Genomic DNA, 142,230 nt, shown 5'->3' with positions numbered 1-142,230 from the left:
CAGCTGAGATATCTGTTACTTACAGGTGGGTAAAGAGACTCTCCAAACCCCAGAGAGAGAGTGCTTCCAGGACCAGGTAGCTTGTTGTGGGATTCCCCCATCTGTGTTGACCAGATGCCTGGTATCTCTGAATGAGGGAAAAAATTCTCCATCCCGTGGGGGTTCCCTTTACTTCCCAACTCAGCCACAAGTGACTCAGTCCAGGAGGCTCCTTTTTCCCCAAGATTTAAGACTACCTTCTCCACCCAGACATTCCAGGCTGTTTTGAAATTAGTTTGTTTTGTTTTGCTGCTAACTGCTCCTAGGATTTTCTCTTGGTATTTGGATCTCAGCAGCCTGACTGAGATGTGCTTAGGTTTAATCTCCTTTGTATTTATACTATTTTACTTTCTCATAGTTCCTCGAATCTGTGGGCTGATGCTTTGTGTCAAAGTTTAAAACTCTTGGCCATTATCCCTTTAAACAATGCTTTTGCTCCATCATCTCGCCTTTCTGGAAATCTAATTATATAACTGTATGACCTTTCGATCACATCCCAAATATGTCCTGTGTTATCATCCATATCTTCTACCCACTTCTTACTTGAGTTTTAATCTGGCTATTTTCTTCCAGCTCATTATCACTTTATGTCTGCCTATTTGCTATTAAATGCATCTCTATGGTTTCAATTATTATATTTTACATTTTAAAATGTTTCACTTCATTCCTTATTTTCTATTCTCTCTGTTGTTTTCCTTCTTGTTCTTTATTTCTTTAAATTTATTAGGTTATACAATTAAAACCAGTGTTCGATTATTCTAATTCCTGGATTTCCCTGTTATTTTGATTCCACTAAATGTTATTCCTACTATTTTGAGTCATTTGGTCTTTACTCCAATTAATGGATATTCCTGGTTATTTGATATTTCATGCTGGACATTATGTACAAAAACTATTAGAAGCAGTTTGCATTTGAGTATTTTAACACGATAGTAATAGTATTACTTTCACACAAACCCTGCTCTCTCTCTCTCTCTCTCTTGAGAAAGAGAGAGAGAGAGAAAACACAAGAGTGGTAGGAGGATCAAGGGGGAGAAAGAGGGAGAAAATCTTAAGCAGGCTCCTCACCCAGTGTGGAGCCCTATGCAGGGCTCCAACCTCATAACTCTGATATCATGATCTGAGCTAAAATCAGGACTCAAATGCTTAACCTACTGACCCACCCAGGTGCCCAAGAAACTTGATAAATTTTGTAGCTAGCTTCAACTCTTAATGCCTTTGCATAAACCTTGGTGATATTATTTCTTTTTTTAAGATTTTATGTATTTATTCGTGACACACATAGAGAGAGAGAGAGGCAGAGACACAGGCAGAGGGAGAAGAAGGCTCCAAGCAGGGAGCCTGATGTGGGACCCAATCCTGGGTCTCCAGGATCATGTCCTGGGCTGAAAGTGGTGCTAAACCGTTGAGCCACCCGGGTTGCTCTATTTCTTTACTAGAATAATTTTGTAGGATTTTATGCTGAGATTTATCAAGAACTGACATCTTTACTATTTTCAGCTTTTCCATTCAGAAATACAGTATAACTCACTATTAAATATTTGTTTTACCTTTTAATGAAATTCTTCTTGTATTTTCTTCACATTTTCTCAGGACTATTAATGGATATTTTATTTATTTGTCTTGTATTCTTAGAATAGAATTTTTTATTAATTATTTTAACCATTACTGTTGGTATCCAAGCCTATTATCCATTTTACATTTGGTAAGTTTGATTAAGGGTGTAGTTACTTGTAATGGCTTGTTTTCAGTGCAGAATTTCTTAGAGACATTAACATTCCAATATGTACTGTCAATATCCATGATGTTGATTTAATGTGTAACATTTCCAGTTATGTGTTCTGGAAATTTTTATTTTTAACATACCAATTAAGATTAATATCTCATGGAACACGTATTCTGTGGACACTATTCAGAAAATGTTTCAACAGACCTTTTCACTAGAATGATTTATGGTCCTGGTTTTAACCATTAGCAAATGAAATCCCCACCTTGCAAATGTGTGATATATTACAGTTTCTATCTGATATATATATATATATATATAGCATGTTCATTCTGTTGCTTTCTTTTTTAACCCTTTACAAACATTTGATACTAGGATTAGTCTGGATTATGGATTATGTTGACTTTAACTCTTCACAGGCTATAGAAATGCAATGGAGCCATGAATGTGGCAGATGAGACTTCACACTCAGTTGTTATAGGTCAATCACAGGAAATACCACTAATCAATCACAGAGCCCTTTCCTTTTGATTCAGATGTAGCCTCAGAATCCTTTACACTCATGTTTTATAGGAAGCCATAGAAAGAGGTCAGAAGCGATGCACAAGATAAAAATTGTGCTATCCTTACAATAACATTTGTTCCTTAGATGACTGTTATTAAATTGTTTTATTTTCTTTTTCATAATAGCATTAATGTTTGGATTAAAATTTAAACAGTTGTATTTATCTATTTATGTATTTTTGAGAGAGAGAGAGAGAGAGAGTGTGTGTGTGTGGAGGGGGTGGGTGGAGAGTGGAAGAGAGAGGGAGAGAGAGAATCCCAGCAGACCCCATGCTAAGCCCAGAGTCCAGCATGTGGCTCAATTTCACAACCCTGATTATCATGACCCTAGCTAACCTCTTGATTTTATTTAAGTATCTGACTATTGACTAAGCATCACCCAGGCCACCCAGGCACCCCAGACTTAATTAATTTTATAAAAATTAAATTTACTTTTCACCTCTAGCCCTTTAATATCTTTTGTTTTGTTTTGCTATCTTGTTGTTTTGTTTTTATATCTTAATTTTCCTCTTCTTGATCAATTAATTTTCATTTATTTCTTAGTTCACTAACACATATTTTTAGGTCATTATTAAAAGAAGGTTATGAAAGTGGTACATTTTGTTTGGATACTTGGAAATGTCTTTTCATAGTCTCCGTATATGAATAAAAAAATTAGTGGCACATCGCATTCTCAAGTCATATCTTTTGCACCAGAAATTCTGTAGCTGCTGCTTCTGCTTTTTTTCCCCTCATAATACTGTTACAAGAGAAAGCTATGAAATATGGATATGTATTAAACATTGTGGATAATCAATTTCTTCATCTTTTTCTTTTTTAATCTTGATACTTATAAGAGTTTTTGTTGCTATCATCATCTCCATTATTCAAACATCTTGCCAAGATAGATATGGTAGGTTTCTGCTCATTCAAGTTGCCTGAATATCAGTGCAGTCCTATATTAGTTCAGAGAATGTTTCACCAGTTTTGACTTTATATATATAACTTCTGTTCCATTGCTTTATTTTCTTCCCCTATAACACCTATAATGTGTGGCCATTTTCCTAGAAAGCTGGTAAAGTTTCTTCTGGTTTCCACTCCATATCATTGATCTAATTTTCAGTTTAATTGGGTACAAAAAGTCAGTAAGTCCTAACCTCTACCTTCAAAATATTGGTAGAAATATACATGCAATACAACAAATAGACTCAATAAAGAAAGAATCTCAATAAACAGACAGAAACTATTTCATTAAAAAAAAAAACTAATGAAAATTCTGGAGTTTAAAAGACAGTAATAATGGAAATGAAAAATTTCCCTAAAGGGTTAAATGGCAAATTTGAGATGGTAGAAAAAAAGATTCAATAACCTTCGAAGTAGAGCAATAGAAATTATCCAACACATAACAAACATAAAAGACTAAAGAATGAACAAACTCTCAGAGACCTGTGATACATCAAGTATATCAATATATGGTTAATTAGAGTCCCAGAACATAAGAGAGAGGGAAAAAGAACATTAAAATTATTTGAAGAAATAATGGTTTAAAACTCCCCAAATTTGATTAAAAGTATTGATCTACAGACCCAAAAGTTCAATAAATTCCAAGTTGGACAAATATTAAGAGATGTACACTTAGACACATTTAAATTTTTAAAAGACAAATATGAAGAGAATTTTAAAAGCATCAAGAGAAAAAGGGCTCATCATGTACAAGAGAAAAAAGACAAAGCTTTCTTCTCATCAGAAACAATGGAGGTCAGAAAGCAATGAAAGGAAATAGTCAAAGAGCTAAAAGAAAAACTGTCAAACCAAGATTTACACACCCAGTAAAACTATCCCTAAAAAAAAAAAAAAAAAGAAAGAAACAATAAAAACATTTCCAGCTAAAGGAAGATTGAAATAATGTCTTGGTAGCAGATCTGCCTTGTAAGAATGGCTTTAAAATCCTTCCAGCCAAAAGGAATTAGCACCAGAAAGTAACTCAAATCCACAGGATGAAATAATGAACATTGGAAATCATAAATATGTGGATAAATACAAAACACACTTTAAACATACTTAACTTCTCTAACAGACATAAGATAGTGTGAAACAAAAATTTGTAACATTGTATTCTTAAATTAATAACCAATACAGACATAATCTATATATGACAGTAATAGCTCAAAGGAGGAATGAATAAAAGGAGATGTATATATTGTAATCCCTAATATAATGACTAAGAAAACAAAATTTTAAGGTGTAATAAAAAACAGAGAAGTTAAAATGGTGCTATATGTTGGCAAATTGAACTCCAATTACAAGATATGTAAAAAAAATTAAATTTTTTCTAGGAAAAAGAAATAAAATGGTGCATTAAGAATATTTGTCTAGGGGCTCCTGGCTGGCTCAGTCAATAGAGCATTTGACTTTTGATCTCAGAGTCATGTGTTCGAGCCCCAAATTGGATGCAGAGATTATAAATAAATAAACTTTGAAAAGAGAATATTTATCTAATGGAGAAATGTTTGAGTGTGAGCAAAGTGAAGGATACAACAGGAACACAAGGCTGTCAGGACAGAACAGCCTAAGAGACATACAGAGATGACCGAACCAGACAGATCCCAGAGGCCAAGGAGCAAGAATGATCTTCAGGAGCTGAGGTCATCTCTGCTAGGACAGCAAGTCCAGGATTGGCCTCCAACACCACTGAGTTTCTTCAGGCCAGGTGACTTCAGTTCTTGAGCCAGCCCCGCTTCCTAGCACTGCAGCCTTACCTTCATAGTCTCTGGAGCCTCCATCAGCTAGGCTTCCTCCCAGGGCCTGAACCCCTGGCCCCATCAAGATTCCCACAAAACTGGTCTGAGGCACCATGTGAAACTCTTTAGCCTCTACGCTAAGATGCCCATGGAGAAGAAGGCTCTCAACATGGTGGAGGAGCACCTGGACAAGTATTTCCAGCATCTTTGTGATGACCTGGAGGTGTTTGCTGTGCCTTCTGGACATAAAACTATGAGGCCAAGGACCTGGAATTTCTGATGCAGTGGCGGGGCCTGGTCAATGACCAAGTCTTCCTACATGTGCTTATGGAGCAACAGCTGCCCTGGAGTACTGGCAGCTGCTCATCCCTTGTGCATTCAGTGGCAATTCTGTTCTTCCTGCTTAATAGTGGCTGGGTCTCAATACCTACCCAGTGCCCACCTAGGGTCACAAGGTCCTCTTCCAGGTCTCCTCCATACCTCCCCATCATCAATAAGGTGAATTTTTAAAAAAAGAACACAAAAGAAGGCAATAGAAAAGGAACAGAAGAACAGAGACATGAGACAGGTAGAGAACAGATCTTCAAAACTGGCAGTCATAAGCCCATCCTTATGAATGATTATATCAAATGTGAACAGACAAAATGCCTCATTCAAAAGGTATGAATTGTCAGAATGGATTTAAAAAAACAAGATCCAAATATATGCTGTCTACAGAAAATACACACTAGATTCAAAGACACAATAGGGAATCGAAAGGATGAGAAAAGACATAACATGCCAACAATAACCATGAAAATGGTGAGATGGGTATACTAATAGCAGATAAAATAGACTACAAGAGAAAAAGTAATTGTGTCAAAGACAAGGAGAGAGGGATCCCTGGGTGGCACAGTGGTTTAGCGCCTGCCTTTGGCCCAGGGCGTGATCCTGGAGACCCGGGATTGAATCCCACATTGGGCTCCCGGTGCATGGAGCCTGCTTCTCCCTCTGCCTATGTCTCTGCCTCTCTCTCTCTCTCTCTCTCTCTCTCTCTCTGTGACTATCATAAATAAATAGAAATTTTAAAAAAAGACAAGGAGAGACATTTCACAATGACAAAAGGGTATATACATCAGGAAGGTTTAACAATTATAAATGCATATGAACTTAATAACAGAGCTAAAAATGCATAAAGCAAAGACATACAGCAATGGAAGGAGAAATATCCAATTTGTCAATAATAGTTGGAGACTATAGTGATCTTCTTTCAATAATTGTTAGAACAGTTAATCAGGAAATTATCAAAAACTCTATGATTCTAACAGCATTCTCCACCAACCCAACCTAACTAACATTTATAGGACACCCCTGACATTTGCATTCTCATGGACTACAGAGAGCATATTATTTTCAAGTACTCATGAAATGTTATCTAGGATAAACATTATTCTGGGCCACAAAACAACCTCAAAAAATTTAAAAGATTGAAATCATATAAAACATGTTCTCTGAGCCCAATAGAATTAAATGAAATCCATAGCAGAAAGAAATCTGGGAAAATCCCAAACATTTGAAAATTAAGCAGCACAACTATAAATAACCAGTGGGTAAAAAAAATCACAAGGTAAATTTTTAAATATTTTTGATTTTAAGAAAATGAAAACCGGTATCAACCAATATCAAAATCTATGGGATACAGTGCAAATAGCACTTACAGGGAGATTTACAACTTTAACATCTATATGAGAAAAGATTGTCTTAGATAAATAACCTAAGCTTCTGGCTTTAGAAACTAGAAAAAAAGGAGAGCGAATTAAACTCAAGCAAGCAGAAGGAAGGGCTCATGGTACCTGGTGACACTGTCCTGGCATCAAGCACTCTCATGGTGTAATCTAGGGTGAATATAAATTACACATCTGTGCACTTCTTCTCCAATGGGCCGGGGAGAAGACCTAGGCTGTTTGAGCTATAGGATCTCTGTGGCAGCTACTCAACTCTGTGGTTGTAGCAGGAAAAAGCCATAGAGAACTGCTTATAAATATAAGAATCATCCTTAGCTACAGATGGAGAACAAAAAGGCAGTTGGCCAAATTTAGCCCATGGGCCACAGTTTTCACATCTCTATATAGACAATAAATAGATTTTTTTCTAAAAAAGAAGAAAGAAAGAAAGAAAGAAAGAAAGAAAGAAAGAAAGAAAGAAAGAAAGAAAGAAAAAAGAAAGAAAGAAAGAAAGAAAGAAAGAAAGAAAGAAAGAAAGAAAGAAAGAAAGAAAAAGAAAGAAAGAAAGATAAAAAAGAAATGCCCCATAAGCATTGAGCCCCCCAGAGAAAGGGGTTATATCTTTTCAGTTCTGTATCTCCCATCAGTGAATACACGAGATAACACAGTGTGGGTCTCCTGGGGAATCTCTAGGATGAAAAAGGAGAAGCAGCTGGCTTACCAGTAGTAATAATTTCCAGAAATGTGACTATTTGGTTCTGGTAAATCCAAGAGGGAAAGAACTAAGGTTGGAATCTAACATGTAGCATGTGCCTACTATACATAATTTCATTAATCTTCACAAAACCCTCCTTTTCACACATACCGAAGCCCAGGTTGAGAGAAGCTAAGTAACATGCACGAGATCCCGTTAATAGTAAGAAGCCAGACCAGGAATGGAAAAGGCTTGTAGTTCCAAAACTCAAGGTTTTCCTGTTTTGTTGTTGTTGTTGTTTCCTTTTGTCTTGTTTTCGTGAAACCAGGCTCACTTGCCTTGCTGGCCATGATTTCACACTTCATTGTATCTACCACTGCTGTTCCCAGAACTTCTCTTTCATTATTAGTACATCCAGATCACAACCTCCTTATAGGGAGCTATAAACCTGGATTCTAGCAACTGCTCTGGGTCACTTCCTACAGGTCCTCTAGCGGTTGCTCAACATGATGAGCCTCAAAGTCCCCAGCTGTGTAATGGGCATATCGTGCATCAGTGGCCTATCAGGAGGATCCAGGAGAGTGAACTTGTTCTGAAAAGTACCAGCCATTATACAAATTGACGGTGGCACTTTCCATCATCGCTAACTGGCTTGGGACCTGTTTTTTCTTTTCCGGAAACGGACACACCTTTGTGAATCAATCAGTGTGCTTTATAAGCGTGTGCAAGCTCTCTCGACAAGCAGTGCGTGACTGGTTGAGGCCCCCGTTTCTATGTAGGCCTGAGTGTGGGAGAGATCTGTATCTGTGGGTGTTCAGATATCTAGGACACCACGTTCTGTTGAAAAGTCAATCTTTTTCTGACTGGATTTTAACTTTTCATTCCCCCCGCCCCTAGTAACTCCTTCTGGAAAATATTTATTCCTGGGAAGTGAGTAAACAAACAAACAAACAAACAAAAAATAGAGAACTCACCCCCCCCCCCCACTCCTCCAACTCACAGTGGCATAGCTGGTAAAAACTCCTGTGAAAAGGAGATGATGTGGCCTCTGCTTTGGAATCCAATGAACCTCAGAATGCTCAAACTTTTGAGTTAGATAAACATCAAGAAGTTGAAGGCTTATCTGGAAACTCTGAACTTTCAGTGCCTATTTGGGTAGGAAGTATCATGAGATGAAGGTTTGTTGCCTGATTTCCAGAACCTTCCGATTTTTCAGAGGGCCATAAAGTCTTTGAAACAAGAAAAAAAAAAAAAACAACAACAAGCCACCGTGGTGTCTGGCTGCTTCTGACAGAAAGTAGAGTGGAGAGAGTCAAACACACTGCTCAGGAACTACCTCTTTTCTCTGCTCTCCAGCCTCAGACACCCCAGGCCCAGCCAGCTGCATGCCCCACTGTTGGGGAATTTCTGGTTCTCACTGTACCTAGTGGTTATATCTTTTCCTGGAGGCAGAGTGGGACCGCCGGCAGCCCAGACCTTCCACTTGCTGAGTCTCAAATCCCTCCTCTCAAAAATACACGCAGAGATCCCCACTGCACGGAGCTCTCAGAGGGGTTGTCCCTGACGGCCAGGATTCCAGAGCAGAGTGAGAGGAGGCAGGAAGAGCTTTCTTCTCTGTCTCTTGCCCTTCCTATAGTCCAGAGGAACAGCCAAGGTGTCCCCGCCGGGTCTGATTCCAGTTCAGCAGGTGCACACCCACCCAAAACTGGGCAAACGGGAAGCAGACGGGAAGCAAACCAACAGAGGTCTACGGAGACCAGCAGAAGATGGCAGAGGAGTCTCCGCACAGATGGTGTATGTTCAACCCCAGAAATTCCCCAGATAGTTGCCAATCCAAGGTATCTCAGAATAACAATCTTGATCTTTTTTTTTCCAATGTGGAAATTCAGTACGAAACATTTTCTTTCTCATTATGGATCATCATCCTCATCCTTCTTTCTCCTTATTCTAAAAGCCCATAAAATTAAAGCTGATCTGGGGCAGCCTGGGTGGCTCAGCGGTTTAGCACCGACTTAGGCCCAGGGCCTGATCCTGGAGACCCGGGATCGAGTCCCCCGTCGGGCTCCCTGCATGGAGCCTGCTTCTCCCTCTGCCTGGGTCTCTGCCTCTCTCTGTGTGTGTCTCTCATGGATAAATAAATAAAATCTTTAAAACAATTAAAGCTGATCTTTGTTGGGCAGTTTCCGTCTTATGATGTAGAGCATGAGCGTATGTGACATAGATTATGCCTATTCGGTTCACCACTGTACCATTAGCACCAGCATATTCCCCAGCACGTGGGAGGAACAATGTAATTATATGATGCTGTTTTCACTGTGGATTGAAGCCCAAAGGACCTAAGTGCCCTAAAGAAGAAATCTGTCTTTTTTCTGCCTATGCAGCCCCCACTACAAGGCTTAGCATCTTTACCTTCCACATAGCAGGTGCTCAATAAACACCAAATAAAGGGATGGGTTGATGAAAGCATTGGACATCTAGAGACTACCTGCTGGTGAGCAAGCTGAAGAGAAGACAAACCTAAAGCGAATTCCCTGCCCCATAGGAGGGTAAGACTCAGTTGAGCGGGGGTGATGTCGATACAGAAAATTAGAGAACAGTATCAGGTACGTGTAAGCACCTCACACTGTTCAGCTAGCAGATTCTGATGGAGATTCATCAAAGAAATGAGGGCAGAGGGCTGGAGCTGCCTTTGGGGGGGATGGGAAGACTAAACGAGCTTCCTGGGATAGGCCGTAGACACCAGAAAAGGTCGGCAAGGACACTGCCCTGTTGCCAGGCCCCTGACCTGTCTCTTCCAATAACATTCCATTGACAAATAAAAACAAATAAGGGGCAACCCCGGGTGGCCCAGCGGTTTAGCACCCGCCTTCGGCCCAGGGCCTGATCCTGGAGACCCGGGATTGAGTCCCACATCGGGCTCCCCGCAGGGAGCCTGCTTCTCCCTCTGCCTGTGTCCCTGCCTCTCTCTGTATGTCTCCCATGAGCAAATAAATAAAATATTTTTTAAAAAAGAAAAAAAAGAAAGAAACAGATCTAAAAACAAACAAGGACGTGCAGTAATTAGTGGAGGTGGGATCTTAACCCAAATCTCCCTGACCCTTCAAGGAGTACTGCTCACTCTAGGTGGGAATCCCTTCCGCTGGGAAATAGGAGGAAAGAATCAGGAGAGGGGGGAGGTTTGAGAAAGCTCTAGGAGCAGGAAGCAGAAATGCTAACCCTGTGGCTTCCGGGGACATCACGCTGGGTGCACATAAACGTTGGGTGAAGAGGTCCTGCAGGAGCAAGGCCTGCACTTTGGGCCTTGCTCTGTGCTGAGAACAGGGAACGTTCAGGAATGCTGAGAAGAGCCAGTCCTCTAGCACAATATCAGGGTTTCATATAAGACAAATAAAAAGCAAAGGATGGAGATTAGCGTGAGAGCCCAGAGGAGCAATGCGGAGAGCCTTGCTGAAGCGAGCCATTCCTTCATCCTCTTACGGATTTATTCTCTTAACTATTCCTTCTCTTCATTCATTCATTCTCTGAAGTATTCTCTTAATCACTTAATATGTTCCTCTAGGTGTGGAAATACAGCAAAAGAACAGGAGAGATGTGATTTTTTTTTTTTTTTCTAATGGCACCTGAATTCCAATGGGGCAGTTAGATAATTATCAGGAAAGATTGGAAATCACTTCTGAGGGCAGGGAGCATCGTGAAGAACAAACGGATAACAGGGTCAGGTGGAGGGGCTGGTGACGGGGGTCAGTGGGTGGACGGGGCGGCCTTTCCCAACGACTTTGGTCTCTGTGCAGGGTCACAAGTAGTGTGACCTGCAGGGCCTGTGGGTTGGGCGCAGGGGGGAGGCAGAGCAAGAGGGAGGCCCGGGGACCCGAGGGGCCGGGAGGGCAGCTGGCAGGGGCCTCTGGGCCATGAGAGTCACGGAGAGGACGGGCATCGGGGCAAGAGGGCGGGACCCCGGGGGGGAAGATGTGAGGGAAAGAGACGGTCTGTGCCACCTTGGAATCGGGGGGAAGGAGCGTTGTCCAGGGTGATTTCCGAGTGAGCCTCTGGGACCAGGAGGGCGGCAGGAAGGAGAGACAGTGCTCATCTGGGGTCGGGGAAGGCTCAGGCGGCAGGAGGGAGCCAAGTTAGGAGACAGCGGCAGCCGCTGCCTCATCTGGGGCTTGAGGTCTCCTTGTTTGGAGAGAAAAACCATTTTCTTTCCTGCCACTATGGCCTCTCCAGAGGGGGACTCCTGACGGTGCCTGGGGACCGCCTGTGTCAGGCTGTGTGCCTTGGGGGGGTGTCACCCCGACCTCACCCGCTGCGTGTAAGTGTGAAGCTGGCGGAAATGCGCAAGGGCCACGGCGCTGTCCCGTCAGGATGCATCCCAGGTGTTCCAGTCCAGGTACAGAAACAGGGCCCCTACTTTCCAGATTGTCCTAAAGTGGACCCAGAATTAAACAAACAAAATGGGGAAGGGACCAAGTCACTGAGGCCGGGGGGCGGGGGGGAAGGTGGAGCGTATGGGACGAAGCTCTGGCAGGAGCCCCAGGTGGAGGATAAAGGCACAGGCAGGGGACAGGGTTCCAGCTCGGGAGGCCAGGGGCAAAGGACGGCCGCCTCCGCGCCTGTCTGAGCCCCTTACCTGGCCGAACTACCTTCCTGGGCCCTGAACTTCAGGAGATATTCATTTACGGAGCAAAATCATTAACAACATCTCTGATTAAAAAGGGACGTCCGGGGGGCTCAGCGGTTGAGTGTCTGCCTTCAGCCCAGGTCGTGACCCCAGGTCCCGGGATCGAGTCCCGCGTCGGGCTCCCTGCATGGAGCCTGCTTCTCCCTCTGCCTGTGTCTCTGCCCTTCTCTATGTGTCTCTCATGAATAAATAAAATCTTTAAAAAAAAAATAAAATAAAAAATAAATTAAAACCTGCCAAAAAGACAAGTACCCATTTGTTTCAACAATCCTTGCGGGAGAAGAAATCATCCTGCCCATCAGAGTGGCAGAGGCTTCGTGGAGTCTTTGGGCAGGTGGAGAATGGGTCCCGGCTTGTCCATTCCTGGAGGTGCGGCCTAACTTTGGGACGGGATTGGATGACCTTGAAGATTGTGTGACTGTGGTTCCCCTGGTTCTCTGGTTCCCCTGCCAGACACTGTGTCTGAAGGTGGTAGGTCCCACTAAGCAGACAGGTGTCCTACCTGCTGCCTGGAGGGAGAGACCTGCACCTGCTGAGCTCATCAGCTCGGGGCGGGGGCTATTTTCCTTGCCCCTGGCCACCCCCTCTCCAGTGGACCCCACTGCCTCCTCGAGTCACACCCACTGGGACCTACGCAGCCTGGCACTTGTGAATTTTCCATCGTCTTGGGCTCCGGATGCAATGATGCAACGTTCCCTCCCTCCTGAGAACCAGTCTTTCGCAAGAACTACCGCCGGAGCCCTCTTGCTAGAGACCTGGATCCCCCCACCTCTCTCCCCGTCGCCCCAGTGTAGCCCTCTGGACAAGTGCATTTCACTTTATATCTGGCCTGTTTTTTTTTTTTTTTTTTAAGAATTTATTTATTTCTTTGACAGAGCTAGAGAGTTCAAGCAGGGGGAGGGCAGGCAGAGGCAGAGGGAGAAGCAGAGTCCCCGCTGAGCAGGGCGCTGACGCGGGGCTGGACCCCAGGGGCCTGCGTCTGGCCTTTCTGGGGGTCACTTTCCGCTCTGGCCTCTGTGCCGTCCCCCTCCGGCTGCCCCCGGGCCTGTCAGAGCTGCTTCCCCTCAGCCTCCTGCAGGCACACCTCTCCTCTGCTTGTCCTGTTGAAAATTTGTAATGCAAAAAAAAAAAAAAAAGTTTCGGAAGCAGGGAATCCGCAGCCTCCCTGTGTCCCAGCTCAGCTTGTCTCTACCAGGGACAACCTGCGTACACTGGAGCCCGACGCACGACTTCAGGACAGATGAGGACCCGCTGGCTGCATGCACACGCTCTAAGGCCTGCGTGCGTGCACAAGTGAACCGGGCCTTCCCGCTTGTCCCCAGCGGCAGGTGGCCCCGTCCTGTTGGAGCCCGTGGGTTTATGGCTGCGGCCGCTGCTCGCTTTCCTGGGAACGGGTGGCTTCCCTCCACCCTGGGCAGCGGCAGGCCGGCCCCACGGAGCAAAAGCTTGCAGCCAGCACCGGGGAGGTGGCACCCGGACCGTCCCAGCTCCTCCCGGCAGGCCTTGCAGCTGCAGGAAGCCACCCACCCGAATTTCAGAAACCGCAGGCTCCTGTGGGTTCTGAGATCCTCCGTTTCATGTGTTCTGTGACCGTGCACGCAGTGCAGCATGTTGCCGGTCGCCCTCTTTCACATTTCTCAGCCGGGACTGGGGAAGAGCACCCTTTGCACCGCCACGCGGGGCCATGGGCTTCAGTGTCCCGGTTCCCAAACAGGGGCGGGGCGTGGGCTCCTCCCCCCAGCAACTGGGCAGGTGCCCTGAGCTCCCCACTCCCCTGCCCCGAGCTCTGCGTTGTTTGGTGTATGCAAAGGAAGGACTTGTGTCCTGGGGAATCAACCCCGATGGCCACGATGAGGGGCCCCAAGGCAAGTGGGGACGTGCTCTTGGCACATGGAAGTGCCAATGTCTCCAGGCCCTGGAATGAGGAAGCGGAGGCTGCCCAGGGTCTGGGCTGCAGCTGAGAAGCTTGTCCCCCACTTCTGTGGCACCCCCTCCTCCGCACAGGGCACCTTTCTTCCACTTTCTCCCGCCAGCCCACTGCTTGCCCTTTGCACACTCAGCCTGAATTGAGCACCTTGCCCAGGCCCTGAAGCTGCCTGGAGCCACCGTCTGCCTCTCCGAGGCCTCCGAGGCCTGGTGTGGCCCTGCCGTCATGTGTGGCTCTGGGCTCTGGGGGACATGGGCTCGTGGGGCCTTGATCTCTGGAGCCCAGCAAAGGGGCGGTCCCCGCAGAGGCCACAGGGCACTGAAAGCGGGAATATCCCAAATCAGAGCAGCTGTCAGGGACCAGAGGTGAACCCCCCAGCTGCGACCCTGAGCTCGCCCGAGGGTGGTGGTGGGTCCCTGCCCGCTGCGCCCAGCCTTCCTGCCCACAGGCCGAGCCAGGACCCCACCTGCAGCAGCTGCAGCTCCGGGTCTGGGCGGGGGCGAGGCCGCAGCCCTCCCAGGGCAGCCCCTACAGTGGGCCAGGACTGCGATCCTCGGCCCCCTGGGAACTGCCCTGGGAGGAGCTGCAGCGTGGAGGTGAGGACGCGCCCTCATGATCTCGTAACGCATCCAGAGCAGAGGCATGAAGCTAGTTGAGAAATCCAGCTCAGTGCTGTGCTTGCTGCTTCCCTCCCCGCCTGCTGGGCCCGGTGGCAGGACCAGCCCCCAGCCCACGGAGAGTGCCGTCGCTCAGGCCGGGTGCCATGCGATCCTGAAGTTGGTAGGCCTTTCGTCCCGGATCTGGGTTTTGTGTGTGCAGGCCAGTGTGTGCAGCGGAGCATACGCAGAAGGGGCCTCAGCTCACATGCAGAACCCCGTCTGCAGCCGCCCCCTCCCTGGAATGGGTTCTCTGCCGACGCCCCCAACGCCTCCACCTGCCAGGACCTGGGCGCAGGGGTGCGGGGGCTCGGACAGGGCCAGGAGAGCAGGGACGTGGGGCTCTGCAACCGCCCATGATCGACCCCCTGCTCGAGGGAGATGACTTTAAAAACCAGATAAAAATCATGAGGAGTTAAGAGAGAGACCACTAAAGAAGGAGAAAATGTGTTTCTTGCTTTTTGAACCTGTATCTGGCTCTGCCTGGTAACCCAATGACATGAGGTTATTTTTTTTTTTAATATTGTATTTATTTATTCATGAGACACAGAGAGAGGCAGAGACCCAGGCAGAGGGACCCAAGCAGGCTCCGTGCAGGGAGCCTGATGCGGGACTCGATCCCGGGACCCCGGGGTCATGACCTGGGCCAAAGGCAGGTGCTCAACCACTGAGCCCCCCGTGAGCCCCCACCCACGTCATTGCCAGTGTCACTGGCTCCCAGAGGCCGCACGCAGTCTGGTAACCCAGAGGAACTTCTCCATAAGGAACAGGCTGTAAGAAGCAGCCCCAGGAACATGGAAGTGAGTTTAGAGGGGACTGAAGGCACAGCCACATGTCTTGTAGCTCATGTCCTACAGGAGCCAAGGGCCTCCGGGCCCAGCAAGCAGGCATCAGGTGGCCTCCTACTCAGAGGTAAAGTTCTCGGGGAGGACTTAGGAGCCGCCCTCTCCACCCTTGTATCTAAAATAAGGCTGCAGTTTTGCATCTGCAATGATTTGTGCCTGGAAATAAGGAAGTGAGATTCCTGCCTACTGGAAAGGCAGTTACAGGGGGCTGCTCTGGGAGGCCAGTGTGGCCTAGGCCTGCGGATCGTGAGCCGCACGTGCAGGGGAAATGGGAGCTCCAAACAGGCAGCTGCCAGAAGTGCTGCTGCTCAGGGCAAGACAGCCACGGGGCTCTGTTTCCTGGCCTGGGATGTGGAGGTGCACACGGGCTCCTAGGGGAGGCGACGGTTCTCGCCCTGTGTCCTGGGGGACGCCTTTCCGTCCTGTAGCGCTGGCTGCGGGCTGGCTCCCCACTGGCCATGCCTGCTGTGTGGCTGCAGTTCCTTCCAGCAAGCTCCTCCGAGCTGAATGCCAGCAGCGCTGATTCCACGGAGGCAGCCTCAGTGGCTGATGCCTGGCATGTGACACTCCACGCGACCAGAGCAATCAGTCCCGAGCCAGGGCCAGAGCCAGGGACATTTCCCAGGCCTTTGGAAAGAGAAACTGTCTGATGCAACAGCTTCAAGGGCAAACAGTCTCCCTTCCTCCAAATGGTACAGCTGAGAACACGAGGTCTGGACGTGAGGGTGGAGCCTATCTGAGTGATGTCTCCTTCTGCAGTCTGAGGCCGAGCCCGACGCCGCAGCAGGCAGACCGTGGAAATGGGGAGTCACTGATTTCCCTGCGTCCGGCTCTTCCTGCCCCTGCTGTTGACTTTTTCTTTGAACGGATGCATTTCCTACATGGTTTAGATAAGTCTCGTTTTAATGACTAAGTATCAAATTCTATCTCAGTATTGTTCGATTTATGTTTTTACTAAGGCATGAGGTCAACTGCTAATTTAATCTCCTCTTGACCACATGACAAAGTTGACCATCTCAAGATCCTTACCTGGGTAATTTTTTTAAAGATTTATTTATATTTCTTTTTTTTTTTTTTTTCTTAGAGAGAGAGAGTGAATGGGGGAGGGTCGGAAGGAGAGGGACAAGCAGACTCCCCATTGAACAGGGAACACACCATGGGGCTCGGTTCCAGGACCCTGAGACCATGACCTGAGCCAAAATCAAGGATCCAATGCTTAACTGGCTGAGCCACCCTGGGGTCCCTGGGTAATTCCACGGACCATGTGATTCGTGCACCCTCTCTGGGACGAGAATACCCTCTCTTGCATGTGGTTGCACACCAGGGGGAATGTGAGCCCGGTGCTTGCATCACACCCATTCTGTGGAAAAACAGTCAATGCAAGCAATGAGACAGAGCGTGACACAGAGAGTGTGGTGAGCAGAAGCCTGACGTGACCCCCAATGACCCTCGCCCTTATGTCATGTTCTCCCCTTGAGTGTTGGAGGAATCTGTGAGCACAAAATATCACATTCCCATAAATATGTTATATGACAAAACGGATTCTGCAGATGTTATTAAGGTTGATGATCCACCGACTTTGAGTTAATCAGGAGAGAAACTGTCTAGCTGGACATGAGCCCTGCAGTCCAGCTCTAGAGGTCGGAGGCGGGAAGTGAGAGTGTTGAACATTGGGGGAGATTTGTCACTTGGGAGGTTCTCCACCGCTGGCTGTGAAAATGGAGGGGGCACGTGGCAGGGAGCATGAGCAGCCTGCAGGAGCTGATAGCTGTCTCCTGCTCACAGGCCAGGAGGAAATGGGGATCTCGGTCGCACGACCACAAACAATGAATCTGTCAAGAAGCCTGAACAAGCGGGGGAGTAGATTCATCTCTAGAGCCTCCAGAAGAGAGCTCAGCCCACACCTTGACTTCAGCCTCACAAGACGGGAGCAGAGAACCCAGTCACACCTTGACCAGACGTCCACGCCAAGGAGTCGTGACCTAAGAAGTGGGAACAGGTTTAAGACTCAGATTTTATGGCAATTGGTGACACAGCAATAGAAGGGCCTTGCTTGAAAGCCTCCCTCCACGGGCCTACGAGGCCATTCCTCCCCTGGCTTTTTGAATTACTTGGGGAAATAGAGTGCTTAATTGTTTAGGTTTATTGAGGCTGGAATTCCATTGTTCCTGGCCAAAGTCTCCTACCACAGCTCTTAAATCCTGTTCTCTTCTGATACACTTCAAGGAAAAGGACTTCCCGGACAAGGCTTACTAATTTTCTTAGAAGCTTGGTGAGAATTTTTCACTGTTTTTAAAGAGAATCCGGTCAATACACCCTGCCACCAAAAAGCCAAGAAGATGCATGACTTTACCATTATATTGAACATTTTCCGTTATTTTTAATAATGTAATATTAACTTGTACTTCTGGGGTCCTTTTTTTTTTTTTTTTCAAGTCTCACATTGGAAATGTATGATCAACTTGTGTGAATTATCTGTTCATTCAATTTTCTGAACTTTCTATTGGAGCCCTAGTTTTCTTCTTACCAATTTTTGTGAGGATCCAATTAAACCTCTGTCATATTTATTGACATTGTTTCCAGTTTACTTTCCCTTTCATTTAATTCCCCTCATTGACTTGTTTGTCGGAGCTTCCTACTGCTTCTATTCCATTTGTGTTATTTGCTCCCTTCCCGATTTCGCATACAAGTTTTCACTCAAAATTTGGGAATTATGAAAGCTTTCTGGTACATATTTCACTTCTGTATCTATTTCTGGGATCTGTCTTCATCATTAGGCTTCCCAAGGAGTAGGTCTTGGATTTTATACATCTGTTTTGGTTTTTGTGCGTTTCTGTTTTTTTTTTTTTTTTTTTTTCTTTCGTGGTAGTTCCCAGGGGTCTCTCTGTCACCGGCTACAGAAGCCCAATTTGAATTGGCATGAACAACACTCAATGGCTTAGTTAAGCGATGCTTGACTGGTTTGCAGATGTGCAGTGGGAAGGAAGGGCAGGTGGAGAAGCCTTGGGGGGGGGATGGAGTGCTCTCTGCCCGCCCTCCTCCCTCTCTTTTTCTCTCCACTTGAGGATCTCCGTATTTTATTTTTTCAAGGGGCAGACACTTCTCCATGTTGAAGACCACGTGGGAGCTCTGTCCTGACCCCTTACAGCACCCGAGGCGCACAATGGCCCTGCTCTCCAGCAGTGACCAGGAAAGTCCAGGGAAGGCCCCACCGGCCCAACATACAGAATCAAGTAACAACTGGTGAGCATTTCCCCCAGAAGAAACATCTCGGCGGTCAATGATGAGAACTTTCAGGCTCACCATTTTAAATCTGAGCTTTTAAATCTGAACTCTCTAAAAAAGAGTCTTTCCTCCAGTGTATTCTCTAGAATGTTCTGGCAGCTTTTTGGTTACATGGGTGTGAGTCCTCTCCTTCCTCTCCCCTGCTTTACAATGAACTATCTGAAGACGTACAGACTCCTCTGTATTCAGCACCAGGGGATCAAATTCTCCCTCATCCTGGATGTGATTCACTCTCCCACATTGACTGTGGCCAGTTGGCAAATAACCCGCCCCCGCCACCCCCAGCTGCAGATCTTGGTGGTTTTGCTGTTTAACCATTTCACACCCATAAACTACACTGGAAGCGCGTCAGCCGTGCCCAGCTCAATAATAATATGAGAAGATTCTGAGTCACACAAAGCCCTGTCGCATGACGCATAATTCAGAACATGGCTAGGGATCTCTCTTGATTGAAACAACTTCTCGAGAAGAAGCGCCTCCAAAATAATGCAGGATTTACAGGGGCCGCAGCCGCTCGTGCTCGCACCCGCACCACACTCGCTCTGGGGAGCAGGGCCCGCAGGACCCCACTGCTCTTGAAGTTTCTGGGCGGAGGCCGCACGATGGAAAGGCTTCTCTTGCTTAACTCAGAGTTCATTTATAGCAGGCACACAGGCGGCCCGGCTCGTTATACATTTATTACTCTGTAATGCACTTGGCAACTCACACAAGATGCCCATAGCTGTCCATACAGGGAGCCGCAGCGTTTGAACCAAGATCTCCCTCATCCCCTCCGCAGCCCCATTAAGTCGGGGCGTAAATTATTAATTGTGCTGACTAAAATCAAAGTCCCAAACGATGCAAATAAAGTTAACCAACATACACTGGAAAAACAGAAGGATTCAAGGCAGCAGAGAAATGTTACTCCCCCACCCCACACACAAAAAGTGTCCTAAAAGCTGTCATTAGGTGTTGCCATGTGGCTCTGGGTGACACCAGGGCCAACTCATTTAAGAATGGAGCCTAGGGAATTTGAATAAATTGCCATGTAGCCAACAGTATAAGCAGACAGTGATATTCGGGCCGAGCTCCGTGAAGAATGCTCTTCCCTGGCCCCCCTACTCTTGCTAAAATAACAGAGAAAAGCTTAATCCCAACATCCGTGGATTCGGTCAAATAACACTTGTACCCTATTTACAAAGGAGTCTAGACTTAGAGACCCAACTCTTTTGCCAAGAATAAATGACCAATGTGGGAAGCCCTGAGGCCCCCCCAGAGTTCTGTAGTCAGGGGTAGAGGGAACCCCAGCTGTCTACCTGCAGCAGGTGACCACGGTCATTTCTGGGACAGTGTGGGGTGTGACGGGGAGTTACCATAAAGCCCTTGGCACTGCTCAGTGAGAGCCTCTGCTTTCAGCTTTGTAGGTTGGTCTGCAGCCCGGCTAGGATGTCTAGGAGGCTCGGGTCATGGACGCTTCCATCGATCACTTGCAGACAGAGAGGCTGAGCGTCTCCTTTGGTCAAGGTCAAATGCTCCGCTCCAGGAGGAGCCTGTTGTGATGAAGCGGAGCGGGACGGGGGCAGGAGGCACACACGTGAATGCTGTGGATCCGATCGCTCAGGACGCTGACCCCATGTCCCTTCCTCCTCGCCCAGCTGAGGGCTTCGCCAACCCTGCAACAAAGTGGGAGGGAAGGCTAATGTCAGATGCTCAAATTAGTGAGTTACTTCTATACGTATAATCAAAAGAGCCCTCCAGTGATTGTCATCTGTTTTCCTAGAATAACATGTTTAATTAAGTCTAGCTGTCAAAATTGAGTAAACCACAACTAGCATTCACTGCGCACGAAATGACACGTTGGAATACTTAATGATAACTTTTAAGGCATTTAAGCTTCTCTCTAGTATTTCAACAAAGTAAGGAGACCAGGAACACAGTGTTTTGCATAGAACTTTGCCTGAACATCACTGTCTCTGCTACTTCCTGTACAGAGAGTCCAGGATTTCCAAATTTTAAAAAGGGTGAAGCAAAACAAACAAACAAACAAAATTAGAGTTGGATTCGGTTCTCTACTCCTTCAATATCTTTCTGCCATTTCACTGTGTTCAACACAATGAGCCCTCCTCCTTGGGTAGGAACCAAAGGGGAATAGGCCCACCTTCCTGCTGAGCAGCTAACCGTCCGCCTCTGCCTCCGGCCACGGACCCTGCTGGACATTGTGGAATGGAGGCCTCCTACCTGTGGGGCCCCTCCTGCTACACACACGCAGGGGTCCGGGTGGCGGCCTTCCGCGCCTCCAGAATCAGCGTGAGCTGCCATTTTGCAATAAGGACCCAACGGTGTGTCCAATAAACATTGACTGTGCACCTGCATATATATATATATGAAAAAATCCTCAGGACTCTGTCCTTAAAAACTTATAATGTGACAGTGATCAAAATTAATTGGACTAAACCAAGATGGGGGGAGCGGTCCGAATGGAGGGTGCAAATCCAAATAGCCCCCTCCTGGAAGGGCCATGATGTCAAACAGTGGACTTTCTGCAACTTGCTCTTCCCGTCCCGCAGAGCAAAGTTTAAACACTTGTCTCTAAAGATGGAGAACACTCAAGAACAGCTGTGCAGAAATGAACACATTATGTTCTCCTAGAACAACATGTTTAATTAAGTGCCTGCCATGTGCCATTGTAATCCCTATGTGATCACGACAACAGTGACTTAGAACAGACTGTGTGCCCGGCATGCTTTTCAGTGCTTTACAAACATTAATTCATTTAATCCTCTAAGCAGCCCTGTGGACAGGTACCGTTATCAGGCCCATTCCACAGATGCAGGAACAGAGACACGGAGGGGCTGTGTAATTTGCCGAGGGATGCACAGCCTGTAAGAGGAAAAGCCAGGACTGGAATCCAGGCAGTCCCACTGTGGACTCCGTGCTCTTAGCTGCGGCGCCTTATCCCAGGCGGGGAAGCAGCAAGTGTCAAGTGCAGAAACAGGAAGTAGCAGGAATAGGGAAAAGGAAAAGTAAGTAAATTTAAGCAGATTATATGTGAATGCAAATCCTAACTTCACAACTGATCAACCGCCCAGACGAGTAACATCTGCAAAAGGGGGGTAATGGTATCTGCCTCCCAGGGGTGTTGTGAGGCTTCAGTGATGCACAAACACTGTTCACACAGCGTCCAGACGTCGTTGGTGAGCAGAAGCTGTTGATCACCTCTCCTGACCGGGGCCCTCCTTCACAGATGAAGGTTTCGCTCCAGGGCAGGACAGGCACTGCCCTCCCTGAAGTGCTCCCCGTGGGTTCACGGAGCCTGCAGAGACACCGCTAATGCGTCCTGGTGAAGACACAAGCATCCAGGCCACCCAGACCACGGCGATGTGCCTGTTGTGCCTGGGGTCCCTTCCAGGTCCAGCAGTCTCTCCATTCCGGGAGTAGAGATTATCCTACTTAGGGTCGTCACCAGCATGCTGATGGATATTTGCAGGATGAAGATGCGTTTACATCCGGAAATTAAATGAAGAGTGTCCCTAGGCAAACTTATTTTGCCTTTCGTAGAACACAGCGGCTGGAAACTAACATATTGTGTGTCATTTTTATGTGTGTAAGTACAAACCAATGATTCCTCGGTTCTAGGAAGTCCAGAAATAACACGGTCGGGAAAAAAAAAAAAAAAAGTTAGAGAGGTATTGGAGGAAAGGGGGACTCCTCTTTGTTTAATTGAAATTTCTGCAAAGTCAAAGCGAAAATCTGATATGATTTCAGATTGTCCAAACGGAATACGTTTTCCTTTTTAAACAGCAAATTAGAAAATAACTCTGCATGCATTGCTAATGTCCAAATGGTGACGAATATCATCAGATGATATTCCCAAGCAGCTACTTATCGTTAGCTGCATACTGTTTTGATAGTCGGTATAGAGGATTATGTAAGTGAGATGTTTGGGAGGAGGGGGTGGGAAGAAGGAGAAGGGAAAGGTGATACATTTTCCTAATCTGATTTTACAATGGCTCCATTACTCTCTTTTACACTTCATTTACTCTGTGCTTCTAAATGTATATGGCTCGTGAATGGGTTCCACATCCCCTGGAATATTGCCTATCAGGCTTCATATCTTAAAACCCAACACCTCTGGCAGAGCTCCCTAATCCTCTTTAATGGTTGGGCTGATTGATCTCATTAATTGGCAAAAGCTATTTATTTCTTCTCTAATAAATACTTCTTAATTCAATTAATCTCCTTCCTAGAGCATATGCTAAATTTAGAGATAGCGCTTCAACTGCAGAGGTACCATGATGCAGGAAGATTGCTATAATAGCAAATTCATTCTTTCCAGAACATTAGCCCAGAATTTTTAATAACCTCACAGGAGCAATCAGGTTTGCACAGCAGCACAATGGCTAAGTCTCTGGCCCAATTTATTCTCTTACTCAGATACCCACTCTAATTCACGAGCTTGAAACGTATCAGTTTTAAATTGGGAATTTAGAGGTCTTCTTGATAGAAAGCAGTAAAGTAGTACGCTCCGATTCCAGGCATGTCTAATGGAAATCTTATTCCTAACTGTTATTAAATTACTTGGATATTGTGTTCGTGGTTTCTGTGACCCATTACATACTGTAACATCTTTATTTAAATGGCATCTTGGGCCATCTTTTCAGCAACCTATTAGAAAATAGCCAAGTTGTCTATTACAAAGGGACACACCTATTAACAGTTGTAAATTGAGTAAATTCTTCTTTATCGTTTACTTGGTCAACAAATTAAGGAATCAACAAATGTTCACGAAGCATCATAGAGGCAGGAGGACCACTGCATGCCCAGGATTGGCTTAGCCTGGGTCTCCTTGCAAAGAGAACTTTACACCTTTTATGCCTTTTCCTTGTCGTGTCTCTATGCAGCCAGCTTCTGGTTCTTGTGTTTTCGAATTTTCCCCGATACTCATATGGCAAATCCAATTCCTGAAGTTTGCAGGGAAAAAGGAGACATGCCAAATTTACAGATATGGGACTTCCGCATAAGAGAATCATGCGTTTGGTTAGCAGAGGGGTCGAAGAAGTTTCAGTAAAGTGAATGGCCCAGTGCGCTGTGATGGAGAAAAAGGCAGACAGAGTTCTTTGTAATAGGTCAAGATCACAGGGTATGACTCAACCTGATAGCCAGGGTCACCCCCACCTCACACCCTGACTCACTCCCTCTCCCACCCCCACCCTCTGCCTTTTCTCTTCCTTCTTCTCTGGCTTCTGGGCATCATCACATCTTCCACTTGGAGGACTTTGAAAGCATGGGTGTGTTTGCTTTGTTGAACAAAGACACTTCCTTTCCTAAAAATAAAAAATAAAAATTACTAACTGTTAAGATCCATTTTTAGAGAAAAGCCAAAAGTTTGGAAACAAAATCCTTAAAATTACATCAATAGGGAAGCGATTCAGTTGAAATGATGTGTCCATATTATAGAATATTATGTATTTCTAAAAAGAATGAAGTAGAACTGACCATTTGGCATCAGAAGGTTGTTCACAACATTTTAAATTCTTCTTGAGTATTGAGTAGATACAATATGACAAATCTACATAAAGTATAAGGAATAACCATCTAGCAGCCATGAACTCACTTAGCACTTTAGGAAAATCGATAATTACCATTGAGCTCTCCTTCCTAATCTCACTTCCTTCTGTCCCCTCTCAAAGTAACTCATCACCTGGACTTTTAAGTTTATTTCCCTATGTTCTTTAGAAAATTATTCTTATTTTCCTCCATCCATAAATAATGGCTTTCAGAGGAATGAAATATACTTTTTTTTTTAAGTAAACTCTATACCAAATATGGGACTTGAACTCATGACCTTGAGATCAAGGGTTGCAGGCTCTTCTGACTGAGCCAGCCAGGAGCTCCAAAAATCTACTTTTTGTATTCTCTTGTGACTTGCTTTTTCCACTCAAAAACCAGTTCATGACATCTATCCAGATTCATGTGTACCATATAGCTGGTTCATTTTAACTGCTCTGTAGTATCCCATGGCAAACATAGGCCACAGTTTTTAAAAATACCACTGGGCTTTCTGGTTTCTTACAGTCTTTACTATTACAAAAAGTGCTACTGTCCTTCATATTTTTGAATATTGTAATTTTTCTCCCAATCTGGTGACTGGGTAGTTCGGTTGTAATTTGCATCTTACCTGAATACTAATGAAGATGAACACCTTTTCATGTGCTCATAGGTCATCATGTTTTCTTTCATAAAGGTCTATTCAAACCTTCTGCCATTTTACTCTCATTTTATTAGCAACTTTAAAAGTCAATTGTGTAGGAGTTGTTTATACATTCTGAAAATGACTATTATATGTATTCGTCAAAGAATCTCCCAGTTTGTAATTTATCTCTTCATTCACTTCACAGGAAGTTTTTAATATTTTTAAATTCTTTATTATTATTATTTAGTTTTTTAAGTCTTTATTTTTTAGATGGATTTTAGGTTTACAACAAAACCGTGAGGGAGGTTCAGACATTTCCCTTCTACTCCCTACCCCCACACATGTACATCATTAACACCACTCACCAGAATGGTGTTTTCATCTGCTTTTGTTTTTGTTTTACCAAGGAAGACCCTTTTTAAAAGTGGAGCTTTGATTGGAATTGAGTTCCTCAATCAATCTGAAAAATTGACATCTTTGCAATAGTGTGTTATTCAATCCATGAACATGGTATATCTCCCTAGGTATTTAAGACTATGAAGGTGGTTTATCTATTTTTCCCTTCTAGTCTTGTGTGTGCATTTTTCTATATTATGAGGCTATTTCTTAGTTTACAAATTTAAAATTATATTTTTCTGACACTGATGTAGTAGCCCTCTTTTTCTCTCATAATTTCCTTTAGAATTTAGATAGAGTCTCTCGTTTGGTAGGAACATAGTTGCATCTGTTTGTTTGTTTGTTTCAGTCTTTATTTGGCTACTAGAAATTCTCCCACTGTTCTGTTTTCAATCTTTCTGAAATCTTTTATGCTATATGTCCATTATAAAAAGTGTAGAGTTTGGGTTATTTTTTAAAATCCACTCAAAATCCAATTCAATCACAACTAGAGAATTTAGCCTTTTAAAATTTAAGTAATGACTTATTCTGATTTCTCTTTATCATTTTGCATTTTCTGTTTATTCTGCTTTTTGACTTTTTACTATTTCCTTTTGTCCTTTTGAATTCAGTTTGTTTTTCTTTACTAGTATTTTGAAAGTTACATGCCTTATGACCATTTTTTAGTGGCCACCACAGAAGTTTTAATGCGCACACTTAATGCATGTTAACAAATATTTTTTAGCTTGATCCAGATTATGTTAGGACCTGAGAACACCTCAAGCCCAGTCCTCATCCTTCTGATTTACACACTTTTGTGGTAGCTGCAGCCCAACAAAGAATGTAGCTGATGCCTTAGAATTCATCTGGGCAATATTTTTCCTGAAGCTGAAGTTCCTTTCCAATATTTTCCTCATCCCCACTTCTGTTCTCCGGGGATCCTCTGTTACCAGCTTTGGATGGAATCCAAGAGTTAATCTAGAGGATTTTGTGAAACCAGAGAAAGTGACAGGAGGAAACTGCTTCCCCTGGATCCATTATTTCCAGGATGAACATGACCAGAGAATATTCTCCTTGGAACTCACCTGCCACTGGCAAAATCAAATCCACAGGGTCTCAGACTGTAGTGATCAAAAGTTGTGTCTACTGGCATCTCCTAGGTTTGGGGGATCTGTCTAGTTGTAAGAGTCCTTCAGAGAAGGGAACTCTGAGGCGCTATGAGAGGAAGTGACTGAGGTCACCAGGGAGTCAGTTGGCAGACCAGAAATAGACTTCAGGTCTCACTCTCAGTTCAGACAAGGCAGCATGTTCTGCTTTGATGCTGAGAGACAGAGACAGAGACGGGGACAGGGACAGAGAGACAGACACAGAGAGATTCAATAGGTATGTTCTTCACTCCTTCCCCTCAAGCCCACCTGAAAATCCCCTGCTAACCAGTTTTAGGATTAAGAATATTCCAGCCAGAAGAAGCCCCGAATGGCAAGAACTGTAGCCGCTCTTCCCCCAGCTGCAGACCACATCTTGTGATTTCCGCAGTACTCTGTGCCTGTTGGTTTCTCCTTGCCCTGTTGCTGAGTGTGGGAAAATTCTGCATTGGAAGGTTCTTTCTTCGACACTTTGGGAGTTGGCCCCAGCAAGCCCTTTCCTCCTGAGGATACCAGCCTGCATCTACATCTGCAGGAGGAACCGCTCTGAAATGGTGTCAGGTTTTGGCAACCACAGTGAGAAGGCATACTTTTGACTTGCCTTTCACCCAGCTCTGATATCCCAAGATTAGGGCCTCAACGGTCTGAGAAACTGTGGGGTGTTCTACTCCCTGTGCCCTTTTGGAGAAGAGATTTGTCTTGCCTCATTTTTTTTTTTTTTCAGTTTGTAAAACTTTTCTTTCCCAGTTGGGCTGCTTGAGGTCCTACACACGGTGCCCCTAAGAGAGACCGAAGGCATAGTCAGTGTGGTAGGAGAGAAATGAGTACAAGTCGAAGCAGTCCCTTCTCATTGCCTCTCTTTCCCAGAAATAAGAGGTTACAGAGAAAACACAAATGGACTCTAAATCTGGTAAGATTTGCAGAACCTCAAGGTTTCGCTGGGTCAGGAACAGGGTAAAAATAGACTCTCAGGATGAATCCTGGCCAGGAAAAGACAGACAAGTGAAGGGCAGGAAAATGTATTGTAAAATTTCACTTTTTCCAACTTCCTATTTGGTTTCACTGGTTTTCTCTGAATCATTCATTTCTCTTATCATCTTTAAGGCATTACCAATGAGCCTACTGGAAAACCAGAATCCAGGGGATTGCAGAGCAAGGAATTTTCAAAGGTCTGCTTATAAAATCTGTGGCAAAGGTTCTGAAAGTGGACCACCTGCCCGCAGAGCCAGTTAGACAAATTCCCATAATGTAGGACCCCACCTCCCAACACAAAACATGACCATGGAGCCCGGAATACAGACTCCAGGGGCCCAAAGAAGAGGGACAACGGAGGGTAGCTTAGTCATCTGAATGCTTCCAGCTATCCTAGACAAGTAACTGCTTATCTTATTTCTGAAAATCTCCAGGATGGGGACATTCCTGCTTCCCCTGACAGCTAGTTCCTCTCTTTCAGAACACTTACGCTAATTTCCCTCAGGGCGACCCAGCCTGTTTTCATACAGTTCCTCATTCTCTCCAGATGCTTCCATTATATTCTAGGGTCACAGAACCAGGCAGTGGACATGAAGATTCTATTTATCTGTGATTATGGTCATAATAATCTCTTTTTAAAGGACTATCTCAAGAGATTAAATTGCCTAAGGTCAGCAATGGTAAGAATAGCTCACGCTGGTGAGAAATTCTCTCTTAGGACAGTTAGTCAAGTTCTTTGGATTGAAAGTAACAGAGACCTACTCAAGCTGCCTTAAGTGAAAATTTGTTTTAATTTTTTTTTCCCCCAGTAAGGAATAAAGGATGTCAGTGGCACCCAAGGGCAAAGAGGTAGCCCAGGGTTTATCGGAAATTGGAATAAGGAACAGGAACGTCCAATTTGAACCCAGCCAGGGACCTAGGTTCCTCTCTCATCTCCACCAGGTCTTACAGGGTCTTATCTCTTCCTCCTTGGCTCTCATTCCTGTAACTGCAAGATGCATTTCCCTGTTGAGGCACATAGATGACCAAATATAACTACCCTAACTTCAGCCTCATTGCCTTTCTTGCATAACACCCAGCATGTTAGGTAACAATTCCAAATTCCTTGGAGTGAAAATCAAACTAGCCCATTTTAGAGATAAAACTTAGTTCAGGAGTCTGTACTCTGAAGGGAAGAGGTGAGGTATGGTTGAAATAACAAAGGCCTAACCTCTGTGTGTGGGTGAGACCTATATGGGCTCCCGGGACCTATCTACTATAGAAGCTAGCTAATAACCTTCATAGGCTTATAGTATTTAATAAGCCTTGTCCATGCTCCTATGTATAAGGAAAAGGCATCTCTGGAAACTTGGAGGAGAGAGATGTATCTGCATTCTTTCTGGGCATTCTTTACTTTGGTTAGAATTACACCTCAGGGGGTGAGAAACTATTGAGTGGGCCTGAGTCCTCTCTGGGTATGATCAGTGGTGGCCCACATCTATCAACTGGGCAAATTGGCTTGCTAAGAGATCGCGGGTTAGGTCACTGATGGGTCAGTTAGTAGTACCATGGTCCTTTGATATAGACAGACCATCAGTACTAAACCCATACCCAATGTGTGCTGGTGACCACAGAATGTGTGTGCAAGACAGTAAGGACAGCCAAGCCCATCTACCACTTGGAAGAAAATTGCAAAGCCCAAAGGCTCTTGTTTGAAATTAAAAAGTATGTTTTCACATGGGTAATGGAGGGCAGTGAGAATATCGAGCCATAACTATGTGCAGATTTCAATGTCAGAATTTACCACATGCAATGTCTTAGTCCCTTCAGGCTTCTACAAGAAAATTCTGTAGACCTGGTAGCTAATAAACAACAGAAATCCATTTCTCCCAGTTCTGGGGGTTGCATATCTGAAATCAGGTACCACCATGGTTGACTAAGCGCCTTCCTCCCAGTTGTAGACTTCTTACTGCCCTCACATGGTGGAAGGGGCTAGAAATCTCTCTGGAGCCTCAGTTATAAGGCACTAATCACAAACATGAAGGCTGAACCCTCACGGCTTAAGTACTTCCCAAAAGTCCCACTTTCTATACCATCATATTGGGCATTAAGACTTCATGTATGAATTTTTGGAGGACACAAACATTCAGACCATAGCACGAATTTATAAAACAGCCCCTGACTTCCTGAGGACTCTCCATATATTCATCTCCTCCCTCCACATAGTATTTATCACCCTGAATGGCACTGCATTTCATGTTTGTCCTTCTCACTAAACGTTGGGGTTCTCGGGTGAAGACATCATCCTATCTTAGCATATTATAGGCTTAGGACCTCACCCATTACCTGGTATATAGCAGTGAACAGTTGACAATAGAGGGATGAATAAGTTATGATGGAGAAAAATTTAGGACTTGGAGAAAGAAAGGAAAGGACCGAAAGGAAATGGGGGGAGAAGGAGGCAAACATAACAAATATGACACTATAGTAGTGTTGGTGGCATGCTTCCTGTGGTTCAGCTCTGCAAGCAGTCGTGTCAGTGTCCTGGGCCAGGCAAGACATCAACACAGAGGTGCTATTTGGCTTCACTCAAGACTAAAAGTTCCAAATGCCGTGTTGGTTTAGGGAGTTCTCTGCTCTTTTGCGTAGCCTTTCCCTCTCCTCAGGCGTAACGTCTCCAATGGCGTTCTCTCCACGTCGGATCAAGAAGGCAGTGCTGCTGGCCGTTTACTTTCATGAAGGACTACACTTTAGTGTGACTGTGTTTCATCAACTTGGGCCAATGGTTCTTGACCTTCTTGGGAGGAATAGTTGGCTGGATGCACCCCAGGCCTGCCCTGATAGCTGAAGAAAGCTCAGTAAAATACACAAACTCATCATTGCAGGCAGTTTCTGGATTCATAGCCCTGAGATCTCTGATCAAGGGCTACTGGACTCTACTATTTGGCTCAGTTTTTTTTTTTTTTTTAATCTCCTGCTTTCTAATTGGAGAAGGTCCCTACTTAGAGGATTATCGGGCATCAATAACCAGATAGGGAGAAAGATGCTTCTTAGATCAGATTCGGATTTCAAAGGATAGGAATGAAATGTTAGTCTTCTGGGTAATTGGGAGAAGATAAGGTAGCAAGGTGATGTAGGTACATTTATCCCATCCCCTTGGCTCCTACTGATTCTATACACAGACACACACACACGCGCGCGTGCACGCACACACACACACACACACACACTGGCCACTGATGGAAGTGCCGAAAAATTATTACCTCTGGGGAGCAGCCCTCTATCAATGATCAATGAAAGTCCATGGCTTAATATCCTACGTTCCTCCGGGTGGAACATAAGTATGGTCTATGCTGTATCACCTCCCAGAGGTCCCCTTGGGATTCTGCTTCAGTTGCCCATAGGGATCACTTGCTCATGAATGCACCAGTGCTGGTTTCCCTGACTCACTTTCCAGTCCACCACCAGGGCTATCCTGGCTCAACTCCAGAGAAAATACCTGCACATAAATCCTTGTTTCAAGGCCAGCTTCTGGGTGAGCACAACCTACCATAGCCGGTGGTCAGAACTCTGAACAGTCAGGTCAAATACCACAAGGGCTTTATAACGTGTTCAACAGAGATGTGATCTCATCACTCTGTTCAGTATCTGGCCTCTAGGAAGAATGGTCAGGAAACAGGTAGAGCATATTTGAGAAGTCACCTCAGTGCACCTGCTGATGTGGGCCCTGATGGGAAATGACATGTGTCTCAGCTCAGGCTGCCTCAACAGAACACCACAGACTGGGGGGCTTCAGCAACAGACATTTATTTCTGATAGTTCGGGAGGCTGGAAGTTTAAGGTCAAGGTGCTGGTGGTTTTAATTCTTGGTGAGGACTGGCTTCCTGACCTTGTAAACCGCTGTCTTCTTACTGTGTCCTCCCACAGAGGAAAGAGAGAGCTGTCCTTATTCTCTTAAGGGCACTAATCCCATCACAAGGACCATGCCCGTGTCCTCATGGAAACCGTATTACTTCCCCAAGGTTCCACCTCCAAATATCATCAGAGCAGGGAAGGGAGGGTTTCAACATATGACTATGGGGAGACGTGAACATTCAGAGCATAACAAGGTGTATAGTTGGAAAATTCTACATTCTTTCCTCAGCGCATAACCTTGTATTTCAGATGGTGTTGCTACCTGTTTGGTTGTTGTGGTTGTCTGAAGTACTTCTACTCCGTCTTCGGATGCCTAATCTGGTGAGTTCATTTTCCAGGGGACGTCAGCTTCTCTAGTCATGTGTGTTGAGGAAAGGCCGGTCCTGGTCTGCATGAGTCCCAAGATTTTAATGGGACGGGATAGAGCCCAGAGCAACAGCACCAAACACCTACTTTCAGATACTCCAGGAGACTCTTCGAGTTAGGGTTTCACCTTTAAACCCATAGCGAGTGGTTCTCCAAGGACGTCAGCATCAGCAGCACCTGGGAACTTGTTAGGCATGGAAATTACTGGCCTCATCCTACACCTACTGCAGCAGAAATTCTGGACTGAGCACCAGCAATCTGTGGCTCAGCAAACCTTCCAGGTGTTGTGGATACGTGCCCAACTCTGAGAACCACTCCCCAAGAGCATAGTGGTAGTAGAGGGGCAGTCTTGTAGACCCTGGCTTTGGGGGTTCAGAATCAGAGGAGTAGGGAGTCAAATGCCTAAGAGCAGCTAGTCACTCCAGCTATCCATTCATTTCCTTCAACATCCCACACCAATCAGCCTCTTCTCTGCCCTGATATCCCCCACAGCTCCTGGCATCAGTGGCCTGGACCCTTGCTGAAAAGTTATGAAATAAAGAAAAGAAGGAGAAATTGTCTTGTGGGCAAAAGGAAAAAAAGGAGAAGTCAAAAGTTTCCCGGTCAATCCGTCATCCTGCTGCAATTCCTGGCCCTTTCTTCCACCAGCTGCAACTATCCGTCTTCCCTTACACATAAGTTCAGGACAGCTCAGACTCCTGAAGGGATTCACCTGCTTTTGTTCATTTTTGTTAATTCTCCCTTGATTCCTGTAATTTCATCGGGCTTAATTTGAAGGTAGGGAGCCAAACCTGCCTTGATATGCAATTTTGTCACCTACTCTGGGAATTCCAATTCTGTATGTCTCTCAAGCCAATTTTCTAGAATAATCCTGCTGTGGCATTCTAAAAAGACCTACCACTTGTATGCTTCTTTATAGATTTTATTTTGTAGAGCACTTTAAGGCTCATGGAAAAACCGATTTGAAGGTAGAGATTTTTCTTAAACCTCTTGTCCCCATACATGCACAACCCCTCCCACTATTAACATCTCCCAGCAGAAGGGTAATAATCCATGAACTTGCACATACACATCATCATCACCCAAAGTCCATAGTCTACATTAGGTTCACTCTTGGTATATGTTCTATGGATTTTGACAAATGTGTAATAACATGTATCCACCATTATAGTATCATATAGAGCAGTTTCACTGCCCTAAAATCTTCTGAACTCTTCCTATTCATCCCTCCCTCCCCCCAACTCTTGGCAAACTGGTTGTTTTACCTTCTCCATATTTTTGCCTTTTCCAGAATGTCATGCTGTTATGTATATGGCCTTTTCAGATCGGCTTCCTTCACTTAGTAATATTATTTAGGTTTCCTCCATGTCTTTCCATGGCTTGACGATTCCTTTCTTTTTGGTGCTGATTAATATTCCATTGTCTGAACAGACCTCAACTCATTTCAACATTCACCCATTAAAGGACATTTCAGTTGCTTCCAAGTTTGGCAAGTATGAAGAAAGCTGTTATAAATACCCACGTGCAGGTTTTTGTGTGGACCCAAGTTTTTTAATTTTTTGGGTAAACTCCAAGGGTAGTGATTGTTGGATCATATGATAAGAGTATGTTTAGTTTTGTAAGAAACTTTCAAACCTCCCAAATGCACCATTTTTCATTCCCACCATCAGTGAATGAACATTCCTGTTGCTCCACATCACCAGCATTGGGTGTTGTCAGTGTTTGAGATTTTGGTCATTCAAATAAGTGCAGAGGGGTATCTCATTGTTGTTTTAATTTACATTTCCTTCACAACATGTGATGTTGAGTATATTTTCACATCTCTTCATGTTACTTCTATCCTTTTTATTCTACTAGCAATGAGGTTCCTGATAGCAAATGCTGTCAGCATGTTTCTGCATGAAATTATTGCATTGATTCTTTCTTAGTTTTTAATTTGGGATCAACTTTCTCCAGAACTGAAATTGCATCCCCATTTCATAAAACTAAAAACAAAATGAGCTCAAGTATTTGACTCACTATTAGTAATACAGCTAGTCACCATTCTTCTAGCCCAAGAATTGATATCGTTAAGCATATTATCATTTTTAGAATTATCCTGAATCCATTTGAAAAGTTGGAGATTAAATTTTTATCTATTTTCCTCAATGAATAAGTAATGGTTCAGCATGTAACCCTTTCAATTCCTTACGATTCAGGGGGTATACATCATCAGATCTAAACACACTGAATAAAATCAACTTCCACTTTTTTAGTTGCTTTCTTTCCAATTCTAGTACATGTTTCATCTTTCCAACATAGAAACTTTTAGTTTTAGCTCAAAGGTTTTTTAAGAAAGCAAATAAAATCTACGAAAAGTTCCCAATTTCTTAATTTTACATTAAATTTCTATTTTCACCAAATGGATAAAGAGCATGCATTTTAAAAAACTACAACAACAAAATAGCAATAAAATTGCTTGGGGAAGATAAAATAAATTTAAATAATTAATTATGGATTATAAAGCATTCCTCTTGTGGATAAATCTGAGTATCTCAAAATGTAATGATAATTGAGATATGACAATGAAAACACAACCAACAGAAGAAGAAATCGGTAAGTTGTATTTCATCAAAATTAAAAATTTTGTGCATCAATAATACTACCCAGAGAGTGAAAAGACAGCCACAGAATGGGCCAAAATATTTGCAAATTACATATCTGGAAAAAATTCTGGATATTGGAATATATAAAGTCTAGTATACCCAGAATATATAAAGTATCCAGAATATATGAGGAACACTTACAACTCAACAACAAAAAGACACACAACTCAATTAAAAAATGAGTAAATGACTTGAATAAATCTTTCTCCAAAGAAGATATCCAAAGGGCCAACAAACATACTAAAAGATGCTAAAATCATTAGTCATCAGGGAAATGCAAATTAAAACCACCATGAAATATCATCTTACAAACCCCTAGAATAGTTGTAAGCTAAAAATTGGCAGATAATGAGTATTGGTGAGAATGTGGAGAAATTGGAACACTCATACATTGCTGGTGGGCATTTTTTTTTTAAGATTTTATTCATGAGAGACACACACAGAGAAGGAGAGGCAGGGATACAGGCAGAGGGAGAAGCAGGCTCCATGCAAGGATCCCGACATGGAACTCGATCCCAGGACTCCAGGATCACACCCTGGGCTGAAGGCAGGTGCTAAACCGCTGAGCCACCCAGGGATCCCCTGCTGGTGGGAATTTATAACAGTGCAACTGCTATGGAAAATGGATTAGAAGTTCCTCAATAAGTTAAACAAAGAATTACCATATAACTTAGCAATTCCACCCCAAGGAATCTACCCCCAAAGAATTCAAAACAGGTGTTCAAACAAAAACATGTACACAAACATGGAGCTACTGTAGCTCTGTTCACATTAGCCAAACGGTAGGCATAACCCCAGTGTTTGTCAACAGATGAATGGGTGAACAAAATAGGCATATGATAGAATGTTGTTTAGCTATAGAAAAGCAATGAAATACTGATACATACTATAACATGGATGACCATTATGATCAAAAACACTGTGCTAAGTGAAAGAAACCAGACACAAAATATCGAATTCCCTTTACAGGAAATATCCAGAATAAGAAAATCATTAGAGACAGAAAGGAGATTAGTGATTGCCACTAATTAGTGGGCTGGGGGGAGAAGCAAATGGGAGCCATTGCTTAATGGGACCCCCATATGAGGGTTCCACGGAGATGATGACAACATTCTGGAAGTAGACAGTGGTGATGTTACACAACACTGTGAATGTTCTTATTGCCACTTAATTGAACACTTCAAGTTGGTTGGGTTGTAAATTTTATGTTATGTGTATTATACAACAATAAAAAAGACAAATGCTTCAAAAGTGTAATTTGAATTTGTTTCACTGGTCAACTCAGTTTCAGAAACTAGTGCTTCCATTGTTCAAAAATAGAATTGTTCTGTGTTTCAAGCTTCTTTACAGGAGAAGGGAGTTGCAGCAATGTTTCTCATCTTCAATCTCATGCTCTGGAAAAAACATTTTGTTTTGGTGAATACACTTTGTTTTTCAGTTAATTTGGTCTCCAGGTGTGTGTGGTAAATCTTGGGACCTGAAATGTGTGATACAGTCTTCATAAATCCTTTTGGAGACATATTATTCATGGGCCTTGCTTAAACTCTGTAGCTCTGGGTTTTATTTACCAGTGTTCAATAAACCCAGTCATTCACTTTCTCAATAAAGTTAAATATTAGGATTTTAAAATATCTGCATCCAACACTCTTGGATTCATTATTCTCTTAGATTTAAATAAATTTTCAAAACACTTTGCATATTATGCATTTTGTCGCCCCTTCCAAATATCTGCAAAATGCTTAAAACTATGCTGCAGCTTGAATCATCACTCACTTGTGCATAGCTAGTAACTTTTCATCTCAGAACATAGACGTACATCATCAATTTTTACTGCCCCCAAATACTCATTTCTATGAACATTGTTTTATCTCGTGATGAACATTTAGTTTATTTTTGATATTTGTTTAAAATCCTTATTCCAATGAATATTAATACACACACTCACACACACACCTATTGCTTGAGCATGTATTCCTTGAAGTTACACCAGAAAAGTTACACATTTACATTTTGCTTTATATCAACATGTAATGCTTAATTGTCCTCAGAACTGCCCCATGAACGCCACTGATGAGCCTTCAGTTCTCTATCCCTTTCATGAAAAATCCCTGAGGTGTAATAAATAAAAAGTATATTTCACAATTTATTTTAATTTTCAGTTTGTAACCATTACTGAAGTTGAATACTTTCCTCGAATTCAATGGCCTTTTGTATTTCTTTGTAAGTCATATAATGGAGTCCTTTCACAGTGCCCATTACTGAGTTACTTCTTTTTATTTATTTATTTTTTATAAATTTGTAAAGCTGTTTGTATATGAGCAAATGCAACCCTTCTTTCATGGTCATTGCAAATATTATCTCAAAATATCATATATTTAAGTGATGGTTTTGATTTTCTTTCTTTCTTAACAAAACACAATCACAGACATTTTTCAAATATATATGAAGCAGAGATAATCATAAGACAAATCCCCATAGAGCCACCACCCAGAGCCAACAATAATTATCACAGATGTTGCCAACCTTCTTCCATCTCTCAAATTCTCTTTTTATTTATATTATTGTTTTTGTTGTTGTTTTGCTGGGGCATTTTATTCTTTTATTTTTTTAAGATTTATTGATTTATTTTGAGAGAAAGGGAGGGAGTGGAGGAAAGGCAGGGGGAGAGGGAGAGAGAGAATCTCAAGCAGACTCCACACTGAGTGCAGAGCCTTATGTGGAACTTGACCTCCAAGATCATGACCCTGAGTTGAAACCAAGAGTCAAATCCTTGACCATCTGAGCAACCCAGGCACTCCTTGTTGGAATATTTTTAAATAAAGCTCATTTCACCCATAAATACATCCAGATGCATCTCTTTTACTCAGGACATTTTGATGCAAAACTACATGCTATTTTCCCAGCATGCTGACCTTTAATGCTAAGAAAATGTCACCTACCATGTAAAACTCTTTGGATAATATATATCCATTTCAAAATAGATACCCACCCCCCAGGTCATTTTCCTTAGGCCTTTTTTTTTTTTTTTTTTTCCTTAGGCCTTTTTGCCTATTTAACCAGTGACAATATCATCTATTTACTCTGCATGGCTTCCTGACCACATTTCTATCATTCTTACCAGGTTCTCTTTTCCTACAGAAGATTTTTCCAGCACTCAGCAGTTCCCTATGCACATCTCACATTCTTCTCTCTGACCATCAGGATGGTTGTAGGCCTTTGAACCTAAAGGGGGCTGTGATTCTTATTTTTCACTGCCTTTCCTCAAGAGCAGTTCAGTATTTCCAATGTAAGTGACAGTGTGAGCTGAGACCCCAAGGTCTTCCTGCTAATTTTCCATGTTGTAGGCATTTACATAGGCATTTGGGGAAGTCATGGGTTTTTCCCCAAAGCATTTCCCACTTACTACAACCATCTAACTCACAATAGAGCTCAGGATTTCCCCCAGATCAATATACTTTTTTAGTCTATATTAACTCATCTTCCCTAATTCTCCCTTGCTTATGCAGCAAGTAGTGTTTCCCAGGAGTCCTGGTCTTCACCAGGCACCATCTTCTTTTACTCAGGAGGCCTTTCCAAGGACAATCCTGCCACTGGCAAGACACAGGAGACTTCTCTGTGAGGGCACCACACAGATCAGTCAGGTGGGTCTTTATCTCCAGCACACATTTGTTCTATTTTTGATTCAGGTTAAGCAAATTCCTAACTTCTTCAATCTCACTCACAAGGTCCTGAAGTCAAACCGTCTAGATTTGGCCAAAGGGGGTTAGTCACTATAGGTTAGTAAGTGATGGATGGAGTTAGTGGTCGTGTTTGTGGGTGTCTGAGGCTGTAATAAATTGTGACCACCATCAGGAGAGCTGGCCCTCAGTGCTTGGGGCCTTCTGGGATGGGATGGCACTGAAAGACAGAGGTAGGGTCAACTTAGAGACAATAGGGCAGTAGCCAGCAAAGCTTTTCCCCAAGACTGTTTGCCAGCTCCCTGTCAGCCCACAGAAACACACTGCCAAAGCCAAAGGCAAGTCATGGGCTATCAGTTACGAGAGGTCGTAGAGATGATCTCATCAACCATTCTCATCTCATGAATAAAGACACTGAAGCTTAGAAGGGTGGACTGATGAACTTAGAGAGAGATGCATGATCCAATTCAGGTCTCCTGACTCAAACTAGTAACATTTTTCATCTACTTAACCAAACCAAGCCAATCTGTCTGTAGCTAGTGACACCCTGCCTCTACCCAACCTCTACCAAAGCTCAGAAGGCCAGTGACGTCTCTCTGATGCACCTCGTGCTATGGCAGAGGCAAAAAATCACCTCAGTAGGGTTGACTGCTGTTATTAAATTAATTCCAAGGGGCTTGGAATATAACTTGCTCAATCTGAGGTTTCGTCAATTGTAATTCTAGACTTTTTCATCATGAACACCAGGAAGATGGAATTAGATGTGGCCCTGTTGGGTGAGCTAAAGTCTACAGAAACAAAAGAGAACAGTGTGCATATAATTAAGGTGAAAAATAGACTTCAGAAGACAATAGATAGCCAACCCTGCTGTCCTCAGGAGGCCCCAATCCAAAGCTTCCATCCCATCCTACCCTTGACCTGCCTTGGTCCTCAGTTCTTAAAGGACTTGGTCTTTTGTCTGTGAAAAGACAACAGGATTGGGTCTTTAAGAGAAGAAATAAATAGTAAGTAGTTCTCCAGGTTTTCTGCAGCTATGTCTCATATTTGACAATCTTACACTCACCGATTTGACAGTCTGCTTTCACTAATCCATATGCATATAAGGTGTATATTACCCCCACGTCTACGAGATTCTCACTTAGCCAACGACATCTGTCTTTGAACTGTCATGAAATGCTAGAATGATTCTTTTTCTTTTGTGGTGTCAATTCCTCTCTCTGTCATTATTAACCTTGTTAAATACCCTCTTCCCTCCCCCTAGGAAAGGCATGAACTGAGTGCTAAGTTTCAAACATACCCCCTTAACACACCCAGATGGGGAGAAAAAAAAGAATATCTAGCTATCTACTTAATCAAACATCTACTTTTACTCCATCAACGGGGAGTAGGCCCTTTTGTACATTTAACAAATTCAAGCAATTTAGCAACTGGGTTAAAGTCTATGTAAAGGTACTTCAACAACATGGGAAATACAGACACTGGTCTTCTGTCTCAGAATTGGTTAATGGAAGACGTGAAATCTCAAAACGCGCACAACAGTGGGTTCTTACAGAGCTGCCTAATGCACTGCTGGGAAAACCTTGAAACGTTTTCCATCACGGGGGGGAGGTGGGTTGACAGTTTTTGCCTTTGCTGTCAGCTCCACTGTGGGAGGCTCCTAAATTTATTATACCTAGGAAATGATTCTAGCACAAACCTATCCTGGAAGAAGCAAAGAAGCAAGGCATGCTCTGCACTCTTCGACATGTGATGTCGGTTATTACTATAAGGCTTTGGGTGCTGAGTCTTGGCTGGCCACCCCATGGGCAGCAACCATGGGCACTCCCCTGACTTGATCAAGAGGGGTCTAAGCCACAAATCGGTCCCATTGGCCTTTCCACATCAATTAGCTGATCAAGCCTTACCTGAAAAAAAAAAAAAATTCAGAGAGTAAAATAGAACCACATAGTGGAGCACCGGGGTTTTCCACTGGTGTGAATGTCTCCATAAAATGGCATTTTGTTGAGTAATCCAAATGCTCAATACCATCTGGTAGAAGACCAGAGGTCAAACATGACTTTTGGGTCATCAAGAAGCAGCTTTCTTTCTTTCTTTTTTTTTTTTTTTTCACAATCTTCTCACTTTGGGAAGCTCCTTTTCCTCAGTGTCTTCACCCACAAAATCCGAATAATAACATAGTCCAACTTCCTAGGGAGGAGACGATTGATGAGTACTTTTTGCTGATTAGCTCAAAAGCCGCGCAAATATAAATCACCAAGTACTGTGCATGCCGCTGCCCTGCCACCCTGGGTGCCTGGAACTCTCGCTGAAATCAACAGGAGCTCCAGGAATGTATAAGAAATATGTGCTAGGAGAGATGGGTCCAGGGTATTTTGGTGGTGATTACTGGAGCGCTGTTGGAGTGGAGTGGCAATTGCTAAGTGTATGATTATCGACCACTGCATTTGGATCTGCTCTAAGAACTCTGCTCTATCAGGTAGTCCAGCTCAAGTGGCATCAATCATGTGGAGCAACACTCTGTCTTGCAGGCTTAATGGCATTGGAATCCAAAGGGCCAAGAGCTGCCCTGGGAAGCCAACAGGGGCAGGAGGAGTAAGGGCAGATGGAACTGACTTTCCCTTCACCAATTATAGTCTAATAATAAGGTAATTAAACTAGCATACAGGTTCTACTGATTTATAATCAGTCTGTATTGATTGAATGATCAATAAGTGCACGTCTGCGCTCTATAGCTTAGCCTGAGAAGCCAAATCCCTTCGTTGTACTGGCCTGTTAGTCACTTGGCTTATTGCACTTTGATGGCCATAGAATGCATCCCCAACCATAGTCAACTGTCTCTCAAACATATACAAATCCCATTATCTCAACGTGTACCAAAGGATGGGCTCTTCATTCTGTACAACAGTAGGCCTTACCCTCATCCATAAGTTGAGACAACATGATTCCTTCTCCCACAATGCAGGGTCATTGGGTACAACCTATAGGAAACATGCTGCTTGGCAGAAAATGTTCATGAGGTATTATCACAGAGAATCAGGCAATATTATAATGTGAAGGCAACCCTTCGGCTTAATTGCAAAACACTGTTTAAGCTAAAGGAAATTGTGTATTTGAGCTCTGAAGTGGAAATAAAGTTGCCTGTTTCTGAGATGCCTATTATAGAAAAATGAGTTCTTTTTCTTCATTAGAAAAACATATCTGCAAGTAATAAGGATATTATGAGTAAATATTAAAAGAATACATAGCCATTAGGCCGTGAGTAGGTACGGAATACATTATATCTTTAAATAATTTCTAAATCACCCACTTAGAAAAAGCCCGACTCCTGGCCTTGCTAAATTTTCATCGGTGTTCTTATCCTACAGAAATAAAGAGGCATCAACTCTCTCAGGATAATTGCCCCCACACAACCAGAACAGGATTAGGGAAACTTCATTATGAAGCCAAAGGGTTGCATTTTTAAATTATTCCTTACTTCCTTCTGAAAAACAACTTGGAAGTCTACAGAAGAGCGCATGAATGAGGATAGGACAAGCTATGCTATCAACTCTCCTATGGATCAAGGAAGGAATGACACGCAGAACGTTTCTGTGCTGAACTCATCACTGCCAAGACAGCGTAGACAGATCGACAAGAAGCACGACCACGTGCATGAGCTGAGAGCCCCAGACAGGACAGAAAGGGAAGGCGGCTCCTTCCCGCTGTAAGACCAGGAAAACACCCTTCCTTTGCAGGTTAGAAAACCAATATGATGACTCCTTGTCATATAATTTAAAGGAAATAATTTTGTCTGAGTTAGAAAAAAGTCAGATGAACCCTTGAAAAGTAGTGCCAATAAATGGAAATATCCACCGAGTGTTCTGGTTCTTGGCACTAAGGAAACAAAACAGATCAACAAAACAAAACAAAACCCAATCTCTTCAAAGAGAGTAAACAAAATAAACGTTAATTATACAGTATGTTGGAAGATAAGTGTTGTGTACAAATGTAAAGAAGAGAGAAGATTAGGGGCAGCTTGGGTGGGGGTAGGGGTTGTTGCACCTATAAAAGGTGGGCAGTGACTGTCCCAGAGCCGAGATGACATTGAACAGAGATTTGAATGGAAGCAGGTAAGAGGGCAGGCAGGCAGGTATCCAGAGAAAGGTAGGTGCAGCGAGCCGCCCTTGAGGAATAGCAAAGCAGAGCCAAGTGGCCAGAGACCAGTGAGCAAGTGAGACAGTAGTGGCTGGACATGAGTCGTAGGGGAGAGAAATGATGGACTAGGGGAGAATCACATGCTCTTCAGATGTCAGCTAGTGTCCCCAGGGGGCTGGCATGCTGTCCAGGGAAGAAGTGCATGATCTGATGGGCTTTTCAGTAGGCCCTCCCTGAGTGCTGTGAGGGGAAAGGACAGGAGCGAGCCATGAGGAGGAGCCCCACCATCTGCAGACAAAAGGTAAGATGGTGTCGTTGCAATGGAGGCGGGATTCCGGATGCCTGTTGGAAGCAGAGCCAGTGGAGAGTCGTGGTGAAGGGATGGGGAAGGGGGAGGAAACCATCAAGAATGCCTCCACGGCTCCTGGCCTCAGCAATTTCCAGTTGCTATTTGATCAGGTAAAGAAGGCTGCAGGGACACAGGATTGAGGGCAAAGAGCAGGGATATTCAGTGGGGGGACATGGTGGACCTAAGATGCCCCCTGGATGTCCAGGTGAAGGTGTCGAGGAGGCAGCAAGATGCATGAGTCATGATTTCAGGGGAAGGTCAGAACTGCAGAGGTCAAGTACAGAGATGACATTAAGAACTGTGTCCAGGGAGCTTCCCCATTTTAGGAAGGACTGAGAAGCCAACGACACAGGGAAAACCCAGGCAAACGTGGCCACCTGCACACCTATCTCACTGGTATCAACAAGTTCAAATGAAATGCTTGTGGAAGTGCGTGTAAATTTGAGAGCACCAGATAGACCCTCACTTACCGCTCCTGGAACCGGCCGCACTTGATGCCAACCACCGTGGGATCACTTTTCAACAGCTCTTCTCAGATAAAGAAACAACCTATCTGCGAGCAGATCAAGGTCCACCCCAACCGTGGACGCGGGAACATATTTCAGGGGCTCTGCTTTTTTTCCCTCATCTGCTTTCCACTGGTTATCACCTTAAGACTCTTCAGGGAAATGCAGGAGGGGGAAACTAACACTCATCACCAGGTACTAGGATGAAAGATCCACGTTCGTGCTCAAACTTCACGACGACCCTGTGCAGCAGGATTTACTCTCCTTGTCGTGGAGAAGAGAATGTGATGTTCAGAGAAGTAGGGTGACTCAGATACGTGCCCACACCTTGTGCGTGGAGGAGAGAGACACGGAGTTTTTAGGATGCCTTCCACTGTAGGGTCCCCTCTCTCAACTCCTTCTCCAAAACTATCCCACTTCCTTTCAAGACTAGACAGGAAAGATCTGTGATTTCTTAACACGGAAAAGAGAAATTTGCTATACCAACACAGAAATAACTGGACTCCGTGTGTGTGTGTGTGTGTGTGTGTGTGTGTGTGTGCCCGCGCGCGTGTGCGTGTACTTTATGGATTGGAAAGTCTGTTGGTAAACCTTAATCTTTCCTGGATGTGCCCATCTGATCCCTTTATCAAGGCTGGTGCTGTCAGGACGGGCGATTTGGCCATATGGGAAATGGAAAATTGAAAGAGGACAAGAGAGAAAGACATACTTCCTTCCAATTGGAGAAGGATGTCTTACAGGAATCAGTCCTTGGAGGGACAGGTATGGGGCATAGCTGAGAAATTTGACCAAGGTGTGTATCCCAGCCCAACCACTTAGAAATCGAGTACATCAGGGGCACCTGGGTGGCTCAGTCAGTTGAGTGTCTGACTCTTGATTTTTGGCTCAGGTCATGATCTCAGGGTCGTGAGTTGGAGTCCCACCCCAGTTCCATGCTGAGCCTGGAGCCTGCTTGGGATTCCCTCTCTCCCTCTCCCACTGCCCTGCCTCCTGCTCTCTTAGGAAGGAAGGAAGGAAGGAAGGAAGGAAGGAAGGAAGGAAGGAAAGAAAGAAAGAAAGAAAGAAAGAAAGAAAGAAAGAAAGAAGAAAGAAAGAAAAAGAAGAAATGAAGGAAGGAAGGAAGGAAGGAAGGAAGGAAGAAAGAAAGAAAGAAAGAAAGAAAGAAAGAAAGAAAGAAAGAAAGAAAGAAAGAAAATGTGCTACATCAAAATACCAGACACTAAATCGTTGCTACTAGGTGTCAGGGATCCCCCTGAGTATGCCCCATGCTCAAACTCCTTCAGACCATGAACCACCCGGGGAACGAGTACTAATGCTGTTGTCAGTATTCACATTTTTCAAAAATGGAAACTGAGGTACAGGGAGGCCTAGTGACTTGCCAAGCTACCAACCCCACATGGTTTGTCTGCAGTCTGTCCCTTAACCTTTGGCCCCAGGCAAGTCACCATCTCTGAGCTTTGTGTCCTTATGTGGGATGGAGGTGGCAACGCGGGCTTTCCTGTACTGTGAGGTGAGAAATCACGCGTGCAAGTGTCCTTCACAGAGCGGGGCTCAGCAGGGCAGTCCTCAGAATACTACCCTCAGTCTTTCCTTAATTCCCTTGGGAGGAGAATCTTTCAAGCGCCCCCACTACGTGGGGAAGACTAGCGTTTCCCTACAGCTCCTCTGTGCTTTCCCCTCTTCCCTGGGCCCATCCACAAAGCCCTTCCACTCTAGCGACCACAGAGCCTTCACCCTTTTGTGTGTCCACAGGATTTGCATTGGAATTTACCTTGACCTGTTTTGCATGGAAATGCAATTGTTTCTACTTTACGAGGTTGGTGCCCTTTCATGTAAGGTCACGTGTCTTGCCTCATTGGGACTTCCTGTCTCAAGTACCACCTGCCAGGAGAGCTTGTCACTGAATCCATGCCACCGGGGCAGACTGCTAACTCCACAGATCACGTCCTCATCTTGTTCCCATACAGTGGCATCAGCTGGAGGGTGACCCCCACCCCTCTGTCCTTATTCTGATCTGTTCGGCTCAGATCAAGACCTACTTTCCCTTTACTCAGCCAACACACTTTGAAAACTTTTCATCAGAAGCTTTCTGGGTGCATCTACCTTCTCCAAGTCGTTATATCCGACCTGGTTTGCTTTTCAATCTCTTCCAACCAAATGATATTGATAAAAAGCCACCATTTTTGAGAAGCTAAGTGTATTCGGACAAAATCCAAGGGGAATAAAGCAAAAGAACTGTCATGAGGTGGGAGGACTTTGGTCATCAGCTCCGGCACATGCTGGATTCAAATTTTAGAGGTGGAAATGTGAGTGATGAGCAGCGCTGTTGGATGTCTGTGGGTTTCAAAACCAGGAGCAACTGAACCTCCAGCAAGGGCCTTGGGAACACTGCAGGAAAGGGAGCACCCTGAGGGCTCTTCCTTGCCGTTGATGGGGCAGGTTCCCACCCCTCACTGACCCACCCCCCCACCTGCTGGCCTGCTGGGCAGTCCTGGCCCGGTGGGAGCTCCCATGCTCCTCCACTGTGTCCCATTCCTTCCCTTCCAGAAGCAGTGGCAGCCAGGGCCTGTGCTTAGAAGAAGCCAAAGCCGAGGAGTGAGCCTCAAGAAAAATGGTCAAGGGACATCTGGGTGGCTCAGGTGTCGAGCATCTACCTTCGGGGGTCCCGGGATCGAGTCCCACATGGGGCTCCCCCAAAGGGAGTCTGCTTCTCCCTCTGCCTGTGTCTCTGCCTCTCTCTCTGTGTGTCTCTCATGAATAAATAAATAAAATCTCAAAAAGAAGAAAGAAAGAAGGAAGAAAAGAAAGAAAAGAAAAGAAAGAAAGAAAGAAAGAAAGAAAGAAAGAAAGAAAGAAAGTCAGTCAAGAACCCGGGCCAGCACCGTTCACTTTCAAAAGCAGCAGAAGCAGAAGCTGGAGATGGTGAAAGCTGAGGAAAAGAAACCAAAGCAGCAGAGTCCTTGTTGCAAAAGTTTCATCCATGTCCCAGTCCTTTTCCTTCTGTTCCTGTTTCTTTAGAGAGGAAGCTGCCTGAGCTACGGGACTTTAACATTTTAGACACATTGTAGAAGGGACAACAAGGAGGCTGGTCTGCGGGGTTTAGCAGATACTTTGAGAGGGAAGAGAGATACAGTTACAACCAACGGGCAAAGATACAGTTGCGGTTGGCGCCCCCGAGGCTCAGGGAATCCCTCCTAGGGCTGTCGGGGCCACCGGCCGCAGGTGTGCTCTGCGGAGGACAAAGCGGAGCCCAGAGAGGTTGGGTGATTTTCCAGGACTCACACAGGGAGTAGGGAAGGCTCTTGCCCTATATCCCCTTCACCGTCCGTCTGCTCGGGGCCTCGCTCTCCTGCGAAATCTCCCGGTCTCTGCTGGAACAAAAGTGCCCGTAGCTGCGTCCCTTGGTAGAGTGAGCTCTGGGTGAGTCGTCTGTGATTCATTCTCTACGGGCTCCTTGTTGTGTTGCTGATATCCCCAAAGAAAAATGGATCGTTTGGCAGGCACTGTCCGGATAAAGGAGGCCGTCGTTCACGAAACCTGGCAAGGTATGTATTCTCAAGAAACAAAACGACTTTACAGCCATGATTTTTTAAAAAGCATCCCATGTTTCCATTTTTCTGGATAGGTTTTCCTCTCCGATGTGCTTTTATTGTTTTTTTTTTTTTTTAATTTATTCATGATAGTCACACAGAGAGAGAGAGAGGCAGAGACACAGGCAGAGGGAGAAGCAGGCTCCATGCACCCGGAGCCAGACATGGGATTCGATCCTGGGTCTCCAGGATCGCGCCCTGGGCCAAAGGCAGGCGCCAAACCGCTGTGCCACCCAGGGACCCCTGTGCTTTTATTGTTGATTTAAGCATTTAAGCACCCTCTCCCCGGCTTGGGTGCCCACCCACAGACCCCGGGTTATAGCCTGAGCTCCTTCTGCTCCACCTGTTTGGGAGAGATGGGGGGAGTGGCCCACAGAGCCAGGTTTTCCCGGGCTTGCTCCCCATCTCGGCGGGACACTGGTAGCTAGCAGGGTTTACAATAAGCACCGGCTCCCACTCACGGACTCCTTGTGTGGGGCCGGGCAGGTGGCGAGAGCTTTCCTATGTAAAAGGAACCCCATGAGGTACCTTCCATGATCACCGCCAATCTATAGATGGGGAAGCTGAGTCTCAGAGAGATTTAGGAACTCGGTCAAGACCACACGGTCTACACTCTTTGGGTCCCTCGCCTCATATTCCTGTGCCTCAGGAGGAAATGCCTCGGCCTGACGGCCACAGCTGAGTCCTTTATTCCCACTCCTGGGGTGGGGGGTGGATATGTCTCACATTCAAAGATGTCACACATCTACAAACCTGGGGGCTAAGGGTGCCGGTGTGCCCAAGAGCCAGAGGCCACCCGTGACCCCTCCGCGACAAGCCCTTGAACCCTGTGCTTGCGGCCTCCTTTAATCCTGACAAGGACGCTGGATGCAGCAGCAGCACTGGCCTCTCCGCAGGTGAGGAGAATGAGGCGCTGCGAGCTGGGTGTCTTGCTGGAGGTCACATAAGCAAGGAGCGGACTGGGGACCAAAGCAAGGACTCCCTCACTAGTCCCACTTCCTCTGGGCTCCAAACACGCAGAGTCAACATCTGTCAAGCGTGGTCAGCAGGAGCAGAGTGGCAGGTGTCGCCCAGGGGGTCCGGATGCCGCGCGTGGGTCCGGCGGGGAGGACTTCTCCCGGGATGGCACCAGGCGCAGCCATGCCGCAGGCTTCCCGGGGCGGGGTGCCGAGCCCTGCCCCGCTCAGCGCGCCAACGACCTTTTCCACCTGTTCCCTGTCTGCACCTGGAAGGCCCCCCTGAGTCTGCAGGGGCGGGGCGGGAGGCTCGCTCACCTGCGACCCTTCCCCGACGCCCACGGGGCATCATCAGGGCATCAGGGCATCAGGGCAAGTGCCCCTCTCCTGCTCGCGGTGCGCGCTCCGTGGGGCCTGGCAATGGGATCGCGGGGTTCCCGGCCCCGGGCGTGGAGGGCTCGGCTGTGGGAGCCGCGATCCCGGCTCAGCCCCCGCGCCTTCCACGCGCGCCTGGGGCTCTCGGGGAGGGGTGTGAGGCGCGGGGAGCCGCGGGGCCGCCGCAGGGCTGCTCGGTGCCGCCTCCTCCCGCAGCGGCGCCTTCGCACCCGCGTGTGCGCCCAGGCCGGGATGCGAGGCGCGATCCTAACTTCTGCCTGAGCAGGTGGGAGGGAAGACAGGCGAGAGGTGTTCCATTGGTTGTCTGGGAAAATGCACTGCAGCTTCCTCTCACTTGCGGAGGATCAACTTTTCCCACCCCTCGGGTGGGCCCTCGTCGCCCGGGTCGCAGCCGGAGCCGGGAGCCCGGTGGCCCCGCTCGCGGGCAGGGCGCCCCCCACCCCCGCGCGCCCCCGACGCCGGGGAAGGTGCTTCCCGAGGTCCCGCGGCCCCAGCGCCCGGGGGGCGCGTCCCCACCGCCAGGCCCCGCCCGCGCCGCGCCCCCGGGGCTCAACGCGGGCCCCGCGGCCGAGGCCGCCCCCGGGCCCGGGGCGCAGGGAGCCCCCCGCCACCTGCCACCTGCGCGCGGGGCCGCGGCGCGATGCGGCGCTGGAATGAGGAAGCGCGGCGGCAGGGGCGGGGAGGGGAGGGCCGGGCGCGCTGCGCGCGGGGGTGGCGGCGGCGCGCCGAGCGGGCCCTGCGCGGGCGAGCGGGCTGCAGCCGGCGGCGCCAGCAGGTACGGCCCGGGGCCGGGAGCCAGCCTCGCGCCCCGGCAAAGTTTGCGCGCGGCCCCGGAGTTGCGGTCGGACCGCACCGCGCGGGTGGAGGGGCGGGGCGGGGCGGGGCGGGCGGGGCGCTCGGACCCCGGCCCCGCTCCCAGGCCCCGTCCGCACCCCCTGGGCGCCCCGCTCCGAGCCCCGCGCCCCTGCGCCCTGCGCCCTGCGCCCTGCGCCCCCGCGCCCCGTGCGCCCCGGGGTTCCTGCGTGCTCCGGGGCGGCTGCGGACAGGTGCAGCCGCGGCCCGAGGTGCGCATCTCCCCAAAGTTTTTGGAGCGCGGCCGCAGGCGGCGAGGCGCGGGGGCGCAGGGGCGCGGCGCGGAGGGGCCCAGGTGCGCGGCCCGCGGGCGGCGCTGTGCGCTCGGGGCAGCGGCCGGCGAGAGCGCGAACGCGGGTCGGAGCCCGCGGGAGGGGTGGGGGTGGGAGTGGGGGGGCGGGCGGCGGAGAAATGGGGAACAATGCGAGTGAGCAACTTCAGGAAGTCATTGTGAAAGGAGCCGGGAAGAGCCCCGGCGGCCAAGTTAGCCGCGCGCTCTAACAAGTGCATGCGCGGCCCGCGCCCGGGGCGGCGACCGCGGCCACCTCCGTGCGTCCCCGGCGAGCCCGGCGGCACCTGGCAGGCGGCGAGCCCGGCGGGGCGGAGGGAGCCCCGGCCACAGCTCGGCCTCGGAGCCCGCCAGCGCGGCGCGCACGTCCACGTGAGTGCCCTCCCAGGGAGCGCGGGGCGGCCGGTGGCTGGGGCGGGGGAGCGGGGCCCGGGGAGAGGGCGGGCGGAGGGTCCGCGAGCCGGGGGAGCCTGGGGCCGGCCTCCCCCCTGGGGCCGGGGACAGCTTCACTTCTGTCCCTCGGAGCCTCCGGCGTGCGCGGCGGCCGCAGCGCGGGGCCAGGCGGGCGGCGGGGGCCTGTGAGCCTCCCGCTGTCCCCACGGTGGGGACCTCCCAGCCCCGGTGAGATCTGCACCGCTGTGCGCCCCGGAGACCGCGGAAGTCGGGCTGCTCAGAGCCGGGGGAAGAGGCTCCTTTATCTCGGAGCTGAGAGCGCGTTGCTTCTACTGTGCGGATGGTTAGATGGGGTCCGAACTCGCTTGCTTTCTGCAAAATTCAGGATCATCCCGGTGTGAAAAGTTAGCAGGACTTCGTTGGGCTGCGATGTGGGCTACCAGGGCTCCAAACTCCCTGGGACTGCGGCATCAGGTTACCGGCGACTGGCCTTGGCAGTGAAATCATTTTAAAAATCGTCAGGGATCCTCGGTGATTCCTAAGGAATCGGGGGAGACTTGGCTTGGTTTTTGTTTTTTTTTTTTTTTTGTTTTGTTTTTTTTTTTTTTTTCGTCTAACTGGGAGGAGGCACCGGGCGGGGCAGGTAGAGGCCGGACAAGCGTGGCTTTCGGACCCAGGCTCGGGCTGCGGCCGCCCCAGAGCCGAGTCAGGGCAGCTTGGTTGCAGGCTCCCCACTTCCCACCCTGCTCCCCACCCTGTGTCTCAGCTCCCGGGGACCTCGTTTGCAACTTGGGAGACAAACTGCTGCTGCAAGAACACCTGCTTGCTAGCCAGATCGACTTCCGTTTGCAAGGAGAAACCTCCGTGGAAGTTGAAAATATTTCCCCTGGACCACGTTTAAACTTTGACAGAAATCGAAATGGTTGCAAGGGTGGATTCACTCGCTTCCGAGTTGAGAGGAGACAGGAGGAGGCAGGAAATGGTGGGAGCCTCGTGAATTTGTTTCTTTGTTTGAGGATGTTGGATGAGGCTAATGAGATTCATCTTTAATTTGGAATTTTAAAAGTATTAATTGGTTGATTTTTTTTTTTTCATATTGAGTGTCAGAATTGTTTCGGCAACAAATCAGCTTATTTCCTACGTGCACAGGGCCAAATATCCGAGACAGGAAGATTACCTGCTTACATCATAGAACATGCAGGACACGCTTAAAAATAACTTGTAGGCAGAGATATAAATAATGATGTCACATTTAAAAATCCCATACACTTGTGGTTTGATAGAATGTGTCTGATTTCAAAACTTTCCAGGAACATACATGTTTACACCTGTCTTATGTGCCCCCCCCCCCAAAAAAAAATGTGCTTCCCAGTCTTGACGTCCAGCAGGGCTGATGCCAGAATGTAGGATCGAGTTAAATGGTCATGCTTGCTTCCCCTTTTGTTTCATGGTGATAGTTGAACGCAGGAGCTCTAGAAACTCGGGCGTGCTGGCTCGTTGGTTTAATTCACTGGGGTTTTAATTGAGCGGCTGCATCTCAAAACATGACCCGTCCCCGAATGCCGAGGGCTGGTAGCAGCAGGAGCCCACCAGCAAGGTCTCACGGGATGAGCGTTCGGGCCCGTCAATAGAAGTGTGCTGGGGCTGCGTTTCACTGTTTTGGGAACTTGGTCCATGTCTCCTCGGAGGGGACAAGCTGCAGCTGTCCTCGGCTCCATTTCCTTTGTTGAGAAATTAAGACCCTGGTGAATGCCCCAGGCACGAAGTCTGAAGCCCCACGGCTCTGGGGGCCGCTGTGTCCTGGTCACTTTGCTAGAGACCTGAAAGTTTGAGGATGATGGTTCTTTGGGGGGGATTTTTCTCCCCCCCCCCCCTTGATTTGAATCGGTGTGTTTCGTGTGTGGGTCGTATGGCCGCATATTGTCAACGCAGATGTCCGACTGGGGACCCCCGAAGCCGCACGGTGAGTGTGCGTCCTGTCGACGGCATGCCCGGCGACCAGATGCCCTCACCCCCACACGGACAGGTGCTCTGTGTATCTGTCGAGGTGCTGTGTGCGTTGATACAGGAAATAAAGAAGCTCTCGGAGTCTGTGCACACGCACACACGGAGCATGCACACGGCCTAGTGGGAGGCGTGGGGGCAGGGTGAGAGTCGTCACATCCCACCGGCCTGACCCGAGTAGCGAGCAGCGAAGCCCCTCCGGCGAGGTCCTGTTTGGTTGGCTGGTTTGGGCCTTTCCCTCCAGCAGGATGGATTTTCCTATGAATACTGTTGAGTTGAGACCTAAATGGCGCTAGTACTTTGGGTGTCTGCCTGGTGCTGTGGACGCGAATCTGCCGAGGATGGCCCCACTTCGTGGCCTTTGTGTGTTTTTCCCCCTCCTCTAATCTCTGTAATCACGAAATAATTTCACTATGAAAGAAGTATTGGTTTTGGTGGCCTTGTTCTGATGGAGATCCATGCAGTGGCTCCAGCTCCCAGAGACCAGAGCAAGCCCCTTTGGGGTTCTCTGGCAGCCCTTGATGTGCCAGCCCGACAGGCCTGTCTGGGGACCGTGGCTCCTGCTTCTGGCCACGAGACGCTGCACCTCTCGCCCCAACCGTTGAGGCCACTCCCTGGCCCGGGTGTGTACGTTGGTATTTTTGGAGCCGTCAGGCATGTGTGTGTGCAGTTGTTCTATGTCACGGGCGAAAACACGAGACGTAGAAGCGACAAGTGACCCATCCTCTCAGGCTTACAAAAGGAGAAGCATTGATCTTGTTTACACCTTGACACCGATCCTTGTTTTGCTCATGCCGGGCACAGGTGCACGGGTCACTAGGTGTCAGGGAGGTTGTGTTTCAGAGTATTGGTGTGAAACACACACACACACTTAAAGCTGAGATGGGGAGGGAGACAGGCGTGGGGCTGGTCGGGGACTTGCGTGCCCCAGAGGGGACTCCAGCCTGCCCGGCTTCCCCGTGGGGTCTTCTGGACGCTCACACCGGTTTTGTCTCGGGGACCCAGGCTACCACTGTGCTCCTTGCGGTGTAAGGAACAACGTCACCCCCGGGATCTCTCTGCAGCTCCCGTGGTACACACTCCCATCCTTGCCCCATCGCCGCCATTTATTTAATGGCTTTTGTTTGACGTCGTTTGTGAATGTGTGATGCTCTTCTGACAAATCTTTTTCATATGTGACCACATGCACAGCGTGAACACAGCCAAACAAAGACACTGTGCGCAAGTTCCTGCGTGAGGGGTGGAGGGGAGGAGGGGGGGGAAGGGGGGCAGGACCCACCCTGCTTCCGTGCGTCGCTGGGGGTCACTCGGGAGGAGGGCGCCCCTGAGGCCTCACCTACGGGCCACAGCCCGCTCCCTTCCGTTGGCTTCTTGTCCCTTCTCGGAGTTTACCGTGGTAAACAGGCGGGACCCACAGGTGCCTTGAGAGACCCGCCTGGCGATCAACTGTTAAAAGTGGTGAAAACCCAAAGTCCCAGGCATGGTGGGGCCTGTCGCCTTCCCCAGCACCGGCCCGGTCCTATTATGTTCCCTCTCCCGTGGCCACATCGGCCTTTAGGGAACTCACAATTCCTGTTGACGACGACGAGAGCCCCCGCCTCCACCGCAAGCCTCTCCCATCAGGCGTCCTCATAATCTCTGAACCCGTTTTGGTCACAGGAAGTGCAGGCTCCCTTCCTGCCCATGTTTTCCTGAGAGAAAACTATCTTCCCTCCTTTTTTGCATATTTGGCAAATGGTTCCACCTTTCTCCGCCCCAGTGGAGTGTGAAGGCGGTGGCAGAGGAGGAGGCCAGCCGGCCTGCCACCCGGGCAACAGGGGCCCTCCCAGGTGGCTGAGCGGAGGGGACTCGGCGCGCAAGGCCCCGGGCCCCAGGGTCTGAAGACCCCAGTTCCTCCGAGGGCGGGATTTGCGTGGGAAAGGCAGCGCCCCACGGTCTCCGGAGGCACAGGTTCACTGGTGAGTGCCACGCGCTTGCTCTGCTGGGCTTGCGTAGACGGGGCGGCCGCCGGCTTGGTGGCCTCTCCTCCCGGGGCCCGGCGCCCGGCCCCTGCCCAGCGGCACCCCTCCGCCGCCTGTCTGGGGTGATGGAGAGCATCATTATGCGCCATTTGCACGCGCTGCTTTCGGGTTGTCCCGTGCCCCACCTCCTGATGGCTGGTGGCGCGGGGCCACCGCTTAACGAATTGCCTAAAACGGGCCCTAATTAGTGGGAAACTGCCTTCTTCATATTTTCTCACTCAAGTGTGCAATGATTCATTTTTCTCCAGCAATCAGCTCACTGCTGAAGGAAATCTGACTCTCTTCCTGCCAGTTTCGCGCCAAAAGTGAGCGGTCGTGGACTTGGTGCAGAGCTTCTAGGCTGGGGGGTGGGGGTGCGAGGCAGGGGGATGGGAGGGGGGCACCCAGCATCTTCCTCCATCGCCCTTCCCTGCCCTCCCTCCCCCCTTTCCTCCATTCTCTCTCTCTCTCTCTCTCTCTTTTTTTTTTTTTGGTGGTGGTGGTGGTGGGGAGACTCTATGAAAACAAGGGAGAAGAAGAGCCTAAAGTATCTCTAAGTGCTCTTATCCATCCTGACATAGAGTTTCATGCTCCATTTTGGAGCTCATCCCGCTATCAGCCCTCTAAAGCGTTTTCTGCTAGTTTGAGGCTACTTAAAATGGAACGATAGGGCTCAGAGTCCCACTAGGAATATCGATTGGTCCGTTTGGGGTGAATTTTTCTTGTGGAATCTGCTTTTCACTGGCCAAGCTGGAGCAAATGAAATTGCACCAGAAGACACCTCCTTAGCCCCCAGGGGAGGGGGGGAATGTTCACTCCAGGATCTTTAGGAGAAATGAAAATGAGGAATTGATCTTTCATGAGCCTACTTTTGAGACACTCTGAAATGTCCTCCCGGGCTTTTAATGCACACAGAGAGCGAGCCAGCGACCCCCCGGTGCGAGCCCCACTTTCTAGCCTGAAAAAGTGACCTTTCCTTCCTCTTCTGTGCCGGGTTTGGTGGAGGGCGGAAAATTAAAATGATATTCAGAGAGACCCACGGCGAACACGTATTGATAAATTGTGTATCCCACTTCATTAAACCAAAATCACACTGCTAATTATCGGGGGTGGCGAGAGATAAGGCCATTCATTACCATTTAAAAATGGCTTGGGAATTTCTAGCTCTTTTCCACACGTGTTTTCCTGCTCCTGCCTGGAGTTGTACGTGCTTTCCCTGAACGTAACGAGTTTCCAGCTCCGTTTGGAGCAGACAGGGCTTTTGTAAAAGAAATGAAACTTGCTGAACAGCAGCAGCACGGTACTTAGAGTGAAGCATGGAAAATAAATAATTTAAGCTCTTCTCTGAGGGCTGCAGAAACATCTGATGGTGCCGCGTTTAAAATGTGTTTTCCTATATTTTGCTGCCTGACAGACGTGAGCATTTTTGCCAGGTTATAAATAAAGACACGACGATTTTTGTGGCCCTCCAAATGAGGAAGTTGTAAGCTTCTGTGAAGTTCTGCTGATGACTCCCCCGCCGCCCCCCCCCCGCTGCCTCTGCACAAGGACTTTGTAGGCTAAAGGTGGTGCACTGGAGACCAGCTCCCAGCCGCGCTGGGGGGCCAGGACCCGCTGGGGTCGGTATTCCCGGGGACCTTGCTGCTTGTTCCGTGTGGTGGGCGATTGGTCTTCAGGAGCCCTCGGGGCTGGGGGCCCAGCCCAGCGGGGACGGAGCTCCTGCTCTATCACAGAGCAAAACGGAAATCTAGAACTTTTCTTGCTAATTTGCTGCAGCTGAAGAGCCGGCTGAGATCATCAAGTGGTGTTCTTCCCTGTGATTATTTGGTGTATTGCCATAGGAATCCTTCTTACCAAGTAACTGGTACCTTTATTCTCCCTTTTACACTTCTCGAAAACAGCTCGATTTGACTTGAGTGGGACCATTTGAGGTTGGGTGAACAAGGTGAATTCCAGAGTTCTAAAGCTACCAAGAGCTCGGGGGCTCGGGGGCTCGGGGGCTCGGGTGCAAAGAACCCGATTTGTGAATCCACATTCTGTGTTCTCGGAACACACGTTTAGAAAGGCGAGCATTAGGATTTTTAATGATTTTCCTGAGGTTACCTTGTTTTAAGTGATTTTAGTGGATGATCTGGGGGTGTTGCCGACAGGACCCGGGAGCTCAGGAGGCAAGTCTTACTGGGAGAGTTTCCTGTAAGCCCGGAAGCCATGTGGCCTTAGTGTGGAGGGAACCAGTCACCGGGGTGTCCACAGCCCCCTCTCTGGAGCCAAGATGAAACCCCACCCTTAGGACTTGGGCCCAAGCCGCCCTTTACGTTGCAAGGAGTAAGAGGTAGATATATCCGGGCAACGATGGATCCCATGACATGTTTGCTCAGGGACACACTTTCCCTGTGTGTGCGGATCTAGATCTGTAGATCTTGTCTCAGTACCAACCAGACAACAGAGGTTGATCTAAAGTGGAAAAAAGGTTACAGTACCTAGGAGGGTGCTCTCCGTGGCGAATCGGCCATGGCTTCTGATATTGGAAAGACGCATACGTGTATGGATTTGTGAACAACGGGACATGCCTGTCAAGACTTATTTTTCTTCTTGGGGTCTAAATAAATTAAATTTTTTTCCAAGGAAACTCACATGAGCCCTGCATTAAAAAAAAAAACAAAACAAACAAAAAAAACAAGTAAATTTTCATATACAAAAGAAAAAAAAACAAAAAAAACAACAAACAAAAAAAAACAACAGCCTGGTGGCCTTGTTAGAAGTCTCAGCATTACAAGTGCATTTCTGGGAATGTCATGTGTCTACAAAACAAGCGGACTTGCAGGGTTAGTTTTAATTTTGAGCTTTCACATGTTCTCTTGAAATGACCCGCTAATATGTTAGGTAAAGTCACTGCTAAGAAGGCAAGATAAGGTACGGGATTCTTTGTGGGGACCGCACGTTGTCCTGCTGAGCAGAGCACTTACTGAATACTGCAACTTGGTATTTATCCTTTTTTTTTTTTAAAGTGAAAACAAAACTAGGAGGAAAAAAAAATAGGAACACAAGATTGTTCCCGGGCTCCTCTGTCTCTTCACTTTATAATAATGAACGACAAAACATCAGCACTTCTGGGAATATCCGTGTCCATCATTATTTGGGGGGCAGTTCATATCTATATTTTTCAAGATGTCAGTCTCATTTTTGTTGCACGGTCGCCGGCCATGCATGAAGACCTTCTGAAACTGGGAAGAGGGTAGAAGGAAATGATTCTAAACTTAGATTTTTTTTTTTTTTTTTTTTTTTACTTCAGTAATGAAGTGAGGTCTAAAAAGCCATTTATATTTGAGGAAGCTGCTTAGGAAGTGGCCCGCGATGACAGTCAAAATCAGGAAAAGTCCTGTAACAGTGTATGTAAATGTGGGGCATGTGTGTCTCTGCCATGGTTGCCACACAAACATACTTACTGATGGTTGGGGAGACTGTGGTCCAGAGGCAGGGTGGCCTTTACTGAGAAGTCTTTCCTCTGCTTCGCCAGGACCATCCCGGGGCCCTGGAAATGCTGCTCTTGCACCTGTTCCGAGGGTAGATGTACGAGCACGGAGATCTGTCTCTAACTCTACTTTCTCTTAAAAAAAAAAAAAAAAAAAAAGTTGAATGCAGTATCTCAAATCTTGCTTTAATACTCCACTTTGAGGCAGGTGGCTCGTCACGCCGCCGTTTAGCAACAGTCCGATGTTCTTTTCCTTCTGTGTTTAAACATCTCTTTGCAGAGACTGCTTTCAAACAGCACAGCTTTTAGCTATATTTTGAAGAGGCTTCCTCAGTTCCCTCCGACCCTTCCTCTTTTGCATATCAGTTTCTGCCCCTAGGAGAAAAAAAAAAAATGGTGAGGACAGAATTGCACATCTGAGCTAATTTGCCCTCAGAAAGCAGGTTCTCAGTAGAACAAACCACTGGAGGCGTTCTGTGGCTCAGTTAAATAGGGGGGAGGGGGAGCAGTCTGAAAGCCAAATTGGATTCCCTGCTGTCCTGTTGAAATCTTGTTTTTCATTGTTATTTGCGCCAGCGGTACTCTGTGGAATAATCACGAAAATGTGTAGATTGGCAGCTAATTTTTGAAAAATGAAAAGAATCAGAAATGAAATAAGAGTGCCCCGAAGTTTCTGCGTTCTCCTGACCTGTTTTGTCAAGTTGTTAGGAAAATCTATAAGGTCCCCCTGACCAGACACAAAGACGTTGCAGATTGCCTTAGCTCTCACTTGGAACAATTTTTTTTCTTTTTTCTTTATTTTTTTTTTTTAAGGTACAGTGTAATTCACCGCAATATGATAGATTTGCAAAAATAAAATCTACCAATCTGAAAATGAAAGCGCTCTCTCTGGGCAGGAATAATGGGTTTCATTAAAAAGGTCTGTGACCTAAGGCATTTTAAATAGGTTATAAGCTTGGCCCATGTCCCCCCACCCCCCCCCAGTGCCTGCCCCCTTCAAAACAAGCATCGTTGAGTGTATAAGGAAATAACCCCAAAATGTACCTCTAGTGCACCCTCGCTCATCAGAGAAGAAGAAAAAAAATCAATGGCCCACGTCTTATCACATAAGGAGAATTTAAGTTCATTTGGAGAAGTTTTGTGACGAAGGTTGCCCGACCTGCAGGGTATTGCAAGGGGCACACTCCTTTTCTGTTAGGATACGGGTCACGAGTCCATTCCCTGCCCATCGTCCATCTGAAATTTGGGACCATGCCCATGGCCTGGGAGGTTTGTAGAGCGCAAAACGCGTGTCCGTGGAGCGGTTGTGGGTTCAGGTCGGCTCCGTTCGTGTCCAGACGTGCGCCTTTGGTGGGCTGCCGTAGGGTTGGCCTCCGTTCTTCTCATCTGTAGGATGGAAATGATGTACGGATTATGCCCAATAATCATAATCATTTGGTTTAGTCGTGAAGATTGGAGATGCACGTTTGGCACAGGAGTCCTGGGTACCAGCTCCACGTCAGACACGCTGGGCCGGGCGCTCGCGTCAGCCGGTGGACCAGGTGGACGGTGTGCTGGGTCCCCTGGTTCTCCGCAGTGTGTTAAATGCCCTAGTCGGCTCCTCTACCGTCTTTCCCTGGCACCTATAAAGTGGGTAAGAAATGAGACAGCCCTGGCCAGAAAACCCCCATGTGTGTCAGAGGAGAGGAAAGGCATTGTTTTTAGGTATTTATGTATTTATTTTGATTGACGTGTAATTGATACGTAACATGATGCTGGTGCCAGGCGTACAGCGTGGCGGTTCAGGGTTTGCGTGTGTTGCGCAGCGATCATCACCACGAATCTGGGTAAGAGCCGTCACCGCAGAGTCACAGAAAATTTTGTGTTGTGTGATGAGGGCTTCTAAGATTCACTGTTAGCAACTTGCCAGCAGGCAGGCCCGCGTCGTTACCAGCATCCTGCTGCACAAACGTGGCCTTTTTTCTTCAGTTTGTGTGTGTTGTTTAAACCCCAGAGACCCGGTGGGAGGCCGTCCGTGGGCCCCCAGGACACACTTGGTCCCCTCCTTGGAAATCGCTGCATCTACACCAGGGTAGTGGGTAAATCAGTCCCACGGCCGAGGAGTCCACAGCCATCGAAACCAGGACGTTGATGTACGTTTGCAAAATAAAAAGACACGTGGAGTCGTGAAGCTTGTGGGGGTGTTGGGCCACCCCGGGAGTGGCTCGTTCCGCGTGACCAGGGCGGGCGGTCGTCACCCCGGTTAGGCACGCGTGCACTTGGCGCTGCCGGGATAGCGGCTCGGGCCGCTCGGAAAGGAACCGCCTGTGATTCTGGGTGGGCATCGGGCTTTTTCACGTTGACTCTGTTGATTCAGACTCACCTTTTCAGAAATACGGGAAGGTGCTGCCAAGAGAGGTGCTCATCTCAGGGCAAAGAGGGGGCTCGTGAGGAGGGGCTGCGGGCCGCCGCCACCGCCGCCAGCCCTGTGCCCTGACGGTGGCCCTCGGAGCGCCCTCTGGCTCTCAGGGCTGTCCTTAGGGCCACCACCCGACACTTGCCCGCCCCCCGACACAAGCCATGACTGCCCGGGGCGGTTGGGTGCTTCCTCCCAGGAAACAGCCAGGTCCCAGGCCCCCGTGGGTGTGGAAGAAGGAAGAAGGACGAGGGTGAGGGGGTGTTTCTGATGTCCCCCCGTCCCCCGGGGAGGCCCCCCACGAGGGCGGCCCTGGCAGGAAGGTTCCCTGGCCAGGCCGCTGCAGGAGCACAGGCGCGCTGGGCCATCGCTGGGCGGAGCCTCTCACTTCTCCTGCTTGATCCTCTGCACCCGCCCCCCCCCCCCCCCCCCCCCCCCGTGCTTTCTGGAGTCGCTGATATGCCAACCCCATTGAACTGACACCAGGAACATCCTTGGAGCAGAAGGACCGGGGTGGGGGGGAGGCGAAGGAGGGACGGGAAGAGGTGTTGGACTCTGTGTCGGCCCCAGCGTGGGAGAGGAGGCCGGTGGGCGGCCGCGCTCTCCGGAGGTCACGTCGGCCTCGCTTATCTCTACGTCTCCTTCCCGTGTGCGAACTGCTTGCTCCAGAGCTACAGTAAGAGCTTTCAGGGCCGCCGGAACCGCCCAGGTGACAGGTGTTTGCTGAGGTCACGTTTTCGGCCGTCGATGGGTCGAGCTCCTGGCCTCAGTCGCGCGGGTTTCCCGTGCGGAGAACATCACAGTCCGCTTCTGTGAAACACCCGTGGCCTCTGGTGTCTCCCCCTACGGGCCTGTGCTCCCGGGTTCTGCTTAGGTGCCGGTTTCTGCAAACAGGTTATGAATCCGGTCCCGCGATGGACTCGTCTCTCTGATTGCAAACCGCTCGATAGCAGAGATGGTCTCCAGGGCACACTCCAGGGTCCACTTGGCAGCGGGGGGCAGGGGGCGCGTCCCACTGCCCCTCCCGACACCCTCCTCGGCGGCTCCTCTGGACTCTCAGGTCTTGGAGGGGGTGAAGTTTCCTCTCCCTTAATCCGTCTCCCATTGTTGAACGCTCCGTTTAGTCTTTGCCTAAAAGCCATCACTTTCACAAAGTTATGACTGTTTCATCCCAAGAGATAGGAATTTGGACTTTAGGGAAGTTTGAGGGAGCTTGTCAAGTTGTCCTCCCCACCCCACCCCCGGCCGGCCCCCTGCGTGATGGCAAGCGGGACCGGCCAGAGCATTCACGTGGCCTGGGCAGCCTGGAAACGTGGGCCCTGGCCCCAAGTGATCAAGAAGGTTGGAACCGTGGTGACACGCAGACATGAGCCCGAGCAGGGGACCCCGAAGCACGGCCGCACGCCCACGCCCACTGGGGTGGGTTAGGAGCCTGTTTGAAAATCTGAGTGGTGCCGGTTACCCACTGGAGTTCCACATGGTGGGGGTGGTGGGATGGGTGTGGACGGTTAGTGAAAATGGGAACAGGCGTGTTGACACCGATTCATGGTTCTCTGCCCGGTGTGGCTGGCTTCCAGCACATCCACCGCTGACGTGGGGCTGCTTCTAAGAAGGGACGCAGGAGACTCATGAGGTGACTGCCCGGGGCGAGGGCTTTCCCACCGGCAGAGTCTGGGTTGGGCCTCCTGCCGTGCTTTCTGCTTCGTGGCCACGTGTCCCATCTCCCCCCTGACCCCACGGAAGCACGGCCGAGAACCTGGCGGGAAGGGACTGGGACGCACGGGGTCCTCACCGCGCCTGGAGGGAGGAGGCTTCGCCCTTACAGCCGCGGGGGGAGGCCCTCCGTGGGGCCCCGGGACACAGTTGGTCCCCTCCTTGGAAATAGCTGCATCTACACCAGGGTGGTGGGTAAATCAGTCCCACGGCCGAGGAGTCCACAGCCATCGAAACAACGTGGATGTACGTTTGCAAAATAAAAAGACACGTGGAGGATTAAATGAAAATAAAAATATTTTACAAGAGCCTCCTCGGAATACATGGAGTGTCCTGTTTTGGTCAAAGCTCTGTGTCGGTGTGTGGAAGTTATGGGCATTTTCTTGCCTTTTTTTTTTTTCCCTTGCCTTTGTTTAAAAAAAAAAATGCATTATTTGCATGGCAAGAAGGGTCCGAGTCAACATTGTACAAATTCTGTGTTAGACCAGGTTTTGTGGCAACAAGGTCTGAGTTCTGCTCTCCGTCCTGCCACCCACCACGGGGCTGTTTCAAGGCAGGTGGGTGATCCCACAATAATGCCCTGTGGCCACCCCCAGGGAGTACAAAGGGGACAAAGATCTGTCTCATTTGAGTCCATCTTGTCTCTTTATAATTGTTGGAGCAGTGTCTGAGGGTCATAGATTTTTGTGTTTTTTTACGGAGGGGTGTATGAGGCGGCGGACGCATTCGGGTGTCGAGATGGCTCCCGGGGCGGGCTTGCTGGGCCGCGGCCTTGCTGGGCGACCTCGGTGTCGGGGCAGGAGCGCACGTGGGGCCTGGGCCTGCCCCCCCCTGCAGTCGCAGCCGTACCCGCGCGCCACACAGCAGCCTGGAAAATTCATGTCACACCTCAGACCCGATCACAGTGGCTTTCAGAAGTGGAAGAGAGCCCCTCCCCATCCAGAAAAAGTGATAGTCATTCGTGTCTTTTTTTTTTTTTTTAATTTATTCATAGAGACAGAAAGAGAGAGAGAGAGAGAGACGCAGGCAGAGGGAGAAGCAGGCTCCATGCAGGGAGCCCGATGTGGGACTCGATCGCAGGACCCCAGGGTCATGCCCTGGGCTGAAGGCGGCACTAAACCTCTGTGCCCCCGGGCTGCCCTCATTCGTGTCTTCTTCGTGACTAGTACTGATGCTACGGACGTTGAGCATGTGGCTTCCACGGGCACCGTAAGGGCTCCTGCCTACACGGGCGTGGGCCGGTCCCCGAACCCCACCGGCGGGTCCCCAGCGGGCAGGTCCTGAAAACTGGCCTCACGGCTCCGATCCTCGCCCTTGAAGCAAAGACACAGGGGTGGGCCCCCCAGAAACAGAGGTGACCTGAGTGGGACTCAACAGGGACGTGTGTGTGGCCTGGAAGGCTCCGTCCTGCAGGAGTCCGTGGAGGTCCCCTGCGCCGGCCTCGGGCTCCCCTCTCTGCGGGGCCCCCGGGTGTCATCCCCCGGGACGGGGGGCCCGGGCCAGGACCCCAGGGGTGCACGGGGCGGCGGGCGCCGCAGGCCGTCCATTGTCCCATTGTCCCCGCTCAGGGCGACTCTTCCCAGCTGGTTCGCTGTTTTCACATCAGTCCGAGGAGCCGGGCCGCGTGTCGCAGGCAGGAAGGTCGGGGCGCTCCGGGCCGGGCCGCGCTGCCGTCGGGAGCCTCCCTTCTGGTGCGCAGGGCGCGGGCGACGTCCGAGGCAGGGTCCCTGAAAGAGCGCGGGACAAAGGCGGGAGCGCCGCGCGGCCCATCTGCCAGGCCGGAGGTGCATTCATTATTGATGGGGGGTGCGAGAGCCGCTCACGGATGCAGCCCTGCCTGGGTAAATGAGACATTCTTCAGCAAATTGCTTCGTTTTTTGATTGCTGATTGTACGCGTGTCACCAAGCTGACTCAAGGTTCATCGATGCATGCTCAGTAAATTAGAAAGAACATAACTATGGATCAGCCAAGAGAATGAATTCTGTGCCTACAATGACCCAGGGCCATTTAATTTTCTGCTTAATTTTGTTGCAGTCAGTTTGCATTTTGGGTTATTATGCAGTAGGAAATTAACAATAAATAACAAATTTGGTCCTCCTGTGCTTGTAATGATATTTTTATAAATCTTTGTAATGCTGTTTTTAAAAGGATCAAGGTCTGTGCCAGTCTGATACTCCAGCAAGTATATGAGGAGGAAAATGCATTATTCTTGGTAGATAACCTTGTTGTTAAATACACGGAGCTTCTCTCTCCCTCTCTCATATCTTATTAGTCATTTGCTTTAAACTAAAATCCCTTCCTCTCTTTCTCAGATAACCTGAGGACAATGGACGCTGATGAGGGTCAAGACATGTCCCGAGTTTCAGGTGAGACCTTCGTGGGGTACCTGAGCGGGGGGCCCGCGAGGAGCTGCGCCCGGGGGGCCGGGAGCCCAGGCCCTCGCTCCGTTCCCGAGGGAGGGAGATAGGCCGACCCGCGGAAGGAGGGACCCGAGACGGAATCGGATGCTTCATGTAAACTCTTAGAGGGCATCCGACTTCGAGAACCTGAACAGAAAAGTCTCCGAGAATGAAATGCGCTGCACTGTGAACCGGGGAGCACCCCGACAAGCCCCATATACGCTGATTCTCTGAGGGGGGAATGGCTGGTCCATCTGCTCCCGACCCCAACCCGTGCCGGGGGGCGGGGGGTTACGGGGGAGAGAGGAGGACGGAGAGCAGGAAAAAGAAATAGAAAAATGTGGTTTTGAGGCACAAGGTGAGAGTATCTGTGAAACTTGGAAATGCCTCGGTCCCCTCCACCAGGGAGCTGCTTCGAGCTGTGTTGGACGGTCGCCGTGGGAGGCCCAGGGCTTGGGGCGGGAGGCCTGAGGGCAGGTCCCAGGTCCCACTAGGCAGGGCCAGGCGGGGGCCCAGCAGCCAGTGGGCAAAGCCCGAGGGATCCTGCGCCCCTGGGGATCCTGTGCCCCTGGGGTAGGAAGACCCCGGGGGCAGCATCCAGGAGAATGGCCTGTGGGGGTCATCTGCACCCGGCCTGCCTGTCCTCCCGTGTTCCCAAGTCTTTATTTATTTACCTGGGTCTCAGTCCAGGTGACAGAGATGGGGTGCGCACGGGGGGCTGCGGCCCTGCTCGGCTGTGCGCCCTGGACAGTGTGCACCCTGGAGGGTGTGTGCCCTAGAGGGTATGCTCCCTGGAGGGTGTGCGCCCTGGAGGGTGTGTGCCCTGGACAGTGTGCGCCCTGGAGGGTGTGTGCCCTAGAGGGTGTGCTCCCTGGACGGTGTGCGCCCTGGAGGGTGTGTGCCCTGGACAGTGTGCGCCCTGGAGGGTGTGTGCCCTAGAGGGTGTGCTCCCTGGACGGTGTGCGCCCTGGAGGGTGTGTGCCCTGGACAGTGTGCGCCCTGGAGGGTGTGTGCCCTGGACGGTGTGTGGGAGGGGACATCCCCACCTCCTCCGGCCGCCCGGCAAGCGTGCACCGGAACCCCATGGGCTGCGAGGAGGAGTTCATCCCAGAGCGCCTCCCACGAGCGTCCAGGTAGACGCTGGCAGCGGCCTCGACCTGACGTCGGACACCGAGGCCCCTGCACCTGCTCAGCCCACTCCCGCCAACGACGACGGTGCAGATGCCTGTGTCGTGGAAGCCGGCCAAGGCCCATGCCAGAGTGTAGGTGGCGTCCAGGGTGCCACCCGCGGTGTGACCCATTGTGCGAAACAAAACAAATCTCACAGACACCGCCCGCCCCCCCCCCCCACACACACACACACGAGCGCGCGCGCTTCCCGCTGGAGAAGATCCCGGAGAGACTTCCTAGCCCTTCCCCTCAGGAGCCTGGTGGTGGGAAGGAGGCAAGGGCCGGAGGCAGGGAGCCCTTAGCTTTACAACAATCTTACTATCTGTGAGGCCTATTTGCATTTGTGTCCCTTGAACACATTCTTTGCTTGTGAAACCGAAGTACAAAGACAACAAAATACTATTTCAATGAAAAAAAAAAAAAAAAGATTGACCCTTTGAAGCCTCTCACTGCTGGCTGCTGACTTGGGCCAGGGTCTGGTGGCTGCAGGGGGACAGGCCTGGCCCGAGGAGGAGGAAGAGGAGGGGGAGGAGGGAAGAGGACTGTGCCCCTCCCTGGGGGTTGAGGGCCTGGGCTACAGGGCATTAGCATGTCAAAAACCCAGGACAGTAATAATTTCCAAAGGCAGCAAAGAAACCCCTTCATTGTTTCCGCTTTCTCTCGGGGTAGCTTCTTTTATTTTTATTTAAGATTTTATTTATTTATTTATTTATTCCTGAGACACACAGAGAGAGGCAGAGACACAGGCTGAGGGAGAAGCAGGCTCCCTGCAGGGAGCCCGGTGCGGGACTCGATCCCAGGACCCGGGGTCAACCCTGAGGCAAAGGCAGGTGCTCAACCGCTGGGCCACCCAGGTGTCCCTCTCTTGGGGAGCCTCTGAGGCGGTACCTGCATGAAGCATCTGTCCTGTGTCCTCCGACGTCCCCGAGCCGGAGCTGAAAGCCCAGGCGGACGTCTCCGGGGTGTACGAGGAGGTCAGTGTTCCCATCCCGTACCCTGTCAACCGCAGTAACAAAAGCCTCCTTTTTCCCCCCTCATAGATCTCTTGCCCTTATCGTTATGCGAAACACCCCATTTTCCTGGACGCTGGCTTTTGAAAGTGGAGATTGGGGAAGAGGGTGGTGAGCAAGAACGAAGGGAGGCCCGTGGCCCAAGATTGCCTGAAAAAAGAAACTTCTGTGGTCAAGAAGATTCGAGATTTGGCCTGAAATTCTGTTTGTGTGCACTTTGCAGAGGAAATGCTGCTTCCAAAACCTTAATAGGGCCTTTGGTTGATGTAACCTGAGGCCCTCTATGCCAGGAGCAGAGCCTCTAAAGGGCCCTGCTATTTTCCTAAAGATTTGAAGGATACTTCTACTTCTTGTTGCTTTTCCGGCTAAAACCTGACCCCATCACTTTCTCTTTTCCATTTTTGAAATTGAGGGTAGTTGACAGTTATGGAATAAGGATGTACAGAGGCATCTGGGGGCTCAGTCGGGTGGGTATCTGCCTTCGGCCCAGGTCATGATCTCGGGGTCCCGGCATCGAGTCCCACATCGGGCTCCCTGCTCAATGAGGAGTCTGCTTCTCCACCTCCCTCTGTGCTTCCCCCTGCTTGTGCACAATCATTCAATAAAATCTTAAAAAAAAAAAAAAAAAAGGGATAAGGCCGTACATTTAGTCAAACAGGAGTTGGAAGATGATGTTACTCCATCACCCTCTTGCCCTAGAAAACTCTTCACTGTCATGTTCCGTCCACGGGAAAGAAAACAATAAACTTTCTAAGTTGAACCCTATGAAGCCGTCACTTTCCTGGGTTCAAAAACGCTCCAGCATCAAAGTTCCATCAGGATCTGTGAAGTATGTGCTTGAAAAAGAAGAAATACACAATAGCTGATTTTTTTTTTCTTTCACTGTCACCTGGTTCTTGCTTCCTGGGGGATTTTTCCTCTAAAGGCGTATCTCATTCATTTTTTGGGTAAAGTTTTGTGGTGTTCTGTTTTGTCTCTTTCTTCTTTGACAGTCTTTCCAAAATATTTTTGTGCCTCTGCATTATTCTTTGTTTTGGTTTCTAAGGGAAGAGACAGCCCGTGGGGGACTCTCCCATCTGTCCCCGACTGTGGGACCTGAGACAGCTTTCCTGCCTCCTGGACCTCTGTAGGGTCATCTGCAAAACGAGGGATGAGACCCAGTTGATATTGAACAGTCCTCTGGCTCCTGTGACATGAACTGTAGGATGTCTTCTCCGTGGCCTCTGTAGTGTTTGGGACATAGAAACGGGAAGTATGCTCCGTGGACATCCACAGTACGCTTAGGAAATGAGGCTCATCCCTACGGACCATAGGACTGGAAGTATTCGTCATAGGAAATCTCCTTGATTGAATGCTTACATTTACCGATCGCCGCCCCTAAGTGTTGTCCCTTTTGGACTTTACAAGCACCCAGTGAGGAAGATACTGGTACCGTTTTCAATCTGCAGGGAGCTGAGACTCGGGGAAATGGACCAGGAGGCCCATAGGGAGCCAAGCACGGTGCTGGGCTGCAAGCTTGTCCACCATTCTAGAGTGGGGAGTCTGTACTCCGACTTTTTCTTTATCCGCAGGCATTTTGTTCCCTGGGTTATTGCATATTTAAAAAAAAAAATCCATGCACTTGGGAGAAGGGGAATCACAGAACGTTGGTAGGTGAATTATAATCTACTGGAGCAATGAACTTGCTTGCACTTGATAAGCTCATTATACACTTATCTAATCTGCCCCAGACACTTCTCATAGGTGATGCTTTATTTGAAGCAAAGGCAAGTAGCAAGATTAGATATAAGTAGTAATATTATATAAGATTGCTAAGAAGTTTCTTTCATTTTTCCAGCTAAGTGAAACTACGGTGCACTTCCAACACTCTTTCGTGAGAAGTCTCGAGCCCTTGCCGTCTGTAGTTCCACCTGTTGTCGTGTCTTTGTGCATGAACTTGGGGGAAAGTTATTTACGCAGCAGCCCTGTGAGTTAGACCAAAATCACGGTTTTTAGCCTCAGTTATCCGTTGAGGAAACTGTCTTAAAGGGGGGACTTCCTCCATGCTTCTGTCTGAACCATATCCTGGGCCACCCATGTGCTGTTTGGGATGGGTTCGCTTGATCTAACTGCCTCCCTTTTGCACCCTTCATAATCTTCCCATGGCTTTGCGTTTTCAGTGGTTCACGGGGCATATTAGTTTAAAATCAACACACAGAAGATCTCTGCCTGACAGGAAGGTTTTCACAAAGTGGTGGCTGTTCACCGCAGCAATCTCCAATGGTGAGAGAGGGCCAGGGACTCCAGGCCTCATGCGAGGGATTCGTATCTGGGCGGCCACCCAGACTTTAGGGGCTGGAATTTCAGGCAAATCAGGCCAGCTCCTAAAATCTGTCACCCAGTCAAGGTGAGCTGAGGCTATGACAGCAGGGAACGTGGCCCTATCCCACTCTGCTTCCCTCCAGGTCTCACTGTATTCGCCGGGGACGACTGTTTACTCTCACTTCTCCCCTGGGTGTTTCTCCCACGTGGGGAGCTCACATTGATCAGTGTGACCCGCGGCAGCTCGGAATCATCATCCCTCCTGCTGAGGAATGAGACGCAGGATGATGGGCCCTGGAGAGCTGGCACTTCCCGCAGTGCGGGAGCCCGAGCAGACCCACAGGACCCGTAGCAGGCACATCTATGATAGAAGCATCCTCCACAGCATGCGGTTGGCCTTATTCCCTAATGCGTAGTGCAGCTAGATTACCAAAAGAGTAATCAAGAGCTACTCGGACATGTGTTAGCTCAGGTGAGCTGAGACCATGTTCCTTCATTGGATGAGTCCTGAGTCTTCCCCCTAGAGCATCATGGCGTCCTCCAAAGGGAAGTGTCACAGGGATGATAAAATATGCTCGTAAAGCTTAGTTACCCAGCCTCCCATGCCCACCCCATAATCATGACAACTGGCTCATCACAAACACACACGTGCACACCACCTACTCTATACACCTTTGACCTCTGGGTCAGCTGGCTGAGCCAGGGGTCTCCACTGTCTGGTTCGGGTGTGTGTCGTGGCTGGGGGAGGAGGTCCCCAAGGGATCTGGGTCTCCAATCTTCCAGCCTCTGCACCCGGCAGTGTCTCCACTTAACAGAGAAGCCTGGTGTTACGTATTGAAGTTCTGTGTCAGTTCAGTCTTCCCACCCCAAAAGAAGAAGACTCCTCTGACCACCTCCCTGGAGTTCTGGAAGTTTGAAACCATTGCTCTTGGGCAGTGGTAAGGAAAAACGAGTCATCGTAATGGTCCATATACCTCCTACATTCTCCCATTCAGCTTTTCTGCAGTTATGGAAGAGGTGTCAGCACCAAGATTGTTAGCCACCGTTCCAGAGCCCTGGAGATATCACTGCCCCAACGCACATTGACTTGGCTTCCACGTAACATGGGCCCTTTCAATCAGTTCCTCTTTAGCTTTTTGTTTTTTCTTGGGAAATTCTTATAATCCTGCCCCACCTTGAACGATGCATCTTGCGCTGGCTGTACAGACGTACCCAGTGATGCTCTTCCTGAAAACACGCCAGTCGTGGCCTCCGCAGCTGAGCTGGAATACGCCACTGGGATGTCCCCAAAGCATCGCCTTGGTACCTGCTTGCGTGGTGTCAGTTCAGTTACGCCCGAGAGGTCACGTCCTCTGCCGGGACTTGCACGCTCTTCTTGCCGATGCCCTGAACTGTTGGTGGTGGTGGTTCAAACAGGCGAGCACACTTCAATCTTCCTGGCCATGTTTTCTAGGTCCTTCAACACTGTCCTGATCATTTGTACGCTCTCCCAAAAGTCTGGGCTCTTCTGTGCGGGGATGTCCTTCATCGCCTGGGAAGCCAGGTCACCAGCCCAGCCAGCAAGCATGTGACCCACCCCTCCCCACCTTCCACTTCTTTTAACCTCCTTTAGGGCTGGAATCTCCACTGGCCTTTTAGGTCTTCTAGAGCAGCTCTGATGGGTTATTTCGTGTCAGCTCCGGGCCTCACCATCTGGTTCTTGCATGTGGTTTGTGTCTCCTAACCCAATTTTAAGTGATGTCTGGAAGGTTAGGAGATACAGGTGTTTCAATGTCAAGGGAGAAAAGAGTATTTTCTGCCAGTCATGGCTTTCCAGTGCTGGATTTCTGGGAGTGGGTCGGAGGGGTGGGTTCCCCCACTGCCGGAGCCTCTGGCTAAAAGTAATTCTAATGCGGTCACAGTAGGTACAGCCATCCTGGAAAACCTTGTTTCATTAGGTAAATCTCACTTTGTGAAGGGTTAGCAACTCGGTGGTCGTGTGCATTATATTGTGTTTCAAAGATAAGAATTCCACAGAGGGAATCACGATCCCAGGAGGCGTTGGATTTCCTGTTCCAGCTCTTTGCAAGCTTGCCTTCCCCACCAGGTTGACTCAAACCAGGCCTCTGCCAGAATGTTCCCCAGCTCTTTAAAAAGGCAGTGAGCAGACCCAGAATGTATAGCTCTGAGCACAATATCTGGTGAGGTGACCTTAAAAACAGATTAATCTGAAGGTGGCATGGAGCCCACAGGCAGGGGGGTAAATTGGAACCACCTTGCAGGAAAAAAATGTGCAATGATACGTGGCGAGCCTCAAAAGTGTAGATGCCTTTGGACCCACTCGTGAAACTTCTGGAACGCTTACTAAGGATGCGTGCAAAGGTTTGCGAGCTACTAGGATGTTCATCACAATGCTGTTTAATAGGGAAAAAGAGTGAAAACGATATAAATTCAAAAATAGAAAGAGAATTTAAATAAATTCTAGTGTCGCCATGCAACGGGGTGGCAGGCAGGCATCATAAATGAAGTTGTGGGAGTTTGGTCACTGGCTTGGAAAAGTGCCCATGAGAATGTCCGACAGGTACCATCTATTTTGATAAAGTAGATCCCCGCATGTTATCCATGATGTATAAATGTATGCACATGTACGCAGCCTCCCTGCTGGCCAGGCTGTAGCTACCACCACCCTTGGCGGTGACTACAGCCCAGAGACTCAGGCCGCTGCTTGTCTCCTCAGGGAAGGAAAGCCCTCCGGTGAGTGACACCCCAGATGATGGGGATGAACCCATGCCGGTCCCCGAAGACCTTTCCACCACATCTGGCGGACAGCAGGCCTCCAAGAATGAGAGAGGAGTGGGTGAGTCGGCCGTCTAGGCGTCCCGTTGGCGGGCTGTCGCACGCTCTGTTTCCGTACCACCCCCGTCCCTTCGTATCCTTCCAAAGTCGGTGGTTGGGTGGTGGGATCATGGTACCTGCTGTTTCCCCTCAACCACCACGTTAAGAAGGTGCAGGTAAAGATCAGCAGGGTGGGGCCCTGGTGTGTGCAGGAGGACAGACACAGCTCCCCGTGCTGTGACACCCACACGAGGGGACCGCGTGACAGAGTGGAAGAGCACCCCGATGCGGGGCGCGTCCCTAGTGCTGTCTCCTGTCCCCTGGGTGCTGCAGGAACATCCAATTTTATGGATTATAAGTAATGAAAATTATGCATTTCCTGTGTTATAGCAGTAGGATAGTTAGATTTAGAGCTTTGGTTTAGAAGAAGCCAAATCTGCCCGTTTTATATTGTCCTTCTGTGTTTCTCAAATGCCAAAGTGAACTCCAAATACGAAATTTGAGGAATAGAAATTGTTGACTGTCGAGAATGCCTCTTCTCACTCAGTTTTTCCATAAAGAGGTAGGTATGTTAGGTTCCTCAGTCCTTCCCAGGGTGGACGGACCCTCACGGTTCATGTTGGCAAAACCTGGTTCTACCCTCTTTATTGTAGAACCGAGGCCACAGAAGTTCAGGGAAATAACCGAAGTCACATACGAGTCAGTGTTAGGCTAAATTTCTAACTCAAAGTCTAGTTTTCACACCTTTGTACCATGTTCTCGTGAGATAATGAGTCAGTGATTCCTTAGAATACCTACTTTTCTCTTTCTTTTCTTAAAGTACAAAAAAAAAAAAACTGACATTGAGAACCATTTATTTGTATGAAAGAATATTACAAACGGTGTCCAGGGTGACCTGAGGTGGGATGGGCCCCCCGTGCAGCAGCTGCGCGAGCCCCACAGCCAAGAGGGCGACATGTGTGAAGTTCTCAAGTCTATGAAAACCTTCACAGCTTTCTCTCCATAGGACATCGTGATGTAGGAACTAAGAAACGCATTCTGTGTGTCTTCACGTGTCTCAGAACCCAATGAGACGTTGAGTTTAAGGGTTTTCTTTAAAAAAAATAACCCTACAGTTCATTGTACCAACAGATGAGGATAGTGGCTGAAGCCATTTGATGTAGGGGAACCAAGAAAACAAGGACATTCGTGACTTGTTTTCCCTGTCAGAGCACGGCAGCTGGATGTGGGACAGTGAGTGGGAAGACAGGCATTTCTGGATTTTCTGCTCCGTCTACACACACCATTTCAGGGGTTCTCAAAGTTGGGACACAGAAGAGCATGCTTCTGTGTCACTGATGCATTTATTTTTAAGATTGTCTTGCATTTGTTGCAAGGGATACGGGTGCATCGTCTACCGCACTACTACTATGACGCTTCCTTTCAAGACACATTTACGTAAAGTAGAATGTCGAGTTTTAATAAAAATATTAAGCCAGAGGGGGCGCACATGCATGATAAAGACTTGCAAAGGTGATGCGTGAATCGCTAATGTCGGGGCGACCCTGCTTTGCGGTTCAGTCCTTAAGGCCACCAGTGAGGCGGGTACTGTTATCTGTACTTCGGGCTGCAGCAGGTGCACACGCGACCCACCCAGGACACAGTGAAGGGGTTGCTCAGAAGAAATCGCGTAAATATGTAGCCACCAATTGTTCAAATAACCTGAGAGCCCGGACGTCGGCGTTAGGGCTCCAGGCTCATCGTGGGGGAAACCAGGGAGCGCTCCCTGAAATCCCCGGAGCTGCCCTGCAGCCCGTGAGCGCAGGTCATGATGGGTGTCCTTTAGAGAACTGAAAGTCACCCGATTCCTGGAGAGCAGAGGTCAGCACACAGTGCACTTGGTGGAGGTGGGTAAACACTCCGTACAGATGCCTTCACAGTGCTCTGGATGCAGTGCCCCGGGTCAGCTTCCGGTCGCTGGAAGTTTCTGCTGGTGTGAGGCCCCCAGGCCCCTGGCGGGTGCTCGCGACTGCCTCTCAGGCCTAGTTCTCCTGGCTCAGGCTTGGGCCCTGGGTGCTAGCACGTGGAGCTGGGGCTGACTCCCTGTGCGCTCCTGCCAGTGCTCCCTGGCTGCCGGCTGACACAATTTGAATTCCGCTCCTCTTTTTAGGATGCAGTTTGTGACAGGTGAATTTCAGAATAACATTTAAAAACACCTGAGAAACCTCTCCGCCTGGTTTGTAAAGCACAATTGTGGTGGCCATAGGGACAGGCGGGGAGAGCTGCTCGAGGTGGGGGCCAAGACAGCTTCAGCGAGCCAGCCCTCCCGGGGTGGGGGCACTTGGGGCCACAGGGGCGCTGGGGCTCTGCCCCGAAGCTGACAACGCAGAAGCCCGGCAGACAGTCGAGCACGCGAGAGGGGAGGAGTTTGAGGAGCACATTGGGAGACGGAGAATCCCTGAAGACAGAGAATCCCCAAAGACCAAGTCCAAAGAGCCGCCAAGGAAGTGTCTTGTGCTTCAGGGCACCTGGTTGAGAAGTCGTCCTTGGGGGGTTGAGAGGGAAACTAGGTGGTGTTAGCCTAGTTGTTGATGATGGAAGTGACTCTTCATACATAGGGTCACGGGGAGAACGGCGGGGGGTTGCCTACCGGGAGGACAGGGAGGCACGTTGGAAGCCACGAGTCACCGGCTCCGCAGGAAGAAGCCAGAAGAGCAGAGGAGTGTTGGAGGACAGACAACAGGAAATGAGAAGCAGCCTCTCCCAGCACCGAAGCAACGAGGCCCCGAGGGCCCCGAGCACTGCGGGGTGCAGGTCCCCTAGAGGGCCAGGGGCGGTGGCTCCGGGGTGGGGGCCACGGAGCCGGGTAGGCCCATCTCAGAAGGGTCACCTCCAAGCCCCGCTCCGGTCGGTGCTTCCGGCCCACTTTTGACCACGGAGCCTGTTTCCTCATTTTCGAGAGGCGACAGCAGCAGAGCTCATCTCACAGAAGGGCTTCTCGGGTCACGTGAAAGCCTAGAAACGTGCTTTGCTGAACACGGGGCGGCAAAGACCTACAGTGAAAGAGAACAGGAGAGAGCAGAGAAAGGAAGCAATTTGTGCAAAACAGGCCCTTTAAAGATGTATGAGATAAGGGGCGAGGGCACCTGCTGTGGCTTTGCTGGAGTGAAGGGAGAGAGAAACCGGGTAGTGCTGGGGACAGCTACTTATCAATAATAGTAAAAAAGGGATTGATCCAAGGGCTAGGCAAGCCACAGGGAGGGATTAGAAGAGAGCTCGGCGGCGCTGGCCACTGCCGGACCCAAGTGCAAGGACAAATGGCCAGATGCCAGGGTGGGAAATCTCTGGCAAAGCTTGACGTGCCCCCTGGCATGTCTGCTTTAGGGGGAGAAGGGGATGCATCCGTAACGCCAAGGCCCTTGTAGCAGGTGCGCTCCTTCAGGTGTAGACACGTCGGATCTCAGCCCTAGTCCCCAACACACCGGTCGGGGTGGTGGAAATGAGCCCATGTGACGGGCGGTGCTGTTCATGCTGACGGTGGGCCTTTCCCAGGGTGACCCCATGCTGAGGGGACGCTGGGGGACCAGAGGAAATATGGTCTCTTGGATTCAGAGAGAGAGAGAGAGATGGGGAGCAGATGTCAGAGCACCTGGCTACAGCCCATGGGTGGGCTCCCCCTGATCCTGGGCCTGAGTGAGAGGGAACAGACTGGAAGTGCAGCTTGACGCACTGAAGTCAGACTCAGAGGAGGACTTCCGGGTGGGGAGGGACTCAGTCTCCTTCATGGGATGGGAGCTTGTGCTTCTGAAGTGGTCGCTTTAACAACGAGAGAAATCTCACCTCTCTGAAGTGGTTGTGTGTGAAACTGCCGAACGCCGACCGTGTCCTCAGTGACCTCCTCGGGCAACCCCGGGTTTACCCCCCGCTCCCCACGGGCGGCCAGGCTAGACACGCGGAGGACGGCTCGGGGTTGCCTGCCACGGCCGCTGGCCGGGGGCTCGCGCGGCGTCTCCCGTGGGAACGAAGCGGGTGGGCGCCCCGAGCAGCGGCCGAGCCCGCGGGGAGAAGTGAGAAGCTCGGCGACTTCCTTCCTGTGTTCGCGGCCCCGCCCCGGGCCTTCCTTGTGCGCCGCCCGCGGGTGCCAGTGTGCGTGCCCTGACCTGGGGCGAGGAGGGCCCCCGAGTGCCACGGAGGAGCCTTCCCCCCCACCCCCCGCAGGCGGGATGCGGAGGAGGCCCCTCCCCGGGGCTGGGAGACAGGCCACAGGGGAGGAGGCCTGGTGGCCCGAGTGGGAGCAAGGAGGGACACGAGCCAGGGAGCCGGGGGCCCGGCCGGGGAGACGCCAGCGCGTGTGGCCCTCGGGCCAGGCACAGCAGCGCCGCCGGGGGCGGGGGGCACGGTCCCCCCGGTGCAGAGGCCGCCGGTGTGGCTCTGCGAGCGGGTCACCGACGGGATGGCCTGGCCTTGCCGCAGTCACCGGCCGCCGCACCGTCTGCTCCTCCGCCGCCCTGGGCTCGGGTGTGGGTGCGAGCGAGCATGTCTGAAGGCCCCGCTGCCTTCTGGAACAGGCTTCTCTTGCCTCTGCTCGCTTGCCTGACCTCGCCCGGAGCTGGGGGCGGGGGGGGGGTCACCATGGTTTCATCCGGGGTTTGTTTCTGGGCTTAAGTCCCCTAGGCCGCGTGTCACCACGTGGTGTCTGGAGCCAGGCCCTGTGGCCTTCTGGAAGCTGAGATGGTGTGACTTTGGGGCCTCTCTCAAATCTTTAGGGCACGGTTTGATTCACCCCAGCAGAAATAGAAAGAAAAAAAATCTAATTTTTTTAAAAAACCCAGAAAAATGGTTAACTACATGAAAACATGACTTTTCCTTCTTTCTTTTCTTTTCTTTTCTTTTCTTTTCTTTTCTTTTCTTTTCTTTTCTTTTCTCCTTTCTTTCTTTCTTTCTTTCTTTCTTTCTTTCTTTCTTCCTTCCTTCCTTCCTTCCTTCCTTCCTTCCTTCCTTCCTTTCTTTCTTTCTTTCTTTCTTTCTTTCTTTCTTTCTTTCTTTTTTTTGATTTATTTGATGAAAGTAAAAATCCCTTCACCAAGCCATGAGTTCGAGGACAGATTTGTCAGAGTAACATGCTGTTAATCGATTAGTCCGGTGCCAAATCTCCCCTTTGTGGTCGAGTTTACGCAGAGTGCCAAGGTGGCTCAGAGAGGCGGGCGCGTGGCTAGGACGCTTCTCGGCAGCCCCCGGGGGGGGCGGTGCAGAGAGTTTTTCCCGATGGAAAGAGAAAGCAGGCTTCGGTCTAATTGGAGATTGGGCAGCGGGCTCTTGAGGACGGATGCTAAGCCCGCTTATCTAATCAGCAGTTAGAGGAAGTTGTTTTTATCTGTAAAATGCATCTCTTCTGAGCCGATAAACCCCATCTTAGCTGGGGAGAAATATTATCTAGCAGCATCTGAGCATTAGCTGCAGAGCTCAGGCTGCTCCGACCGGTGCAGCCTTGTGAAAGCAGTGGCAGAGCGCAAACGGCCGGACTTCAGCAGGCTGACGGGCTGGGCTTGGGTTTCTGCCCCTTTTCCTCGGAGGCGAAACAAACCGCCGAGTATCCCTCAGATCCTCGCCCAGCTCGCCCTGTCGGTTCCCTGCTCCTCCTCACAGCTGAGGTATCGTGCAAGGGTTCCGATGGAGCAAAGCCGTAAAATTCTGCATTACTCATCTTGCGGTTCGCCGTCCCTATCTTGGAACGAGAGGGGAGGTGTTGCCACCAGGACATTTCCAAACCAGCATGATTCCAGTTGGAAAGACTCATGTTCTTGAATCTCCCCAAATAGGAGACATGGCCTTAAAAAGAAAAAAAGTTCTTTGGCCTCAGACTTTCAGGTTTTGGAAGGAGGCTGTTACGTACCAGGTACATTGCTTCCCATTGGAAAGTAAGCGGGTTTTTTATTTTTCTATCACCTCCACGCTACACGTGGGAGACACGATCTCCGCGGGGCGCCGTGGCGGGTGGGCGCGCTGAAGGAAGAGCAAGCGACTGTGCGCCGTGTCGCTACCAGTTTTTAGTAGGTTTTGGTGTAGGCAGCCGGGACTGTACAGCACGGCTTCAAGGACACTCCTTGGAGAAAACTGAAACTGGTTTACGTGTGTGTGTGTGTGCGTGTGTGTGTGCATGTGTGTGCGTGTGAGTGTGCGTGTGCGTGTGTGTGTGTATACGTCTGTAGTATGTGCCTGTGGTGTACCTGCGTGCATGCATAGGGTGTGCGTGGTATGTATCTGTGTGGTGTGTGTTTATACGAGTGTGTGTGGCATCTCTGTGCACGCTATGTGTGGTGTGTGTTCATGCATGTGGGGTGTGTGAGTGGTGTGTTGGTGTGTTGGTGTGTGCATAGTATATGTGACGCACGTGTATGTGTGTTATGTGTTTATGCATGTGCTGGCGTATATTGGATGTGCTGCATGTCTGTGGCGTGTGAATATATGGTGTGTGTGGTGTGTACGTGTTTGTGTGGGGGTATACCTGTGTGGTGTGTGTGTATTATGTGTTCAGGCACATAGTGTGTGTCTGCATGCTGGATGTGTGTGTGTGTACGCTTGTGGTGTGTGTGCGTTGTAGTGTGTGTCTGTGTGGTACATGCCCGTGTGGCGTATGCATGTCTGGTACGTGTCCATGTGCCGAGTGTGTGTCTGGTACGCGTCTATGTGGCATGTGTGTGTCCTGGATGGTACATGTCTGTGTGGCATGTGCGTGTCTGGTACATGTCCGTGGCGTGTGTGCATCCTGCGTGGTACGTGTCCGTGTGGCGTGTGCATGTCTGGTACGTGTCCGTGGCGTGTGCGCGTCCTGGGTGGTAGTGGACAAGGGATCACAGTTGTTCCCTGGGAGGAGCGTGTGTAGGCCTAGGATGTCCCCGGCTCTGCTGCTCTCCCGCCTGCTGACCGTGGCAGGTTGCTTCCCTTCACTTGTGTCCCAGGAGCTGACAAGGGTCACCCGCCCGCTGCGCCCTGTGGGGGGACTGGGCAAGTGGGGGCTCCGTCGGGGCTGCTGCGGGGAGGTCATTAGCGCCGCTGGTGGACTTGCGGCAAGACGTTTTGCAGGACCTGGGAGACGTGTGTCCACGCACCTGCTGGCAGGTGACCTCGTGGAGAAGCTGACGTGCCGCTCCCTGCAAAATAAGGCTTCCGGAGAGAGCAGGGGGCAGTCGGGGTAGCAAGGCCTCCAGGGTCGCAGAACAGAGCAGGGGCCGAGGAAGAGGCCAGCCCGGCTGGACACGATGCCACCCCCAGGCCCTGGCCCCCGGCAGGCACACCCCGTCAGCGGGGCGTGCGGGGGGACTACGGGCCGGTGAGCTGTCCGTTCGCTTCTGTCCCACAAGGGCCAGCATGTCCTTGCCTGCTTGCACCTGCCGGTTAATGACCACAAAGTTCTGGAAAGTTCTCAAGGCCCAACCCAAAGCAGAGCCACCACAGAAGGTTTCTGCTGCTGAACCCACCTTGGGATTTCTGGAGATGCCATTTCTGTTGGCCTCACGTTGTCCCAACCTCAGCTCCCCCGACTCTTGGGAAGGGCCCCTCGGTATCACTCCTACCCAGAGAGCCCTCGCTCGGGCCAGGCGGCCGCCATCGTGCCGGACGTCCCGGGCATCGTGGCCAGGCGCCGCAGTAATGCCGAGCGCAGCTCCGGGACTGGGGTGTAGCAAAGGAGGAGGTGCTCCTCGCGGAGCCAGGCAGAGGGGAGGGGGGCTGGGGAGGACTCCCAGGGTGGACGTTTGAGCAGGTGGGAAGGGGGTCCATGCTGGGCTTCAGGACTGGGGGCTGGGTGGTGGGCAGGAGGGTGGGCAACAGGCCAGAGTCCCCGGGGAGTGAGGCCCGGTGCCCAGGGGCCCGTGGGGAGTGGCCCTGCAGGATCTGGGTGCCGGAAACATCACTGGTCACAGGAGGCAGGGAGGCGGGACTTGTGCCGCGTGGGAGGGCTGTGGCGGGAGGAGCCGGGCCGTGGGGAGGCTCCCCTGCGTGGCCACCATATATGTCCACTTGCTCAATGTGGGAACGTGCATCGGGTGGCTCAGCCTCCACCTTGGGGACGGCAGTGATTTCCCTGAAGGGAATGGAGAGTTGGGGCCGACTTGATCTCTGTTGGCCATCGGTAGCCAAGGAGCCTTCTGGAAGGCAGGATGGGTGAGAGGCGGAGAGAGACGGTTCTAGCTCTAGGATCCGAGAGAGGGATGGTGGAGATCAAGGGCCTTGAGACATGAATGTGGATGATTGTCCAGGAGAGAAGGCAAGGAAGGAGGCAGGGAATGAGCTGTTGGGTTCCGGTGAAATTTCCAGAAAGAAATATGGTGGAGCGGCCACTACGAGGAGATGATAATGAGGGTGAGAAGGGCGGGCGGTGCTGGAGAAGGGCCTTCGGGGGAGCAGCGGTGGGTCCCCCAAAGGAGCTCAGGAGGTCGGAGGTCCACGTCAGGAAGTCGGGGAGCCGCAGGGAGCGGGCGCAGGGTAGGAAGGCAGCCCCGCCTGCGGGAGGGCAGTGCAAGGAGCAGGGGGAGACGGAGGATTCCATGCTAGAGCCCAAGTGGAGGCCCGGGGAGGCCACGGGGAGCTGGGCTCGGCTCCGCCCACGCCACGGCCAGGCCCGCAGCGCACCCCCAGACGCCCGCATGGCCATCTCCCTCGCTGCCCTCGGGCTCCGTGCTGAAGTCCCCAGCAAGGCGGCCACCCTGAGCCCACCTCACGGCATCGCCGGTCCCTCCCCTGCCGCCGCCCCTCAGGGAGAAGGCGCCTTTCTGGGATTTGCTCAGTCTGCACCCCGAGCACCTGGGCCTGGCGTGCCCTGAGTAGGCCTGCAGGGCGTGTGCCGCGTGAGAGCAGGGAACGGGGGCGTCGCTCTCCCAGGGGGACCCCAGAGAGGAAGTGAAGGGAAGGAATCGAAGGCTGGGCCTGAATTTGAGGCTCAGCGTGTGGATCATTGTAGGTCACCGTTTCTCAGTGGGCACCGTCGGTAATGGGGCGGCTTCCGTCCCTCCCCCGGGGGTATTAAGCCCTCGTGTCACGCCTCGCCCCATACAGCCCCACACATTTCCCAGGCTGAGAATCCCTTCCCTGGGTTGAAGCCGTAGAGCCCGAGCCCCCGGTCCCCACACCCTCAGCCTTGGGCTGATTCCATGGTCGGTGGTAACCTGGAACCTGGCCGTGGGTTTCTTTTCTAGAAGGAATTCTTGCAGGGCAGCCCGGGGGCTCAGCGGTTTAGGGCCGCCTTTGGCCCAGGGTCCCGGGATCGAGTCCCGCATGGGCTCCCTGCATGGAGCCTGCGTCTCCCTCTGCCTGTGTCTCTGCCTCTCTCTCTCCTCTCTGTGTATTCTCACGAATAAATAAATAAAATCTTTAAAAAAAAAAACTAGAAGGAATACTTGCAGAAAAAACAGGCCACAGGTGGTTGAAGGGCTGAGATCCTTGCACGTCCACCATGTTCGTGTCTCCAAAGCCGCACGTTTGCTTTGAAAAGTTTTTTTTGTTTTGTTTTGTTTTGTTTGTTTTGTTTTACAAAGAGACGTCAGGGTTCATCTTCATTTTGTTCTAACAACTGAAATTCAGGATCGCATCGGGCCTGACTTACTAGAGGAAATAAAAGCGGCTCTTAGCTACCAGCACTTTCTTTCCTGGGTTGTCGGTCCCCATTTCATTTTCTGCTTCGTTCCATCTGTGCTGAAAGCAGAGTGAGCGCGGAGTGTAAAACAGCCAACCGACATTTCGTTAACTTTCCTTCTACATGGGGTTTCAGAGAGAAATGGAAAAAAAAAAAAAAAAAAGGGTTTTGAGCTGTGGTTGCCAGTTGCCACCTGTCCTCCTATCTGGTTAGGACATTTTTCTGATTTGGGAAGTGTAAATATAACCCAGAAAAGAAAAAAAAAAAAAAAAAGAGCAAGCTTCCCCTCCTTTTATGCAAAAGTAGCGAGGCTGACGTGCAGGGCAGAGCCCAAATCATCGCCCTGCGAAGTTTCCAGAGACCCAGTTCCATTCGATGCAAAGGCTTTTGTCGCCGAGGCGGGCGGCCCAGGAAGCGCCTCGCCGGGCCCTGCGCGGCCGGGGTGGGCGCCCGGCGGCTGCGCCCGCCAGATAAGCCCGGAGTTCTTCAAAGCCTTAGCAGGCGCTTCGCTCGCAGTCACCGCCGACCTGCTCAAACCCTGTGCCCGTTGGGATCCCGGGTGGGGGTGGTGTTGACCGCGGCCTACAGGGAGCTCAGGAAGGGAGCCCACGCCCACGGGGGCCGGAGCCAGCGGGCACACGCCCACGGGCACGGATTCGGGGAAGCTGCCGGGCTCGGGGTCAGCTGCAGGTGCCGCAGGCCCACCGGGGCGGGAGGGACTCAATACGCCACCCATGTTGGCAAATTGGCAAATGCTCCAAATGACAGCTTTTTTTTTTTTTTTTTTTTGAGAGCTGGGCTGAAATACAAGAGCCTCTCATGCTGCTCCCAGCAGCCGGGGACGCTTTGGTGCAGAGCCGGGTGCGCGAGCGTGTGTTTGCGGAGCGGGTCGGGGAGGAGGGGACCCGTTGGCACGGTCGGGGCCGGAGGGAAACGCAGCATGTCCCGCAGAGGGCTGATTCCAGGGGACTCTGCCGTTGAGGTCACAAGCTCGAAGCCCCAGGCCCGCGGACCGGCTGTGTTAATAAATAGAACGCTCCTCCGCTTCCCCGGGGGGGGGCTGCTGGTTTTGTGGCTGGTGGGGGCAGCGCGACCAGAAAGGCTGTGCGCCACCGGTGAGCTGGTTTCGTTGCTCTGCCTGTTATCTGCACGCTCGTGTGCGTTACACGGATGAATAAGTAACGACGCTTGCTGCGGGAGAGCGGCGGCCTCGCGTGGTCCTTCAAAATGTGGGGTTGAGCTTGGCGTGCGCCCGAGTTTCTCAGGTTAAATACGACCGTGAGGCGCGTGTGCAGATCTAGGGGACGACCTGCCACGTGTCCCCATGTGCATGGCGGCCGCAGGAGGCTGGCCATGTGCAGGCGGCTGGGGACACGGTGACAAGTGACCCCAAGAGGCCAGGGGTCGCAGGGGCCTTTCCGTGGCCCTGCCTCTGAGCACCTGCCCCTCTGCCCTGCTTTCAGGAGCGAGCGAGGCGCGCATGCCGGTGTGTCGGTGCCAGGCTGCCTCCCGGGAGCACTTCCCCCGCGGGGGATGAGGCTGGAGGCCGGCGATTTCCACGGAATCGCCCGGGCAGGATTCCACGGGAGCCCTGAACACCCGGTGTCTTCCCCCCGGGGCGGGGGTGACCCTGGAAGGCGCCCGCTGGCACGACCCTGGAAGGTTCCAGAGCACATGGCGGCCACGCGCTCTCAGGTGCGGGGCTGTGACAGCAGAGGCCAAGCACCCCCGGGAGGCCCGCGGGCGGCCGCGGACGCTGTTCCATTAGCGCCCCGGGAACCCCAGGAATTCTCCGGCGCTCGCTGTCCCCACGCTGTGCAGCCGAAGGCGGCGGCGAGACGTAGGGGCCCTGCGGGGTCCCCAGAGCTCCCCGAGGGAGCCGGCCCCGCCGTCGGGGTGACCGCTAACCGTCACCCGGGGCGGCCACCGCGTGGCTCATCCCGGTGCTGCACGCAGTTTGAGCTGTCGCTGGTGCTGGTGACATTCGTGTTTGGTCGAGAAGGCTGTGGTTTTGAGTGAAGTGGTTTTATTCCTGAGAAGATAACAGAGTTATTTTGTCATTAGAGACGCTGCGTTTACTCACCGTTTGAAAACACTACGATTATTACTAATTGACGGTCTCGATACCGAACCTTATAGCTGACTTTGGAACTGCGAGTGTTAAAGATTCTGTTGGCGCTTTGCGTGTGTCCATCTGGGGCTGTTTTCACAATTTTTTACGATTTTTTGTTTTTGTTTTGTTTTTTTTACAATGCTCAGCATGGGGCTCAGACTCGTGGCCCTGAGATCAAGGGTTGGGGGCTCCACAGAAAGAACCAGCCAGGCCCCCCCCCGCCAGCTGTTTTTTCTTACTGACGCAGCATCTCCTAAAAATGGAAGGTTCAGGCTCCTCTGTGGGTGCACGCGGCCCCCAGGCACCCCCTCCGGATGCTCCGCGTGGGTCCTTCCCGTCGGACCCCGGGCAGACAGGCAGCTTCAGTCCCGGTCTGGGGGCAGAGGTTTCACAGACGAGTCGTGAGCAGCATCCCTGGGACCTGCCGGTGCAATGCGGGAATCACGTGTCCTAGGACAGCACTGCCCAGCGAAAATAGCATGAGGCCCGCGGCCATAATTCTCAATTTTCCAGCAGATACATTCAAAGAGAGAAGTGGCACCGGCGAGATCAGTTTCCACCGGATTTAACGGGGTGTGCCCTACGGGCCTTTATTTGAGCCTCCGTCCAACAGAAGCATCATTAGTGAGTCCTGTTCTCCTCTTTTCTTGTGTCCTCGAAACCCAGTGGATGCATCCAGTGCACCTCAATCCAGAGTGGCCACGTCTCCAGGGCTCAGAAGCCACCCTGGCCGGGGGCCACCTGCCAGATGGGGCGGACCTAGAGGGATGGAGGGGAACCGTGTCCCCCGTCCTAGAAAACCTTTTCAGGTCCATCCTCCCCGAAATGTAGCCCAAACCTGGTCACTCATCACCTCTCCAAACTAGTATTCAAATCAGTTTTCTCTTTAAAACATTTTCTCAATTGTCCTCACCCATGAAAGTGAAAATTTGCATTTTTTTTTTTTTTGGTTCTTCCATTTTTGGCCACATTTGAGAAAATCTAGGTCCAGTCCAATCTTCACATCAGTTCGATCTATTTTACACGGCTCTATTTTGGCGATCCGTCTTGTAGGCATTTGATCAAGTGCAAAATAATGAGAAGACGATTACTGGTAGCAAAAATTCACGGTAAAGATGAATAACAAGGCAAAATGTGAACATGTCGAAGGGAAGCAGTTTTCCAAAGCAGAATGGCCGAGCTCAGTACAGGAGCCGAGTACTTTTAGTTTAGGTTTTTGTCCATTCATTCTCTTCTCGTGGTCTCTTTATGGTAATTCGGGGAGGGGGGAGGTGCAGGTTGGCAAATCCTCCCGAGTTTCTTGAAACAAGGCGGTTGCTTTATAGACACGAAGCGCGTTCCACGGGCCGGCCGCCGAGGACAGGCCCTGAGTGAAGCAAGCTTCGGAGTCGGACGCCACCGCATCTGTGAAATCGTTTGCAAAAATTGTGTTGAATGAAGCTTCTCAATATCTTCGTAAAAGACTCTGCTGCAACCGAGATGAAGCAATGGAGCAGAGGTGGTAAAGGAGAGGCTTTTTTTTTGTTTTAATGTTAATAAGGGGAAAGAGAAGCAGCAGTCTGCCTGTGCGGCCGCCCGAGAGGACCAGCCTGAGGTCTGCCCCCGGCACCCGGGCCCCGGGGCGCGCCCTGGCGCTCGGCCCCCCAGCTGCGTGCAGCCCAGACCCCGGCCTTCCTGTGCGCGGGCGCCCTTCCTGCGTTTCAGGAGACAGCGTGCACTTGTGTGGCCGCCGTGTTTCCTGAGCACTCCCCGATCCCCGGACTCACAGATTCAGCCCTGGAGCTCTGATTGCACTATTTCTCTTTTGAGCCTTTTCCTTTTCTCTTCCTCCCCCTCTCTCCTTCATTTGAACGCTGATCTTGATACAGTGTCATCAAAATCCTATTACTTGGGTCCAGGGGCCAGCGACTGAACCCTTTTGCCCAGGAATAAACCATTGCAGGAGGCTAGAGGCAAGGTGGCCCCCGTGCCCTCGGGTCCCTTGCACCTGTGCAGTAGGTAACCTGGAGTCCCAGGCCACGAGTCTCAGGGTCATTGGCTCTTGCTTTTCACGGCTTGTTACGTGAATTAGACAGGAATGCTCTGGCCTCGGTTACTGACGACCAGACCTGCTTCTGTCCGAAAGGGCTGAACCAGACAAGGACCCGTCCGTAGGCATCAGGGCCGGGCACACGTCCCTTAGCTGCGTGGACATGCAGCTCCATCCTGTGGGGCAGCGCTGGGCTTCCAGGCCCCAGCAGGGAGACTTGTCCTGGATCCACACCCAGGCCCCCTACAGCTCCTGCGGAGACAGCCCTGAGCCCACACCATTGGACACTTGAGGCTGGATTTTCTGTCTCTTTCAGAAATTATCCAAAGTCTGCTAGAAATCTAGATTTTTTTTTTTGAAGATTTTATTTATTTATTCATGAGAGACACAGAGAGAGAGAGAGGCAGAGACACAGGCAGAGGGAGACGCAGGCTCCATGCAGGGAGCCCGACGTGGGACTTGATCCCAGGACCCCGGGGTCACACCCTGAGCCGAAGGCGATGCTCAACCGCTGAGCCACCAGGCGCCCTGGAATCTAGAATTTTGAACACATGGTTGAACTAACCTGGGCAGCCCTGCCCCAAGGTTTAACTGTGAAGGGGTGAGACTTGTTTTGGGGGCTGCCATAAATGTTCACCCTAGAAGAATCCCCCCGGAAGAGGAGTCCTGCTTGTTGTAGAAGGCTTTGAAGGAGGAGGTCTGGGTCAAGTCCCGGCCCTTAGCCTCGCTGCCTCCGTGGGCGGAATACACTGAGTGAACCTGCATTTCTCCTAAACGCAGAGTCTATAAAGCGCTGTTTTAGGACCCTGTGAACCTGCCTGCCTGGGTTAAAAAGATGAAAATTTGCCCTGTGTTTACTGCTTGCGTGTCCTCATGCATAGCTGGCTGGCTGGATGGGGGGACGGACGGACGGGCGGACGGGCGGGCAGGCGGCGCCCTTCTCCAGCCCCTGTGCTCCCGTCTTGGTCCCTTCCAGTGAATCCTTGACGACGTCACTGGGCCACATTTAGAAGCTTCCTCTCTTGGGACACGGCCGACCCGTAAGGGCCCGTTGCTTCCCTCACCTTTACTGGTTTGCCCTCTAGGAAACGTGTTTTACACCTTCCCAGGTACTTACCCAGGTTTCTGTGAGCTACAATTCCTCCACTGTTTTGGCTCGAGACGTGCAACAAGCACGAAGACGCCTGTGGTGCCAGGCCTAGCCCTCGGGCGTGAGCTGCCCCCGGGGGGCACCCGGCGTGTTTTGCACCCGCGCCCTGCATTCAGCTGGACCGCAAGATCCTCGCGGGCCGGTAGCCATCTCCTTCTCTCGCTTCTCCATCAGCGTGGGGAAAGTGGGGGAAAGCAGGGACGCGGCGAACATCCCACCTTACGGAAACAGTCAACCCGATGGGTGGTGAAAGCCTCTCTATGGTGTCTTTCAGGAGACCCGCTGTAGACACAGAAAGTCCCCTCGGGAGGGAGTTGAAGTCAGAGCAACATTTGAACCCACCAAGTGAACACAGTCAATGCAGAAGGGAAAGGAGCAGTGCCTCGCGGCTCAGAGGAAAATAAGATGTGTCATCTACAAACTTAAGTCAAATCTAGATGGGAAAAGATCAGGGAAATGAGGACTCTCAGTTTGGCTGCGCAATTAGAATTTACTTTGCAGCCTAGAGCCTGTGAAGGTCACTCCCTCTTGTCCTCTCCTGACCCATGAGGAGACAAACAATCCAAATTAGCAGCATCCCAGGATGTTAGAAATGATTTCTGTGTCCTATATTGAATTATCGTCTTATCGAAATGTTCATAGGCACATACCATGGATTTAATTTATCCCGGGCAGCCTGGGCAATTGAAAAGAAACCTGAATGCTTATTGACACGTTTTGGAGCACAATAGTGTCTTCCAAGTGCAATCACTGAACGTGTTCCCAGCTGCTAGGCTAGACGTCACGGGGCATCAGGCTGTACGAGCACTGGCTCCCTCCAGGAGTTAAATACACTGTCTACACCCGCAGGGAGCCCCAGGCACCGGACACCATGGTAGGTTTGAAGCTGGAGTGGCATGAGCATCCCGGAAAGCAGGGCAGCAAGCTACAGGTGGGATTGAGGGGCTCGGAGCATCAGTTAATGAGACAGAAGCTTCCCAAGGACCTGCTTTGGCCCAGGTTCCCTGCCGGGGACAGCGGAGGCCACGACACAGAGGACTCGGGCTCAGGGAGGTAACCTTCTGTCCTGAAAAGGATGCAGTTGAGCAGAGAGCGATAGTAAAAAAAAAAAAAAAAAAAAAAAAAGTGAAAAAACATAGAATGAACTATCTTCTTGTCTCACAGATAGTTCTGCCTGGTTTTGAACATCTGCTGGTTTAAGTTAAAATATTGAGTTTGACGCGCTGAGGCTCCTGGTGGAAGGCGCGCAGGGCAGCACCCCCATCGCCCCCGTGGGAAGGTGACTCGGCTTCTGTCTGCAAGTGGCCGAGACAAGAAAAATGGAGGGGCGCCTGCTGGCTCGGTCGGCGAGCATCCGACTCTTCATCTCAGCTCAGGTCTTGATCTCAGGGTTACAAGTTCAAGCCCGCATTGCAAAAAAAAAACAAAAAACAAAACAAAAAAACAACAACAAACCCAAACACACAAGGAAAACGTAGGCAAGCCCTGGCGCTCGGCCTTCCCTCCTCTGCCCCCCCCCCCGGGGCGCCGCGCAGGGTGCGCCCTGCCTCCGTGCGGCTGTGCAGCAGGCTGCCCCCCGAGAGCTGCCCCAGACGGAGGACCCCTCAGCTAACTGGCGCCCCTGTGTAGGTCCTTCAGTGCCGCAGGTGGGCCAGGGCCCGCGTGTCTGCGCACCTGCTGGGACCGTCTGCTCTAGGCTCAGGGAGACCAATTATCCGCAGGGTCTTGAACCAAATCCCTGTGTGGAGAGCCTCGCGGGCAGCCGGCGCTGTATCAGCTCCTCCCTACACCACGAGGACTGTCCCCGCCAATGAGGACAGCCACTCTAGGTGCCCCCAACGTCCCCATCCCCCGCTGACGTGTCCCGGGCCGCTCCGAGTGCTCCTTCCCCGCACTGTCCCTGCCACCCCTGGCCACGTGCCCCAGCCCCTTGGCACACGCGGCACCCGGAGGACCCTGCAGGCCCGGGAGGGAGCACGAGGGATGGAGGACGCCCCATCAGGGATCTGGGGAGCTGCCCTCTGTCCAAGTCTGCTTTCGCCCTCCAGATGCAGGACTCCCACTGTTAGTCTGCGGAAGCGCGGACGTTAAACCCGTTCTCCGTGTTTGCGAGCTTTAATGTTCTGGCTCTGGAGGGCAGCGCCTTGCACGGGGCCCCAGCTCCCCTAATGCAGCTCAGGCAGGCACAGGGGGCTGTGGTAGGTTTGTGCAGCCACGACCCGCATTAACTGTCTGATGAGAACACGTGCGCCGGTTTCCCCGCAACACACACATCTCCATCACCTTGTCCCGCGCATCTGGTACTTGGACCTCAGGTGAGGACCTGGTGCACATCCCTGTCCTGTTGGGCCGCATGTGTTTCACGTCAGGCTGGCGAGACCGTTTTGGGATGACTGTGTGCCCCAGACCTAAGAACAAGGGTGTGAGTAAGAGCACTCCTTCCCCTTACGATGCTCTTTCCCCCACAACCCCGTGAGAAGCTCAGCCGGAAACATAACCTTTTTTCTTTTCTCTGTAAAGTTTAGATTAAAAAAAAAAAAAAAAAGATGAGATTGGCACCAGTGGGCTGCCGAGGGCTCCGCGGTCTGATCTGACTCCTCTGGGACCGCTGGCCTCGCCGTCTGCACAGCACATGTAAAAGGAAGCAGCCTGTGATACTTTATCAAGGATCCAGGCTGAAGGTCAAAGCTTTATAAACCATTGACGACTAAGATTTTGCAAGTTCCTTAAAAAGGAGCAAAGCTCACAGCAGGCATCAAAAAAAAAAAAAAAAAAAAAAAGAAAAGAAAAGAAAAAAGAAAGAAAGAAAAAAGAAAAGTGCCACCGTTCCCACCGGAACCTTTAATTCTTTGTTCCAGGCGAGGTCAGACCGGTGCGAGGCTGTGTCCATCACGTTGTCAGCTGAGTTTAACTTTTACTCCTGTAAATGGAAATGTCATCATTAAACAAATCAGTCTTCAAACAAAAACAAATCTTCAATCCAGAATTTCCTCCGCTCAGTGTAAATGTCCCGTGTGGTGTCGCAATTTCGTGCATCAGGCGCAGGTGGCCTGTTATTGATGCAGGAAGGTTTCTTAGAAAGTTTAAGTGAAAGAGAAATTGGTAGAAAGTGTGTTTTACGACGCCAGCTTTGGGGGCGAGTCCCCAGCGTTCGGTCGGACAACGCCGTCCTGCTTGTGAACGCGTTTCCCTTCCCACTTAGCCACCTCCTTGGGTCAGGAGGACTCACATCCCAAGGTCCACAGAGAGATGGGAGATCCACGAGCAAAGGGAGGGACATTTTACTGTGACCAAAATATGGAGTCTGTTCTTTATTTTGGAAGAACAAAGAAAATCTAGAGATTTTCCTATGATTATGCCAGGGGCATTTTCAATAATTCCCATTTAGGGAGACCCTTGTCCATCGATTTCTCACCGGTAGGCCACAGCTTTTGAATTAGTAAATAGGGAAAGAAATTAATTTTTTTAGCTCGTCAGGAAAACTAATTCTTTGACGTTTTCAGTGACTGTTACCGGGCGATGACATAGCTGACTTTCCAGAATCCACGGGGAAGAGCACGTGAGGCCCAGCCACAAAGGAGAAAAGAATTGCTGATAAGGGATTTCAGGAGATGCCCTGCAAATTGGCTATTAGCAAAATTCTCACCTCAAAAAAAAAAAAAAGAGAGAGAGAGAGAGGCGGGGGGGGGGGGGTGCGGGGGGGATACGTACATTGAGAAGCAGTTCTTTTGGGCACGTTCTTTGAGGTAAGACACCTTTGGAAGGTGCTGCTTCCTCATCACTATGGCACCAAGATCAGAACCAGACCGTGGTGGGTTTGAAACCACCGGCGTCACCCATACCAGCTACAGGGGCTCGGCTCACCTGCAAACGGAGTCCGGGCACCGTCTTGTCTCGGGAATGCGTGGATCGAGTGAAGCCCTGGGCCCGATGTGGTGTCGAGCCGGCGACGCTTCTGAGCACACACGGGGACACCGGTGAACGAGAGCAAGCAGAGCAGAACTTAGTGCGAAGCGATTCCAGCAAGGGACTGGCCATTTCATGCAGTGGTCGTACCCGCCGTGGAACAGAGTGCACCCGGCACGGGCGCCACGGATGGAGGCCAACAGCCTCTGCTCTTCTAACTGCTTGGTGGGAAACCGAGTGCCCTGGCTCGGGGCCGTGGCTGAACCTAGCCCCCGCCCCGTTCTTTCTCTCGACTCTACAGAGGAGACAGGTCCCCATGCCCAGGCCACCTGGAATGGCAGTTGGTACTCGGAGTCCTTGGGCCTCCACCTTGGCTTCATGAGGTCGATTAACCAAACTTCGCGTCGCGCAACCCATACAAACCCAAGTTTTCTGATTCTAAACTTTGTGTTCTTTCCACTCTCTCTTGCTACCATTTTTTTTTTTAATATTAAGCCTGCGTGGGTTTTTTTTTTTTTTTTTGATCTTTGTTAACATCCAAAGAGTATTAGCTGAAGGACATCTTGAAAAATACTGGTATTGTTGGGAAACTGGTAGGAAGATTTGGTTGTGATACCTCTGGGCCAGTCTAGCTTAGTTCATGCAGCACTTGTTGGGCAGGCAGTGAGGTACCCTCTGCCTTGTGAGGGCGAGTGGCACATGCCCAGGGCCTTCCTCAGGGAGCAGGATACACGACATGCTGCAGTGGAGGTATCAGAACCCACAAGCGGGCAAGGACCCGAATCCTTTTTGATGGGATGTGTAGGATTTCAGAAGATGTGACATATATTGTACCCCTTCAAGAATGGGGTAGAATTTTTAGGGATGGACAAGAGAAAGGAGAAAGTGATGGATTGAGGGGTGTGGGGGGACACAACAGAGGCCCAAGGAAGCCCAATGGGATCTTTGGTTTCTGCCTGGGCCGCAGGGCAGGGAGGATCCTGGGAGGAGGGGCTGACCTCAGAGCAGGGCTTCAGGGGATGTATTCAATTCCCTAGGCAGGTATGGTCGTGGAGCTGATGAGGGTTGGGGAGGGGGTCCCTGGCATAACTCCCCCCAAAAATGAATGCCATCTTGGCCCATCACTTGCCTTTCATCAAGAAGTCTTACGGCACGTATCGCCCTAACTGAAACTCTGCCCCATTTAGAGCATTCACGCTTCTATTTTAGGTCATGTTATAAGATCGGTAAGAAATAAGATGGGGGCAGGCAGGGACCCTCCGTGCAAAGGCTGACTCAAGGCTTTGGAAACAAGACAGTGTATCATTCAGAAAGCTGCAAGTCTGAAAACACCAAAGTTAGGTACGAGAACCCACGTGAAAAACAAATGAAGTGGCCCGCAGGTCAGTCGAGGTGTCTGAGCAGAGGTATGCAAAGCAGCAGCAGTGCGAGGGGGTGCCCCGGGGGCCCTGCAGGCCTGGGTTTGAGTCACCATCGGCGACCACGGGGCCATGCGCCAATGCCATCTGCTCAGAGGAGCATGGAGGGGAACCCTGGGGTGCACGGGGGTCAGGCCTTCTTGATGTGGGGTGCAGCCACCAAGGCCAGTCCGTTTGTCTCCAGAAGGCCGTGAAATCCGTCCCTGCCCACCACTGTTGGCTTGCAGGACGCAGGTGCCAGGTTTGGGAAGTGCGCGGCTCCCGGTGATCCGTTCCATCCAGCTCCTGGGCTCGAGACAGAGTTTGCTTGTGGCAGATTTGGCAACTGGATAGAGAACCCCCAGACAGGGCTTGGAGGCGGGCAGGTGGGAGGGTGCCTCGGGCTTTGATAGCGCATCACGCCGACAGACTCTGACGATGGCCCACGTCACGCGTACATAGCTGCCTCGTTCCTAACCGTTAGAAATGTGTCACTGGAGTGTGAAAACATTTGTGCTGTTAGATTTCCCATCATTTTCTGCTCTTTCGTTCCCTCTCATTTGCATCGGTTACTCATACATGTAGATCTTCGGGGGGACGTGGACAACCGCTCTGTGTGTCGGTCTGTGAAGAGACACTGTGGGCACGCTGGGCTTCGTGGTGCCCCTCGGCCCCTGGGTCTCGATGGTTAGCTCCAAGGCGGTGTGGCAGCGGGTCCTGCCCGCGTCACTGGATCAGCGAACAGACGACAGAGCGGGCTTGCCGCGGAAGACCTGCTCTTGAAAGTGCTGGGCGTGCTTTCCAGCACAGGGGATCGGCGTTTTAACACGGTGACGCTCGTTGTTCGAGTCGGGTCGCGAGCACACCTCGAACCAAAGCAGCCGGTGACCGGCTTTATTATAAGTTCCTATTTAGGATCATGAGGACATTTACTACATCACGATTATTCATTAGACGCCCTCTCTCTCTTTATTGTCAGTTGATAGAAAAGCTCTTTGTAGTTTTATGGTATGGGAAGAGGGGTGGATGGGACCCTTGCATTCGTTGGGTTTTTAAATTTCAGAAAGTCATTTATCTTGATGAGAAATCATAGGTCTTAATAACCTTGATAAACTAAGTTTTGCATGATTACACCTTAAGGTCGAAACGCATTTCATTTCATCATTTCCCAGAAGGGGCAATGAATTCACCCATTTCCTGTTTTTAATCTCAGAATGTTCTGCATTTCCTCCATATCTACTTTCCCGGCAGCAAAACCCTGGAAGCGAGTGACACCGAGCTCTCTTACCCCTAAGATTTCTGCACTTGGCACACGGTTGCAATCAAAATCTGCAGTGTCTCTGCTCAGAAGTGGGTGTGGGAGGCAGACGCTGTCCCGGGCTCGTGGGAAATCGTGACTGGGCCGGCCAGGGAGCCCCTCGCTCGCCTCGATGGGCTTGGGCTCGACCCGGGGTCAGCCACAGGTGCTCTCAGTTCACGGTCAGGGGCCTCCCACCCACCCCTCGTCCATCTAGCATCTACAGGGAGGGAGCATTCCTGCATGACTAAGTCTTCCAAACCACGCAAACCTACCCATTTTATTCTTGGTATGTTTTAACCCTTTTGGATGAGGGATCTTTCTAGAACCTCCCGGCCCCCTCGAGATTCTCTCAAGAACGTCTGAAACCACTTGAACCTCCTCTTCTGCACTCAGGCTTCCGGCTGTAGATAGGAATTCTAGTGTCCTGCAGGGGTCGATCGTGGGCGCACATCGGCCACTCATGAACCCCGTGCGCAGGCGGGACCGCACTCTCCTTCATTCACCCGCCCGTGCGCTCGGCCCTTTCTTGAGCAGACAGGCTCACGCCCCGTTGTGGCGGGGTACCGGCTCCCCGACTTCCCAAAGCGCTCCGGAGCGCGAAGAGGAAGTCCTCTCGCGGCAGAAAGAACCCCGGCGTTTGTCAGGTGGTGGAGGTCCCGGACTCCACGGGGGATCACGTGCCCGTGGGGCGTACGTCCGCTCCCTCAAGGAGCCTGGCTTCCAGTGCTCTCCTCGGGTTTGGTGTTTTAAGCACCTTCCTCAGCTTTCCAAATGGCGACTCCTACTCTGCTCGGTGCTCAGAGAAGAAAGGACTCTTCCACCGTCCCCGAAACCGTGCACAAGGTAGCTCCAGGGAGTGTCAGGGGGACGCACCCAGGACGGGGCGCGTGAATTTGGTTCAGAGGCTTCTTACTTCTCTTTTTGTTGCTCGACTTGGACTTGGAGGCCAGTTTTACTTTCTCATTGTTGTCACCAGTCCGTGCAGATGGATGTCGAGCTTCTGAGTCAGTGTAATGTCAACGGGATGAGGTCAGTCTGCGATGCTCTGGCTTCCCCCCGTCTATATTTTTCAGTTTAGCACCTCAGAACGAGGCAGAAGGCATTGTATTTTCGATTTCTTTGATCTTTACTCAGATCCTTCCAATTTAGCTTTTTGTTCCATTTCTTTCTGCCCCTGAAACCCGAAGCCTCAAGTCGAGATGGGAAAGTCTAATGAGTGTTCCTGATCAACTGTGCAGATACGTCTTCCCATTATTTATTAGACATTTTAAAAAGAGTTTTTTAATTTATTTATTTACTTATTTAGAGATAGAATATGAGCAGGGGAGGGGCAGAGGCAGAGGGAGAGAGGGTCTCCCGCAGACTCCCCGCTGAGCGCGGAGCCAGACACAGGACTCGATCCTATGACCCTGAGATCATGACCTGAGCCAGAACCAAGAGTCGCGTGCTTAACCGCTGAGCCACCAGGCGCCCCCCTTAGACATTTTATTTCCTTTGGCCCTCAACCATGGCAGACCTTGGAATAACTGATGACCTAAATATGAATATTTTGTCGTTGCAGAGGGTAAAACATTCTCTGTGAATTCCACACACTGTGCATTTCCCCCTCATATAGTGTTAGATGTTTTTCAATACTCGGTGTCCCGAAAATAAATATTGCTCTTAAATAAGCAAGGTTATGGCCTCTCAAATCCCTCTTGCTTGCATAGAGCTTAGGGTGGGATCTCAGCATAAACGACAGAAGCCGGGCCGTTGGAGGCCGCAGGGAACGCAGAGCCACGGCAGTGTGCCGTGCCACGGGCCCTGCGCCTGGCGCCCAGGCTCCTCCTCTCCCGTCCTGTGGATTCGCAGTTCCACTTTTTCCAGACTTTGAGGGCACTGGGTGGGGGTTGGGGGGGGGACAAGAAAACCTGCTTTCCTTTCCCCTTAATCCCGCCCGCCACAACTCTGGCCCTAGTGGGCAGTTCTCGCCCCAGAGCCCCTGCTCGTCCCCACGCCTCCCCTGAGTGGGCCCGATGTCCGCTCCCCGCCTGGCACGTGTCTCCTGCTCTTTCCCTCTTCCTTGGCCTTTGAGCCTGAAGCTTCATCTGCTAAGGCTTGGAAGGGACAAGAGGAAAATGAGTCTGCCCCCTGCCTACGGGTGTCAGCCGGCCATGGCGTTAGGGGCTCTCCCAAGTCACCAAAGGGAGTGAGTGGCCATGAGAGCCAGTCCTGGGGGGGGGGGGGGACTGAGGCCCGGGCTGGGAGAGGCATGAATGCCAAGGTCTGTAGATGCAGCTGGTCCTCAACCGTGTCCCTATTATTTGAAGGGCATCTCTGGTTAGTGAATCTCTGAATCTACTAGCAAGTTGCTAACACTTTCCTCTATTAAATAGTGTCAACAACCCTCTACATACTTCTCCCAGCACCTCTGTGCCCTGGTAGGGGATCCATCTGCATGGGGACCCAGCCTGTCCCAGAGCCGGGATGCAGGAATTGAGCAGGAATGAGCATGTGCCTTGGGGAGCCCCCACTTTCTGGGTTCCGCCTGCTTTATCCGTAACTCGGGGCTTAAAATACCCCAGGTTTGCCCTCTGTGCGTGAGAGAGGCTTCTTGATAAATTCTCCATCACTCGGAAGACTGAGCTGTTCTCCCAGCCTGCTGAGGGCTGGGCTCAGGGGCAGGGGAGAGAGAAAAAGGGAAGGCCCAGGATGAGGGGGACAAGGCTTCCATCCCACCTGCCCGGGGCCTCCAGGCGGGATGCAGGAGGCAGGCACGGCGCCCCACCCCCCTCCGACCAAGGGCTGCCCCACAGGGGGTCAGGGTCCTGGTTCGGGGCTCCTGCTGAGCAGCACAGATTCTCCTAAAGCCTCAAATGCCCTGGGCAGAAAGAATGAGGCACAGCTGAGCAGCCGACGTGAGGTGTGTGGGGTGCACCTGCTGCAGCGGGGTGAAAGGGAGGGTGACGGGCCGCGGGCAGGGCGGTGGGGCACTCTGGTGCCGAGGTGAGGTCTCTGCTGCCATTACTTTTTTTTTTTTTTTGGATAGAAAAAAAAAGAACAAGGGTCAGAGGTGAGAAACCAAGTTGCCAAGTTGGAAGGCAAAAAAGAACTCAGGCCTTTTGGGATCACAGGCGGTTGGTCCCCTGCTAGCCCCGGAGGTCTTCGTTTCCCTGATATTGGGAAGGGTCTCACAAGTCACCAGTGGCCTCGGTGGCAGGCTGTGGCCGAGGGCGGATGTCACGGCCTGGGGGCACGAGAAGCAGCGCCACCAGGGCTCCGCAAGAGCTGGTTGAGTGGATCCCGGCCTAACTGTGAAGGCGGACGTCAGGGGTCCTGGTTCCGCGTGTCGCGCCTGGCGTCACGCCGCATGCACAGAATGTCATGGTGGGGTGGGAACGGTGTGTGAGGCCCGGGACGTCCTCTAGAACCTTCACCCAGGAATTCTGGAGGACGGGCGCACGGGGCGGCCCGGGGCTGAACGTCTGCCCCAAGTCCTCCCCGGACCCGGCCCTCGTCTAGAGCCCCGGCGGCCTCCACCCGCGAGCTGGCAAGGGATGGATTCGGAGGCCGCTCCTGGGAGGGCCCCACGCGCGCGTGCAAGGGCTCCAGAGGTGATGTCGTTTCCTACAGGAGCAGGCTCGGTGCTCCTCCCGGAAACGAGGGAGAGGGGAACGTGGTTCATTGTAAAGCCTTCACCCTTGGGGCTCCCCGTGTGAGTTCAGGGGCCCGGGGGGCGGGCCGGGCCGCGCCCTCCACCCTCCCCACACCCGGTGAGAACGGTAGATAAGGGGTTTCTGGGCAACCTCCTCGCCCTCCAGTGGGAATGACCTCGACCCCGAGCCCCGCTGCTGGTTATCTCCGCGCACAGAAGATGCCGCAAACGGGTTAATTCACAACTTCTTTCTCATCTTTCCCTAGATTTTAGGCTTTTTCCTCTTGGCCTGTTCTCATTTCTTAAAATGGTATTTTTTGTCCCAGAGGGAATCTGCCTGAATGTAGTTATGCTTTCTGTTCATTATTCCATTTTTTTTTTTTTGTCTCAGCTCCAAAATTAAATTTTTGATTATAATGTAAGGAAATTTTACCCTGTTTAGCTCTGGCTTTTTAAAGGTAAGAGGAAAATGACGGAACGGCCTGTTAGAATTCTTACGGGTTTCTGCATCTGGTGCCACTTAGGACAGACACACAGAGGGAGCCCGGACCCGAGGTCCTCGGACAGCTGGACTGCAGACCTGGCTGCCCTTCCTGGGCGCTGAGAACTAGGAAAGCCTTGAGTCTTAGAAGTCTGGTGGGGAAGCAGGGAAGGCTCGCGAGAGCGTGAGAGAGTGTGCATGTGCGTGTGTGAGGCCGCGCGTGACTGTGTGCGAATGTGCGTGTGTGTGGTGAGTGGCTGTACGCGTGCCCCTGTGAGAGCTCACACCTGTGCATGCGCGTCCGTGAGACTGTGTGTGCACACGTGTGTGTATGTAGGAGTATTTGTCTCCGTGTGAGTGTATGTGAGTGAGTATGTATGTGCAAATGTGTGTCGGCGCCTGCGTGTGTGTGGGACAGGCAGCGTCTCTCTGGGAGGATGAGTGTGTATACGGGTGGGTATGTGGGTCTGTGTGTAGGTCTGTGTAGAGCGTGTGTGTGAGCGTGTATCTGTGCATAAGGGGGTGTGTGTGTGGGTGTGGGTGTGGGTGCCGGTGTGTATGGGAGTGTGTGTGCGTATGTACACGAGCGTGAGCGCTGGGCCAAGCCCCAACGCAAGGCCCTTCGGGCGCCCCCCGGGCTGTCCCCGCCGTCAGGCGCGGCTTCCTCTTCCCCCGCCCCCTCACGGCCGCCCCCCCCACGGCCAGGCCACCGCTTCCCCTTCTGGGCCGTCCCTGCGCCCGAGAGGATGCGGACGCCCAGTCACAGTCTGACACGGTGGCGCTCGCCGGCCCCGCCTCCCGGCGGCATCTGCCTGGGGCTGCAGGAGGAGGAGGAGGAAGGGGAGGAGGAAGGGGAGGAGGAGGGAGGAGAGGGAGTAACGGGAGGAGGGAGGGGGAGGAGGGGGAGAGGGAGGAGGAGGATGAGGATGAGGAGAAGGAGGAGGAGAAGAGAAGGGGAGGAGGAGGGAGGTGGAGGAGGAGGAGGACGTGGAAGGGGGAGGGAGAGGAGGGGGAGGGGAGGAGGAGGGAGGCGGTGTGCACAGGCCCCGGGCGGAATGCAGAAGTTGGGGTTTGGGGGGCCGCGGGTCCTCAGAAGCCCGGACTTTCCGTGGGCGCCGACACTGCAGGGGCGGGGACGCGCGGGGCTGTGTGCGGCTTGGAGGCTGGGAGCCTGTGTCGGGCGCCCGGTCCTGGTGTGTGCTGGGGGGACAGCGTCCTCCCATCTCCTGGGCCAGTGTCCCCCCACCTGGCCCTCTCTGCCCTGACGGCGGACACCCCCCCCAGCCCCTCTGAGCAGGCCCTCGGACCACATCCCCGCCGTAGAGGCCCCTGAGCTGCCTGCGTCCCCCCTGCAACCCCAAGGTCGGGGCAGCCACACCCGCCGCGTCTATACTGGTTCCCCGATGCTCCTCGTCACGCGCCCTCCTGGGAGCTCAGGCCCCGGACACCTGTCGCACCACACTCTCCCCACACAGACACGACCGGTGTCCCCGAGAACGAGGACGTCCCCTCGCACGGGGCCCCCTTAGGCCGGGCTGGGGTTTCGTGTGCGGTGCCTGGAGTATAAACCCTCCTGCAAGGCTGCGCCGTGGGACTGGTCAAGTGGACTCGTTTTGTAAACTGAGGAAGGGTGACAGCGGGGAGGCTGGCCGGCCGGCTCTGCCCTCCAGGTCACCCGGAGGAAGGCGGCGCATCTCCCACCCGTGACAAAGTTGTCATCCCGGTCGCCTGTGTTCAGTTGGGCTCTCAGATCAGATGGGCTACGGGGCAGCCCCGGGTGGGCAAGTGGGCTACGGGGTGAAGAGCACGGGTTCGAGTCCCTGCCTCGCCCGCCCGTCAGGTGACCCGGGCGCCAGCTGACCCCTCGAGGTCCTTGGCCTCCCCGTGGGCCGGGGCTCGGAGTCGCCTGGCGGGGCTGCTTCAGGAGCGGAGCGCTGGGCGCAAGGGTCTCCCTGGGGGCGGGCGCCCCGTAGCTGCTCCCCGACGGCGCTCGCCAGCCGGCCACGCGGCCCCGACGTTGACCCTGCCTGTCCCGGTCGCCTGGACTCCAGCTGGAGGAAGGCACGGCCTGCCCTGGTCCTTGTCCCGTGCTTCCCAGGAAAGAGCTGAATCATAAAACTACAGAAAGAGGCCAGAAGGAAGAGGAGAACCTCCCTCATTTCAAAGAAATGGTGCTGAAGTGAAGGACAGGACTTTCTGGGCTTCTCGGATCCTGAGAAGCAGCTGACGTCTTCCAGGAATAAAGTGTGATATTTGAGGGTTCTTCCCAAGAGATGTGCGACTTTGAGCGAGGTGCCGGGAAGCGGGCGGCTGCTGGGTAATGAGCGGGTCCCAGGCAGGGTGCTGGGTGCCCACCCGCCCCCAGGTGCACGGGGACGGGGTGGGGCCTTGGAGGCCGCAGTCGCGCACGAGGGGACAGAGACCCGGTAGGCCCTGGGGGGGGACAGTGTGGGCAGGTCCCTAAACCTCCCCTCCATCATCCCATCGGGGCGGGGGCCTGAGCCCCGGAACCAGCATTGATAAGGAGAGCCCGGAGCTTCCTTGCGAGTGTTGACAAAACACCATAAGCTCAGCACTTACGAGGCCCATAACGAGAGAGAGGGAGAGAGAGAGAGAGAGAGAGAAACGGGGAAGGAGGCCGGGCGGGGGTTAGGATCCCTCAGGAGCCCTTGGAGGCGAGCAGCACACCTAATGCCGCTTACTGCACGGCTCCCAGCGGCCACGGCGGGTCTTACTGGCCCGCGGCCTGGGTGCAGGTCACCCCCGGGAAGGGGAGCCCTGCGGGGCCGTGGGCCTCACCCCGCAGCGTCTACAGGGCACCCTGCCTGCCAGCTTAGCAAGGGAGGTGGCGGGAGGGAGCCTTGGGACTGCCGGGCGGGGCCGAGCCCCACGATGCCCAGCCCCGGGGCACAGCCTCCCACGGGTGGTGCGTGTGCCTCCGAGGGACGGGGGACCCACCTGGTGCTCAGGGCCTGTTCCCCCCAGAAGGTAAGAGGCATCGTGGGGTCAGGCTGTGTGGCTTCCAGCCTCCTCCACTGAGCCGCCTTTGTGAGCCCCCCGTGCCAGGGGAGGGGTCCTCATGCCACTGACCCCTGCACGCTGCCACCTGACACCAGGCGGCGGCTCGCACCCGCGGCCTCTCTTCCTCCAGGTGGGGGGGCGGCGCAGGTGACCTGCCCCTCCTGCCCTTCCCTGCGAGCACCCTCACCCCTGCTCGCTGGCGGCGCTGGGCCTGCCAGGTGTGCTGGGGCACAGGATGCAGGGCGGGCGGGGAGGGCGCCGGGACGCGTCCCCCAAGGATGGGCTCCCCGAGCACGGCCTGCTCCTGACGCTCCTGACACCCGAGCGGCCCTTCCGGACGCTGCCCGGCCTCTGCTGAGTCACCCCTTGCTTGGAATTCTGGTTGGGACCCCTCGGGGCTTCTGGAAGGGAGGGCCAGCGGGGACCCACCCTCTGGGTGTCCCGGGGGAGATTACTTTATCTGCGGCCTCCCTGAAGCAGGGCCCCGGCTCCTGGAATCTTCGGGGCTTGACACGGTGCCAGCAGGGCCCGGGAGGGAATGGCCCGTGGGGTGTGTGGAGCCGGTCGGGAGCCGCGTGCCCCCACCCCCGGCCCTGAGCCCGGGCCTGGGCACCCCGCGTGCCCCACTTCCCATCAGGAGCAGCAGCTCTCGGGGGGGCGCCCCAGGCTCGGGAAGCCGGCAGATGTCCTCCCCCCTACCCCCCGCTGCAGAACTGCCATCCTCCTCCGCGCTCCATGTTGCCCCCTCAGCTCCCCTGGCAGCAAGAGTTCGGCCGAGCCTGCGGGAAGCCACATCTGGCAAGCTGTGGCCCCATCCGTCCCTCCCTCCGAGTGTGGGGAGCAAGCCCTGCCTCGTGCATGGCTGGGAGGTGGGGGGGCACCCCACGGGTGCTGTCCTTGCTGGGTCTGGACGTGCCAAGGTGGCTGCCCCTACCCGGCCCGGCTACTGACACAGCTGCACAGCCCCCCGTCCGCCCACCCCGGCACAGCCGCCTGGTGGATTGGCCCCCTCCCTACTGTCTCGGCCTGCCAGAGCCAGCAGGCACTCTTCCGGGGTGACATTGGGAATGGAAGGGGGCGTTCACGTTGTCACTTTTTTTTTTAAGATTTTATTTATTTATTCATGAGAGACACAGAGAGAGAGAGAGGCAGAGACACAGGCAGAGGGAGAAGCAGGCTCCATGCAGGGAGCCCAACTCAGGACTTGATCTCAGGACCCCAGGGTCATGACCTGAGCCGAAGGCAGACGCTTAATCGCTGAGCCCCCCGGCGTCCCCAGGTTGTCACTCCTGTCCCCGGCCTCACGCTCGCTCGCCGACCCCTGGCACTTGACAGGACCTTGCTGTCTTGTCACTGTTTCTCCAGGCAGCGTGACTCCCTTTAGCCCCAATTCGGTGCCTGAAAAAGTCCCTTTTTCCTTTCTTAAAGCTTGGAGTAAGCCCCATCACTCTGTTTTTATTCTTTATTTTATTCATTAATTTTTATTTTATTATTCTTCCTCATTTTCTCCTTTGCATGATTTCTTAAGATTTACAGGGGTCGGAGGTGAATTTCATCTTGCTGCCTCCGTGCGCGTGGCGATCGTTAGCACAGGCAAATATTACTTTTACCAAAAAGAGGTACTTTTTTTTTGTTAACAGAAAAATGAAAGAGCATGAGGGACATAGGGTGACCCTGGTGGCTCAGTGGTTTGGGGCCACCTTCAGCCCAGGGCGTGACCCCAGGGTCCCGGGATCGAGTCCCACGTCGGGCTCCCTGCATGGAGCCTGCTTCTCCCTCTGCCTGGGTCTCTGCCTCTCTCTCTCTCTCTCTCTCTCTCTGGTGAATAAATAAATAAAATCTTAAAAAATATAAATAAATAAATAAATAAATAAATAAATAAATAAATAAAATCTTTTAAAAAAGGGGGTGAGGGGGCATAGCATTCAGGAAGTGACCCTCACCCTGTTCTTTCACGTGTGGGACGTCTCATCCTCACGTTCTGATGAACTGTGTCGGGGATGGGGGTGATGGGAGGGCCAAGTGGTACCAAAGTGACTTTCCAGGATCATCCCATAAATAGCACCGTCGCTTTCGAACCTGCAGTCTTCTCACTCGTGCCGTTCAGAAGCGAGGACGTCACTTGCTGCTTTTCCCTTTCTAAGTTACAGGTCTGGGTGTCAAGGCTTCTGCCTCGGTCCCTCAGTTCACGGTGAGACATGACAAGTGCATCAGTAAAACATAAGCAGAAATAGGGCAGGTCCCCAGGTGTGCTGCAGAGAGAGAGGGGCTCAGAAACGGGTTTTGGGCCAGTTCTCCGGGCTCTCGGTTGGCGCTGGGCCGCGTCGGCTCTGGAAGGCAGATCTGAGCGCTGGAGCCTGACGTTGGCCGTCTTTGTCAAGGCCCAGGTGAAGCCACCAAAGTGGCCGCACAGCCTGGCGGTGCGCCTCAAACAGCATCGGGGTAATTCCCAGATGGAAGGGAGCACCGGCCGGGAGTACTCAGGGCCGAAGGGAAGCCCGCATGGACTCAGGTAGGTCCACAGTGACTCAGTTTCCCTGAGGGTACTTGTCCTTGCTTGTCATAGCGGGTGGCCCCACAAAGCGCGACCCTTGTTTGTTCCCCGTTTAGAGAACTCCCTTAGGGTGACTGGGCTGTAGCTGATCCCACAAGCCCTGAAGTCTTGTCGACAAGACGGGTGTTGATCTGCTGCTGCTTTTCCACCAGGGGACAAAGCCACCGCCCGCCGAGGGCCTCGGGCTCCACACAAACCCGACAGGACAGATACGGGGGTTCTCACTGGGTGGGCAGGAGTCGGTGGCCCCGGGCCCCTCAGCGTGCACAGCTGACGGGCGGTGGGGCCAAGGCCAAACTGGCCTGTGACCCCAAGCCCCCCGCCCCCCAGCACCCAGCAGCTGTTCTCCCGTCCCGTGGACTGACGTGACACGGGCCGCGGGACCCCCTCAGGCTGAGAGCTGGTCCCCTGTGCTCGGCTTACACAAGCTGACGTCCCGTCTCGCCCTCAGCAAAGACCCGGTGAGAGCAGCTCGCCTGCCCCCGACTCGCTGCACACGGACGCCCCAGTGTCACGGGAGCCCGGCCCGCCGCCGCCGCCGAAGCTAAGCTGCTTTCTCCCACGTATTTTGCGACGTGAACGAACTTCTGAAAATGTGCAGACCCGATCGTTGTCCTCAGGTTGTTGAGCCTCCCATTCTGTCCTGAGCCCTGGCGTGTCGTAGGCAACGTGCGGGGAGCGGGGGGAGGAGGGAAGCGGGTCCCTGCAGCCTCTTTGAGCACAGAAGTGGGCTCCCGACCTCGTCAAGTCCAGAACCGGGCGCATATGCCCCGAGGATTCTGGGCCGGGGGTGGCCGGAGGGCGGGCGGGCTCTGGGGCGGGCACCACAAGGGCGGGAGGCTGCAGCCAGCGCCGGGGAGAGCCAGTGCCCTCCGGAGCGTGGGGCGAACGGGGCTCCAGGGGGGCGGCTCCCCAGTGGAGGCCGCGGCGGAGGCTGTTAGGAAGTGACCGTATGGGCGCTGAGCGGGGGCCGCAGGGTGTCCACAAACGGGGTGCAGTCGGTGACAGGGGCTTTGCTTACATTTCCCTTGAGGTGCACACATTTGATTATCTGAATCGAATGACGTGCCGAGGGCCACTGTCACCGCTGACCAGTCCTGCAGGGGCTCGGACCCGGGCCGTGGGGCTGGGCACTCGCGGTGGCAGTGCAGGCCGGGAGCTCTGGGAGCAGACGGTGGCGAGGAGGGCGGCCCTCAGCATGAGCGTCTTGGGGCACAGGCCCAGACCCGGGAGGGCAGCCCGAAGGCGAGGTCCACAGGATGCGTAGCCACCAGCGAGCCAGGGTGGCAGGAAGCACTGGCAGGATGTGGCACGAGCCGAGGCAGCCTCGGCCGGGCGGTGGTGCCGGGAGGTGATGCGACGGGAGAGCAGGAAGCGAGAAGCCCTGCAGGATAAGACGTGGGCTGTGGGGGCCCGGGGTGGAGGGGGGGCGCGTGCGTCAGGCCCGCGGGGATGCAGGTGCCAGCTCCTCTGGCGCAGGCGGGATGGGGAGGGACGCGGGGGCTGGCGAAGGCGCTCGGGCTCGGATTTGGGAGCTGGGGCGACAGCCAGGTGAGCTCCGCAGCCGAGGGGCCCGGCGGCGTCTGTGGGTCAGACTCCAAAGTGGTGTGTAGCTCAGCCTCCCGCTGGGTGAGGCTGAGGCAGCAGTGCCTCCCCGGGAAGGGCAGTCGGGACGCATGAGTGGTCCCCCCTGCCCCTGCCGGGCCCTGGAGCTCCCCAGGGTGGACGGTGGGGGAGGAACCAACATGCGTCCCAGGACCGTACGGGTACGGAGTTCCCGGAGAACCCGGGCCTGGTCCCCATGACGTTAACTGCTCCCCCAGCAGGAGCCAGCCTGGTGCTTCGGCGCTGACCAGGCTCACCTGTCCCGTCCCTGGCCTTTCTCTGCCGCCCCAGGTGGGGACCCTGTTGCTGGCACGGGGCGGGGTTGGGTTGCCAATCCTGAAACGCCGGGTCGGTAAGCCCCGCAAGGTCACCACAGACCACACTTACCCAGGTCACTAGGACGCTAATGACCCGACCGGGCCCAACAGGCTAATAGGATTTAAAGGCCAGACCCCAGCCTCTTGCTAGCTTCTCCTAAATACAAATCTACACGTGTTTACCGTCCCCAGAAAATTGTCCGCATCCTTCTTTGACTTCAAAGTGGAACAGACTTCCTCCTCCTGTTTTGAAGAATCTCAGGTCTGTTTTCACCTCTCCCTAAGGTGACAAGAGCATGAGAAATTCAGGTGCACGACCGAATGCAAAGTAAAGTGTGGTTTGTGGGCATTTTATCTTTTTTTTTTTTTCCAGAATGTTCATCAGCGTCACAGTCTGAACAGAATTCAGAATCCGAGCCATTGACGGCATTTTCTTTGAAAATATTAGGACAGTTTGTTGAGTAAAAATTCCTCCCAAATGAACCAGATTTGTTCTTGAGAGGAAAGCATCTCATGACATTGAGAAAACTTAACATACCTTGAATCTTTTTCTATCTGTACCCTTGTGTAAAACAACAGCCTAGGACCAGATAGGACAGGACAGGACAGGGTAGGACCAGCTAGGACAGGACAGGACAGGATGGGGTAGGACCAGCTAGGACAGGACAGGACAGGACAGGATGGGGTAGGACCAGATAGGACAGGACAGGACAGGGTAGGACCAGCTAGGACAGGACAGGACAAGATGGGGTAGGACCAGATGGGACAGGACAGGACAGGACAGGATGGGGTAGGAACAGATAGGACAGGACATGACAGGACAGGGTAGGACCAAATAGGACAGGGCAGGACAGGACAGGACAGGATGGGGTAGGACCAGATAGGACAGGGCAGGACAGGTTGGGATAGGGTAGGATCAGACAGGACAGGACAAGATGGGGTAGGACCAGATGGGACAGGACAGGACAAGATGGGGTAGGACCAGATGGGACAGGACAGGACAGGATGGGGTAGGACCAGATAGGACAGGACATGACAGGACAGGGTAGGACCAAATAGGACAGGGCAGGACAGGACAGGACAGGATGGGGTAGGACCAGATAGGACAGGGCAGGACAGGTTGGGATAGGGTAGGATCAGACAGGACAGGACAAGATGGGGTAGGACCAGATGGGACAGGACAGGACAAGATGGGGTAGGACCAGATGGGACAGGACAGGACAGGATGGGGTAGGACCAGATAGGACAGGACATGACAGGACAGGGTAGGACCAAATAGGACAGGGCAGGACAGGACAGGACAGGATGGGGTAGGACCAGATAGGACAGGACAGAAAGGATGGGGTAGGACCAGCTAGGACAGGACAGGACAGGGTAGGACCAGATGGGACAGGACAGGACAGGACAGGGTAGGGCCAGACAGGACCAGACCGGACAGGACAGGACAGGGTGAGTTTCCCACACTCCTGTGTGCACGTCTACCGTCCCTGGATGCTGTGCTTTTCTCCCAGACCAAGGAGTTAGTTGTGCATGAACGTGTGTGGTGCGTGAGCAAGAGCCAATTCCTATCGGCTCAGCTTTCTTAGGGGATTAGAACAGCTCTGTAGCTACAGCCGTGTTTTGTTTTTTAAGCTTTTTGTCCATCTTAGGGAATCAAGGATGAAGGACAAAACTCAGAGTGTCCATTTGAATGATGGTAGGCAGGGAACGGATTCTCCCGAAACGATGAGCATTCAGTGCTCACGAGGTGCCGCGTCGTGTCCTGGATTTCAGGGCTTTCCCTGGGGTGATCCAAGCCCCACGCAAGTCAACGTTTTCCACCTCCAGACAGTTGGTGACTAGTGTGCCTCTCGAATCCCTCCGCTCCTGAGCTCACGAGTTACGGTGGCCGTGAACACCTCGCGCCACCGTGTTCATCACGACGCGCACCACCCGTGGCCTGTGCTGCTGTGCGGGCGCCGAGGGAAGCCGAGCTTCCCGACCCGTCTGAGCAGCACCGCAGGGCGTGCGACAGTGTCCGATTCAACACTTATCAGTCCGAGACGCAGTGTTGTCGTGCCCTCCTTCTTAAAAGGCAAGACTCTGCCCCCTCTCCCGTTAGGTGGATGGGCCAGCCCGGTGCTACAGACACGGGCCTTGGAGAAGTTGACCTGACAAGTTGGAGGTCAGCGCCAAGGTCACGGTGAAACTGGCATCTCCTCGCTGGCTGGCCGCGGATGCCGAGCTCAGGTGCGCCCTGCAAGCGGCCGCTCACCTGCCCGTTTGAGGGGCAGCACGGTAGTGACTGCGGACGGTCGCGGGCGGCATGAGTCAGGAGGCCTGAGGGGCGGTTGGGACGTAATTAAGGGGGTCGCTTCCAGGAACAGCTTCGTGAGCCTCTCCCAAACGCCGCCCACTGTTCTAATGGACTTTTCCTGGGAGAGCAGGGAGGCTCTGTGACCGGGGAAGTTTGGAAGCTCGCCGCGGTTTTAGCAAGGTCTGTTTCCTGGAGGACACCGGAGGGGGGGGGGTCCCCCCTCCGCTAATTCAGGGGGTGGCCCAACAAGTTTAGTTGCAGCTACGCCGTGCTCACAGCTCCGATAGACGTGGGGACGCCACCCTCGGGGAGCACACTCGGTGCGTGTGTGTGCATGCACGCACGGCTGCATGCGTGCACGTGGGCGGTATCTGCTAAGCCTCCAGGCCTCGGCACATGGTGGGAAGCTCTGACCTATAAAAACAGAACAAGAACTTGGAGATTCGAGGCGCTGATAACATTTATGAAGGCGGCTGATAAGGAATGCCCACAGACGTTCATAGCTCTTCTTGAGCGAGGGGAAAACACTCATTTTTCCCCCACTCAGTGGGTCGTGAGAACATTTCTGATGTTCTGCGAACACTTTCTAAGAAATGTTGAAAATAAAGAACGTTTGCCGCACGATTCAGCCCGGCGAGAAACACACTGCTTTTGTGAAGATGCGCGCTGTCCCGGGACAGGCTGTGCCGCGGTGCCCAGACCTGGGGTCCGTGCCCACCAGTCCTGCCGAAAACCTCCTCGCGGCTCCAGCGTGTGTTCTCGGCTACCAGCCCTGGGATGCCCAGCACAGCAGAGCTTGTGCAGACGTGCCGGGAGCTCAGACCTCTGCGTGTCACGGCCCTGCTCCTGGCACCCCTGGGTTACTTTCCAGGCACCTGAGTGAAGGCTGAGCATTAGCAGATTAGTGGCTAACTAATGATTTTGAGCAATAATACTTTCTTAAAAAAAAAAAAAAGATGACCCTTGTTTTTATTTATTTTTATTATTTATTTTTTAAGATTTTACTTATTTATTCATGAGAGACACAGGCAGAGGGAGAAGCAGGCTCCATGCAGGGAGCCCGATGCGGGACTCGATCCTGGATCTCCAGGACCACACCCTGGGCCACTCAGGGATCCCCGACCTTTGTTTTTATTTATTTTTTTCCCAACCCTTGTTTTTAGATGCTTTCGCTATCTCATGAACACTATCAAAAGCCAGCTTTCTTTTTTCCTTCTTTATTGCAGTTGTATATGGGGCCGATGGCTTTAGGGATTTTCACGCACTAATTCCCAAATCTTTCTCCCGTAAGTATATGCCTTGCTTCTGGAAAACAGAAACATGTATCCATTTCATACTCCATTTCCATGGTGTGAGTATTGTGAATGCATGATTCTCCCCATCCTGGCCATTCCACGTCTGCCGTCCAGGGCATCGCTGACCCAGTAAAGTGCATGTGTGACCCTTGGGACCGTTGGAAGGTGCACTGTGGATCATGCCTTTCGTTGTGGCTGTGGGGTAACAGGGGTAGAAGGGACGCGAGCGCTCAATTGTTGCTCTGCCAAAGCCGGTCATCAGCCCTGCCCTTACCACGCTCAGCGTCCCCTTGCGAGCGAGCGTGGGGATGGCCAGACTTCCTCTCCCCACGAGACAGCCCAACGTATTCGCACGATGACTTTTGCAAATCTGTGGGACGGGAGGAAGATACACACTCTCCTTCTGTTGCTCTGAGGTATTAATTTCAGAACCGAGAAGAGAAACACCGCGGGGCTCGGGGCCGTTGGGCTGCGGTGCGCTACCTCGCCGCCCGAGCACACACGTTAGTGCCTGGTGTGCGCAGGACGTTCCTGATCTGAGCTGTTAAAACCAAAAGCAGATGTTGATTTCATTTTTAGGTCTGGGGAGATGAGAACCCATAGATAGGTGAGGGCAGCGGCTTGGAGGGAGCATTTTAGGGACTGGAATGTGCTTTTTAAACATTTTTTTTTAAATGCTTTAAAATATTTAAAGGAACCCGAATTGGTCGCCTCCTTTGGACCGACGGCCTCCGAGCCTGCACTAGTAAATTCCCCGCTGCTGTAAAGCAACACCAGCAAACAGGGTGTGCTCGTTAACACCGCAGCCGTTGCTGATCCAGGCACAACCCCAAAAGGTGTCAGTAACGGTAAAAGTAGGCTGCTGACATCCTGCTCATCAGAACTGTTTGACGTCTAAAGGATTTAGCACCAACCCAGATCGGAGATTGCTTTCCCAGGACGTGAACGTCGTCGAGATCTTTCTCTAACCAAGCTTCCTTTGGTTCAACTTGGAAACAAGAGCTTGGGACTTATCTCTGGGAGACGCGGATGTGGGTATACGTGTCCATATGTGCACGTACGTGCGTGTGGGTGCTCATACGATCCCATAAAACACGAAGGTGCCAGGACAGAGAGGTTTGGAGGTGAGCCCTCGCGCTGCTGCGAGGTTGAGAAGTCAGATGCAAACACGTTCTGAGATGTTTTCACTAAACCCGAGGGAGGTTCGGTGATGTGCTCACGTAAACATACGTGCTACGTGCAGATTTTATAAGGTCGATGATACATGTTTTGATAGATGCCGGTCTGGTCTAGACGTTTATGCAAATGGCTTCACAAGGTTTCTGCAGCTCTCTCCTTCCTCCCCACCCCCTCCCAGCTCCCCAGACTGTGAATACCCTCCCCTCCCCCCTGCACAGAGGGCTGTGCACCTGGAGGACTTCCCGCCTCCCCCGCCCCCAGCAACCCAGCTGCCCTGGGCCGACACCGCCGCCTGCTGCAGAGGGTGGAGAATTGCCCCAGTCGCCCCTCCTCGTCTGTTTTCCTTCTATGAAAATTAAAGACATGACCTGTCTGACCCCGCTACCTCCTCCATCCCAGTTTCTGTTCCTAGTCACCTGAGGAAAACGTACACGTGCTTGTAAACCATGACCTTGTCAGACTCCTCCTCCTCCGCCCCTGACTTCTTTGCATTTAGAGGCCAAAAGTATCAAAGAATGATAAAAATGTGCCTCATTGTGCATCTTCACAAGGAAAATACCCCTACGTTTTATTGGGGCTTTTTTTCTTTTTTTTTTCTTTTCTTTTTTTTTGGTTTTTGTTGGATGTGGCGCCCACACGGGTCTTGAATTCATGACTCTGAGACCATGACCTGAGCCAAGATCAAGAGTCAGACCCTTAACGGACTGAGCCACCCACGTGCCACCCCCCCCAAACCTCCATGTTTTAAATGATAGAAGTTATAACAAGTTGCTTTATGAGCTTAAAGATGCTTAAAAGTTCTCCTAAATCTCTCTTAGAGGCAGCAGAAAAACATCTACAGACTGCCTCTTCATCTTAAATTTTAATTTAATTACGCTCATTCAAGACCCCTTGTCAGTGTGGTTCATTCCCTTTGAGTTTTGCTTGCTAGTCACTGGTTGCAGAAATATTTCTGTCTCCCATTTTTTTTCGTTCACGGTAGGGAGCCCTCGAGGCTCGATAGGTAGTGGCTTAAACTCATACTCTAGGGACGATTCCAGAATGTCTTCTCCATGGAAAAGCACAGTCAGAGGGTCCAACATTTACCTTACCAGTAAACAGGAAGACGTATTCCAGAAGGGCACGGAGCACGGGGAGGAAGCGCAGCCCATCTGCCGGGGGGACTGCCAGGGCACGTTATGCATTAAAATGGTTTAATCATTCATGAGTTCGTGCAGTGCTTGGCAGCACATGGAGGCCCCTCGGCCCCACTGACCCTGAGGTCCCTGGACTCTCCAGATTCTCCAAGTGCCAAACTTGTCTATGGGCCGAGGTCCACCCGGCCGTAGGGACCTGGGGGCCTCTCTTAGGTCTGCTGTGTTACTGATAACATAGGCGGCCTCTACGTTATGTAACAAGAATACTTTGACTTAATGGAAAACCGCATCTGAGAAGGAAAGTAGCTTTTGACTCTTCCAGATTCAAAGACATCCGCTCTTAATATAAGCCTCATTTATTAAATAATGAAATGGGGCCCCTGTCCGTGCACTCCCGGTAGTCGGCGGCGGAAGAGCCGCAAGGTTAGGCCTGAGCCAGAGCGTTCGGGGGTGGAGAAGCGCCGGAGTCTCAGCTCATGTTCTATATTTAATCGCTTCAATTCAATTCAGTATTGTACTGAGTTCAACATTTTTCTAAGTGGTGGAGGGATGGAGTTGCAAAATATTTATGAGTAGGATCCCCACATTGAGCGAGAGCCTAGCGTCTCCTAGACACGATGGTCGCCTAAGCAGTTCCAGCTCCGTGAAGATGGAGCAGGGCAGGGGTTTAGGAGTCCAGGGAGGGCACAGCCAGTTGCCGTGAGCCCCGGCTGGCTCAGAAACATCATCCGAAGGCCCGACCGAAGTACAGTGAACACAAACACGGGGAGAGCCGCTATTTCATGGAACCGACTGGGCAGGTGGACGTGGGCCATTCAGGGAGACCAATGACGAAGGACGGGAGGACGCGTCCTGCCGCAGCTGGCCTTTCTCAAGGGGATAGAGGAGGAATCTTGCCAGGTCCCTCGGCTGGGCTCCAGGCCGGGAGGTAGACGGCTTCAATGAAGCCAGTCATCTGCCGTGAGCCCTTCGTTAGGTGGAGCAGCCCCTGGTGCCCTCGGCTTCTGCAGGCTGGTGGGATTCACCGTAACAGGCCCAGGAGTGCAGCACTGGACAGGCCTCCCGAGTCCCCCCTGACACGTGCAGATGCAGAAGGTGGTCGAACAGACACAAACGTCTGCAGACGCCGCCCCCACCGCCCCCTCGGGTTCCATGAGCGAGAGGCCACCTGCCCGGCCGCAGAAGGAGCCTGCCCCCCGGTGCCACTGCCGCGCTGCACTGTGCAGGGCCGCCCTGGCCTCCCGCTCTCCCGTCCAGCCTCCTCCTCTCGGCCCCGCAGTTGTTCCTCTGAGCTTGTCCAGCCCCGTGGACGCCCCCAGAGTGTCCAGACCTCACTGACGTCCTTCCTTCCTTCTGACCGCTTCACACTGTGCTCATCCTTTTCAAAGGACACGTACGACCTGCACCCAGTGCTGGACTCCGAGGCTACGTCTTCTGTTTTTTTTTCCTTTTTCCAGCCACATCACTAATTGAGCCAAAACCCCCAAAACCTTTTTCACCTTTAAATGAGTGAGGCCGACACCGCCCCCATCCTGAGTTTGTGTTATTTTTTTTTTAAATGTATTTTAATTTAGGGGACTTGACGTTTATGTCTGTTAGATTGCAATTTTGAGACCAGCGTGTCATGACTTTATTAGGATACGTTCACGCTCTGAGCCTCTGAAGATCATCAGCCCATTGCCCGTGTTATCCTCCTAGCCAGAGGGGACACCCCATTTCCACGGACACCCTCCTTGGTGGGGGGCAGTCCCTCTCTCCTGCATGGCCAGCACCCACTTTGCATTTGTTCACAGAGGTGGGAATGCTGAAGGGAGCCTGCTGGAGGGTCTCTCTCCCCTCCCTCCGCCCCTCCTCCTGCTGTCTCTCAGATATGTAAATAAATCCTTAAAAGAGAGGAGAACAAAAAGATAGCTTCTTGCCCAGATTTAGAGAGCTTTCCCCTATGCTTGGCCCTGGAGTGCCCGTGGCGGACCGTGTGGCCCTCCGTGACGTCCCCGGGACCCCTGGCCACTCCCCATCGTCCTTTCCCCCTTGGTCCCTACAGACCTTTCCTGTGCTAACGTGGCCTGGCACCTGTCCCCAAAGTGCTAGCAAGCTTCCAGCCCCAGAACACCGTGCATGTGCCACCCGACTCCTACCCGGAAACGTGGGCGGTGTCTGCTCCCAGGGACACGTGTGGCTCCCTGCCCTGGCCCCAGCGGTCCGCGGCGCTCTCCGAGCTCCTGCCCTCAGAGACCCGCTGTGTGAGCAGCGTCTCGAGCTCCCGTCTTGAGCCGGGCCCCTCCCCTCAGGCGGTGCCTGGGGTCCACGGGGTCTCAGGGTCGCTCCTACTCAGCTCTTGCGCCACTGGAGCCTCCTGTGCATACTTTGGTTCTGTTGCAGTTCTCGAAGAAACTGCCACACGGCGTAAGAGCACTGAGAAAGTCACGTTATGGCTGGTGGCACGTCTGGGTGGAGGGCGCCTGTGGTACTTAAGATGACACCCATGCTGTGCTTCTCACCAGGCCGCCCTCGCCTCCTTCCTTCCTGACGCAGCTTCGCCCCCGCGGCAGGTGGCCACGCGTCACCCGGAGGGTCACCCCGATGCTTTCCCGCCCTCCCTGCCCTCTCATGGGGAAGGGCCCACCCGGTCGCCAGCACCACATGCCGCAGAGCAGGCCACCAGGTCACAGCAATATCCGTCTTCCTTGGCACCGGGAGCCCTGGTTTCTGGCACGTGTACTTTTGAGAAAGCGAGGCTCAGTTCCCTCCATGTCCCCGCACTTCTCCAGCCACAGGGGCACAGGCCTAGAGCTTGGTCGCAGTGCACAGGCTGACGCACCCGCCACACCAGCGGTCAGGCCTAGAATGCCCCAATCTCAGGCGGGGGTCGGGGGAGCAGCTGGATGATTAGACGTGATCCCAGGTGAAGGAGTTCAGGAGTCGTGGAAACTTGACTTTCATGCTTCCAGACCATTCTAGCACCGAGCCCAGCGATAATGAGACCCTAGGGAATGTGCTTCCACCTGAAAGCGAGTCAAGTGCGGTGTGCCTGGCACAGGGTCCGTGTCGCAGACGTCACTGGGGGGGGGTGAGGGGACCCTCCATGGACGGCTCTGTAGGGAATGTGCTCCCACCTGCCCCGTCCAGTCCCCGTGCTCCTGGGTTTATCACCAAGTCCTCACCACACCCCTGGCGGGTCAGTGCCCCCTTGACGGACATGAAAACCGAGGCACAGGGGAAGTGGGTGACCTGCCCCCCGAGATCAGCACGTGGGAGGAGTGCGGCCGACCCGCCGGCCACGAGCGCCCACTGCAGATTCTGGGCTGTCCACCCATGATCAAAGGGCTGGACAGAATGAACCTGGAGTGTCACTAACGGGGCAGATTGTTTAAAACCGTGGTCTCAGACGTGACTGTGCATCCGAATCCCCCGGAGGGCTCGTGAAAACAGAGACCAGCCTGTCGGGGGCACACCGGAGAATTGGCCCTCCCGCAAGTTCTCAGTTGATGCTGATGCTGCAGGTTCGAGGACCAAGCCTGGGGACCCACTGGTTCAAAATGTCGATGCGAGATTCCGCAGTCACCATTACCGAGCATGTCACTGTTTCTTGCACTTGGCAAAATTTACCTGCCCCCCCCCCCCCTTAATCTATGGAGGCCGTGATGGGAGCAATGGCTTTCGGGGTCGCTGCAGTCTCTCCTCCGTATGATAGTGTGGGACCCATCGGTGCACCCCCGGGCTGTGCCTCTGAAGGATGCACACGCAGTGTCTCTGATTTGCTTTACCTACAAAAATACGTGAATGGCCGAGATAACTGCCCTCGATGTGACTTAAAGGGACAGGAACGCAGACTGAGCCAGGGTCCCGAGTGCTCCTGAGCAGCAGCCCTCGGCCTCCCCCCGGCTGGGGCTCCCCCGCTCCGACGAGCTGGCGAGGTCGGTTACCTCCACACGCCCTTCCACAAAGCCACGTAAGACGTTGCGACTCTGCCCCCGGGCACAGGGCGTGTGGCCCCGGGGGCTAAAAACGGGAGCGTGACCGTGAGCCAGACAGCACACGGAAGTCCTGCGGAAGCCCTTGGGGCCCCCGTGGCTGGAATTGGGAGCGGGTGCCCGCAGAGCTTTGCCCCAGAGTGCGTTAACCCGGGCCGCGGGCAACGGCCACCTCCGGGAGGGGGAGGTTTCTCAGGCTTGACGACCACTTGGGGTGTTGCCCGCGGCCGGCGGGAGGCAGCTTGTGAGGTCAGCACTTACCTGCGGGCCCGCCCGGCTCCCTGGCACCTGCCCCCGGAGCCCGCGGGGTCCCCGCCCCAGCCGGGGCTGCGGTCCCCGGGAACCTCCTCTGCTTTGACGCGCTGTCTTTTTGCTGCTGTGCTGTTCTGTGTTGTTTTGTTTTGCTGTTTTTTTTGCGATGACACTGAGTGGCACCTGTATTGTGTCTTTCAGCCAGTAATGTTAAAGTAGAGGCTCAGAGTGATGAAGAGAATGCGCGTGCCTGTGAGCTGAATGGGGAAGAATGTGCGGAGGATTTACGAGTGCTTGATGCTGCGGGAGAGAAAATGAATGGCTCCCACGGTGGCCAAGGCGGCAGAGCTTTGTCGGGAGCTGGAGGCATTCGACTTCCTAACGGCAAACTAAAGTGTGATGTCTGTGGGATAATTTGCATCGGCCCCAATGTGCTCATGGTCCACAAGAGAAGCCACACTGGTAAGGCCTGGTGCAGTTCCTCCCTTGGTGGCCTGGAGGGGTCCGCGGGTGTAGCCGGAGGACGCGCCCTGTCTCTCGGCGCCGCTCCCGGTCTGTTCTCCTGGACCAGCAGCCGGGGGGGCCCTCTCAACCCGCGCCGAGCCGACGCCCTAGAGCGGGGAGGCCGGGGGCGCTAAGAGCCCCACGCGGCTCCCCGCTGCCCCACGACCACACAGACCTAACAGAGAGCGAGCCGCAGAAGGCGCCTCCTCTGGGGGGGTCCCCCGGGAATCCATGAGTGAAATGTGCCTTTCGGAAAACCGGGGTCACAGAGCTGGGGTTTCAGCAGCGTGAGTGGGCACCGGAAAGCGGCGGGCGCAGCGTTCCGCGGAGCTGGGGGCAGTTGTCCCCGGGCCAGCCTCGGAGCGACTGCAGCTGCCGCCCGTTTCCGTCGCAGACGGGACGGAATTTCCCAGCAGGGCCTCTGTCTGTCTGTCTGTCGGAGGCTCTGGAAGCATCAGAGAAGGTGGTATTCCGTGTCCAGACAGGAAGGAAGGAGGACAGCGTGGGGCCCCGGCCGTGCCGCGGCTCACCAGGTGCCCTCACCCCGGGGTCGCCCCCCAGGTGCCCGGGCGCAGCCAGCCACCAGCCCCCGCTCTCCTGCCAGGACCGGGGGGTCCCCTTGGACGGCCCCAGACGGCCTTCGAGGTATCAGAGGGCCACATAGCGTCCTTAACCGTATGCAGGAGCGTCCTCAACGGCAGAGGAACTTGACTCTCTGCACAACAGAGTCACCTCCCCTAGTGGTCACCGCAGGGTGAAACACGAAAGGCGGAAACCCGAGGCTTGGCCGCCCCCAGGGGGCTGGTGCTGGGAGTCTGGGGGGCGGTCCTGGAGCCAGCACCTGCCGCCGCCCTCCGCAGGGGGCGGAGGAGAAACAAAACGTGACAGGTGACGTGCTTATTGGCTCTGGAGGCACAGCAGGGTCATAAGATGACTTAGGGGAACAGGAAGGAGACCTGGAAATCGCAGCCTTGCGTGATGCCCACCCTCCCCCACCCCCCGGGCCAAACAAATCCACGACCGTCAGAAATTTAGCAGGAATTCAGAAAAATCTTTGAGGAAATCCGCTGGCTTGTCAGCACACGCAGGTCTCTCTCCCTGGAGCTGTGATTTTTTTTCTCCCCCCGCCCCCCACCCCCGGCATCTGAACCAGGGCGGCCTCCAACGTGATGCCTGCTGTGTGCGAGCGACGCTCCTGGAGAGGCCCCAGGTCTGTTTAAGTCAAAGCGCGTCTTCGACAAAGACGTAACTTCTCCAATTAAGCAGACTTTGCTTTCCCTAATGGGCCCCCTTCATCCTCAGATTATCCCGTGCGCTAGAGCCCTCACCTCCAGCCCTAAGTAAAGCTCGCGTGAGGGTAGGAGGGTAGTCGGGCTCTCCCCTCTGGTAACGCCTCGGAAATTAAAGCGAAGGTAAGTTACCTGCTGATAGACGCTTCACAGGATCCGCCGGGCACCAGAGCTCACAAGCGAATTACTTTCCTGCTAATTCATGTAAAGCCTGCCTATACTGTGAAAATTCGCTTAAATAAATATTTGATAAATGAATCAAATTCTGGCATGGTAAATTGCCAAAATATAATGACTCCTGCCCCGATAAAAAGAATAATTGCATTTAATGAATAGACCTGCCGAGGACAGATATGCAGAGCAGCACCGGCTGTTTGCGGCCCACTTTTCCCCACAGCCAGCGGCCAAGAGCCAGGTACACAGCATCACGCCGATTCCTTCACTCACAGGACAAGTACGTTCCGGGAATAGGGACACGCAGACCGTCAGGTTTATGGTTCCCGGCCTGGCTTTTATTTAAAAAAAAAAAAAAAAAAAAAAAAAAAAAAAGCCCTGCAGCAGTAAACGGGTGGATGGTCTTCAGGCTGTGCTCCCCCTCGCACGACTGGGGAGGGTCGCAGGGGGATCCAGGAGCACATCGGCCAAGCAAGGTCTCCGCGAGTAGACGATGCCAGGACGGGTCCCATTTCCTTGGGATGCGAGTGGAATATGCTAGAAAAGCCACGCTCTGCTGACTGTCACTCCCACCCCGACCTTGCCAAGTTTCCAGTGTTTCGAGAGAGGTGATCCTCAAACCGGAGGCCCCCCGGGGTTCCCTCGGGACACCCTCCAGCTCCCAGGGCCAGTCTCCCCACCTGGGCAGGGACCGCGAGCGCCGCTGGCTGAACTTCCATCCCCAGCTCTGCTGCTCAGTTTCTTTCTTTCTTTCCTTTTTCTTTTTTTTTTTTTTTTTAACTCAAGTGTGATAGCACTGCCTCCCCCGCCAGCCACCACTTCGGGGCTGGTGTGAGCCTCACAGGGGACGGGGTAGGAGGCAGGCCGGGCCGGGGAAACCCCGCCTGCAAATGTGCCGCGGTGTCGACCTGGAGGATGGGACTTTGAACGGTCGACAACAGTGTCTGAATGGTGGTAACTGTGTGCGGGCTCCTCTGCGGGGCAGGAAGGCACAGGGACCAGGACCAGCGTCCAAGGACAGTCTGCTCCCGGGTCTGGCTGCAGCGGGCCCAGCTCACCCCCGGCTCGGGGATGCATTTTGTGACCTACCTTCCGATAGACCCTCCTAAATTTTCTGATGGAGGCATCGTGAAGCCCTGTTCGTTTTCTTCCCACTGGAGTTAGAGGGGCTCCGACGTGCCTGCAGAGAGGCCCTCAAGGGGCACATCCGTACGGTCCCCGAGAGTAAAACCTCAATTTTGAGTCAGTGATGATAACGTCTGCGTCCCGCCGGGGATAAGAAGCGCAGCCGCGGACGTGGATCGCCCGGCGTCCCTTAGCCCGGGATCTAGCCCGGCGAGGGAAGCCGCCTAGAGCTGAGCCCCGGGTTGTCCCTTCGGGGCTCGCTGGCCTCGGCAGCCTCCGCGTCCTCGTGTCACACCTTCTGCCGGCGCAGTCAGCGACAGATGCCAGCAAAGCTGGCCGGCAGGAGTGAGACGCCAGGCACAGCCGGGGGCACGAGGACGCTTGACTCAAACTAGAGACAGATTTCACTGTGCAAGCAACGGCCTTTCCTTCCTTCCCGCCTGTCCTGCGGGAGGGGCGCACGGCCTTCCCGCTCCGTCCCCGGGTCCGCTGCAGCTCAGGGACGACCCGGCCTCCACGGCGGGGTCCGACCTGTCCCCCTGCCCCAGCCTGCAGATCTGCAGCACCTCGTCAGCATAGGAGGGCAGACCTCACACAGCCAGCTGAGCTGGCTTTGGGTCACCCGTGTCCCTCACTAGGTGCATTTTGTGGGGCATCAGCTCTCCCGGCTGCCTGCCCCGCAACATCCAGCCGCAGGTCCTCTCTGTCGGGATCCCTATGCCCGGGGACCAATTACTTCTCTTTCCCTTGCATCTACTTGGAGCTAAAATATGCACATCCACGCACGAGTGTGACGGAGGCCCAGAAGCGTTTCTAATAGATGATGATCTGTCTCTGCTGGAGGTTCCTGGGGGCCGCCCGGCCGCGAGCTCTTTGACTCTCCTGATCCAGTACTGACCTGCGACCCAGGGATTCAGTTCCAGCTCATTAGCTTTGTTGTCACCTTCCCACCGAGCCGACTCCTTGCGCAGCCAAGTCCAACCCAGAATGCAGATTCGGCAAGACACCGAGGTGCCGGGATCCCTCCCGCGGGCCTCTAATTAAATTTCATTTTAAAGTAGTTTCAGATTTTACGGCCGCACACCTGTCGGGCCCACTGAACAATAGGAGCGAGGACAACCACGACACCCAGGGGCCGGTGTCAACTTTTCCATTTAAGCCGGTGTCAGTTTTAACGGCACCCGACGCGCTTCTACTGCTTGCGTCTGGCAAGTGCCACCTCATCCACCAAAACCGCATGAAGCAATCGGGAAAATCGTTAAATATACATTTTCACACATTCTTTCTTCCTAAGAAAAACCCATTACCAGGAAGTATGTGTGTATGTGTATGTGTGTGTGTGTTTTCATGGTATCTCAACAGCAGATACCGTGGGCACATAGAGCAATTCTAAAAAAAAAAAAAAAAAAAAAAAAAAAAGAGAGAGAGAGAGAGAAAAGAAAGAAAGAAAGAAAGAAAGAAAGAAAGAAAGAAAGCGAGCACCTGTTGTTTTCCAAAGAGCTTGAGCGTGTGCTTAAAGCTGGCAAGCGTCATGCTCTTCCCACACGAGGCCCAAGTGAGACGGTGGCTGACGGGGAGCCCGAGACCCAGCGTGCTCAGTGGCGCATCCCTTTCCCGCAGATGCCTGCGTGTCCATCCCTTTGTGGGATCCGAGCCCGGGGGGACGGCGCTGCCACGCGCAGCCTGGGTTCCTCGCTGTCCCAGCCGCCGCTCCACCCCGACGCCCCTCAAAGAATCCCTAATAACCCCTGGGTCGCATCCCGTAGGCTATTGGCACTGAACACACAGCTGCTCTGGGGGTGTCAGCCAGCGGCAGCTCAGTGGCTCCAGGACTGAGAGGAGACGAGGAAGCAGAGGCCTGGGTGCGCGGAGGCTCGGACGCCCTGCCCCCGGGGACCCGGGCCTCTCCGTGGACCATGTGGAGCATCCTTCACAGTTCCTTAACTTCTCATTTTATTCAATCTTCCTCCCTCTCTCTCTCTCTGAGCCTCACACTCTCTCTGTCTCCTTCCTGATTTGCCTGCGTAGGGACAGACAGGTAATGGAGAAGAAATTGAAAGGCAAAATACAGGAAAAATGTAAATGAAAAGAAGTTATTATAACTGTTATAATGAAGTGCCTTTCATTTAAATATAAGAATGTAACGCTGAAATGAACTTGTGATCCTGAAATGCATTTTTAATGAGTTTCCTTTTTATTTTGCTGCTTCAGTGGCATATTTTAAAGACCCTTTGAAAAAAGCCACATTAAAAACCCCACCAAATGCCACAACACGCAAAATTGGATATTGGTTTATTCCAAAACTGCTGATCAGGAAGACTGGCTCTTCATCACAAAATGTTGCAGTCACTTTATTTAAATGAGTTTGAATTTGCATTGTGATGTGCCATTCTGATTTAGGGGGAAAAAATTAGATTTTCAGATCAAATTGACCCAAGCAGCGAAGCGTTACGGAGCTGGCAGGTTGAGTCTGAAAGCGCCGTGTTCCATCAAACCTGCAGCCGGTGGGAGCCCGCGGGCCCCGTGGGCGCCCAGGCCCCCGCGCCCAGGCCCGGCCTCACCGCTGCCCTGTCCTCCTCCCAGGGGAGCGGCCCTTCCAGTGCAACCAGTGCGGCGCCTCCTTCACGCAGAAGGGCAACCTGCTCCGGCACATCAAGCTGCACTCCGGGGAGAAGCCCTTCAAGTGCCACCTCTGCAACTACGCGTGCCGCCGGCGGGACGCCCTCACCGGCCACCTGAGGACGCACTCCGGTAGGTCCTCGGGCGCAGGTGCCAGGCCGCCCCCAGCCCCCGGGTCGCGTGGGTGTGCACATGCGTGGGAGCACCCCCCCCCCACTGCCACCACCACCACCACCACCATGGGGGCCCGGCCCCGGGAGCGTGGGAGCAGTGCCCCCCGGGACCGAGCTGTGACCCCCGTGGAGCCCAGGACCCAGAGGGACAACATGCCCATGCACACGTCCCACTTTATGGAGGCTGTTTCCAAGGAGGCCTCCTATGCCCAAGGCATCAGGGGAGCAGGGCTCGTGCATGGGGTTTGGCTGGCTACCCACCCCCAGACAGTCCCCTGGTCCCCTTCTTGAGGTTGGTGGTTGAGCCCCATGCATTCCTGCTTTACACCGAGGAACCCGGGGTGGTCGCCATCCCAAGGCTGAGAGGTCCAGTGAGCGGGGCCTGCGGACATCTGTCCCGACTGGGGACACCCGCCCGTCCCCCAGAGGCTCAGCTCCCCGTCTGGGCCTGAGCCCGACCCGTGCCACCAGCCAGTGAGACCTCAGCCGAGGGGCCGCATTGTAGCAGACGCATCCCAAACAGCCCAGAGTCTCTGAGCACGGTAACCCCCCAACGCCTTACCCGTCCCCAGGCACCCCAGCGTGCGAAGCATCCGCCCATCTTTGATCAGGTCCCACCTCCTGCCTCCTGAGGAATCTTCCTTGCGATTCTATCAAGGGGCCCCACGGTCTTCCAGGCCAGAGGAGCAAAGCTCAGGCCGCTCCGCCCAGCGGGGATACCTCACCCCGGCCCTCCCAGAGCTCGTCATCCAGACCTTGGGGTGGTCAGTGACTTCTCCAGAGCAGGGCCCTGTTGGAGAGGAGGAGGCTCCGACCGATATCCCCAGAACCACACTCTTCCCCCCAGAAGCGGGGCGCCGCATCCCTGGGGAATACGTGCCTGGAATCGGGCTGTCTCCTCTCCGATGTGATGAGTGTAGTTCATGGCCAGGGTCTGGTGGCCTGTCCCTCGGTCACGGAGCAGGTACCGAGCGCCCAGGGGCCCGGAAGGAAGTAGAGCACCAACGTGTCACCAGTGTGATGACACAAGTGTCTGAAGGGACGTGGGAGTGCAGGGAGGGGACCGTCAGCCTCCAGGGAGGCCTCAGGAGGGACTCCCCGTAGACAGAGAGGCTTGAGTCCACATGGAAAGGAGAGTGTCGAAGGTTTACCTTCAGAGAGGTTCCACCCGCGGGCGTAATTCCGTACAGGACCCTACAAGGAGCCGGGGTACGCGCCTTAGCCGGGTTGTGGCAAGCGCAGTCTTTCTCCTGGAGCAGTACCTGTAAGAGCTCGCCAAGAGCTGGGAGGGTGCTTGCGGCCTTCCCGGGTGCAGCCAAGCCATCTCCTCTCCATGCTCATCCCCTTCCCTGTCGTCAACACAGAGGAGGTTCCCAAAGCGCTCTTTAATTGGAGCAGTGTGATGATGTGGGTGAGCTGCTTAACATCTCCCGAGAAAGGAGCTGTCCTGAGCTGCAAGTCAACAGCGGGGTGACAGTGGGGCTGGTGCCTCCCAACCTACCCCCCAACCTGGGACGCGGCACATGCTGAAGGCTGGGGAGGGCTTTGCCGGAGGGGACAGGTTGAACAGATGGCTCCCCCAACGTGGGAGGTTGACAATGAGCTTTTTTCATTGTTTACGTGTGTCAATAATGAGGAGCAAGTGTGTCGTCCCTAGAAGTGAAGGTGTACGGGGAACTAGATGCTGGGCTTCGCAGGTGACCATTGCACGGGTGGTGTGCAGAGCCTGATCCAGGACAAAGGAACTTCATATAACCTTCACGCAGGTCGGGGGGACATGAGCTCAGTTGCCAACAGCACTGCCTCAGGGTGGGCAGGAAGCCCCACTCCATGTAGGTGGAAAACATAAAACATAAAGACTCAGGCCTAGGTGGCACCAAGCACATCACCATCTTCCCCAGTTACTCCGATTTGCAACAGAAATCTCTCCTGCATGCCAGTCCTTAAAACTCAAAGGGATCCCACGCCTCTCTCTTTGCCCTCATACCTACGGTGAAGCTTGGAGCAGCTAATGCAGTATTTTTGGTCATTCCAGCTCCCCGCCTGCCTATTTCCTTCAAGGCGTGACGGTATCCTGCTCCAGGCTTGGCCAGTGACTTGAGGGGTAGACTCTGGGCAGCTTACTTCTGTTTCGGATCCCCCGATGAGCAAGTAGATAACACCATTCCATTGACCCAGGGCTGCCGCTGATCCTGGCAGCTGAGAGTGCCGCTGACACACGACTCTTCGAAAATACCCAACGGGGGCCACTCCCCGATTCCACTAAAATCATCCTCAACCTCGTAGCTTCCCCTGGCAACTGGTGGTGGCCCGAGGTTCCAAAGACCAACACGTTAGTGGTGACGTAAGCATAGAATGTGCCCACACTGACAACAGGAGGGCTCGGGGGCCTGGCAGCGTAGGGACGGCATCTCCCTTCCCTCCTCACTGCTTGCTTTGGGACTTGTGAGCCGAGCTAGAGACTTTCTTTCCTTCAGAATATTGGGCTGTGCTTCCGGGTATACTTTAATTCGGTTTCTTACTGTAAACATATTTCTTACATTCCAGAGTTAGACGCCTATTCAGACTCTCTGCCCATATATACATGAATTTGCTGAAGTTATAGCTTTTCTAGGAAGGGACATCTATATTCTATTAATTTATATTAATTTCTGAAGGTATTACTCAATAAAATGTACAATTTTAGGCAATATTATGTGTTTCAATGTTCACTTCCCTGATTTGAGTGATACAGCGCTTTCTATGGATAAAGATCCATCCCTTTCCTCCTCGGTTAAATATCCCAGAAGTCAAATTTTGCTTTTTGCCTTAGTCTTTTTAAACCATTGCTTCTGGTCACCAAAGAAAGAGATTGAGCCAGTACAAGCTTTGGTCAAACCCTTTTACCAAGCATTCCTATTTGGATGGTATTGATTTTTATACAATCTCTGAAATCTAACGTAAGAAGGAAATAAGAGAAGATTCTGGTCTTAGGATGGAAATTTATATTCCTCCTATAAATAATTAAAGATACTTATTTCATCTCTTAAATTGCTGTGTATTAAAGTCTTTGAGCTTAGGCATGATATGAATTTATTTGTGCTGGTCTTCTTTCCCTAAAATACTGATCAATAAAGTTCAAGATGAACTAAACTCATCACATTAGAACTGCACTGCTTCATACGGTTGCCACCAGCCATATGTGGTATTTGAATTGTAAGTTTAATCAGTTGAACTTAAACAAAATCAAAATTTCAGTCCGCAGTGACTCTTTGAGTGTCTGGTGACACATAGGGCCGGTAGCCACCATATTGAACAACACGGTGGCTGTCGCAATGGGCAGCGCAGATGGAGAACTCTTCCATCTTCATAGTAAGTTCTGTTGGGCAGAGCCGATGGAGGAACCGTGGGTTTCAGGGAGAACACAGAGCTTTTTCTAAGCTAGAATAAGGAAATACATTTTGGAAATAAATGCTCATTTCGTTGAGGTATATTTATCCACTGTTGTTTCTTAGAAACTTCAAATTATCCAGTTCAGTATCCTGGAATTTAATCCACTTTGGCTGCATTTAGATCTGTCCCACAGTGTAGATGTGGGCCAGAGTCTGACTTTAGAGGTGAATCTGTGTCTCATCCAGTCAACCCAGGGGCCTTCTTCCCATCTCTACCCAGTTGTTAGGTGCCCAACTCATCACACTGTAGTGGTCCATTTCCTCCAGTTAAAGAAATGATGAGGCCAAGAGAATTTAGTAGTTGGGACTATGGGCAAATTCAGATGAAACAAGACTCACAGGAGTTCTTGGTACAGTCAAAGAAAACCCTGGGCATTAACATTTTTAAATTTAGCAATTTTGACTGAGTCCATAAGGCTTTTAGCTCTTAAGAGTAGAAGGTTTTGTTTTTTTGTTTTTGTTTTTTTGTTTTTTGTTTTTGCCTTTTTGATAATAATTGTATTGCGTGAATTCCCATTACACATAAGGCCAATATTTAATTGGGGTCTTGAACTCAATTGTGTTTTCTGCAGTTGGTAAACCTCACAAATGTGGATATTGTGGCCGAAGCTATAAACAGCGAAGCTCTTTAGAGGAACATAAAGAGCGTTGCCACAACTACTTGCAAAGCATGGGTCTTCCAGGCACGATGTACCCAGGTAAGCGCTGGCTCTCCCTCCCCAGCACGTGGTGAAGAAGGGCCCCGGGCACACAGCTCTGGGTGCAGAATGCAGGCGTGCACGCCACCACCACCCAGACAGACAGACGTTTTTTTGGCCACTAACACGGCAGTTTCACCTGAAGCATGCCGTATTTCCCGACTTTTGAAGCCCTCATCTCACCAGAGAGAGCCTGACCTCGAACCACTCCCCCTTGAAAGCTGGGGAAGCATCTAAGATATCAGCGGCCCCCTCAAACTTTGGGGGGGGCGTTTCTTGGTTTTTGGTAATTTTTTTTTAAGTCTGGCGTAATCAAAATAAGATGTGAAATCTTGTTTGAAAAACTATTTTTGCATGGAGTTGATCGAGTAAAAGCTTTCAGGCTGGGTTTTCATTCATCTGTTTTGGCACCTGCCTGGAACAGGTGAGCTCCTTGGAAAACCCTGACAGTCCAGAGGATTGCGGCTGTCACAGATTTTGAGGAAAGGCTGCTTTTTTTCTTATGAGCCTTGATGCTCGCGGCAACCCATCGCAAGGTAGCATTTGACTCCAATCTTAAATAATGTAAAGTGAAGGATGTAAACAGATGGCTGAATTTGCAGCAGACTGAATTTACTCAGAGGGATGGCGGTGGTATAAAAGGGGCGCCTCCCTAACTTTTGAAGACATAAGAAATGTATGAATAGATCAACTGAGGCTAACCTTTTTCAAAACACCATTTGCTTTCCATTGGTGGCACCAAGTTGTATCTCCAAATCTGTTTGTGACCACGACCCTGGGTTCTCAAGTAGGAGTGATCATTCCTACCACAGAGAAAGGAGAGAGCAGGGAGTGTAGACGCGCATGACACACTCACGTGAACATGCAGTGTCAGTCACCCAGCTGTCTCCCCTGTAGGCTGGCTATGTCAGTGAGCTTATATGCCGCGATATATGTATTACCCCAGCACCAGAATCAACTTTCTGTCGAAATGCTCATCTTTCCCTTGGGTGATCAGATTATTCAGAATACCTCAATGATGTGTCCTTATGTTCCTGGGCTGAGAAGATAAAGAAGGCTCCATGTGTGCAGGGAAAGAACTCAGGGTGTAGAGGGAACCCGTTAAAGCACCTCAGTGGAAGTCCTACAAGATGACACCTGGGATTCAGAGGGAAGGCAGTGGGCTGCTGGTGGGGGTGGGAGTGTGGCCTTTGTCACTGTGATAGGGCTGCTTGAACCTGTGCCTTCTCATTCGCCATCCTCCCTTCTCATGGCATCTGAGACCACCCCCTTGATGCTCAGATGGACACCCAGCCAGCTTCCCCCTTCTTCAGTCCCCTTAGGATGGAGCCATTCTTTGGGATGAGGTTAAAAACAAAGCCTAGCTTAGCTAGGATGTGGGAAAGTTTAATTTTTCTGAATTTAGCTTCATTTAGCTAAAGCCTTTTTAGCCCTCTGTCGTAATTTCCTTTATGGAAAAAGTTTCTCTCGAGTGTGTAGAAGATCAATCAGACACACACATTGTGTTTTAAGCTTTTAGAGGGAAGTGCATCAAAGGCAGGATAGCCACTGCTCTGGGAGCTTTGGACTCCATTGTCCCTCACTGTAATGACTCTGAGCATCTGAGTCTCAGGAGGCCCTGTGGCCTGGTGGGGACATAACCCCACCTGAAATGCTGCAGGTGCCCTGGGCAGAGAGGAGGGACAAGTGAGGAAGCATATGAGCTCAACAGGTCAAATGTACAACCCCTGGAATTGGGCTGCATGGAGCTAATGTGCACCCTTCATATAAATTAGGGTATAGGCTGTTATCTTTGCTCATTGAGTAGCAAACACACATTTCCAATGTTAAAATTTGTGTATAGCAGCGACAGTAACCAATTTGAAATACGTGTTTCCAACATGGCCTTCATGATAAAGAGCATTGCCACAACTACTTGCAAAGCATGAGTCTTCCAGGCACGATGTACCTGGATCATCCATCATGATAGCAGCAAAAACCTAAAACACTTGGAAATCATCTTAGCAGGCAATGTGCGGGGCATAATGAGGACAGCTGCCACACCATACAGGGGCTGGAAAACAAAGGTCGGAGGTGGAAGCGGAGGGCCTGACACTGCAGGCTTGTGTTTCCCAAACAAGGCTGGGCTTCCACATAAGATGTGTCTGTGAATTGTGCTGGAACACTGTGAAGGGTAGCTGGAAGAACGGAGGCAAGAATTGGCATTTTCAAAAAAGGATAACATCTAGTGCCATCTTCATATGTAGCTAGTGTGCAGCTCTTTGAAGGATAGACAAAAAGCAAGGATAGTAGTGGCCAAACCTCCAGGTCCTGTGATAAGTCAGCGGGTCGTATCTGAGACAGGAGGAGGAGGCATATGGCAATGGCATTGAGGTGGACCACTTGGAAATCGCGCTGGAAGGACTGACTAGCTAGTTGGGGTGCAATTCATTGCATTTTCAGCTCCTCATGTGTGAGGATGTTGCAGGGACATTAGAGGATTCTCTTTCCAGACACCCAACTGTAAAAACCAGAACATGGATGGACTCTGCAGGATACAAAGTTGTCTCTCCCATCATGGAAAGAAAGATAACGTAGAGAAATACAGATTGGCTGGAAGTGCTCCCTCCGGCGGCACTTAGCCCGTCAGTGTCTAGCTGTTCTGCAGTTTGCGGGTGTTGATTTTGCCTAGTTTGCCGCGTGTGTGGGGATCAGGAGCTCTGGCCTCTCCCTGTGTGTTGCCAGGATGCACTGTAGCATTTCTGCGTCTCCCTTCACTGTGCCCGCGCATGGTGTCAGGTCCTTAGGTCATTTCCGGCTCTGACAGCCTGATGTCAAGACCCATGGAAGTAGCGGATCACAGAGCCCTTGAGACATTAAGGGGAAACATCACAGGGACACGAGGGCTTTGGCACATCCATCTTCTGGTGACAGGGGTGGCGCTTGCTCCTCCAGCCATGGGATACGAGGTGCGGTCCGCAGGTGTCACGGGCAGGCAGCTGGGGGCCATGTCCAACCGCCCGGCCCAGCTGCCAGGGAGGTTAGAAATGAGCCCCAGGAAGGGCCAGCTCCCGTAGGCACTGTACTAATGTCACATTGAACGCGGGATGCGACCCGATTCCTTCATGTAAGCGTTTCTAAACTGGCCTCTCTAACTGTCTTTGACTTTAGTCATTAAAGAAGAAGCTAATCACAGTGAGATGGGAGAAGATCTGTGCAAGATAGGATCAGAGAGATCCCTCGTGCTGGACAGAATAGCAAGTAACGTCGCCAAACGTAAGAGCTCTATGCCTCAGAAATTTGTTGGTAAGAGTCAAACGTTTGCTGTCTCTTAAAAAAAACTCAACTACGCGGGTGTCTTAGACTCAGATGGTCCTTAGTTGAGAGCAGGAGAGAGACACTATCTCATTAAAAAAAAAAAAAAAAGCAAATATCAGCAGGCTTAGCACTTCTTAAATACTTTGGGTTTTTCTTGAATAGGCCTTCTGACACGCAAGGAGTCTTCCTCTCCTGGCAGCTTTTCCTAGAGTGGTCTTACAGCATCCTGGGTGCCCACGAGATCTGCCTGTGGACAGCCGTGTGCCTCAGGAGGTGGCTGGGTTTGTGGGCGCAGGGCTGTGAACGTGGGCCCAGCGTGGCCGCGGGCTCCCCACATAGCCCGTTCACCTGCCTGAGCAACCTCACTGAGCTGCAGATGCTCCCAGAGCTCATAATACTCCCCGCCCGGGCTACCTTGAATGTGCCTGGGGAAGAGGGGGTGCAGCCACAATCACTGTTCTCGCTGCGGGATCTTTACCTGTGCCAGGAGCTTTGAAGGACACTGGGAGGAGCAAGGTGGCCCTTTCCTGTAAGAGCTCGCTGTCCAGTATAGATGACAGACAAAAACAGGCCACCCTGTATGTGCAGGGAGACAGATAGCTATTTAGCTCGGTGTAAGAGTGGAGGTGCCCTGGGCTCAGGGCCCAACTGGAGGGGGGCAGCACACAGCCACATGTTAATGCTGTCACCTGAGTGACATTTCTGGACCTCCTAAGCCTTGGTTCTATTCTTATATGCCTCACAGGGCTTTGTGAATTAACATAAAAAAGACATGAAAACATTTAGAAACACTCAGTTTAAAGGTCAACTATTATCAGTAGGATAACGTGGAAAGAGAATCCTGGAGGGGGAAGGGTCATGTCCAGGAAAAAGGACAGGGGAGAAGGGTCATGGTCAGGAAAGAGGACCATAGGGGAGGGTTGTGTCCAGGAGAGAGGACCATGGGGTGTAGGTTATGGTCAGGAAAGAGGACAGTGGAGAGGGGTCTTGGTCAGGAAAGAGGACCATGAGGGAGGGTCATGTCCAGGAGAGAGGACCGTGTGGGAGGGTCATGGTCAGGAAAGACAATGATTAGTAAAAGCTTCATGAAGCTGATAGTGACCTTGATGGGGGAATAGGATTTCAGCACACTATTAGTGGAAGGAAAAGACAGGATTCTAAACAGACATAGAAGTACAGGGAAATGGTGGTGCTGATTGTAGGGGCTGGAGTGGGGGCGTGTTTCAGACTGATTCATGTAGCCTCAGGGAAGCAAGGAAAATAAAGTCACAGTAAAGCTCTGGCCACAGAATCAATGGCCTTTGAACACCATGGTGAGAAATGTCTCCTTAACTCAGGAGGCAGGAAAAAGCACTGGCCTCTTTTTGATGGGAGCCACACACCGTAGAAAACAATACTACAGGTGCCGGAAGGTGATCAGGAAAGAAGAGGGCCAGTGGTGGCAGGGAAGGAGGAGGGAACAGAGCAGAGAGGTCTGGTGATGGGCGTGGGGTCAGGGAGGGACTGAGCTATGGAAGCCGTGACTCATGGTGGTTCTAGTAGAGGAGGGTGCCATTTACAGAAATGATAAAGCCAGTTTCTGGAAATAGTTCTGGTTTTGATCTGCTCATCTTCAAGGGTTTTCTGGGGTAAAGGCCACATGGGAGCCTGGAAAATGTGTGTTGGGAGAGGATGGGTCTAGAATGAGGTTAATGGTTCATGAGGCCTGGGGTTCTAGAGGACACATGAGACAGCAGAAAGTGGGGAGGACGAAGGAGAGGCCAAGTTCTTGGGGCTGCAGCCTCCCTCTTGCACTTATGCCTCCATTTTGATCAGGTCTGAGAGGCTTGTCACAGGTTTTGGGTGGGAGAGTTGGGGGAAAGAAGGATTCAGTTTAAAACACTGCAAACCACTGGCTGGAGTTGCCCTATGGAGAGTCACCCACATTATGTGAGCTCTTAGGCTGTGAGAATGGGAGAGACCCTGCCTTTCCTGAGCAGAGGAGGAACAAGGTCCTGAGCACAGAATAGGCTATTGTGATGGGATTTCAGGTCACACGGGGCTAGTGAGAACATGGTGCTCATAGGCAGTATGCAGTGGGCGGTGTGCAGCGGGCAGTGTGCACTGGGTGGTATGCAGTGGGCAGTGTGCAGTGGGTGGTGGGCATGGCACAGTGGGCAACGGGTAGCAGGCAGTGGGTGAGGCAGAGGACAATTGCCAGGTAACCAGGAGGAGAGATGGAGCAAAGACCCACTAGCACCCAAGGATTGTCAGTGGTCACTGACCTGGGGAAGCTGGCACGACTTCTCCTTCAGGTTGGGAAATTGGAGAAGTCCTGCTGAGGACTTTGTCAATGAACCTTTGAGGTTCGTATTAGCTTTTGGAGGCTCCCAACCTGTCCTGAACCTGTCCCGCAGCCACTCGGGAGGAGGCCGCAAGTTAGGCACTGTCTTCAGATTGAGGTGCTTCTGTGTTAAAAACAAAACAAAACAAAAACAAACAGATGCTCTAATGGAACCAAGCCAAGGTTAGAAGTCCCCTGGGAGAGGGGAGGTGCAGGAGAAGTGTGATGGGAACAGCAGGACAAGGACAGCAGTGTGGAGATTGGAACAAAGGGCTCAGGAGTGTGTATTCTGTTGGGTGTTTTGCCAGGAATATGGTGATTGATAAGTTATTTCTGTAATAATGCCTCTTCTATCCCCAAATGCCTATAGCTTGTCCTCACGTCAACATGATGGGATTTTAGTCAACCACTCCTGACTTGTCAAAGATTCTCCATCACTAAAACTTTAAAAGGAAGGAAAGGAGGGAAGGAGAGAGGGAAGAGATAGACCTCTTAGGTCCTTCTAAACTTCCAGATGTTGAGTGTATCCTTTATACAAATTCAGAAAGTGTGTAGGAGAGCAACTGGTATCCTACATTATCATATATGTGGGCCAGTGGTGATGTAGTTGAAAGAGTTCTTTCAAGAGACCTGGGTTTAGATCTAGCTCCAGCTCTGACTGGCTGGTGACCTTGAGCACATCACTGAACTCAGTGTCCCCATCTATGAAATGGGTGTGATGCCTCCTGCCCAGCATCCTTCCCAGCACCATTCTGAAGATCAGTAGGGACACTGGGTGTGCAGCTGCTCTCAACTCAAGGAAGCACCTTAAGAATGTAAGAGGACATGATGTTTCTGTGGAATGTTGCCCACAATGGTCTATCATCTTACTTAATTGATATGTGATCTATGATTAAAATTTATACATTGCATGTTGGCATGACTGTAAGTATTGATGCTGCCAGCAGCATTCCTCACCATTATATCGAAGATCCTGTTCTCTGAAATAGTCAGATAGAGGCTGACAGGATCAATGAAGCCCCTCAGAAAGGGGATGACAATGTTACGTCGCAACACTATTCATTGTCTTACTCTGCTTGGTGATTGTGGGGAGGAAGTGTTGTTTCTTGTTGTTGTTATTAGAGAGAGAGCAGGGGATGGGCAGGGGCAGAGGGAGAGAAGATCTCAAGCAGACTCCACACTGAGCACAGAGCCCAATGCTGGGCTCCATCTCACAACCTGAGATCATGACCTGAGCCAAAATCAAGTCAGACTCTGTACCCACTGAGCTACCAATGCGCCCTAAGAAAGCTTTTAATGTTTTTTAAGATTGTATTTATTTATCAGAGAGAGAGAGAGCGCACAAGCAGGGAGAGTGCAGAGGGAGAGGGAGAAGCAGACTCCTCACTGAGCAAGGAGCCTGGTATGGGGCTCGATCCCAGGACCCTGAGATCATGACCTGAGCCAAACTGAGAAAGCTTTTTAAATACAGAAGAGGAGATAGGGGGAAATAATAGTGATTAATATTCCTGCTATCTGTTCTAATTCTCTTGGTATGGTTTCTTTTTTCCAGAAGGAAAACACAACCTTTTCTCATTATTAGAATGATACATGGTTAATATAAAGAATTTTGGTGGAAAGATGAATGTTTTAAAATCACCCCCAAAAAGCCACATCCAGAAATTGCCAATATTGAAAGTAGCTGAGCATTACTCTAAATACCTTTCTACCCATATCATGTACGTGCAGGGCTAGGGTGATGAACAGGTGGGTTGGTGGGTGTGAAATGAATGCTTCTGTAAAGATTCTATCATATTACAGATGCTGTTTCAAAATGAAAGTATCCCTTCTATAGCTGTCTTAAATTTAAGAGGTGAACAAGAGCCAAATAAAACTGGAAATGTGGCTGATCTTCAAATATTTTCTCACAGAAAGATATTTTTAAAGGATTAAGATTAGAAAGATATACTGCATTATGAAAAACATGAAGACCTTCAAATCAGTGTTTTAATCCATTTGTTTCCATTTAGGCAGCATCTACTGACTCGTGGCTTTGGGAAATAAGGACACGATTTTATTCCCCTGTGTTCAGTGTATATTATTTTTACATCATCCTGCTTCCTAATATTCACATTCTATTCTGAAATCCGAATTCTCCCAGAGGCCTAGCTACTTATTGTTGATTCAGTATTTAAATAGAGCCAAGGCTCAGATTCAGTCCTTTTACTGGTATTTCTGTCTATTTTTTGATTAATCTCTTAATAACATTCAAGCACCTTCTCGAAATGAAGTTCTAGCTCCATGGTGGTTCTGTGTCCAAGGACGTCTACTTGTCACCTTTCTGTCTTAACACCATGGTGGCATTGCTTGTTGAATGCTGTGTGCAGATGTCTGAGGCCAATCTGATCATTTTTTTCTGAAAGGTGATTTCCATTTTTTCCTGAATGCTTGAAGGGTTCCTTCTGTAATCTTCAAGTGAATTAGCCTCACTAGGATATGTCTTAGTATTTTATATTCTGAATAAAAATTTCTTGCCACCTTAATCTGCAGAATCCCTCTCTCTCTCTATTTCTGAGAAATTCTCTTCCTCATAGAGACATTTTTTTTGTTCCATCTGTTGTGATCTCTGTCGGGGGTACCAGTTGTCCTTATGTTAGATTATTTGTCTTCCATATCAGTTAGCATTTCCTTAAGTTAATTTTTTTGGTCTTTTTTACATTCATTCACACTTATCTTGTTTTTCCTCCTTGCAAACCATTCCATTTTTAGTAGCTTATGTTCTATTACTTGCCACTTCCAAATCCATGGATTCATCCTGTAATAAAAGTGTTTTGGACCTCATTTTGTTTCCTGAGACCTGACATCTTTTTTCATCTCGTTCTGTTGTTTTAGCATGCTATCTTTTAGTAATTTTTTTTTTTAATGGAGTCCATTTCACAAAATAAAGAGTTATCTTCTCTCTTCCTTGAGTTAAGCTGTTTTCCTAGGATGGACTTATTGGTCTGTTTTACTTCCTTTCCTCCCTCGTATCGCTAGAAAATATTTTCACAGTAACCATGACATTTCTTTTCATCTTGCTTATTTTACTTGGGCTGATGTAGCTTGATTGACGTTCAACATTCTTCCCACTGTATGTGAGACATTTTTTTTTTCCCTGTGAGAGCTATTGACTTTTCTAAATCCTGAAAGAATGCCAAGGATGGAAAGGAGAATTCAGGTGAGGCAAAGTGCAGTCTTTGTTGAAAACCTTTCTCGCTGCTCTCTCTCCCTCATTCTGAGATTTGGCTAGCTGCCCTAAGCCAGTTATCACTGCACCTAGTTGGAGAGGGCTTCCCAGCCCCATGGGAGGACATGACGAGCTTTGGTCCATTTCTCCTTGTAGAGGACTTTACTCCTGTCTAAAGAGCCAACCTTGCCGCTCAGCTGTCCAATGCCACCTGGTTCTCTCTAGCAGAGGTTTTCACTGCTTTTTCGTCCGAAGTGGAGGAAGACATTTATCTGAATTGGTTTCCTGTACATATGAGGATATTTGGGAGAATGCTGAGGATTTTGTTGCCTCGTACTTAAGGCTTTTAGAAGTTGGGTCAAGAGTCACCCTTCACGGTATGACTCATGCCAGAATTGTCTTTTCTTAGCCCCTCTTTTTTTTTTTTTTTAACTATTCTGTTAGGATGCATTCTTTTGGTTAGCTGATTGCCAAAGTGAGTCGTGTGGGGTTTTATTTTTCTCATTTGTGGAGTAGTAGGGAAGAGAAATTCTGTGGATGGTTTCAATAGGCCACAGTAATCTGCAGTATATGGATGTTTTCCTACATCCATTTTAATGGTTGCTTGGGAAACCAGAGAACCACAATGAGGAGAAGCAGGATAATTAGGTGGGAAAGCATCATTTTTGATGGGGCTGTAAACACTTTGGTATGTATCCAAATCAGCCTTAAAGTCTATGCCTCATCTTATCCCTACCAGGGTTTGGTAGGAGGGATGGACAGGGGCACAAACCTTCTCCTCTGGGGGTAGAGCAACAAGACACTTGGCACCTCAACACAGAAACAATGAAAATTGTATGGCTTTAGTAATGCTATCGAATTTCTTCTTTTAACTTTTAATGGAGAGAAACACCACCTCTGTGTTCCCTACCACCCACCTCGTGGCAAGATTCCATCCATTCCGTTCAGTTTCTGCAGAGGGTGTGACTGGCCACTAGCAAAGGTTTCTTTTCTGTAATCTGAGGATCACACTGTTTCACTATCAGTGCATGTGCCCCTCCTGACCACCAATAGATTAGAATGAGTGCAGGCTGGGCCGTTTCATGATAAATCTCCTTTGCAAGCAAGGAATGAGGCCTAAAGATACTTTATAGTGTGGTGGGGCATATCCCTGGACAATTATCAGTGGTCAACAATATTTTTCTAGAAGGATTAGTTCATAAGTTTTGAACCACCAGGTAGTTTATCCTCCTGTTGCTAAGAATTAGTGGGAGACCTTGATGTCAGTGTGGGCAGTGGGGGATCCTCCACTGCCATGACCCTCAGCAGCAGCCATTATCTGGACTCTTCAAAGAGTCTCTTAGGTTCACTTGCCATTGCCCCTCCCAGCCTGCTCTTCTGCTGGTTACCAAGAAGGGCACTTCCCTCAAACCCTTCAGGGGCTTCTCATTTTCTCCCTGGATAAAGCCCCTTCTTGGTCTAGCCCTATCGTCTGATGGGGTGGCACCCCTGCCCGGCCCTGCACCCGGGCTCTGGGCCCCATCACCTTCACTCCGTCCCTCCAAAGCTCTAGGCTCCTTCTCTTGTTTTCCCCTGGCTGCTCCCAGTGTGGGACACAAGTCCCACTCATGACAGAAACTCATCTTAGGTCAGAAGCCCATATGACACAAGCCTTCTATTTTCTTCATAGAACTTCACATCCTGAGAAGGGCTATTTGTACAGCCACATTTTAATGCCTGCGTCCCCTGTTAGCTGTGTGCCACTAAGGGTGGGGGCCCTTTATACTAGCTCCCTGTCTGTCCCCCCTGTCTGGTCCAGGAGACACTCAGTGCTACATGAAGATGTGTTAGAGGAAGAAAAGAAACAGAGTAAGGGGTAAAATGTAAACAATTTGGGTGTGCCTCGGGTGCTTTGCCAGAGCTGCTCTCAGGGTTCACCATTCCCAGGGAGCAAGCTCACCTACAAACCCTGCTCTCAGACCAGAAGTTCCTTGAGGAGGAGGAGAAGCTGGCACACTGAGAGTCGTCAGCCATGGTTCCTTGAGCATCGTTCATGCTCAGGAATTTTTGGAAAGATCAGATGAATGGCACACCTTCCCCGCTTACGTTCCTTGGTTTGCCCCCAGCCTCCCTGCACATACCTCTGTAGTACATGGCTCTGGTACCACCAGGGATGGAAAGACCAGTGGAACTGGAAGCGGGAAGGGTGTGGACACTGCATCTGAGCACCTTTTTACTCTAAGAGCCCAAAGTCCACTTTTGATAAATCTTATTATATATAGATCATATATTTTGATTAAATTTTATGCTGAGTATTGAAGTTATGAATTTAAAATTCTATCATGTAATGAAATTTTATGTATGTATGTCTGTATTTATTTGAGAGAGAGAGAGAGAGGTTACAAGCAGGGTGGGAGAGGGAGAGGGAGTGAGAATCTCAGGCAGGCTCCACACCCAGCGTGGAGCCTAGTGTGGAGCCCTATGTGGGGCTCAATCCCATGACCCTGAGCTCATGACCTGAGCCAAAATCAAGAGTCAGACATTTAAGCGACTGACCACACATGCACCCCTATGTAATGCTATTTTAAATAAGCATATCACATACTATCATGAATAATTACATACTTATTTAATTAAATACATTTATGAGAAATCGACCAGTTACTGTAAATTGCTTAGAATGCTATATTGCAAATACATCACTTAATTATTAACCTTAAGTCCAGTATAATAATGTTCGATTATACCGTCCGTAGTAAAAGACACAGGTACTGGTGGAGTATCTAGTTGGAAGTTGTGCTGTTTATAGTGAGAGGCGCTGACTTTGGTTCACAGATTCGTTTGTTGGGTCCAATCTGTTGAAGTGTAGACTCTGGGAAGGTCCCTGTGCTCGGTGACCACAGGCGGAGATAGCTCGGCCTTCCCATTGGGAGGCGTGGCATGTGTGCCAGAGCACCGGGACACCCCCCTCAGTGCAGACTTCGGCTGTTGCCGTCATGCACGGAGGTAACCCGGCTTCACTGACTGTCACCTGCCTCCCACAGGGGACAAGTGCCTGTCGGACATGCCCTACGACAGCAGTGCCAGCTACGAGAAAGAGAATGAGATGATGCAGACCCACGTGATGGACCAAGCCATCAACAACGCCATCAGCTACCTGGGGGCCGAGTCCCTGCGCCCGCTGGTGCAGACGCCCCCGGGCAGCTCAGAGGTGGTCCCGGTCATCAGCCCCATGTACCAGCTACACAAGCCCCACGCGGAGGGCCCCCCGCGGTCCAACCACTCAGCCCAGGACAGCGCCGTGGAGAACCTGCTTCTGCTCTCCAAGGCCAAGTCGGTGTCCTCCGAGCGGGAGGCGTCGCCGAGCAACAGCTGCCAAGACTCGACGGACACGGAGAGCAATAATGAGGAGCAGCGGAGCAGCCTCATCTACCTGACCAACCACATCAACCCCCACGCCCGCAACGGCCTGTCCATCAAGGAGGAGCACCCGGCCTACGACGTGCTGCGGGCGGCCTCCGAGAGCAACCAGGACGCCTTCCGGGTGATCGGCACGAGCGGGGAGCCCATGAAGGTTTACAAGTGCGAACACTGCAGGGTGCTCTTCCTGGACCACGTCATGTACACCATCCACATGGGCTGTCACGGCTTCCGTGATCCTTTCGAGTGCAACATGTGTGGCTACCACAGCCAGGACAGGTACGAGTTCTCGTCCCACATCACGCGGGGCGAGCACCGCTTCCACATGAGCTAAGCCCCGCTCTGCCCGTGGGCGCCGCCCGGAGAGAAGCACACGGGCCGGGGCCCCGCATCCCGCCAGCAGCCCAGACTGGACCAGAACGTTGTGCTTTGATCCCTAGGTGGTTTTGCATTTAGTTTTGTATTTTTAAGTCGGTTGGTTGGCTGGGGTTTGATTTGCTTTTGAAACAGAGGAGTTTTTATTGTTAGATGCAGGGTTACATTTGGAGTACCCCCTCCCCCAAACGGCTGTCTTGCTAGATGTGCTCATAGACTGCTAGCCGAAAGCGCCCCCACCTGTTGCTTCCTAGAAGTCCCATCCTTCAAAGAACTGCTCATTTTCAGAGAAAGTTTTGTAAAAACAGGCCAAAGCCTGGGAAGGAACGAGCTGGTCTCTGTGCTAAGTAAGCATCCACGCACCGATGTGGTTTCCAAGGCCCCAGAGGCAGTGAGCACAGCCCCGGGTCGGGTGCTGCGGGTGAGCAGACCTGGCGGGTGCCCCCAACACAGCAGGGCCGAGAAACCCAGGCCGCAGCCTCTGGCCGCAGGCATCTAGGTCTGCAAGGCCTCAGTTTTTAAAAGAAGATGTTGTGATAAGTCACAACCTGTACAAAAATACGCGGTTGGGACAAAGACACACGCACTCACCCAGCAAAGGGAGTGGGGAGGTCGCTCAGCCTCCTACGGCCTGCCGGGAGGGGAAGGGCCCGGATGCCACAGTCCCGGGGGCCAATCTGGAGCCCTCTGCCCTCTGCCCTCAGGCCCGTGCCTCTCGTGGCCCAGAGTCTAGCACTACATGTTTAACATCTGTCCTGGAACGTGGACCTTCATTCCTTTGAACCCCTCAGAAACCAAGCTCTACCCCAGATTCCACGCTCCTTCCTTCCCCGGCTGGTTCCGCCCACAGCCACAAGCCGGTTTTCCCTCCCAGTCCCAGGCCAGACCCCATTTCCACGACGTCATTGCTTGTTGACTGGTGACTCTCTCTCCCCGCCCTCCTTCTACGTTATTCTTGTTTTAAAGGCCCTAAAAGAAAGACGTAGGGTGATCGTTCATTTTCAGAGCAAGGAGCTACGACAAGTGAAGCCCAGGAGATGTGGCTAACCTGCCGAGAGCCTACCTGTTAGAAACTAAATGTTGAAAGAGCCTGACACCGGGGCACCTGGTGCCTCAGGGGTTGAGTGTCTGCCTTCAGCTCAGGTCGTGATCCCAGGTCCCGGGATCGAGTCCCACATCGGGCTCCCTGCATGGAGCCTGCTTCTCCCTCTGCCTGTGTCTCTGCCTCTCTCTGTGTGTCGCTCATGAATAAATCAATAAAATCTGCAAAAAAAAAAAAAAAAGAAAAGAAAAAAAGTCTGAAACTCTCCCAGAAGGACAGAGCCGCCCCCGTGTGCCCACCTAGAGCATCCTTTCTCTCTGGGAGCCTGGAACGCGCAGAGCGACCGTGTACCCTGCAGGCAAGGTCAGATAGGAAAGAGGAAGAGGCGGGTGCCGGGGTAGAACTTTCCTCAGCCATGCCGTCGGGAGCCCCGCCAAGGTGTTTGGTGTCTCCAGCCCCCACTTGGGAGGGGTAGACCTCAGGGTTCATCCCACTATTAAACGTAATAATGCCATCCACCCAGGCAGGTAAGAGCATACAATTTCAAATGTTTACATGTCTGCCAAAACTGAACCAAGGTGAACGTAAAAACAAAAACCCAGAAGAAAAAGTGCCCATGAGTACCCCGCACCTACTCTAAATCTGGGCTTCTTGGTCACGGTGCTCTTGACCTTTGGGGCTGGGTATTCCTCTGGGGTGAGGGATTCCCTTGTGCACTGCAGGAGATGTAGCGTCATCCCTGGTCCCGGCCCAGTAGACGCCAGTAGCACCTTCATTCGACGCCTAAAAATCTCTCCAGGTGTCACCAAACGTCCCCACGGAGTAAATCATCCCAAGTCAAGAACTGCTGCTCGACCTCTGAACCAGGCGGAAGGCCCCGGAAGCCTTCCAGAGGAAAGAAGCCCTGGAAGGTTGTCCCCGCCAGGAGTCCCGCCCTGACCCCTGGTGCCTCCGTGTCCACCGCAAGTCCTATAAACGAATGGGTCCCTTTCATTCTCCAGAAGCAACTCTTTCCACGTGCGAGCGAGTAGCGTTGCAAGGGTGGAGTCCACACCTGCCGTTCTTGAGCGGCGGGTTCTTTTGCTCGTGGAACCGTGTGGAGCATTGAAGCTGCAAACGAACCCGATCGTGGTGCGTGGGACCCTGGCACGTGGACGGAGGAGTCGGGTGGAGACCCCTGCGGACCCTGCGGACCCCTGGGCTGTGCAGCCGGTCACACAGGAGGCCACGGTCCATCCGTCCATCCGTGGGATGGCGCCCGCGGCCGGGCCCCCCAATGTCCCGTGGGCCGGCACCTGCACCCACCTGCCCTCTGCCATGCACCCCACAGAGCCGGTTGGTCGAAAGGAGTCACTCCGCCGCCCCGAGGCTTCACGCGAAGCCTGCCCACAACTGTAAATAGCGGCCACGGACGGTCTTCCTGAACACGCTGCCCCCACGGCCTTTGCGACCACCTATGTACTCGCCTCTCCTTGTGGTTTTACGTTGTAGCGCCCAATTTGCGTTGAGACGACTGTGTAAGGCAGGGCCCCACGGAAAGGCGAGGAGTGCTTACATCCCGTCCGAAGGGGGTCCCGTTCTGGACCGAAAGCTGTTGACGTTTGTCCCCCAGCCGGTTAAAGCGCGCGTCCGCGTGACCTCACCCTCTGTACTGCGGTCTGTGCGGCGGTCCGGGAACGTGTGTCTTGGGAGCCGCTGCGCCCAGGCGTCGTGAACTCGAATGTAAAATGAACACAGAGGCCGGAGGGCCACGAGGGGAGGGGGCACATGTCCACCACGACAAGAAATCGCTGGCCCTCCCCCCACGGGGCCCTCCCGGAGCGTCCCCGACGCAAGGCCCGCGCACCTGCCCCTCACCCAGGTCTCCTCTGCGACGTGCCCCGAGAGCACGGTCTGTCCTGTTGGAAGAGTCGCTCCGCAGACGCGCGGCACCATTCACTCACTCCCTTGTCGCCGAAGGGCTGACCCAGCACCAGTCACCTCGGAGACCAGCACGTTCCACTTCCAGTTGAGAATCCACCAGGTAAAGAAATCTCAGAATCGTCGTTGCAAAAGGAAGCTACTGCTAACGGAGACGTGAGTTTGTTTGTGGGTTTTTTTTTGGGGGGGGGGATTTCTTTTTATTTTTGTGGTTTTTTTTTTCTTGCATTGCTTTGAGGACCATGTAGCCCTTAGAGTGTCGTGTTCCGACCGAAACGGAAGCGGGGATCAGATGGACTTGCATAGACAAATCACGAAGCAAATGTGTTTCTCTATAGCTGCCTGCACTTCTGGAGTTTCAGCAATAAGGAAGGGTCAGCTCTACTTCAACTCCAGAGAGCTCTCATTCAGTCCAGCGTCCTGTTTTTGTTTTCGTCTTTAATTTTAAAATGAACCAAAATCAGATCTATTTAAGATGTACAGCCATGAGAAGAAGGAAGCACATCCACCTGTCGGTATGGTCTACGGTCGCATTCACTGTGAACAGATGTAACCAGAGATTAATATGCAATATTGTTTCAAATACTTTCTAATACACTTTTTTACGATGTTGTCTGTGGGGATTGTCAAGGTACAATTTGCTCGTATCTGGTGCAGCTTTAGGTCTTTGTCTGCCATTCTGGAAAATACGTGTACAGGATTGTAAATGAGAAAATGCACTTGTATTTCCCATCCGCCTCTCTGATGATGTTAAATTATTTCTGTTTAGCTGTGAACGAGGGGGGTACCCCTGGAGGAATAGAGGATCCTTTTGTACACATCTTGAACTGCTTCTTCTGTAGAGATAGAACAAATAAATGCAACAAATCCTTTGTCCCATCCTGTGACGTCCGGGCTCCTGTGGCGCCGCCACCCGCTGCAGACCGCTCCTGGCCAGCGGAGGTGGGTGGGCCTCGGGGGGACCAAGCCCTCACGAGCATCCAGCATCGGATGAGCTTGCTGCATGCCGGAGCCCCCCAAGCACAGCGGCACCCGGCTTGGGCTGCTGAGTCTCGGCCTTCGGCTTCAGAATGTGGATTCGAGGCAGGTGGAGGTGGGGGGCGACCATCAGTGCGCCCCACGCTCTCCAGCACCCGCTGCCTAAGTCCACAGTCATGGGGGCACAGGAGGCAGTGGCTGACCACAGCGACCGGTCGTGGTCCTGGTCCTGCAGAGCTGATGCTGAGGCCGCGGCCGGGCGGCACCGGGAGGCTCACCTGCCCCGTGGAGGGAGAGCCAGGCAGCACGGGCTCCGCACCTCGCAGGGCCGAGGGGGGCAACTAGGGCACGGGTAGGACGTCCCATCCGCACAAGGTGAGGCTCTGCTGAAACACAGAGGCCTGGCACTTCCCATCAGGCCCTGTCACCTGTTCCCCAGGGATGCTCTCAAGGGCAGCCCTTGACCTGCAGCATCTCCTGGGGGAGCGTCCAGCCTCCGTAGCTGAGCAAACCGGGAGCGCGTTGCCCGCACTGAAGGGACGGGGTGCCCGGTAGAGTGGGCTCCGCCGCCTGACCCCGGGCTGTCTGCCCCTACCCGGGAGAAGTGTGCCCAGCCTTGGGGCAGGGGGGCCCTGGGAGGGACCAGTGGGGCGGGGAGCGAGGAGCGTGTCTGCGTGTGCCTTGCACGCACGTCCTCATGCACCTGGTAGGTAGAACTGGGAGGAATCCAGAGGGAAAGCATCGCTGGCACGAATCCCTCGCAGGCCTCCCCGCTCTCGGTGGCACACGCTGGAGGCTCGTCCTGGAGCCCCAGAGGCGGCCAGTGGGTGAGGGCCAGCTTCCAAATCGCGACTCCAGGAGCCCGTGGTGGGATGAGAGACTCCACGTCGGGGTTCATCACAGGAATGATTATTCTCAGCACATCTTCCGACACTGAACCTTTGGGGTCCACGTGCCTTCCCCGGTCCCTGCACACTGTGACTCAGTGGTGCATCCACTCCATGGGCTCAAAGGGGGCGACCCACCCTGGGGAGGCTGACCCGGAGGGGTGCCCCCTTTGTGGAATGGCAGTGAGGGTGCCTGGTGGCCTCCGGGAGGACGGCACCAGATTCCAGGAGGGATGCAGCAAGGTGCGGGGAGCCCGCAGCAGGTGCAGAGGACCCAGAAGAGGCTGACTGTCCCCAGCCACCTGGGCACCCCCACCCTCCCCAGGGCTGCTCCTGAGGTTTCCTGCATGCATTTGATCATTCCCGCCGAACCGCTGCTCTTGGGCACTTCACTTCTGTTCCTGATGAGTGCCAAAGATTTAGAAATCACACTAAGATAGATGATAGATGATAGATAGATGATAGATAGAATATATCTGTATATAAATAAACAAATCTATATATATATATGTTTTATATAATATAAAGATTTTATTTATTTGAGAGACAGAGAGCGTGAGCAGGGGAGCGGGAACAATGCGGGACTCGGTCCCAGGACCCCAGGATCATGACCTGAGTAGAAAGCAGATGCTTAACTAACCGAGTCACCCAGGTGCCCCTAAAAGTCACACTATATTTTAAATGTTAGTGTGAAATTGGGGGAGCTAAAGATCAG

The 142,230-nt window shown here is 51.7% G+C and overlaps 1 protein-coding gene across 24 annotated transcripts; it reads left to right on the top strand.

The window, feature by feature from the left end:
- The first annotated feature begins 48,724 nt into the window (after positions 1-48,724).
- On the top strand, positions 48,725-140,529 carry IKZF1 (IKAROS family zinc finger 1). 24 transcript variants are annotated; one of them, XM_072760118.1, is made up of 8 exons: positions 48,725-48,789; positions 63,446-63,499; positions 70,730-70,849; positions 114,278-114,538; positions 119,752-119,919; positions 123,964-124,089; positions 127,240-127,374; positions 135,938-140,529. In XM_072760118.1, exons 2-8 carry the CDS (start codon positions 63,460-63,462, stop codon positions 136,645-136,647), a joined length of 1,560 nt encoding a protein of 519 aa, XP_072616219.1. In that variant the 5' UTR covers positions 48,725-48,789; positions 63,446-63,459; the 3' UTR covers positions 136,648-140,529. The 24 variants fall into 24 exon arrangements, with proteins under 24 accessions (XP_072616219.1, XP_072616230.1, XP_072616238.1 ...); XM_072760121.1 differs by having other exon boundaries at positions 48,734-48,789; positions 127,240-127,344; XM_026006682.2 differs by lacking the exon at positions 48,725-48,789 and adding an exon at positions 49,376-49,527.
- The last annotated feature ends 1,701 nt before the right edge of the window (positions 140,530-142,230 follow it).

The sequence above is a fragment of the Vulpes vulpes genome, chromosome 5 (genome assembly GCF_048418805.1).
Source record: "Vulpes vulpes isolate BD-2025 chromosome 5, VulVul3, whole genome shotgun sequence".
Classification (NCBI taxonomy): Eukaryota; Metazoa; Chordata; class Mammalia; order Carnivora; family Canidae; genus Vulpes; species Vulpes vulpes.
The sequence above is the reverse complement of the archived record's forward strand: the minus strand, read 5'-3'. Positions and strand labels throughout refer to the sequence as shown.

Excerpts from the sequence above, each read along its gene's own strand:
- IKZF1 (XM_072760118.1), top strand. The coding sequence starts at position 63,460 with ATGGACGCTGATGAGGGTCAAGACATGTCCCGAGTTTCAG. Across the intron at positions 63,500-70,729 it reads AGACATGTCCCGAGTTTCAG|GGAAGGAAAGCCCTCCGGTG; the intron begins GTGAGACCTTCG and ends TTGTCTCCTCAG. Across the intron at positions 124,090-127,239 it reads TCCAGGCACGATGTACCCAG|TCATTAAAGAAGAAGCTAAT; the intron begins GTAAGCGCTGGC and ends CTTTGACTTTAG.